This window comes from Hemitrygon akajei, unplaced genomic scaffold (assembly GCF_048418815.1).
Source record: "Hemitrygon akajei unplaced genomic scaffold, sHemAka1.3 Scf000033, whole genome shotgun sequence".
NCBI classification, from domain to species: Eukaryota; Metazoa; Chordata; class Chondrichthyes; order Myliobatiformes; family Dasyatidae; genus Hemitrygon; species Hemitrygon akajei.
In genome coordinates, this window is record NW_027331919.1 from 1,082,912 (window position 1) to 1,201,730 (window position 118,819).

Below are 118,819 nucleotides of genomic sequence, written 5' to 3' on the forward strand. Positions count from 1 at the left end.
CGGCTAAAATTATGATATTTTGTTAACTCCGCTCCTCTATACCTGAACAAAAAATTACTAAAAAAGGATTCAGAAAGTGTCAGCTTATATCATAAGTAAAATATTGAATAAATTGCCGCCAAGTTTCTTCAAATTTAACGAAGCATCCTAAGTACCCGCTCCTATTTTTTTTTACTTTTTTTCCAAGTTTAATCATGCTATCGTTTGGGAAAACCATTGAAATATTAGTAGGGGGGTTGGAATAATTCCATTTCAGTAAACTGGATCTACTGGCTATTAATGTAACAACTGCAATTGAACGACATGTTGATGAGGACAAATGACTGGATTCTATCACTGCTCGTCCACAATTTGCAGTAATAAGATGAGGTTGTAAACACGCAGAACTACTGAGATGATATTAAAAATATCTTTCCAATATTTTCTTTGAGAGGACAAGACCAGAACATATGTGTCAAGTGAGCTACATCAGAATTACATTTATCACAGACAAGATCTATATGGAAGTTAAAACGAGCTAGCTTATCCATGGATATATGAACCCAATGAACTACATTAAATTGTATCAAAAACTCTGCACAAATTGAAGAAGTGTTAACTAGTTTAATTGTCTCCCATTTCTTTGTAGATAAAGATATTTGAAATTCTCTTTCTCACTCAATGTATGTTTCATCAGAAGTACCTAAGGGTATTTTTATAATTAAACGATAAATAAATGCTATTAAGCTCTTCTGATATGGATTTAAAATTACTTTTTTTTTCTTCTGTAATTTCAAATTGATGCGATATCAGAAATGTAACTAAAGTAGCGTTCGGAAAGTTTCTAATCTGTAAATATCTGAAAAGTGCTATCTAGGCAAATTATATTTATTAGTCAATTTTTCAAAGGACATAAAACAATCATCCATGAATAAATCAAGAAAACATGTTATTCCCTTTGCTTTTCATTAAGAAAAAAGCATGATCACGTCTTGATGTTGAAAGAAAACAATAGATATAATAGAATATGACAGGATAAATTTACTCAATCTAAAAAAAATACTAAGTTGAAATCATATTCGTATTGTGTGTTTAATTATTGAATTTACCATTGTCAGCTCGTGTCCAAAACGTTAGATATCGAAAATTAGTTGCACAATTATAAACTCCAAGATTCGGCAAATCCAAACCGCCTTCTTGATTTCTGTAAATACTATTTCTATTCTGCCATATATATGAAGAAAATTTAGAATCAGTAATATAAAAAAAAATTCGGAATGAAAATTGATACCGCCTGAAACAGATACAGATATTTAGGTAAAATAATCATCTTAATAGCATTAATTCGACCAATCAAAGATAAAGACAATGGGGACTATTTAATAAACAGCTGTTTAACATCATCAATTAAAGGTAAAAAAAATAAATAGGCCTTTATGTTTCTTAGTATTTTACCACCAAAATAAATAAAATAATCAGTAACTAATGTAAAAGGTGATTGCCTGTAAATTGAAAATTGCATTTTTAATGACAAAGCACACTCTTATTAAAATACAATATATAACCAGAAAAAAAAACTAAACTGAGCAAGTAGGGTTATTACTGCAGGAATGGATTTCTCTGGGTTAGAGATATATAGCAACAGGTCATCTGCATACAGTGATACTTTATGCGACCCATTCCCACGAATAAAGACAAATATATTGTATGAATCATGAAGAGCGATTTCCAAGGGCACCAGGATAATAACAAGTAGTAAAGGCCTTAAAGTCAACCCTGTCTAGTACCCCGAAAAAGCCTAAATAAAAGGATCTCTGATTATTGGTAAATACAGCAGCCGAATGTGTATGATACATCAATTGAATCCAAGATATAAATTTTGGCCTCAGGTTAAATTTGTCAGTTATATAAATAAATATTCCCATTCAAGTTTCTCAAAAGCCTTCGGGCGTAAGGAGAAATAACACATTCTGGAGTATTATATAAAGTAGCGATTACAATGTTCATTAACCTCCTAACATTAAAATGTAAATAACTATTTTTAATAAATCCTGTCTGATCCTCGGAGACAATTAGTGGCATTACATTCTTTAATCTAATTGCTAATATTTTGGTAAGGATTTTAGAATCCACATTCAAAAAAGATATAGATCTGTATGATATACATTCAGTGGGATCTATGCCTTTTTTTACCAATTAGAGAAATAGATGCTTCCTGAAAGGATTGTCGTAATTTAGCTACAAATAAAGCATCTTCAAAAATTCTACATAACCAGGGAGAAAGTAAATCTGAAAAAGATTTTTAAAATTCATATATATACCCGAGCGGGTCAGGTGTTCTACCAGAGTTCATCGAAAAAGTTGCTTTCTGTATTTCTTCTTTAGTAATGGGTGAATCTAATGCTAAACGTTCATAAACTTAATTAATTAAGAATAATTAATTTCGTCATGGTCAACCGTCAGAATACATCACGTCTACGACCTTTATTAGTCCGACGTTTCGCCAAAGCAGCTTTCAATAGTTGACCAATAATTTACTCGATTTATCACCATGTATACAAAAATGGCTCTTAGTTTTAAGTAATTGCTTTTCCGTCGGGGATGTTATTAACAAACTATGTTGCATCTGATTTTCAACGCTCTCTTCATAAAGCTCCAAATTGGAAGTAATGGATTTTTTTTATCAATGTCTTTAATCTTATCAACCAATGTACATATTTCACTAATAATTCTTTTTTTGAAATTCTGCAAAGTATGAAATAATTTTCCCACGGATATATAATTTAAACGTATCCCATAATATCCCACCGGAAATTTCTTCCGTTGAGTTAGTTGAAAAGAAAAATTCAATCTGTTCTTTAATGAAATTAACAAATTTTAAATCCTGTAGCAAAATAGTGTTGAACCGCCATTGTCTGGTTCAAAAAGTTATATCAATTAATTTAATTGATAATTTCAAAGGCACGTGATCAGAAATGGCGATTGCATCATACGCACATGCAGTTATAGACGAAACTAATTTGCGAATCAGTAAAGAAGTTATCGATTCTAAAGTAATTATGATATATATGAGAAAATGATATACATTAGGATGTAAAACTCTCCAAATTTCTAAAATTCCCGAGTCAGATAAAATGAATTAATAAAAGTAGCAGATTTGTTTGGAAGTACCTGATTGGGATCAGACCTATCCATCATAGGATTCAGACAGCAATTAAAATCTCCACCCACTATAAACATATATTCATTTAAATGTGGAAGAGGTACAAATATATCCTTAAATGATTCAGGATAGTCAGTACTCGGTGCATAAATGTTAACCAAATCTACTTTTTGTTTATAAAGTAAACCAGTAATTAATAGAAATCTACCATATGGACTGAGATTGTACCATAATGAGCAAATGAGATCGAGGTGTCTATGAAAATTGAAACGCCTTTCACTTCGGTCGATGAGCTAGAATGAAATTGTTGCTTTCCAAACTCTAAAAAAACGCTAATTATCCTCCTTGACCATATTGAAGCCGATCAAACGTTGAAGATCCTCGATAGAGTGGGTGTGGAGATAAGGCTTCCTGAGGTGGGGCTGGGGCGATAATAAAACTACAGAACACGGCCTCAGAATGGAGGGATGTCCATTTACAACGGAGAGTGGGTGGGAGGAATTTATTTTGCCGGAGAGGGGTGAATCTGTGGAATTCGTTGCCAGAGACGCCCATGGAGAAGAGGTTACTGGGCATATTTTTACTCGGAGTTTGAATGGGCTTCAGCCAACTTGATCAGCCAAGATCAAATGTTGGGGCAGACCCGATGGGCCAAGAGGCTTAAATCTGCCACTCCCAATGATTTGAAGTTCCTGGGAATCTGACTGTCAGCATCTCAGAGCATCTACATTAGACCCAACACATTCAGCCAGATGCGAAGAAGGTGTCATGTTCCCGACCGGACAGCGTCAAACATCCAGGTGGCGGAGAGTAGTGAGGTGTCTCTTTCCCTTTAAGACTTGGACTGCCATTTATTATCTGCCAATCTTCCTTCAGGGAATGTATGTTCCTCGCACTGAGCTCTCAGCTCTCAACCGTAGGAGATCCGTGTCTTGTACTGCTGTTTGTGACTTTATGTTTCGATTTCATCACTGTTGTCCTGTTTATTTCAAATCGGAGTCGGAGTGTGTTCGAGAATTTAATCGCCAATTGCTTTCATCACCATCTATGGCTCTCGCGTAACAGAAGGGATTACAACGTTTGGAGTTTGAGGTGATGATGTCTCTCATTTATAAACCATAGAACTATAGAACATTACTGCACAGAAACAGGCCTTTTGGCCCTTCTTGGCTGTGCCGAACCATTTTCTACCTAGTCCCACAGATCTACACCTGGACTATATTCCTCCATACACCTCTCATCTATATAGCTGTCCAAGTTATTTCTTAAATGTTAAAAGTGAGCCCACATTTACAGCTTCATCTGACAGCTCATTCCACACTCGCACTACTCTCTGTGTGAAGAAGCCCCCCTCCCCCTTAAGCTCCCTTTAAACTTTTCACCCTTCACCCTTAACCCATGACCTCTGATCATTTTGTCCCCTGGCCTTATTGGAAAAAGCCTGCTTGCATTCACTCTATCTATACCCATCATAATTATATACACCTCTATCATGTCTCCCCTCAATCTTCTACGTTCCAGTGAGTAAAGTCCATACCTATTCAACCTTTCTCTGTAACTCAGTTTCTCAAATCCCGGCAATGTCCTTGCAAACCTTTTTTGCACTCTTTCAACCTTACTAATATCCTTCTTGTAATTTGATGAACAGAGCTATACACAATACTCCAAATTCGGCCTCACCAATGCCTTATATAACCTCACCATAACATTTCAAGTCTAATACTCAGTACTTTGATTTAGAAAGTCTAATGTACCAAAAGATCTCTTTACTACCGTATCTACATATGAAGCTACTTTTAGGGAATTATATATCTGCATTCCCCGATCCCTGTGTTCCACTGCAGTCGTCGGTGCCTTACCATTAGCATTGTATGTTCTACCATGTTTTTTCCTTCCAAAGTGCAAGACCTCACACAGTAGTTCATCTGCCATTTCTTTACCCTTTCTAAGTCCTTCTGTAGCCTGTCTACTTCCTCAAAACTAACTGCCACTCCACTTGTCCTCATTTGGTCTGCAAACTGTGGAGCCACGTTCAGCGATCTATGAACACGGAGCGCAAGGCCCCTCTGCTCATCGAAACAGTTTTGTCTTTAATTGTGATCTTTTTGTTTGCCTTTGTCTGGGTTGAACTCCACTGTCATTTCTCCAACCATATCTACAAGGGAAGTCAGCAGAGCGGCAATGGCTTTAATTTCTGAGGAAAAAAAAATGAGGAAGGTGCAGGACATGTATATTCCTAAAAATGGAGAAGTACTCGATTCTCAAGAAGTATTCAATTGCGGCCGAAAAGGGAACTCAGGGCTCTTATAAAAGCTAAAGAAAGTACAGACCCTTATTTATCCCGGGATCAAAGAGAAATAAAGGCACAGACATCGGTGTACTGTTAACCCTTGAATTCGTGATCACGTTGCCTTACGACTCCGCCAAAGTCAGGTTATATCTTAAATTTATACAGCGAATTTTGAGCGATAGCCAACAGCCAAATATACTCAGTGAGCGATTTCAAGAAGCACTTGTTGGATATTAGCCAGTCCAAGAATGATTCCGTGCGGTGCACAAAATTAGAACTGCACGTCTGCTGTCAGTTCCTCAATTACCAAGTCAGTGTGGGATTAAAGTTAACATTACCTCATTCTTCGTATGAAATGCTGCCAGCTTTTGTTATTTCCCACAAGCAAGGCAGTGTCTGCATCTTATCCTGTGCCTTTCGTGGCCTCAATGTTCAGCTAGTCAAGATTAGCAACAGCATTTTGTTTTTCCACAAGAAAACAAAGTAACTTATCATATGAACGTAAGATTTAGGAGCAGAATTAGACCATTTGGCCCATTGACTCTGCTCCAACATTTTACTGTGGCTGATCCAGTTTACTTATAAGCTTCAATCCCCTGCCTTCTTTCCGTATTCCTTCAAACCCTGACCAATCAAGAACCTACGCCATAAATATACAAAAAGAAAGCTTTGGCCTCCACGGCCGCCTGTGGCAAAGAAATCTACAGATTCACCACACTCTGGCTGAAGTAATTTCTCCTCGTCTCTGTTCTAAAGGGACGGGCCGCTCTTCTGAGCCTTTGTTCTCCGGATTTCGACACCTCAAACATAGAAATTTCCTCTCCACACCCACTCGATCAAGGAATTTAAATACTCAATATATTTCAATTGGGTCACCCTTCTTCCTTCTAAATTCCAGTGAGAGCAGACCGAGAGATATCAGGCACTGCTCATATGAGGCCCTTCAATCTTGGAGTCATTTTTGTGATCCTCGTTTGAACCCTCTCCACTTTGAGCACAATCTTTCTAAGATAAGAGGCCCAAAACTGTTCACCATACTCCACGTGACTCCTCACCAGTGCATTATAAAGTCTCAGCATCACACCTTTCCTTTTATATTGGGGTAGAAATGCTGACATGCATTTGCCCTCCTCACCACAGACTCAACCTGAGAAGGTTACATCATCGGCACAACATTGTGGGCTGAGGGGCTGGGAATGTGCTGTAGATTTCTATGTCCAAACTGCAAATTATCCTTTAGGGAATCCCGCACAAGGACTTTAAAGTCCCCTTGAAGCTCTGATTTTTTTTTCTGATTTCTCTCCATTTACAAAATTCTCAACCATTTTACTTTCTCCCAATGTGCCTGACCATACATGTTTCAACACAGCAGTACATCTGCCATTATTTTGCCCTGTCTAAGTCCTTCTGTAGCCTGTCTACTTCCTCAAAACTACCTTTCGCTCCACTTATCCTCATATCGTCTGCAAACTGTGGAGCCGCGTTCAGGGATATATGAACACGGAGCGGAAGGCACCTCTGCTCATCGAAACAGTTTTGACTTTAATTGTGTGCTATTTGTTTGTATTTGTCCGGGATGAGCTCCACTGTCATTTCTCCAACCATATCGGCAAGGGATGTCAGCAGAGCGGCAATGGCTTTAATTTCTGGGGAAAAATAATGAGGAAGGTGCTGGCCATGTGTATTCCTAAAAATGAAGAAGTATTCAATTCTCAAGAAGTATTCAATTGTGGCTGAAAAGGGAACTCAATACTATTGTAAAAGCTAAAGGGAGTACAGACACTTATTTATCCCGGTATCAAAGAGAAATAAAGACACAGACATCGGTGTACGGTTAACACTTGAATTCCTGATCACGTTGCCTTACGACTCCGCCAAAGTCAGGTTATATCTTAAACTTACACAGCGAATTTCGGGCGACAGCCAACAGCCAAATATACTCAGTGAGCGATTTCAAGAAGCACTTGTTGGATCTCAGCCAGTCTACGGATGCTTCCAGTAGGTGCACCAATTTAGAACTGCACGTCTGCAGTCAGTTCCTCCATTACCAAGTCAGTGTGGAATTAAAGTTAACATTACCTCATTCTTGGTATGAAATGCTGCTAGCTTTTGTTAGCTCCCACAAGCACGGCAGCGTCTATGTCTTATCCTGTGACTTTCGTGGCCTCAATCTTCAGCTAGTCAAGCTTAGCAACAGCATTTAGTTTTTCCACAATAAAACCAAGTAACATCATAAGAACGTAAGCTTTAGGAGCAGAATTAGACCATTTGGCCCATTGAGTCTGCTCCAACATTTTACTGTGGCTGATCCAGTTTACTTATGAGCTTCAATCCCCTGCCTTCTTTCCGTATTCCTTCAAGCCCTGAACAATCAAGAACCTCCGCCATAAATATACAAAAAAAAAGCTTTGGCCTCCACGGCCGCCTGTGGCAAAGAAATCCACAGATTCACCACACTCTGGCTGAAGTAATTTCTCCTCCTCTCTGTTCTTAAGGGACGGGCCGCTCTTCTAAGCCTTTGTTCTCTGGTTTTCGAATCCTCAAACAAAGAAACTTTTCTCTCCACACCCACTCGATCAAAGAATTTAAATAATCAATAGATTTCAATGGGAACACACTTCTTCCTTCTAAATTCCAGAGAGTGCAGACCTGGAGATATCAGACACTTCTCATATGACGTCCTTCAATCTGGGAATCATTTTTGTGAACCTCGTTTGAACCCTCTCCACTTTGAGCACAATCTTTCTAAGATAAGAGGCCACAAACTGTTCACAATACTCCACGCGAGGCCTCACCAGTGCTTTATAAAGTCTCAGCATCACACCTTTCCTTTTATATTCGAGTCGAAATGCTGACATGCATTTGTCCTCCTCCCCACAGACTCAACCTGAGAAGGTTACATCATCGGCACAACATTGTGGGCTGAGGGGCCGGGGATGTGCTGTAGATTTCTATGTCCAACCTGCAAATTATCCTTTAGGGAATCCCGCGCAAGGACTTTAAAGTCTCCTTGAAGCTCTGATTTCTTTTTCTATGCTTTCTCTCCATTAATAAAATACTCAACACATTTATTTTCTCCTAACGTGCATGACCATGCATATTTGAACACAGCAGTACATCTGCCATTACGTTGCCCTGTCTAAGTCCTTCTGTAGCCTGTCTACTTCCTCAAATCTAACTGCCCGTCCACTTACCCTCATATCCTATGCATACTGTGCAGCCACGTTCATGGAGCTACGAACATGGACCGTAAGATCCCTCAGCTCATCGACCCTGTCTTGTCTTTAATAGTGTGCTATATCTTTGTCTTTTTAAAGGTTGAACTCATCTGCCATTTATCCGACCATTTCTGCAAGGGACTTTAGCAGAGCTGCAATTGTTTTCGTTTTTGGGAAAATTGAGGAAGGTGCAGGACTTGTGTACTCCAAAAATGAAGAAGTTCTCAGTTCTCAAGAATTGTTGCCAAAAAGGGAACTCAAAGCTCCCTGCTGCCTATACACGTTATACATCTCTCTCTTCTTCTTTATCACAGTTCCAATATCCCTCGAGAACCAAGGTTCTTTATTCTTATTCACTTTGTCTTCAATACTGACAGAAACATACTGACTCTGCACTCTCAAAATAACACCATTGAAGGCCTCCCAATTACCAATCACATCTTTGCCAGAGAACAACCTGTCCCAATCCTCGTTTTTTCGTTCCCTTCTCATTTCTTCAAATTGGGACTTTTTCCAGATAAGAACCTCAACCCGAGGACCTGATCTATCTTTACCCGCGATCAAGTTGAAAGTAATGCTCTTATGATCACTGGAAACAACGTGTTTCCCTACACACACTTCCGTCACCTGTCCTGACTCGTTTCCTAATAGAAGATCTAATATTGTATTCTCTGCAGTCGGTGCCTCAATATATTGATTTAGAAAACTTTCCTGAACACATTTTTCAAACTCTAACCCTTCTATACCTTTAACTGTATGGCAATCCCAATCACTACATGGAACATTAAAATGCCCTACCATCACAACTTTATGTTTCCTGCAGTTGTCTGCTATCTCTCTGCAGCTTTCCTCCTCAAATTCTCGCTGACTGTTGGGTTGCCTACAACACAACCCCCTTACTGTGGTCATACCTTTCCTGTTTCTCAGCTCAGCTCCACACATATGACCTCGGTAGCCAAACCCTCTGATCTGTCCTAACTAAGCACTGCTGTCCCTGACTAGCAAAGCACCCTCCCCCCCCACAAAATTCAATCAGTAAGGCACGACCTGCCACAAAGCCATGCTGACTACTCCTAATCATTCTATACCTCTACAAATGTCCATAAATCCTGCCTCTCAGAATCTTCTCCATCAACTTACCAACCACTGAGGTAAGACTCACTGCTCTATAATTTCCTGGGCTATCTCTACTCCCTATCTTGAATAAAGGAACAGCATTCGCAACCCTCCATTGCACCGGATCATCACTCGTTCCCATTGATGATTCAAAGATCATCGCCAGAGGCTCAACAATCTGCTCCCTCGCCTCCCACAGCAGACTGGAGTATATCTCATCCGGTTCCGGCGGCTTATCCAACTTGAAGCTTTACAAAAGCTCCAGCATATCTTAATATCTACAAGCTCAAGCTTTTCAGCCTGTCAAAAGTCATCACTGCAATCACTAAGATCCTTTTCCATCGTGAATTCTGAAGCAATGTATTCATTATGTACCTCTGTTATTTCCTCCGGTTCCAAACACACATTCCCACTGTTACACTTGATCGGTCTTTTTCTTTCACGTCTTATCCTCCTGCTCTTCACATACTTATAGAATGCCTTGGCGTTTTCCTTAATTCTGGCCGCCAAGGCCTTCTCATGGCCCCTTCTGGCTCACCTAATTTCCTTCTTAAGCTCCTTCCTATTAGCCTTATAACACTCTAAATCTCCAACATTATCAATCTCTCCGAAACTTTTGTTAGCTTTTCTTTTCTTCTTGACTGGATCTATTACAGCATTTATACACCACGGTTCCTGTACCCTATCATAAATTCCCTGTCTCATTGGAACGTGCCTATACAGAACTCCACACAAATATCCCCTGAATATTTGCCTCATTTCGTTCCTACTTTTCACTGAGAACAACTGCTTCCAATTAAAGCCTGCAATTTCCTGCCTAATAGCCTCATAATTCCCTTTACTCCAATTAAACGCTTTTCTAACTTGTCTGTTCCTATCTCTGTAAAATGGAATTGTAAAGGCGAAAGAATTATGATCACGATTTCAAAAACGATTTCCAAAAGCTGTCCCATTGAGAGATCTGACAACAGACCAGATTTATTCCCCAATGCCAAATCAAGTACAGCCTCTCCTCTTGCAGGCTTATCTACGTATTGTATCAAGAACCCTTCCTGAACACCGCTAACAAACTCCACTCCATCTAAACCTTTTGCTCGAGGGAAATGTTAATCGATACTTAGGAAATTACGATTAGAAATAACATTCATTTTAACAAGTGGCAAATGAATTAGGGTTGGAACAAGGTCTTCAGGTATGTGTATCACTGGGCTCGCTTCCACGGAAGGTGCGACCTCTACAGACGAAACGGTTTCATTTCATTTCAATTAATTTTGAGTGAAGTTTGACTGTAATTCCATCAGATAGGAATGCCCATGAATACAGTCAGGACTAGGCTGTTAAACGGAATACCAATAGTCCCAGACGACACAAAGCACACATAATATGTTGTTACGAAGGATGAACAACTCTGATGGGCCATGCCCCCCCCTTTTTGGAGAATCGCAAATCGCTACTATTTCGATGCTGCTAACAAGGAAGTAAGAGAGACAAAAGGAAATCTGCCAGGGCAGTTGCTATTGATAACAGCCCATGAAAGAGAATGAGAGAGACACACAGCTAAGAGGTACACAAGGTGGAACGTCTCCTACTGACAAAAGAGGAGATTCACTGCTATTGTCTTTTGGAGAAGGATTGTTTACTTGGTACTGTTCTATTCATTGAAATCCCTCAGGGGACAGCCAGAGTGGGCTGGCTTGATGGGTTAAGTCATTCAAACCAGATTGACGCCTGAGACCCCGTGAGTGGGGATAAAATTGAGGTCTGGGGTGACACCATTCAGACGCACCAGGAGAAACGCTAGTGAGCAGCAGAAACCCACGAGACAGTGTGGGACATCGGAGACCGAACGAAGTGTCGGTAAATTTTAACTCGCAGTGTTTATAGCGAGACCGGTGAGGGCTTGTGAGTGTGTCCACCCTTGCCTGGGTGACGAGTCCACCACGGAAGAACGGTCTAGATAAAGGACGGAGGGGGTCACACTTGAATGGCCACCACAAGGACACATCGACGGATCGAAATCGTAAAGGAAGGCTGGCAAAGACCATAGCTGTTACTGTTTGCGCGCTCTCTTTCTCTCGTCTCTCTCTCTCTCTCCAACAATTGCAACACATCGACCGACAACTACCGCAGCCTGCATGAACAGAACTGAACTTTATATTTCCATGTGACAATTCATTATCCCCTAGACAACGATAGAGCTTGTTTCATTATTGATTATTGTTATACTCGCACTTTTAGGTTTAGTATTGCTAACGTATATTATCTGTATATTTGCATTGATATTGTTTTGTATATTTTTACAAATAAATACTGTTGAAAATAGCTTCACCAGACTCCAACGGACGCTTCTATCTTTGCTGGTAAGACACCCAGTTACGGGGTACATAACAATGTATCACTTAGAAAGATAGCAAGCATATGTGGGATGTCAGTAAAATCCCCCTGGGCATTTCGAATGCCACAGTACTCTACAATTGTTCACAACAGAGTTTGTCTTCTGACGAGCGAACACTGAGGGGTAACAGAGACTCGTGCTTGGAGGCCGCGCCTCACCGCCGCCACCTTGCTCAGCTCCTTCATTTCCTCTCCCATGAGCAGCTCTCTCAGTTTACACCTGAACTGTATTGGAACTAATATCCCAGCGGTAAGGTTTGCCATTAGAAGGGGTTGGGTGGGGGGGGGGGAGAGTGCTGGTATAAACTGGAGTTACTGGGAGATATAAACAAGAGCGCCATTACAGATAGTTGAGCGGTTGTTCGGACAGAAGTTGTTCGGACCTCAGACAAAGACAGGAAGCAAAAGGTTGATTCTGCTGGGAATCGTGTTCTGAACGGCGTACGTTTCAATGGAGGAAGTATTGTTCGAAGGGCATTTGTGCTCAGGTCAGGGGTCAGCGCCTCTAAGCCTGACACCAAAGATATTACTGAGACTTGAAGCAGGAGGGACAGTTTGCATAAGCTGTGAACGAGACAGACAACCCTCACCGTGACACGTAGATTGTCTTCAAATGGACACTGAAAGTGTTTCGGTGTCACCAAAAAAACCAACATCTGACACGAACACGCCCTCATCGTGACACTGACACACGGACAGGCTCTGCAACACAGCAGGATCTCACCACTCAACGATACCAACACAGAGTCAGCCCCTGCACTGTAACTCGAATACAGTCCTCCCCTTATGCATAAGACCCTCTCTCTCCAAAACTCTTCGCCGACTCCGACAAACTCTCCCTCTCCTATACTAATCCAAGTCGCTGTCATACAGTCTCCAGTGCACAACTCCCATCTCCGTCACTCATCCGTCGCCTACAAGCAACCCCGTCTCCGTGACCCACATCCTCTCCTGCACACTTCGCCGTCTTCATAATCCCGTACGTACCCATACGCCCCGCCCCGTCTCCCTGATACACTCCACCCGCTAAACGCTCCCCATCTACGTCGTCCCTCAACTCTCCTCCCACTCTGTTACACAGGCAAATTGCGCCGAGTATGAGGAAGAGATAATGGCTGGTGTGACACCTCCCGCCGTTCCACCGAATGTCTGCCACCAAGATCTGAACCTCTCCAAAGCGCTGTAGACACAGGCCTGTTGTGTGATTCCACACCACTTGCATCAGTATCTGCAGTCTCACCACCCTTTCCCTGGCCTCCTCTCTCCTCCCCTTCCTTTCTCTTTCGGCAGCACACAATCCGCTCACCCACAGACACACACCATCTCCGAGAGACACACACAATTCAAGACTACTGGAACGCCGGAAGACTGGGTATTGGTGAGTGAGGAGAACGGAGGAGTGAGAGGGTTTCGTACTTTTTCTGACTCCAGTGGAGTGTGCTGCGATGGTGCGGGAGGTACTTCACATCTCTGACCCCGGGGGTCCGATGGTATAATATTTAGGGAGTTTCTGCTGGTTGTCTGTCCTTCGAAGAGTGTGGACGGAGCTTCACTGTGTGTCTGACCCCTGCAGTGTGTAATGGATCGTTGCGGAGGGAGCGTTACTCAGTGTATGTTTCCAGGAGTGTGTGATGGGATTGTAGGGAGTGATTGTCGCTCTGTCTCAGACTCCTAGTCTTGGTTCAATGGATTTCGGCGTTGAAGCTGACTCCAATCAGAGATGGGGAGCAAGAAAATGGCAACTCACTCGTTCTGCTCCAACGGTTGCAATCTGAACACCCTTTCTCCGGCCCCACTCTCCTCCTCTTCCTTCCTCTTCTCTTAGCACACCATTCCTTCTCTATGATTCTTAAGAGACTGAGTGAGCAGCACATATGTACAAATCAAATCGCTATGTATGGGAAGGTGTTTTTGCAAATTGAGGTCAGGGATTTAGCTATTAAATTAAAGGACAGGACCACTACCCGTCCTAGCGTATCCAGACAGAGGAAGATCCTACAGTTTAGCACGTGGTGTAGAAGGGAGGTCTCCAAAATATGGAATCATTGTATTTTTTCTAAGGACAGTGGGATCGGTATAGATGAGATGGAAAAACTACTTACACATAAACTGGAGAGGAACTGATATCCTAGCGGGAAGGTTTGTCAGTATTGTGCATCAGAGTTTTTGTGAGAGTCGTTGAACTCGAGTTGCAGGGGGATGATTTCAGAGCTCCAGAGCAGATAGGGGAATCGATATGGAGACAGATGTTCTTAAGTCCTCGGAAAAAGGCAGGAATCAAAAGGTGTACACCATGCAATATGTCTCTCAGGTCAGGGCCCTGGCACTGAGTTTGGTTCTGTGGTCCAGTGGGATAGTGGAGAGGGCGGGATGAGGCGAGAAGTGGCCAGAGGGGATTCCTTGTTTGGCGAACAGAAAAGTGGATCTGCAGGCGAGAGAAGATTCCTGGATAGAATATCCAGTGGGAGGGATGAGCAGGCAAAGCTCTACAGATGCTGGTGTGGCCAGAAATGGGAAGATAATACAGATTAACACGTGGCTGTGGTGCAGGGTTAAGAATGAGGGCTTTAGATTGTCTGGTCATTGGGGTTTCTTCAATGGATGTTCCGACCTTTGCACAAGAGAAGGTTTCAATCCAAACCAATTTTAATTCACATACAAACATACGTGAATAGCCATGAACAAACCAAACTGGACAGCGTTACTCCAGTAGAACGCAACTTGAGGCCTTGCATCCATTGAATGCCACGGTCGAGCGCGACAGAGCTTGTGGGCGAACACTAGGGGGCAGCACATTCATCTGCCCGGAGGCCGCACCACACGCACACACGTTGGGCAGCTCCTTCATCTTCACTGCTCTCGAGCAAGGCTCTCAGTTTCCAACTGAACTGGAGGGGAAATAATATCTCAGCGGAGGTTTTACCAGTAGAAAGAAGGAACGTTCTTAGAGTTACAGGAGGCTGCAAACTGGAATAAGTTAAAAGATAGAGATAGCGTACAGTTTAGCACGTGGCCCAGGAATTGGTGACGGTGGGAAGGGTTCGGAATCTGGAATCATTGTGTTTTTTTCCAAGGACGGAGGCATCTGTGCAGAAGAGTTGGAAGACAGTCTACACATAAACTGGAGGAGAACTAACATTCCCAGCGGCAAGATTTGCAGGTACTGAGCATACGGGCTTTGTGGAGAGTTGTTAAATTCGATTTGCAGTGGGATGGGATTCAGAGTTCCAAAGCAGACAGCGGTGTCGATGTGGAGATAAATTTTGTAGAGACCTCAGACAAAGGCAGGAATCAAAAGGTTGATCATGATGCGATTGGTTCACTGAGCTGCGTATATTTCAATGCTGGAATTTTTAAATAATGGCGGGCGAGCTCAGTGCACGATTTAGTTATGTAATTGCAGCCATTATTGAGAAAGTTGAAGCAGAATATTCAAGATTCAAGATTCAAAAACCTTATTGTCATTCTAACCGTACATCAGCTCTGCAGGGCAGAATGAGACAGTGTTTCCCAGGAGCAGTGCAATCATAATATACCAAACGCAACAATAAATAGTAAACACAACAATAAATAGTAAACACAACAATAAATAGTAAACACAACAGCCATATATCGGTTAAAATCAATTTATGCGTCCATTGCAAGTTAAAAGTGTCCAAAACAGAGTCAGGTAGAGCAGCTGTTTATTAGACTGACTGCCTGTGGGAGGAGGCTGTTTAGTAGCCTTGTCGTTTTTGTTTTGATGATCCTGTAACGTTTGCCTGATGGCAGAAGAACAAACAGATCATGGAGAGGGTGTGAGGGGTCTTTAATGATGTACCGTGTCTTCTGGAGGCATCGACTCTGAAAGAGGTTTAGGACAGAATGTAGGGAGACCCCAATAACCTTCAGGAAGCAAGCAGGACAGCACGATATTTCGCAGTTTCTGTATTTAGACGTCAGAAAGCGAAAGGAATTAAAGGAGGAGGTATGACATTACTAGCCTGAGAAAATGTCACCACAGTGCACAGTCAGGGTACACAAGAAAATTCGTCTAAGTGAGGCACTATGGGCAGGAATGAGGAATGAGAAATGCATGACCATGTTCATGGGGCTACATTATAGACCAGCCAACATTCGACTGGGATAGAGTCTGATGTGATTGTGAAGGGAGGATCTGAAGCCACTGTCGGAACCGGGAGAGTGCGATTTGACGGGGAAGAGGAAGCTTCACACTGTCTCTGTACCAGGGAGAGTATGATGGGTCAGTGTCGATAGAGCTTCACTCTGTGTCTGACCCAGAAGGCGTGTTATGAAATGGTAATGAGGGAGCCTCGCTCTGTGTCAGACTGACGACGTCATAGATTCCTATAGCTTCCAATCAGCTTCCAATCAGAAGACAGGAGCGTGAAATTTGTGTCTGTATTACCAAGTAGCGCCTCGCGGTTGATTGGACAACAGCCAATCAGAGAAACGGATTTATTAGCAGAGAAAACAAAGATAGGACAGGGGCTATTGTATCTGGATGGTAATGTGGTAAATTGGATCAGCAGATTTGCTGACGATAAAAAACTGGGAGGTGTAGAGAACAGTGAGGAAGATTTTCAGGGCTAAGGGAGAAAGGGTTAAGGGTGAAGAAGGAAACGTTTAAAGGGAACATTGGGGGTGCCACTTCACACAGAGATGGTGAGAGTGTGGATTGAGCTGCCAGATGAATTTGTAAGTGTGGGCTCACATTTAACATTTAAGAAAAACATAGACAGGTACATGGATGAGAGGTGTATGGAGGGATATGGGCCAGGTGCAGGTCAGTGGGACAAGGTAAAAAAAAAAACGGTTTAGCACAGCCAAGAAGGGCCAAAAGCTATTTTTTTCTGTGCTGTAATGTTCTATGGTTCTATGGTACTGGAAGCTCCGGCGCCGCCCCAAACGCCCCAACTCTCTCTGTTCACAAGCTATTATGGGTATTTGAGGGAGAAATGATGTGTGTGGTACACCTTCCCCCCTTCCACCAGAGATCTATCACCAGGCTCTGGGACTCTCCATAATTAGCATGCACAGGCCGGTCATGTGGTTCCACAGAATTTGCATTAGTGGCTGTAATCTCAGCACCCTTTCCCTGGCCTCCTCTCTCCTCCCCTTCCTTCCTCTTCCCGCACCACACCATCCGGTCACACACACACACACACACACACACACACACACACACACACACACACACACACACACACACACACACACACACACACACACACACACACACACACACACACACACACACACACACACTCCGAGAGAAACACACAATTCGAAACTACTGGAACGCCGGAATGCTGGGAGGGTTCTGCGCACTTTTCTGACTCCAGTAGAGTGTGCTGCGGTGTTGCGAGGGGTTCCTCACATGTTTGACTCCATGAGTGTGATGGGATAATATTTCCTGAGGCTTACCGGTTGTCTGACCAAGGCAATCTGTTTTAGGGCGGGGAGCTGGAAGCTTCACTCTGTGTCAGACCCCAGTAGCGTGTGATGGGACGGTATGGAGGCAGCCTCTCTCTGCCTCTGACTTACAGTCGTAGGTCAGAAGATTTCGGCGTTTAAACAGACTCCAATCAGATATAGGGAGCTGGAAATGGTGACTCACACGGTCTGCTCCAAAGACTGCAATCTGAGCACCCTTTCTGTGGCCTCCACTCATCTCTCCTTCCTTCCTCTTTTCTCAGCACACCATTCCTTCTCTATGATCCTTAGGTGGGTGAGTACCTAACAGTATATGGACCAGCAACAGGAGTTCCTCTTCCATATACTGTAGGTACCAATGACATCGGTATGTATTGGAAGGTATTTTTGCAAAGCGAAATCAGGGATTCAGCAATTAAAAAGGACAGGACCACTACCCGTCCCAGCGCGTCCAGACAGAGGAAGACCATACAGTTTAGCACGTGGCTCAGGAGTTGTTGACGGTGGGAAGGCTTCCGAATTTGGATTCACTGTGTTTTTTCCAAATAAGGTGGGATCTGTACAGAAGATTTGGAAGACGGTTAACACATAAACTGGAGTAGAACTAATAATCCCAGGGGGAAGATTTGCTGGTGCTGCGCATACGGGCTTTCGGGAGGGTTGTTAAAATCGCTTTTCAGAAGGATGGGATCCAGAGTCCCTGAGCAGACAGCGGTGTCGATGTGGAGATAAATGTTGAAGAGACCTCAGACAACGGTGGGAACCTGAAGGTTGAGTATGATGGAACTGGTGGGCATATTTCACTGCAGGAAGTTTTAACTAAAGTCGGGTGAGCTCAGGGCATGAATCAAAACATGAGTTATGATATTGTAGCGATTATTGAGACAGTTGCAGGAGAAGCAAGCAGACAGCATGATATTTAGCGGATTCTATATTTAGACGTCAGAAAGCGGAAGGAATTAAAGGAGAGGTGGTGACATTACTAGCCTGAGAAAATGTATCCACAGTGCACAGTCAGGGTAGACAAGAGAACTCGTCTAAATGAGGTATGTTGGGTAGGAATGAGGAATGGGAAATGCATGACCATGTTCATGGGGCTACATTATAGACCAGCCAACAGTCCACTCGGAGAGCATCTGATGTTATTGAGAAGGGAGGAACTGAAGCCAATGTCGGAACAGGGAGGATGTGATTTGACGGGGAAGAGCGAGCTTCACTCTGTGTCTCTACCAGTGAGAGTATAATGGGGCAGTGTGGAAGGAACTTCATTCTGTGTCTGTACCGTGGAGATTGTGATGGGTCTGTGTCGATGGAGTTTCACTCAGTGTCTGACCCCGACAGCGGGTGATGGAATGGTATGGAGGGAGCCTCGCTCTGTGTCTTACTGACGCGGTCATAGACTCCTGTAGCCTCCAATCAGAAGGCGGGTTTGTGAAATGTATGTGTGTATTACAACGTAGCGCCTAGCGGTTGATTAAGCAACAGTCAATCAATGAAAGCGATTTATTAGCAGGGAAAATAAAGATAAGACAGGGGCTATTTTATCTGGATAATAATGTAGTAAATTGGATCAGCAAATTTCCTGATGATAAAAAAATTGCGAGAGTTAGTGGACAGTGCAGGTTTTCAAAGCTTGCAGAGGGATCTGGACCGGCTGCAAAAATGAAGTGATGGAGTTTAATACAGACAAGTGTGAGGTATTGCACTTTGGAAGGACAAACTCAGGTAGAACATACAAGGTAAAAAGTAGGACACTGAGGAGTGCAGTAGAACAGAGGGATCTAGAAATACAGATGCAAAATTCCCTAAAAGTGGCGTCACGGGTTGATAGGGTCGTAAAGAGAGCTTTTGGTACATTGGCCTTCATAAATCAAAGCTTCGAGTATAAGAGTTGGAATGCTATGGGAAGGTTGTATCCGGCATTGCTGAGGCCGAATATGGAGTATTGTGAGCAGTTTCGGTCACCGAATTACTGGAAGGATATTAATAATGTTGCAAGAGTGCAGAGAAGGTTTACAAGGATGTTGCTGGGACTTGAGAAACTAAGTTACAGAGAAAGGTTGAATAGGTTAGGACTTTATTCCCTGGAGCGTAGGAGAATGTGGGGAGACTTGATAGAGGTATATAAAATTATGAGGGGTACAGATAGAGTGAATGCAAGCAGGCTTTTTCTGCTGAGGCTTGTGGTGAAAAAAGACAGAGAATATGGGTTAAGTTTGAATGGGGAAAAGTTTAAAGGGAAATGGGGGTGCTTCTTCACGCAGAGAGTGGTGGGAGTGTGGAATGAGCTGCCAGATGAAGTGGTGAATGCGGGCTCACTTTTAACATTTCAGAAAAACTTGTACATGGATGAGAGGTGTATGGAGGGATATGGGCCAGTTGCAGGTCAGTGTGACTCGGAATGAAAATGGTTTGGCACAGACAAGAAGGGCCAAACGGCCTGTTTCTGTGCTGTAATATTCTGTGGTTCTATTGTTGGTCTGTTTGTTTTTAGTTAATTTATTGGCTCTTTCTTTATAATTTCACAGACAGAGCGGTAGCAATGCCTGTCAGGAGTGTTGAATACTGCCCTTGAGGATGTGGGACGGCAGGGAGACCTCCAGTGTTTCTGACGACTTCATCTGTGAGAAGTGCATCCAGCTGCAGCGTCTTACACACAGCGTTCAGCAGTTGGAACTGCTACTGGATGAACTCGGGGTCATTTGGGAAACGGAGGGTGAGATAAGGAGGACATATTAGGAGGAAGTGTGACCAAAGGTGCAGTTCGCGCGAGACAGGGGGCTCAGTCAGGAATTTGAACGGTGTTAGCCGGCCAGGCCCAGAGCAGAGTGCCCCCTGTGCCCAACTGGCTCAAATACAGGAATACCACTTTGTATACTTCTGGGTGGGGGACAGGGGTGAAAATGACCAGTAGAGATATGACGCTCAGGTCAGGACTCTTTCACTGAGTTTGGTTCTGTGGTGCAGTGGGATAGTGGCGAGGACGAAAGGAATCGAGATGTGGACAGAGGCGATTCAATGTTTGCCGAGCAGAAAAGAGGATCGGTGGGCGAGAGAAGATTCCTGGATGGTATCTTACCTCCTTGGTGCCAGGGCTGGGACATCTCGGATCAAGTCTCTAGTAATATCCAGTGCGAGGCTGAGCAGGCAAAGCTCCACAGATGCTGGTGTGGCCAGAAATTGGAAGATAATACAGATTAACACGTGACTGAGTTACAGGGTTAGGAATGAGTGCTTCAGATAGTCGGGTCATTGGGTTTTCCTCAATGGAAGTTCCGACCTTTGCACAAGAGACGGTTTCAATCCAATCCTATTTTAATTCTCAGACAAACATACGTGAGTAGCCATGAACAAACCAAACTAAACAGCGTTACTCCAGTGGAACGCAACGTGAGGCCCTAAATCCATTGAATGCCACTGAACGCCACGGTCGAGCGCGACAGAGCTTGTTGGCGAACACTAGGGGGCAGCATATTCTTCTGCCTGGAGGCCGCACCACACCCACCCACGTTGGGCAGCTCCTTCATTTTCTCTGCCATCGAGCAAGGCTCTCAGTTTCCACCTGAACTGGACGGGAAATAATTTCTCAGCGGACGTTTTACCACTAAAAAGAAGGAATGTTCGTAGAGTTACCGGGGGATGAAAACCAGAATGAGATAAGCGATAGAGAAGTGGTTGTTCAGACGGCAGGACCTTTAGCTCAGAATTCCAGGTCTTGGTTGTCTTAGTGAAGCGGAAATAAGTCAAGGGTGAGGGGAGGCTTTACGAGTTACATTAGATGTATTGACAAATACAGGAAGACAGGGATTCCAGTGGCTCTTTGACAGAGACGTGGACAAAACATATAACATAAAATCATACAATAATTTCAGCACGGTAACAGGCCATATCGTCTCTTCCAGTCCGTACCGAACACTCACTGTCACCTATTCCCACCTTCCTGCACTCAGCCAATAACCCTCCATTCCTTTACTGTCAATATACCATTTTTTATGACAAAATCGAACCAGCCTCCACCACTTCTACTGGAAGCTCCGCCGCCGCCCCACTCTGTGTTCACAAGCAACAGTGGGAAGTTGAGAGAGAAATGACGTGTGCTGCTACACCTCCCCCGTTTCACTTCCACCGGAGATCTATCACCAGGCTCTGGCCCTCTCCAAACTCTGCATGCACAGTCCGGTCATGTTGTTCCACTGCACTTCATTAGTGACTGTAATCTCATCACCCTTTCCCTGGCCTCCTCTCTCAAAGTTAAGGACATGTTCGGCACAGCTTTGTGGGCCGAAAGGCCTGTGTTGTGCTGTAGGTTTTCTATGTTTCTATGTTTCTGTGTTATCGGCACCGGTATATAGGAAAGAAGAGGGATCTGGTTCTGCAAATTTATGGATGTGCAGGCGTGCCCAAAATTATCAAGAACATTCAGTTTAACATGTGGCTAAAGAGTTAGGGTTGGAAAGAGGTCTTCATATATCTGAATCACTGTGCTCTCTTCCACGGAATGTGCGACCTCTACCGTCGAGGCGGTTTTCAGTTTCGTTTAAATTCAATTTGTTTTATTATAATTCTATTACACAGAAATGCCCATGAATACAGCCAGGATTAAGCAGCTGAGCACAATAGAAATCGTCACACACGGCACAAAGCACACAGTTGAAGTCAGAAGTTTACGTACACCTTAGCCAAATGCATTTTTACTCAGTTTTTCCCAATTCCTGACATTTAATCCTGGGAAACATCCCCTGTCTTAGTTCAGTTAGGATTACTACTTTAATTTAAGAATGCAGAGAGAGTGATTTATTTCAGCTTTTATTTCTTTCATCACATTCCCTGGGTTACAAGCTTATATACACTTCGGGTGAAGTCATTAAACCTTATTGTTTAAACACTCCACAGATTTCATGTTCGCATACTATAGCTTAGGCACGACGTTCAGATCATTTAATTTTTGCATATAAACACATAAGAATTACAGCACAAAAAACAGAGAAGTTAACCATATAACCATATAACAATTACAGCAAGGAAACAGGCCATCTCGGCCCTTCTAGTCTGTGCTGAATACTTACTCTCCCCTCGTCCCACTGGCCCGCACTCACCCATTAACACTCCATTCCTTTCCGGTCCATATACCTATCCAATTTTACTTTAAATGGCTATACCGAACCTGCCTCTACCACTTCTACTGGCAGCTCGTTCCACACAGCTGCAACTCTCTGATTAAAGTAATTCCCCCTCGTGGTACCCTTAAACTTTTGCGCCCTAACGATCAACTCATGTCCTCTTGTTTGAATCTCCCCTGCTCTCAATGAAAAGCCTATCCAGGTGAACTCTATCTATCCCCCTCATTAGTTTAAATAGCTCTATCAAGTTCCTCCTCAACCTCCAACGCTCCAAAAAAATAAAGACCTAACTTGTTCAATCCTTCCCTGTAACTTAGGTGCTGAAACCCAGGTAACATTCTAGTAAATCTCCTCTGTACTCTCTCTATTTTATTGACATCTTTCCTATAATTCAGTGACCAGAAATGTACGTAATACTCCACATTCGGTTTTACAAATGCCTTGTAAAATTTTAACATTACATCCCAACTCCTATACTCAATGCTCTGATTTATAAAGCCCAGCACACCAAAAGCCTTCTTCACCAGCCTACCCACATGAGATTCCACCTTCAGGGAATTATGCACCATTATTCCTATATCACTGTTCTACTGCATTCTTCAATGCCCTACCTTTTACCATGTATGTCCTATTTGGATTATTCCCACCAAAGTGTACCACCTCACACTTATCAGCAGTAAACTCCATCTGCCATCGTTCAGCCCACTCTTCTAACTGGCCTAAACCTGTCTGCAAGACTTTTAAAACTACTTCATTATCAACAACGCCACCTATCTTAATATCATCTGCATACTTACTAATCCAATTTGCCACCCCATCATCCAGATCATTAATATATATGGCAAACAACATTGGACCCATAACAGATCCCGGAGGCGCACCACTAGTCAACGGCCTCCAACCTGACAAACAGTTATCCACCACTACTCTCTGGCAACTTCCCTCCATCCACTGTGGAATCCATTTTACTACTTCAATATTAATACCGAACGATTGAACGTTCCTAACTAACCTTCCGTCCGGAAACTTGTCAAAGGCCTTACTGAAGTTCATATAGAAAACATCCACTGCTTTACCCTCGTCAGCTTTCCTCGTAACCTCTTCAAAAAATCGAATAATATTTGTCTAACATGACCTTCCACTCACGAATCCATGCTGACTGTTCCAAATCAGACCCTGTCTATCCAGATAATTATACATACCATCTCTAAGAATACTTTCCATTAATTTACCCTCCATTGATGTCAAAATGACAGACCTATAATTGCCAGGTTTACTCTTAGACCCCTTTTTAAACAATGGAACCACATGAGCAATACGCCAACCCTGCGGCTCTATCCCTGTTTCTGATGACATTAGAAATATTTCTGTCAGACCCGGAGATTTATCCGCTTTTATATTCCTTAAAAGTGCCAGTACTTCCTCCTCTTTAATTGTCATCGTTTCCATAACTACCGTACTTGTTTCCCTTTCCTTACACAATTCAATATCCTTCTCCTTAGTGAATACCGATGAAAATACATTGTTCAAAATCTCCCCCCTCGCTTTCGGCTCCACAAATAACAGTCCACTGTAATTCTCTAAGGGACAAATTTATCTCTCACTATCCTTTTGCTATTAATATAACTTTAGAAATCCTTCGGATTTATTGTCACCTTACTTGCCCATGCAACCTCGTATCTTCTGTTAGCTTTTCTAACTTCTTTCTTAAGATTCTTTTTTATTTTCTTAATATTCTTCGAACACCTCATTTACTCCATCCTACCTATATTTATTGTAGCTCTCTCTCTTTTTCCGAAACAAGATTCCAACAGCCCTTGAAAAACATGCCTCTCTCAAACTTTTGAACTTTCCTTTCAACTTGACCGGATCATAAAGGTTCTGTACGCTATAAGTGTCTCCTTTAAATGACCTCCATATCTCTATAACATCATTCCCATAAAACAAATTGTCCCATTCCAATCCTTCTAAATCCTTTCGCATTTCCTCAACGTTAGCCTTTCTCCGATCAAAAATCTCAATCCTGTCCCCAGTCCTGTGCTACTCCATAATTTTATTGAAACTAATGGTATTGTGATCACTGGATACGAAGTGTCCCCCAGATCATACCTCCGTTACCTGACCTATCTCATTCCCTGACAGGAGATCCAACACTGTCCCTTCTCTAGTTGGCACCTCGATGTATTGCTGCAGAAAAAACTATCCTGCACACATTTTACACGCTCCAAACCATCCAGCCCTTTTACAGAATGTGCCTTCCAGTCTACGTGTGGAAAATTAAAATTTCCCACAATAACAACCTTGTACTTACTACAAATATCTGCCATGTCCTGAAAAATGAGCTCCTACTATTCTCGGTCCACATCTATAATACACCGCTATAAGTGTTAATATAGCTTTCCCATTCCTTAATTCCACCCAAATAGGCTCCCCACACGAGCCCTCTAATCTATCCTGTCAAAGCACCGCTGTAATATTTTCTCTGAGAAGCAACACCTCTCCCTCTTGCGCCCTAGATACTATCACACCTGAAGCTACGAAATCCAGGAATATTTAGTTGCCAATCACACCCCTCCTGTAACCATGTTTCACTAATAGCCACATCATATTTCCAGGTATCAATCCATGCTCTAAGCTCATCTACCTTTCTAACAAAGCTCCTTGCATTAAAATAGATGTATTTAAGAATCTCTTCACCTCTTGCTCTCTGTTTATCCCTAACGGTGCAAACAACTATATTATCTTTTTTCTTCCTTCTCCCCTAGATCTTCGGTCTGAGCGCTCCACTTCTCTGTCACCTGCCTATCCTCCCTCACATTCTGTCTACTAGCTTTCTCTATTTGTGAGCTAACCTCCTCTCTCCTAGTCTCTTCAATTTGATTCCCACCCCCCAACCATTCTAGTTTAAAGTCTCCTCAGTTTTTAAGAACTGGAGCATGTTTTTAAGAACTGAGGAAATGACTGTGCTGAACGCTGAGCTATGACCAATAAACCGCAGCGTGACGTAACTACTGCTGTTGTGTAATGGTCCAGGGCCCGGTGGAGGGAAAAGGAGATTGCACCCGTGGTGGACCTGTCGTGGAGAGACACAATGTGCAGCTGGTCAACGTTCTGGGCTCTCTATAGATACTCTGAGATGCTAACATCCGGGATATTGAAATAATTCGACAGGCTTGCCGGGTGACAGACAGGACTTATAGAGAGGCGGGTACACCCAAGGTGGATGACACAGGAAACTGGGTGACAGCGTTGCAGAGGAAGGCGGTTAATGAGCCAGTGCAGAGTACCCCTGTTGTCATCCTCATTAGTAGAATGTAGAACAGTTTAGATACAGTCGCGCAAACGAGCTAACAGAGAGAGCCTGAAGAGCGGGTATGGGGTGTGGGCGAAGCCTCATTGAAACCTACCGAATGCTGAAAGGACAAGACAGGGTGGATACGGCAGGTCGATTCCTTTGGTGGGGTGTGCAGAACTACTGTAAACACCCTCAGAATTGAGGGGCACCCTCTCAGAACAGAGGTAGGGAGGAATTATTTCTTTAGCCAGGGAATCGTGATTCTGTGGAATGTTCTGCCACAGACCGGAGGAGGCCAAATTTCAGGGATTATTAAAGCCAGTTTTTGATCGTTGCTTTATCTTCTCCTAATCTGGAATTGAATGTGACGTTGTATTTGCCTTCCTCACCACCTACTCCACCTGTAACTTAATTTTGAGGGAATCCTACACGAGGACACCCAAATCCCTTTTCTGCGTAGACTGCTGAATTTTCTCTACATTTAGAAAATAGACTACACCTTTATTTCTGCTACCAAATTGCATGACAATGCCCCTCCAGACACGGTATCCCATCAGCCACTAGATTGACCATTTTCCTAATATGTATAAACCCCTCTGTAGCCTGTCTGCTATTTCAACACTGTTTGTTGATCGGAAATCTTATGGCCGATTTACACTGAGTGTGGTTTCCCGATGAGGAAGTAAAACATTCTGTTGCAGAGGGAGATGTACAACCCGGGATGTGGAGCTTGTTGATAAGAACTGAGGAAATGACTGTGCTGAACGCTGAGCTGTTCCCAGTAAACCGCAGCCTGACGTAGGTATTGCAATTTTCCAGATGGTCCAAGGCCTAGTGGGGAGACTGTCTGACCGTGTTCCAATTAGCTACCAATGGCATGGGTAGGGTAAGTGAGGAGGGGATACAGGGAGTTAGGTTAAAGTGCAGGATCTCCAATATTGTTACCGTTCCACGTGCTAGTCAGGCAAGTACCAGGAGGATTATACATTTTACACTCATGGGTTTCAGAAAGTTACAGAGAGGTGGGAGACAGAGATCCAGAACAGTTATTGGAGAGGTTGTGGAGACGGATGGTGATATGAACTCACACAAAATTGGCAATCAGATGGTTGAGATCAGTGCAGATACTGTCCTGGGCTGCACACATTTCAATGCAGAAGGATCTGCATTGGCTGAAAGTAGTACTGAAGATGAGGAAACTGGTTTACAAACAGAGGTAATGTTTACTGAGGAGAGGCTGTTGAGGGGCAACATTGCAGTCAATTGGCTGAGTTGCAGCATTCGATGGAGACCCCATCGAAGCGGATGAATAGAGGAGTGAAGGTGATGAATTTTAATGTACGGAGTATAATGGACAAAGCGGTGTTTCAGTGACAGGAGGCAAAGAGTAGGAATGAATGGAGACTATTTGTTTGGCTGCCGGTGGCTCATCACTTTCCACAGGGGTCTGGGTTGGGATCAATACTTTTTACCTTGTATGTCAATCATTTGGACGATCGAGCTGATCGCGTTGTTGCGAAGTTTGCAGAGGATTTGAAGATTGGTGGAGGGGCAGGCTTTTTTCAGTAAGCCGATAGCATAGGGCCTCTTCTTTAGATGGAGAGAAAATTCGGAAAAAAAATCTAAGGCTGAATGGGATTCCATAAACGTCAATTTGCAGTTTAAAGAAGGTAAATAGAACATCAGAATTCGTTTCAAGAGGGCTAGAATATAAAAGCAAGGATGTAATATTAAGACTTCACAAAGCATTGGTGAGAACTCACGTGGAGTATTGTGAACGGTTGTTGGCGCTTTATTTAGTAAAGGATGTGCTGAAGCTGAAGAGGGTTCTAAGTAGAGCAAGAGATTGATTCCATAAAAATCGTTTGATGACTCTGGGCCTACACCGGGATTAAGAAATTGAGTTGTGACTTCATCGAAAACTCTCGAGTGGTGAAAGGCTTTGCTCGAGAGGATGTGGAGAGGATTTTCCCGCTGGTGGGAGAGTGAAAGAATAGAGGATACATCTCAGAATAGAGAGGCACCCTCAAGGCATCCCTTATTCTCTGATTTCCAGTGCACACAGGCCCAGAGCCGTGAGAGGTTCCCGTATAACAAGTCTTTCATTTACCGAATGATTATTGTGCACTTCCAGTGTAAGCAGATCCTTTCCTCGATCAGGTGCCCAAAAATGCTCACAACACTTAAACTGGGCCTCACCTGTGCATCATCCAGTCTTAAAATTACGTCCTTGCTTATATATTCCCGTTCTCCGAAGTACAGCTAACATCACATTTTCCTTCCTCAGTGCCGACTGAACCTGCAAATAAATCCTAACGGAATCCTGCACGAGGTGCCTTTGCCCCGTAGATATTTCTCCATTCAGAAAATAGTCAACTCTTATTTTTTTTCTATCAAAGTGCATGGCCATACACTCTCCAACACAGTAATCTATCTGCTGCACATTTGTCCATTTTCCTAATGTGTCCTTATGTAGCCTCTCTGCTACTTCAAAATTGGGGATGTTATTACTGGTGTACACTGACTGTGGTTCCCCGATGAGAACGTTAAACATACTGCACCAGACGGAGGTAACCCCTTAACCGTCCGATGGTTTAGACGGGAAAAGTATCTAAAGTGTGTCCAGGACGAATTCCTGTCACAGTATCTTCCCAGGCCGAAAAGCGGTAATGCCATACTAGATTTAGTATTAGGTAACGGACCAGGTCAGACCACAGATCTCTCAGTGGGTGAGCATCTGGGAGACAGTGACCACCTCTCTCTGGCTTTTAGCATTATCATGGAAAAGGATAGTATCAGAGAGGACAGGGAATTTTTTAATTGGAGAAGGGCAAATTATGAGGCTATAAGGCTAGAACTTGGAGGTGTGAATTAGGGTGATGTTATTGCAGGGAAATATACAATGGACATGTGGTCGATGTTTAGGAATCAGGATATTAGGGATAAATTTGTCCCGGTGAGGAAGATAAAGAATGATAAGGTGAAGGAACCACGGGTGACAAGTGAGGTGGAAAGTCTAGTCAGGTAGAACAAGGCTGTATAATGAGGTTTAGGAAGCAAGGATCATATTGGGCTATTGAGGAATATAGGGTAACAAGCAAAGAGCTTAAGAAGGGGCTGAGGAGAGTAAGAAGTGGCTATGAGAAAGCCTTGCCGAGAAGGGTAAAGGAAAAATCCCAATGCACCCTTCAATTATGTAAAGAGCAAAAGTATGATCGGAGTGAAAGTAGGACCGATTAGAGAAAGTGCGAAGGTGTACCTGGAGTTTGTGGAAGTCAGCGAGGTACTCAATAAATACTTCTCATCGGTATTTGCCAGTGAGAGATAACTTGATGACGGTGAGGAAAATATGAGTGAGGTTGATGTTCTGGAGCATGTTGGTTCTGGATCCCTACTTTTCGTGATTTTTATTAACCACCTGGATGTGGCGCTAGAAGGGTGGGTGGGCAAGCTTGCAGACAACGCAGAGGTTTGTGGTGCTGTGGATAGTGTGGGGGATTGTCGAAGATTGCAGAGAGACATTGATAGGATGCAGAAGTGGGCTGAGAGGTGGCAGATGGAGTTCAACCCGGAGAAGAGTGAAATGGTACACTTTGGAAGGACAAACACCAAGGCAGAGTACAAAGTAAATGGCAGGATACTTGGTAGTGTGGAGGAGCAGAGAGATCTGGGGGTACATATCCACAGATCCCAGAAAGTTGCCTTAAAGGTAGATAGGGTACTTCAGAAAGTTTATGGGGTGTTAGCTTTCATAAGCCGAGCGATAGAATTTAAGGTTCGCGAGGTAATGATGCAGATCTATAAATGTCTGGTTAGGCCACACTTGGAGTATTGTGTCCAGTTCAGGTCGCCTCACTATAGGAAGGATGTGGAAGCATTGGAGATGGTAGAGAGGAGATTTACAAGGATGCTGCCTGGTTTAGAGAGTATGAATTATGATCAGAGAGTAAAGGAACTAGGGCTTTACTCTTTGGAGTGAAGGAGGATGAGAGGAGACATGATAGAGCTATACAAGATATAAAAGGAATAGATAGAGTGGACAGCCAGCACCTCTACCCCAGGGCACAACTGCTCAATACATGAGGACATGGCTTTAAGGTAATGGCAGCGAAGTTCAAGGGGGATACTGGAGGAAGGATTTTTTTACTCAGAGCGTGGTTGGTGCGCGGAATGCACTGCCTGAGTCAGTGGTGGAGGCAGATACACTAGTGAAATTTAGGAGACTACGAGACAGGAATTTAATGTGGGGGGGGGATTATATGGAAAGCAGTGTTTAAGGGCCTGTACTGTGTATTCTATGTTCTATGTTATTTATACTGGCCCAATTTACACTGTGAATTTTGGGCAATAGCCAAAAGCCAAATATACACAGTGAGATATTTCAAGAATCACTTGTTAGATATCAGACAGTCTAGGAATGCTTCCGGTCGGTGCACAAAATTAGAACTGCACGTCTACAATCAGTTCCTCTTTTACCAAGACAGTGTCGGACAACGTTTAGCAATACCTCATTCTCGACATGAAATGTTGCTAGCTTTTGTTAGCTCCCACAAGCAAGGCAGCGTCTGCATCTTATCCTGTGGCCTTCGTGGTCTCAATCTTCAGCTCATCATGCTTAGCAACAACGTTTAGTTTTTCCACAATAAACAAAGTAACTTATCATAGGAACATAAGATTTAGAAGCAGAATTAGACCATTTGATCCATTGAGTCTGATCCAACATTTCATCGTGGCTGAACTAATTTACTTTTCAACTTCAATCCCCTGCCTTCTTCCTATATTCCTTCAATCACTCACCAATCAAGAACCTCTGCCATAAATGTACGGGAAATTTAAATAAATAAATAAATAAATAGATGGATAAACCCTGGCCTCCACGGCAGCCTCTGGCAAAGATATCCACAGATTCACCACACTCTGGCTAAAGAGAATTTTCCTCCTCTCCGTTCTAAAAAGACACGCTGATCCTCTAAGTCCTTGCCCTTTGGTCTCCGACTCCCAAACCACAGAAAACTTCCTCTGCACACCCACTGGATCAAGTCTTTTGATTATTCGATAGATCACAATGCGGTCACACCGTTACTTCTAAATTCCAGTGAGTACTGGCCTGGAGATACCGAGCACTTCTCATATGACACTTTTCAATCATGGACTAATTTTTGTGAAACTTCTTTGAGCCCTCTCCAGTTTGAGCACAACCTTCCTAATATAACACATACAAACAAGATGGATGAACTCAGCAGGTCGTCAGCATCCGTTGAAAGGAGCAGTCAACGTTTCAGGCCGAGACCCTTCGTCAGGACTAAAGAAGGAAGGGGTAGGGGCCATATAAAGAAGGTGGGGGGGAGGGTGGAAAACCAATCAGAGGAAAGATGAAGGTTTGGAGGAGGGGTAGCAGGTAGGGGATAGGCAGGACAGGTGAAGAAGAAATCTAAGGGGAAGCACTATGTCTAGTAGAAGAATGCAGAATCATAAGAGATGTGATAGGCAGCTTGAAGAGGCGACATAGTGAAAGTGAGATGGGGGAAGGGAGAGGGATAGAATATGGATATGTCCATGCCGATATGCCTATACATGGACTCCTCTACTGCCATGATGAGGCCAAACTCAGGTTGGAGGAGCAACACCTCATATAACGTCTGGGAAATCTCCAGCCCTTTGGTATGAACATCGAGTTCTCCAACTTTCGGTAATTCCCTCCTTCTCCATTCCCCTCTTCCCACGTTCACTCTGTCTCCTCTTCTAGCTGCCTATCACCTCTCTCACGATTCTGCCTTCTTCTACTACTTATAGTGTTTTCCCCTTAGATTTCTTCTTCACCTCTCCAGCCTATCCCCTCCCAGCATCCCCTCCCCCACCCCGTGATCTTTCCTTTGATTGGTTTACCACCCTCTCCGCATCTTCTCTATGGGGTCCCTGCCCCCTCCTTCTTCAGTTCTAACGAAGGGTCTCGGCCCAAAACGTTGACTGCTCGTTTCAACGGATGCTGCCCGACCTGCTGAGTTTATCCAGCTTGGCTTTTTGTGTTGATTTGACCACTGCATCTGCAGCATACGTTGTGTTTACTTTCTAATATAAGACAACCAAAACTGTTCACAATACTCCAGGTGAGCTTGAAGAGGGTTCTAAGGTGAGTCAAGAGATTGTATCGATAAAAATCGTTTGATGACTCTGGGCCTACACCGGGATTAAGAAAATGAGTTGTGACTTCATCGAAACCTCTCGAGTGGTGAAAGGCTTTGCTCGAGAGGATGTGGAGAGGATTTTCCCGCTGGTGGGAGAGTGAAAGAACAGAGGATACATCTCAGAATAGAGAGGCACCCTCAAGGCATCCCTTATTCTCTGATTTCCAGTCCACACAGGCCCGGAGCCGTGAGAGGTTCCCCGTATAACAAGTCTTTCAATTACCGAATGATTATTGTGCACCTCCAGTGTACCCTCTCCAATGTAAGCACATCCTTTCCTCGATCAGAGGCCCGAAAATGCTCACAGCACTTAAACTGGGCCTCACCTGTGCATCATCCAGTCTTAAAATTACGTCCTTGCTTATATATTCCCGTTCTCCGAAGTACAGCTAACATCACATTTTCCTTCCTCAGTGCCGACTGATCCTGCAAATAAATCCTAACGGAATCCTGCACGAGGTGCCTTTGTCCCGTAGATATTTCTCCATTCAGAAAATAGTCAACTCTTATTTTTTTTTCTATCAAAGTGCATGGCCATACACTCTCCAACACAGTAATCTATCTGCTGCACATTTATCCATTTTCCTAATGTGTCCTTATGTAGCCTCTCTGCCACGTCAAAATTGGTGATGTTATTACTGGTGTACACTGACTGTGGTTCCCCCATGAGAACGTCAAACATACTGTACCAGACGGAGGCAACCCCTTAACCGTCCGTTGGTTTAGACTTGAAAAGTATCTAAAGTGTGTCCAGGACGAATTCCTATCACAGTATCTTCCCAGGCCGAAAAGCGGGAATGCCATACTAGATTTTAGTATTAGGTAACGGACCAGGTCAGACCACAGATCTCTCAGTGGGTGAGCATCTGGGAGACAGTGACCACCTCTCTCTGGCATTTAGCATTATCATGGAAAAGGATAGAATCAGAGAGGACAGGAATTTTTTTTAATTGGAGAAGGGCAAATTATGAGGCTATAAGGCTAGAACATGGAGGTGTGAATTAGGGTGATGTTATTGCAGGGAAATATGCAATGGACATGTGGTCGATGTTTAGGAATCAGGATATTAGGGATAATTTTTTCTCGGTGAGGAAGATAAAGAATGATAAATTGATGGAACCACGGGTGACAAGTGAGGTGGAAAGTCTGGTCAGGTAGAACAAGGCAGTATAATGAGGTTTAGGAAGCAAGGATCATATTGGGCTATTGAGGAATATGGGGTGAAAAGCAAAGAGCTTAAGAAGGGGCTGAGGAGAGTAAGAAGTGGCTATGAGAAAGCCTAGCCGAGAAGGGTAGAGGAAAAATCCCAATGCATCCTTCAATTTTGTAAAGAGCAAAAGTATGATAGGGGAGAAAGTAGGACCGATTAGAGAAAGTGCGAAGGTGTGCCTGGAGGTTGTGGAAGTCAGTGAGATACTCAATAAATACATCTTATCGGTATTTACCACTGAGCGATAACTTGATGACGCTGAGGAAAATATGAGTGAGGTTGAGGTTCTGGAGCATGTTGGTTCTGGATTCCTACTTTTCATGATTTTTATTAACCTCCTGGATGTGGCGCTAGAAGGGTGGGTTGGCGAGTTTGCAGACGACGCAGAGGTTTGTGGTGCTGTCGATAGTGTAGAGGATTGTCGAAGATTGCAGGGAGACATTGGTAGGATGCAGAAGTGGACTGCGAGGTGGCAGATGGAGTTCAACCCGGAGAAGAGTGAAGTGGTACACTTTGGAAGGACAAACTCCAAGGCAGAGTACAAAGTAAATGGCAGGATACTTGGGTGTGTGGAGGAGCAGAGGGATCTGGGGGTACATATCCACAGATCCCAGAAAGTTGCCTTAAAGGTAGATAGGGTACTTCAGAAAGTTTATGGGGTGTTAGCTTTCATAAGCCGAGCGATAGAATTTAAGGTTAGCGAGGTAATGATGGAGCTCTATATATCTCTGGTTAGTGCACACTTGGAGTACTGTGTCCAGTCCTGGTCGCCTCACTACAGGAAGGATGTGGAAGCATTGAAGATGGTTGAGAGGATATTTACATGGCTGCTGCCTGGTTTAGAGAGTATGAATTATGATCAGAGAGTAAAGGAGCTAGGGCTTTACTCTTTGGGGAGAAGGAGGATGAGAGGAGACATGACACAGCTATACAAGATATAAAAAGAATAGATAGAGTGGACAGCCAGCACATCTACCTCAGGGCACAACTGCTCAATACATGAGGACATGGCTTTAAGGTAATGGCAACGAAGTTCAAGGGGGATATGGAGGATTGTTTTCTTACTCAGACAGTGGTTGGTGCGTGGAATACACTGCCTGAGTCAGTGGTGGAGGCAGATACACTAGTGAAATTTAGGAGACTGCTAGACAGGAATTTAATGTGTGTGTGTGTGTGGGGGGGGGGGGTGATTATATGAAAAGCAGTGTTTAAGGGCCTGTACTGTGTATTCTATGTTCTATGTTATTTATACTGGCCCAATTTACACTGAATTTTGGGCAATAGCCAAAAGCCAAATATACACAGTGAGATATTTCAAGAATCGCTTGTTAAATTTCAGACAGTCTACGAATGCTTCCGGTCGGTGCACAAAATTAGAACAGCACGTCTACAATCAGTTCCTCTTTTACCAAGACAGTGTCGGACAACGTTTAGCAATACCTCATTCTCGACATGAAATGCTGCTAGCTTTTATCAGCTCCCACAAGCAAGGCAGCGTCTGCATCTTATCCTGTGACCTTCGTGGTCTCAATCTTCAGCTAGTCAAACTTGGCAACAACGTTTAGCTTTTCCACAATAAAACAAAGTAACTTATCATAGGAACATAAGATTTAGAAGCAGAATTAGACCATTGGTCCATTGAGTCTGATCCAACATTTCATAACATAAGAACAAAAGAACATAAGAGATAGGAGAGCCTGCTCCGCCTCAAGCCTCAAGCCTGCTCCGCCATTCAACAAGATCATGGCTGATCCAATCTTAACTCTAGTTTTCACCGAATCCCACAAGGCAACAGTGCCAACCAACAGGGCACCATGCCGCCCATTTTATTTTATTATTCATCCCGCCCAAACCCATGTGATCACCCGGGGGAAAAAAAAAACCGAGTTGCCAATTGAGGAGAAAAAATCTGGAAAATTCCTCTCCGACCCATCCAGGCTATCGAAAACTGGTCCAGGAGATCACATGGCTGATCTAAAGCTAGTCTCATGTCCACTTACCTGCTCGCTCACCATATCCTCTAATGCCATTTTTATCCAGGAAAATGTCTATCTCCGTTTTGAATTTATTGAGTGTAGTAGCTTCCACAGCTCTCTGGGGCAGTAAATTCCACAGCCCCACTACCCTCTGAGTGAAGAAATTTCTCCGCATCTCAGTCCTGGAACGGCATCCCTTTATTTTAAGATTATGCCCCCTTGTCCTAGTTTCACCCATCGTGGCTGATCTAATCTACTTTTCAACTTCAATCCCCTGCCTTCTTCCTATATTCCTTCAATCACTCACCAATCAAGAACCTCTGCCATAAATGTACGGGAAATTTAAATAAATAAATAAATAAATAAATAGATAGATAGATAAACCCTGGCCTCCACGGCCGCCTCTGGCAATGATATCCACAGATTCACCAGACTCTGGCTAAAGAGAATTTTCCTCCTCTCCGTTCTAAAAAGACACGCTGCTCCTCTAAGTCCTTGTCCTTTGGTCTCCGACTCCCCAACCACAGAAAACTTCCTCTGCACACCCACTGGATCAAGTCTTTTGATTATTCGATAGATTTCAATGCGGTCGCCCCGTTACTTCTAAATTCCAGTGAGTACTGGCCTGGAAATACCAAGAACTTCTCATATGACACTTTTCAATCATGGACTAATTTTTGTGAAACTTCTTTGAACCCTCTCCAGTTTGAGCACAACCTTCCTAATATAACACATACAAACAAGCTGGATGAACTCAGCAGGTCGTCAGCATCCGTTGAAAGGAGCAGTCAACGTTTCAGGCCGAGACCCTTCGTCAGGACTAAAGAAGGAAGGGGTAGGGACCACATAAAGAAGGTGGGGGGAGGGTGGAAAACCAATCAGAGGAATGATGAAGGTTTGGGGGAGGGGAAGCAGGGAGGGGATAGGCAGGACAAGTGAAGAAGAAATCTAAGGGGAAAGCACTATGTCTAGTAGAAGAAGGCAGAATCATAACAGAGGTGATATGCAGCTTGAAGAGGAGACATAGTGAATGTGAGATGGGGAAGGGAGAGGGAGAGAATATGGATATGTCCATGCCGATATGCCTATACATGGCCTCCTCTACTGCCATGATGAGGCCAAACTCAGGTTGGAGGAGCAACACCTCATATACCGACTGGGAAATCTCCAGCACCTTGGTATGAACATCGAATTCTCCAACTTTCGCTAATTCCCTTCTTCTCCCTTCCCCCCTTCCCACGTTCACTCTGTCTCCTCTTCTACCTGCCTATCACCTCTCTCACGATTCTGCCTTCTTCTACTACCTATAATGCTTTCCCCTTAGATTTCCTCTTCTCCTCTCCAGCCTATCCCCTCCCAGCTTCCCCTCCCCCACCCCTTGATCTTTCCTTTGATTGGTTTTCCACCCTCTCCGTACCTTCTCTATGGGGTCCCTGCCCCCTCCTTCTTCGGTTCTGACGAAGGGTCTCGGCCCGAACCGTTGACTGCTCATTTCAACGGATGCTGCCCGACCTACTGAGTTCATCCAGCTTGTCTTTTTGTGTTGATTTGACCACAGCATCTGCTGTGTCAACGTTGTGTTTACTTTCTAATATAAGACGACCAAAACTGTTCACAATACCCCAGGTGAGGCTGAAGAGGGTTCTAAGGAGAGTCAAGAGATTGAATCCATAAAAATCGTTTGATAACTCTGGGCCTACACCTGATTAAGTAAATGAGTTGTGACTTCATTGAAACCTCGCTGAAAGTGATAGGCTTTGTTCGGGTGGATGTGGAGAGAATTTCCCCGCTGGTGGGAGAGTGAGAGAGGATACATCTCAGAATAGAAAAGCGTCCCTTATGAACGCCCTGTTCTCTGAATTACAGTGAGTGCAGGCCCAGAGCCGTGAAAGGTTCTCCGCACGTCAGAACTTTCAATCGCCAAATAATTATTGTGCAACTTCTGTGAACCCTCTCCAATGTAAGGGCATCTGTTCCTCGATCAGGGGCACGAAAATGCTCACAGCACTAAAACTGAGCCTCACCTGTGCCTTATAACGTCTGAAAATTGCATCCTTACTAATATATTCTAGTCCTCCGAAATGAAAACTAACATCACATTTGCTTTCCTCACGGCCGACTGAACCTGAAAATTAACCCTCAAGGAGTCATGCTCGAGGTCCCTTTGCACGTAGGTATTTTTCCATTTTGAAAATAATCTACACTGAGAGTTTGCTACCAAAGTGTATATCCATACACTCTCCAACGCTGTAATCTATCTGCTGCATTTTGCATATTTCCCTATTCTTTCTAAGTCCTTCTGTAGAGTCTCTGCTACTTCAAAACTGCCTCTAGATCGGTAATGTTATTATTGGTCTACAATGACTGTGGTTCCCCGATGAGAAAGTCAAACATACTGTTGCAGACGGAGGCAATCCCTTAACCGTCCGTTGGTGTAGACGGGGCAGAGTTTATTTACTGTTCCCAGGACGGATTCATGTCACAGTATGTTGACAGGCCGAAGAGGGGGAATGCTATTCTAGATCTAGTATTAGGTAACGGACCGGATCAGATCAGGTCACAGATCTCTCAGGGAGTCAGCATCTGGAGGACAGTGATCACCGCTCCCTGGCCTTTAGCATTATCATGGAAATGGATAGAATCAGAGAGGACAGGATTTTTTTCTTTATAATTGGGGAAGGTCATATTATGAGGCAATAAGGCTAGAACTTGCAGATATGAATTGGAGTGATGTTATTACAGGGAAATATACATTGGACATGTGGTCGATGTTTACGATTCAGGATATTAGGGATAAATGTGTCCCGGTCAGGAAGATAAAGAATATATGGTGAAGGAACCATGGGTGACAAGTGAGGTGGAAAATCTAGTCAGGTAGAAGAAGGCAGCATTTTTGAGGTTTAGGACGCAAGGATCAGATGGGTCTATTGAGGAATATAGGGCAGCAAGCAAGGAAATTAATAAGGGGCTGAGGAGAGCAGGAAGGGGACATGAGATAAAGGTGGGAAGATGTGCCTGTTTACTCTCACCTAGTCCCATCTACCTGCACTCAGCCCATAACCCTTCATCCTTTTCCTGTCCATATACCTGTCTATTTTTTTAAAGAAAAAATCGAATCTGCCTCTACCACTTCTACTGCAAGCTCGTTCCACGCAGCTACTACTCTCTGAGTTTACCCTTGTGTTTCAACTAAACATTTGCCCCTAAACTCTCAACTCATGTCCCCTTTAATGAATCTCCACAACTCTCAATAGAAAAAGCCTATGCACGTCAACTTTATGTCCCCCTCATAATTTTAAACATTTCTATCAAGTCCCCTCTCAACCTTCTACGCTCCAAAGAATAAAGACCTAACTTGTTCAACCATTCTCTTTAACTATGGTGCTGAAAAGCAGGTGGCATTTAATAAATCTCCTCTGTGCTCTCTCTATTTTGTTGGCATCTATCCTATAATTCGGTGACTAGAAATGTACACAAAAGTCCAGATGTGACCTCACAAATGCCTTGTACAATTTCAACATTACATCCCTACTCCTATACCCAATGCTCTGATTTATAAAGGTCAGCATACCAAAAGCTTCCTTCACCACCCTATCCACATGAGATTCCACCCTCAGGGAACTATACACTATTATTCCTAGATCACTCTATTCTACTGCATTCCTCAATGCCCTACCATTTAACATGTATGTCTTATTTTGATTAGTCCTACCAAAATGTAGCACCTCACACTTAACAGCATTAAATTCCATCTGCCACCTTTCAGCCCACTCTTCTAAATGGCCTAAATCTCTCTGCAAGCTTCCAAAACCTACTTCATTATTTACAACGCCACCTGTCTTAGTATCATCTGCATACTTACTAATCTAATTTAAAACCCAATCATCAAAATCATTAATGAATATCAGAAACAATATTCGATCCAGTACAGAGCTCAGAGGCCTCCAACCTGACAAACAGTTATCCACCCATCCGTGGCTTCTCCCATCCAGCCACTGTTGAATCCATTTTACTACTTCAATATTAATACCTAACGATTGAACCTTCCTAACTATCCTTCCGTGTGGAATCTTGCCAAAGGAATTACTGAAGTCCATATAGACAACATCCACTGTTTTACCCTCGTCAACTTTCCTAGTAACCTCTTCAAAAAATTCACTATGATTTGTCAAACATGACCTTCCACACACAAATCCATCTTGACTGTTCTTATTCAGACCCTGTCTATCCAGATAATTATGGATACCATCTCTAAGAATACTTTCCATTAACTTACCCACCACTGACGTCAAACTGACAGGCCGATAATTGCCAGGTTTACGCTCAGAAACCTTTTAAAACAATGGAACAGCATGCGCAGTACGCCAATCCTCTGGAACCATCTCCGTTTCTCATGACATTTGAAATATTTCGCTCAGAGCCCCTGCTATTTCTACACTAGCTACCCTCAAGATCCTAGGGAATATCCTGCAGGACCCGGAGACTTAACCACTTTTATTATCCTTAAAAGCGCCAGTACTTACTCCTCTTTACTCATCATAGTTTCCATAACTACCTTACTTTTTTTCTCTTACCTTACACAATTCAATATATTTCTCCTTAGTGAATACCGAAGAAAAGGAATTTTTCAAAATCTGCCCCAGCTCTTTTGGCTCCAGACATAGCAGTCCACTCTGATTCTCTTAAGGGCCCAATTTTATCCCTCACTATCCTTTTACTATTAATTTAACCGCAGAAACACTTTGGATTTATTTTCACCTGACTTGCCAAAGCAAACCCATATCTTCTTTTAGGTTTTCTAAATTATTTCTTAAGATTCTTTTTACATTCTTTATATTTCGCCAGCGCCTCATTTACTCAGTGCTGCCTATATTTATTGTAGAGATCTCTCTTTGTCCTAACCAAGTTTCCAATATCCCTTGAAAACCATGATTCTCTCAAACTTTTAACCATTCTTTTCAACCCAACAGGAACATAAAGATTCTGTACCCCCAAAATTATACCTTTAAATGACCTCCACTTCTCTATTACATCCTTCCCATAAAACAAATTGTCCCACTGCACTGCTCCTAAATCCTTTCGCATCTCCTCAACGTTACCCTTTCTCCAATAAAATATCTCAGCCCTTGGGTCCAGTCCTATCCTTCTCCTTAATTATATTGAAACTAATGACATTGTGATCACTGGACCCGAAGCGCTCCGCAACACGTATATCCTTCACCAGACCGATCTCATTCCCTAACAGGAGATCCATCACTGCCCCTTCTCTAGTTGGTACCTCTATCTATTGCTGCAGAAAAAAAAAAACTATCCTGCACACATTTTACAAACTATTAACCATCCAGCCCTTTTACAGAATGGGCTTCCCACTCTATTTGTGGAAAATTAAAATCTCCCTCAATCACAACCTTGTGCTTAGTACAGATTTCTGGTATGTCTTTCCAAATTTGTTCCTCCAATTCTCTCTCTCCAAGAGGTGGTCTATAATAAACCTCTATAAGTGTTACTAGATCCTTCCCATTCATCAATTCCACCCACATAGCCGGTCTAGACGAGCCTTCTAATCTATCTTGCCAAAGCATCGCTGTAATATTTTCTCTGACAAGCAATGCAACCCTCCCCCCTCTTGCCCCTCCGATTCTAGCAAACCTGAAACAACAAAATCCAGGAATATTTAGTGGCCATTCACACCCCTCCTGCACACATGTTTCACTGTTAGCTAAAACATCATATTTCCAGGTAACAATCCATGCCCTAAGCTCATCCACCTTTGCTGAAATGCTCCTAGCATTAAAATAGATGTATTTAAGACACTCTCCACCTCTTACCCTCTGTTTATCCCAAACGGTGAAAACAACTTTATTATATTTTTCTTCCTTCTCCCCTACATTTTCGGTCAGAGCGCTCCCCTTCTCTCTCACCAGCCTATCCTCCCTCACACATTGTCTTTCTCTATTTGTGAACTAACCTCCTCTCTCCTAATCTGTTCAATTTGGTTCCCACCCCCAACCATTCTATTTTAGTCTCCCCAGTTTTTAAGACCTGAGGAAATGATTGTGCTGAACGCTGAGCTATGGACAATAAACCGCAGCCTGACCTAACAATTGCTGTTGTGCAATGCCCGAAAGCCCAGTGGAGAACAAATGAGATTGCACCCGTTGTGGACCTATCGTGGAGAGAGACAAAGTACAGGTCAACGTTCTGGGTCCTCTGCAGATCCTTTGAGATGCTAACATATAATTAGAGGATTACCCGGTGACAGATAGGACTTATGGAGAGGTAATTAAAACCAAGGTAGAGGACACAGAAAACGGTGACAGTAAGGCAGGGGAAAACGGTTAATGAGCCAGTGCAGAGTACCCCTGTTGTCATCCTCAGTAGTAGAATATATAACATTTTAGATATAGTCGCGCATACAGAGAGAGGTCACAGTGGTCGGCTGTTTGGCTGTGAGTCAGCCTCTTGACTCAGAAGGGAAGGGGGAAGAAGAGACACACTGTGGTGATAGGGGATTCGTTAGTTAGGGGAACAGACTGTAGGCTCGATGTGCCACAATCAGATTCCCGGATGGAATGATGACTCCCGCGTGCCAGTGTCCGGGATATCTCAAACCGAATCCTCAGCATTCGTAAGTGCGAGGGTCAAAAGCCAGAAGTCTGTTTACTGAAGAGGTATAATTAAATTAATTCTGTAATTTGTGAGGGAGAAGCATAAGTCACATGTATCAGTATCTCAATGGAATAATGGGATTTACAGAGGCATAGGAGTGCATCACTTGTGTAAGACTCCCGAAAGTTTAATTAATAGGTTGCGTCTGGGGTAGGAAGGCAAATGCAATGGAGGCATTTATTTCAAGGGGAAATGATTAAAAAAAAGAACAAGGATATAACGCCGAGGCTTTATAAGGAAACATTAAGGCCGCACTTGCAGTATTGGCAACTGATCTGGCCCCATATCGCGTAAAGGATGTGTTGACATCGGAGAGAGTCCAGACGAGGTTCACCAGGATAATTCTGGAAATGAAGGGGTTAACCTATGGGGAGCGTTCGGCAAATTTAGGACAGTACGCATTGGAAGTTAGTGGCATTTGTGATGATAGAACCATAGAACATTACAGCATAGAAAGAGGCCCTCCGGCCCTACTTGTCTGTGCCGAACCATTTTTCTGCCTGGTCCCACTGACCTGACCTGGACCATATCCCTCCAAACCCCTCTCATCCATGTACCGGTCCAAGTTTTTCTTAAAAATTATAAGTGAGCCTGCATTTACCACTTCATCCGACAGCTCATTCCCTATTCCAACCATACTCTGTATGAAGAAACCACCCAACCCACCATGTTTCCTTTAATCTGTCTTCCTTCACCCTTAACCCATGTCCTCTGTTTTTTTTTTCCTCTCTCCCTTGGCATCAGTGGAAAAAGCCTGCTTGCATTCACTCTATCTAAACCCATCATAATTTTATACACCTCTTCAAATCTCCCCTCATTCTTCTACGCACCAGGGAATAAATTCTTAACCCATTCAAGCTTTTTCTGTAACTCAGTTTCTCAAGTCCCAGCGACATCCTTGCAAACATTCTCTGCACTATTTCAACCTTATTAATATCCTTCCTGTAATTAGGTGACCAAAACTGCACACAATACTCCAAATTCGGCTTCACCAATGTCTTATATAACTTCACTATAATATTCCAACTCTTGTACTCAATAGTTTTATTTATAAAGGCCAATATACCAAAAGCTCTCTTTACTACCCTATCTACTTGTGACGCCACTTTAAGGGAATTATGTATCTGTATTCCCAGAACCCATTGTTCTACTGCACTCCTCAGTGTCCGACCATTTACCTTATATGTTCTACCTTGGTTTGTCCTTCCAAAGTTTAATACCTCACACTTGTCTGTGTTAAACTCCACCTAACATTTTTCAGTCCTTTTTTCTAGCTGATCCAAATCCCTCTCTAAGCTTAGAAAACCTTGCTCACTGAACGACTACATCTCCAATCTTTGTATCATCAGCAAATTCGCAGATCCAATTTACCACTTTATCATCCATATCATTGATATAGATGACAAATAACAATGGACCCAGCAATGATCCCTGTGACACACTACTAGTCACAGGCCTCCTCTCAGGGAAGCAATCCTCCACTTCCTCTCTCTGGCTCCTCCCATTGAGCCAATGTCTAATCCAATTTACTAACTCACCATATATACCTAGTGTCTGTATCTTCCTAACTAACTTCCCATGCGGGACCTGATCAAAGGCCTTACTGAAGTCCACGTAGACAACTTCCACTGACTTACCTTCATCCACTTTCCTGGTATTCTCCTCGAAAAACTCTAAAAAATTGTTTTAAACAATATTATTTAACAATCTGTGATCTTGTTGAATCTGCCGAATGTTGAAAGGGTTAGGTACGGTGGGTGTGGAGAGGATGTTTCCTGTGGTGGGGATATACAGAACGTGAGGACACATACTCAAAATGACGGGGCGGCCTTTTAGAATGGAAGCAAAGAGGAGTGCGTGTTGCCAGAGAGAAGCGAATATGCGGGATGCTCTCCAACAAACCATGCTGGAGGGCAAGACCGTGAGTTGAGTTAGGCGGAACATGACAATTTTTTGATTGGTTAGGGCATCAAAAATACGGCGAGAAGGTCGGTTAAGTGGGATCCGGGATGAGCCATGAATAGAATAGCCAATCAGATCTGATGGGCTGAATAGCTTTATGTTTTGCAATGTCTTCTGGTCGTATCAACTGCAATGTCAGCAAATCCATTATTTACTAAGGGGACCAACATTGCGAATAATACAACAAATGTGACCTCTCCAGTGCCTCGTAAAGCCTAGAAAATAAACCTTTACTATTATATTCTGGTCATCTGGAAATGAATGCGAACATTGCATTTGTCTTCCTCACCACCGACTCCATCTGTAAATTAACCTCGAGGGAATCCCGCACCGGGACTCCCTGATCCCTTTGAGCCGTAGTTTATTGTTTAAGAAAATTTCTTCTAGCAATTTGCATGACCATACACTTCCAGGCACTGTATTCCATCAGGCAGTACTTTTTCCATTTTCCCTCTCTGTGTAAGGCCTGCAGCCTCTCTGCTAATTCAACACCACCTGTAGATCGGAAATGTTATGACCGATCTCCACGGACTGTGGGTTTCACGATGAGGATGTTAAACATTTTTTTGCAGAGGGAGGTGCAACGGCTCAGAATTTGGAGCTTGTTGATAAGAACTGAGGAAATGACTGTGCTGAACTCTGAGCTGTTGCCAATACACCGCAGCGTGACGTAAGCATTGCTATTGTCCAGATGGTCCAAGGCCCAGAGCAGCGCCAGTCAAATGGTGATCCTTGTGGGTATCAATGCCATGAATAGGACGTTTGAGGAGGGAGTCCTGGGAGTTAGGTTCTAAGTTAATGGGCAGGATGTTCCGGGTAATGGTCCGGGTTCGGACCAGTTGCGGAGGGATGTGAGTCAGATGGCCAGAACATTTCATGGAAAATTTTTGGGGGTACGTGATTGTAAGACCTCCGACGATATTCTGAGTCATATGGTTGAGCTCAGTGCAACTCGTGTTCTGAGCTGTTCAAATTTCAGTGCAAAAGAATTTTAGGAAAGGCCGATAATAGTGCTGACGATGAAGTAATTGGTTTAGAAACAGAGGCAATGTATACTGAGAAGAGTTGATCACTGGGGGAAATTGCAGTCAATCGCCTAAGCTGCAACTTAGAAGGTGGGACTAAAATTGAAAAGAATAAAAGAAAAAAAATAAGAAAAGGTTGAATATAGTACTGAATGTGTGGATTTCGACTGTGCGCGGTAACCAAATCACTAAACTAAACTTGCAGCGAAGTTGCAGATTGGCAGGTCTGATGTTACAGGTATCACTGGATCATGGCTGAAAGATTGTAGCTGGGAACTTAATGCCCAAGGATACACATTCTGTTGAAGCCACAGCCGGGAATGCAGAGCTCTGTTGGTAAAAACGGAATCAATTCGTAAGAAAGAGATGACATCCAAGCAACAGACACAAAATGCTGGAAGAACTCAGCAGGCCGGGCAGCATCTGTGGGAAAGAATACAGACGACGTTTCGAGCCGAGTCCTTTCAGCAGTGACCGAGGGTCGCTAGGCGTTGAATCATTGAGGTTAGGGGTACGGAAATACTCAGGTAAATACGTCTGATCATAATTGTATATAGACACATAAACAGTGGTGAAGGTCTGGCCTGCAAAGTACAACAGAACACAGACAATACATGCCAAAGGGGCAATGTTGCAATCGTCATGGGGGAACTACAATATGCGGGTAGATTGGGAAAATCAGGTTGGTGCTAGAATCCAGGAGGGGTATTTCTATACTGCATGCGATTTGACTTTTTAGAGCAGCTCGTGGTTGAACCCACCAGGTATTCCGGATTGGATGCTGGTCTATCAACCATATCTGATCAGAGAGCTTGAGGTAGAGCTTCCTTCTAAAGGAAGGCTGACACAATCTTCTGCCAACATTGAAATGAAAGCGTAGGCAATTTTGTAACTGGTGAGAAAATGGAAAACGCAAACGGAGGCTGACACTGACAGGGAGTTGGGAGATCTTGTGCAGGATTCCCTGAAGGTTGATTTGCATGTTGAGTCTGTGATCAGGAAGTCCAATGCCACGTGAGCATTTATTTCCAGGGAATGTAAACTCAAGGATATAACGTTCTGAAATGATAAAGCACCGGTGAGGCTTCATGCGGACTTTTGTGACCAGTCTTGGGGCGCTTCTCTTACAAAGGTGTGTGGAAACTGCAGAGGATCGGAAGGGGGTTCAGGAATATTATTCCGGGATTAAAGTTCTTGTCATTTGAAGAGTATATGACTGGCTCTGGGCGGGTGATCAATAAACTTCTGAAGGATGAGGGGTGACCTCTCGAATTGTGAAAGGTCTTGCCAGAGTGGATGTTTAGTGGATTTGCCGTGTGCTGGTAGAGTGAACGACCAGAGGGTACAGCCTCAGAATAGAGGGACGTCCTTTATTCACGTCTTATTCCTGTCAATTACAGAGTGTACAGGCCCACAGCCATGAAATGTTCCCCATATGAAAAGTCATTCAATCCCGGAATCAGTCTTATGAACCGCCTCTGAACCATCTCCAATGTAAGCTCGTCCTTTACTCGATAAGGGGCCAGAAACTGCCCGCAATGCTCCGAATGAGGCCCCTCCAGTGCCTTGTATAGTCTGAACATTTCACCCTTATGTATATAATCTGGGCCACCCGGAATGCTAACATCATATTTGTCTTCTTCACCACTAATTCAACCTAAAAGTTACCCTGAAAGGAATCCTGCTCGAGGTCTCCCAAATCCTTTTGTATGAAAGATATTTTCGATTTCTGTGCATTTTGATCCAGTCTGTTGGTGGGCACAGGTCTCTATCAGCTCATCATAGGGGACTGACACCTTGAGAGGGTTCACCCACCTGAAGGATGTTCTGGCGTTGTGCCGAAGCAGAGATGACAGAAAACGAGGGGCCCAGTCACCCCAGCCCTCCGTTTCACCACTGACCATCTCCAGGAGTTCTGCCGTCTCAGTCCCACCCTCCCACTCCTATCGTCCTCCCAATTCAGTTACCGCTTTACTCCACTGCACACTTCTCCCTCATTCCAAACCTCCCCGACGCGTCTCTGCGTGTACCGCTCCATCACCAACAGCCCTCCACATCTCCGGCCCCAACCCAACACCTCCTCTACAAATCTCCCTCTCTCAGTTCACGGGATTTTTGAGGAGGATGGGGAGAGTTGACGCCCGGTTTTACTCCCTTTATCTACCGGATATCGGTCCCTCGGTTCCGAGCCTCTCCACAGTTCTGTGTGGATAAGCCTGTCATGTGACTCTTGTCGTGTGTGCAATGTCACCACCCCGTACCCGCCCATTCCTCGGCTCCCCTTCCTTCCTTCCTCTTCCCTCTGCAGCACAACAGCTATCAGACACACACACACAGACGCGCAGTCTCTGAGGCAGACACACGAGTCAGACTTCTGGAACGGTCAGAGGTAGGGAGATGGTGGGGAAGTGAGGAATGGTGAAGAGGAGAGAAGGAGGGGTGAGGGGGTGAGTGTGGGAATGAGGCAGACGGAGGGAGTCGGGTTGGGGCAGAGGGCAGGGAGGGGACGAGCAGGAGAGAGGAAAAGAGGGAAGTTGTGGGGGGAGGGAAGGGGAAGCGACAGAGGGTTTGAAGGGGCAGAGAAATGAAGAAGGGAGACGGAGTGAAGGAGAGAGAGGGCGGGGAATCGGGATGGGAGAATGTGAGGGACGGGCCGCGTGTTCCGAGCCAAAAAACACCTAAACCCAACCGCACCCTCGAAAATTCGGAAAGGGAGAGTGTGGTGGGAGGTGTGGAAGGAGATCGAGTTGGAATGGGAGAGAGTCGGGGAAGGAGGGGAAGAGAGTGGGAAGACGGAAAGGACAGACAGAGATAAGAGATAAGAGGAGAAAGGTGAACGAGAACAAGATGGAGTGTGTGTGAGAGAGAGAGCGAGAGTGAGAGAGAGAGAGAGAGAGAGAGAGAGAGAGAGAGAGAGAGAGAGAGAGAGAGAGAGAGGGAGAGAGAGAGAGAGAGAGAGAGAGAGAGAGAGAGAGAGAGAGAGAGAGAGAGAGGAGAGAGAGAGAGAGAGAGAGAGAGAGAGAATACTGTGTGATAAGGAAGGGAAGATAGAGGACGAAGAAGGCGAGTGTATGTTGGGGGGGGTGTCCTGTGGCCAGTCACTCCCGAAATCTCTCTCCTCCCTCTATTTTTCACCACCCCGCCCCGGCCACTCGTATATCTCTCAACCACTCTCTCACACGCACTCAATCTCTCTCCTCCCCGCAGTTCTTTCCTCTCAGTCCCCTCTCAGTATCGGCTGTCCATCGGGTGTTTGTGGGCGACGGTCTCCCACTCCGGGTTTTCTGTCCCGAAGGTCCCGTCTCTTTCAGGAGCTCAGAGACTCGACAGGATGGACGAGAGCGAGACCTACGTAAACATGCGGCTCACAAGAACGGACGCACAAGCTCGTTCGAGAGGTGAGTGATGCGGAGAGAGGGAGAGAGCTTACCGCTGTGTCTGTGTGATGGGACGGTGTGGAGCGAGATTCACTCTGTGCCTGACCCCGGGAGTGTGTGATGTGACGGTATGGAGGGAGATTCACTCTGTGCCTTACCCCGGGAGTGTGTGATGTGACGGTATAGAGGGAGATTCACTCAGTGCCTTACCCCGGGAGTGTGTGATGTGACGGTATGGAGGGAGATTCACTCTGTGCCTTACCCCGGGAGTGTGTGATGGGACGGTGTGGTGGGAGTTTCACTCTGTGTCTGACCCGGGAGTGTGTGACGTGACGGTGCGGAGGAAGCCCCACCCTGATTGTCTGCCTCTGTGTTCTGTTCCCAGCTGAACCGGATGTATCGTACGTGGAACTGAATGTCACCGCCCTCTCGGCGCCCCGGGACCGGGGAGATGGAGGTCAGTTTCATCTTTGCTGGTTTGACTCTGTTTAGGAGACGTGTCCATTCTTGTCGAGAGATCTGAGAGCAACAGTACTGTTAACGCTACTGATTAGTTGCTGTAGAGTAAGTCAGAGGGAACCCATTTTATAGGCCCTGATGAGGGAGATCTGTGGAAGGGTCGGTGTGGGGGGACGTACGGTGAGGATTCAGCACCTTGAAGCGGGGACGGTGCTTGGTGTGGATGGTGCGTTCTGTGAGGGGATGTGTGGACGGAGCGCTGTGGGATGTGATGACGAGACGGTGCTGTGGGAGGGTCGGTGTGGAGGGGGCGCTCTGGGACGTACGGTGAGGATTCATCACCTTGAAGCGGGGGACAGTGTTTGGTGTGGATTGTGCCTTCGTGAGGGGAAGTGTGGACGGAGCGCTGTGGGAGGGGGCGCTGAGGAGGGGGTGCTCTTCGAGGCGTGCAGTGGTGGGCGTGCCGTGGAATTGGGTGAGGAGGGAATGCTTGGGAGTGTCGCTGAGGAAAAAAGGGACATTGAGGAGGGAGCACTGCAGGGAACAGGGAACGGAGGGAACGCCATGCGGTGTGTCGGAGTGGAGGAAGCTCAGTGGGAGGGTCGGTAAGAAGGGGACACCACTGGAGCCGTGGTGACGTGGAAGGCCTTTGATAAGGTAAAAAGAAGACACCGCTGTGGATAACTTGAACGACACTCGAACCACTTTTCACTCTCCTCTGTTCTCTCTGTCTCCCTCTCTCTCTCCTCCTCTCCCCACTCTCCCTCCCTTCATCCCCTGCCTTTTCCCCTCTCCTGTGCCCTACCACCCACCGCTTCTCTGCCCACCCTCACTAAATTCGCTCGTCTATCAACATCCCTCTGTCTCCCCATCTCTCTCTCCCGCCCCTCTGCCTTCTCCCCCTCCTCTCTCCCTCCCCATAGCTCACCCTTTTCCTCAATCTCAAGCACACTCCCCTTCCCTCCCTCGCCCCACTCTCCGAATTCCCCTCTATCACACTCCCCCTTTCTCCCTTCCTCACTCTCGCTCTCACATTCGCACTCTTTCCCACATTCTTTGCTCATTATCCAACCTCCCGGTATCTCCTCCCCTCTCTCCCTGTTCTATCCCCTTCAAACCATTTTCTGCTTCGCTCCCGCTCTGCAACCTCTTCTCTCTATCGGTCCCTTCCCCTTTTCTCCCTCTCGCTCATGCTTTCCCCTCTCACCCCCTCTCTCACAATCTCTCTCTCTCATCCTCTGCCACTCTCTCCGTCTCCGCTAACCATTCTCATTCCCCATTCTCTCTCTCCCATTTTCCCGCTCATTGCCTCTATCGCTCACTACTGTCTCCTCTTTTCCAGCCATCTCTCATCCTCTCTCCACCGTCTGCCGCCGTTCCCTCACCTTCTTTCTCTCTGCCTCTCATCCTTTCTCCTCTTTACTTAACCCACACTTTCCCTACTCGCTGTCTCTGCTCCGTCTCTCTGTCCTCACTCCTCTTTCTATTATCTTCTCACTTTTCTTCCCTCGCTCTGCGTCCCAGGTGGTCTGAGCTCCAGCTACGCAGCGGTGAACTTTCCGAACGACGAGCCCGTCATCGATGAAGATGAGGCTCCTCCCATTGCCGCGGGACCCAGCAAGCTGCCAACCAATGCTCAAGCAGGTCGGAGTTCATAATTATGACGCTATTGTGCACATGTCACTTGTTATATGCAGAAGTGTGTGTATTTTTAAATACTTCAAATTTCACTCCCTCAGCCAGTTTTTTGGCATCTCGTTCCACATAAGGACCACCATATGGGTACACAAATTTGTCACCGGTGTACCCAATTTATTTTTTTCCTCCTCTCTCACCTTCGCCGTGTGCGCTCACGTCCACGATTGTAATTGATATGCCCCTCATGGCTTTGTACACCTCTGTAAGGTCACCCGTACACTCCAAGGAGCAATGTTCCTCTACAAGTTCACTCCTAGGCTCCAAGGAATAAAGTCCTGAACTGCCCGACATCACTTCATAACTCAGTCCCTCGAGCTCGGGCAACATCCTGGTAAATCTCCCTCTGCACTCTTTCCAGCTCAGTTACATCTTTCCGACAGCAGGGCGAACCAAGACTGAGCACCGAAATCCGAGTGCCTCCTCGCCGACGTCTTGTACAACTGGGATGTGACCTCCCGACTCCGGCACTCAGTGTCCTGACTGATAAAGGCAAACGTGTCCAACACCTTCTTCACCAGCCAGTCGACCTGTGACTCCCGTCCTCCTACAGACTCCTTCATTCCTCAAAGCTCCCTGTCCTCCAGCAATCTTCACGTCGTCTGCAAACTGCAACCGGCGTATTAATTCAAGCATCCTAGTCTTTGACAGAATAGAAGAATAATCGGTCACAACAAGACCCCTGTGGAACAACACAGGACACCGTCAGCCAACATGTAAAACCTACAGCACAACACAGTTCCTTCGGCCCACAAAGTTGTGCCGAACATGTCCCTACAATAGAAATTACTAGATTTCCCGTTCGCCCTCTATTTTTCAAAGTTGCATCTACCTGTCCAGAAGTCTCTTAAATTACTCTATTTCTGTGTTGGGTATCTATCCATGTTTCTATAAAAGACCCGAGGGTGTCTTACCCTAAATGAGATACGACGTTGGGAAAATGTATGTGTGCACACATTAGTGGGAGAAATGAACGGGCGGACTATTGTTTAGAAGGAGAGAAAATTCAAAATGCGGAAGTGCAAAGGGACTTGGATACCCTGAAGGTCAGTCTCCAGTTTGAGTCGGGGGTGAAGAAGGCGAGTGCAATGTTGCCATTGATTTCTAGAGGTACAGAATACAAGAACAGGGATGTGATGTTGAGGCACTCGGAGACCACACTTGGAGTATTCTCTGCGGTTTGGGGCTCCTTATGGATGTGCTGACATTGCAGAGGTTTCAGGGAAGATTCACCAGAATGGTTCCAGGAATGAGAGGGTTACTGTATGAGGAACATCTGGAGCTTTTGGACTGTATTCCCTGGAGTTCAGGAGAATGAGGAGGGGGTTATCTCACAGAAACTTTCCGATTGTTAAAAGGCCTGAACAGATTTGATATAGTAAGTTATTTCCCATGATAGGGGAGTCTTGGACAAGAGGTCACGACTTCAGGATTGAAGATGGTCCATTTAGAACAGAGATGCAGCTAAATTACGAGTTAGTCAGAGACTGGTAAAGCTGTGGAATGTGTTGCCACAAGCGGCTGTGGAGGCCAAATCAGTTGGTGCATTTAAGGCAGAGATCGATAGTTTCCTGATTAGCCGGGATATCGAAGGGTATTTGCAGTATGCAGGGGGAGTGGGGATGACGGAAGAATTGGTTCAGCCCATGATTAAATGGCGGGGCAGAATTGAATAACCGAATGGCCTACTTCTGCTACCATATCTTATGCTCTCATGGTCTTGTGGTTTCTCCACAGCTGCGCATGAACAGCAGCCGAAAGTGAAGATCGGAAATGTACCGTTCCGTCAGATCTGCCTACTCTGCCTAGTTATAGGCGTCTTCCTCGTGATAGTGGCCGGTCTCTCGATCCATGGTGAGTGGAATGGTCTCCCGGTGGAGTCAGACCATAAATAAAGAGAGTGGAATGAATTGTTAACCGTGATAAAATCACGGCATTTACCGTAACAAAATCAAGACTCGTCCTGAAACGCCATTCACTATAACATCAACAACGCTGTCAGGGTCATGACGTTCAACGAGACACAAATACACTCCTAACCGCGACACTGACAGGACCATCGCCGTCACACACACACACACACACATGGCTGTTACACTGACCGCAACGTGCCCCTCGCTGTAACATCGACGTGCCCCTGACCGTGTCACTGATAAATTCCTCAAGCGACACCGAAACACACCTCACCGTTACACCGACACGCTCTTCACCGTGACACTGAGACACCGTGACACCTTCACGCTCCTCAGCATGATCCGCTCCGCACCGCATCGTGAAAAAGACTCAGAGACAGTATCGCTCATCAGCATAAAAACCGATGCACCGCTCGCTCAGGCAATTCCCCACACCTCACCCTGACACAGGCAAACCCCATAACATGATACCGACACCTAAATTCACAATGACACCGACATAGTACACTCTGTGACACGGACACACACCTCAGCGTGACCCTCTCACACCCACCGTGGCCATGACATGTCTCTCACCGTGACACAGACATGCCCCGCTCTGTGAGACAAGCACACCCCACACCATGACACAGATACTCCACCCACGGTGACACCACAAGCCCCCCACACAGACATTTTCCTCGACTTAACATCGAGATACACTTCATTGTGATCCGGCACACCTCTCGCCGGGGCACAGAATCTCCTCACAGTTTCCTCACACGCCCCTCACAGCAAATCGGACATGTCCAGCATGATACTGACGCAGACCCCCATTGTAACATTAACATCTTCACCGGGACATTGATATACACCCTAGTGTGACACAGACACGTCCCTCACAGCAAATCGGACATGTCCAGCATGATACTGATGCAGACCCCCATTGTAACATCAACAACATCTTCATCGGGACATTGATATACACCATAGTGTGACACAGACAGGCCCCTCACAGCAAATCGGACATGTCCAGCATGATACTGACGCAGACCCCCATTGTAACATCAACATCTTCACCGGGACATTGATATACACCCTAGTGTGACACAGACACGCCCCTCAAGGTGGCGCCGACGCCTCTCACTGTGCCATCAGCACCTCCTTCACTGTGACACCCTTCACCGTGACACTGACACAACAAAATAATAATGGTGCATAGTTCCCTGATGGTGGAAGCTCATGTGCATAGGGTGGTGAAGAAAGCTTTTGGTATGCTGGCCTTTAAAAATCAGAGCATTCAGTATAGGAGTTGGGCTGTAATGTTAAAATTGTACAAGTCATTGGTGAGGCCAAATTTGGAGTATTGTGTACTGTTCTGGTCACCGAATTATAGGAAATATGTCCACAAAATAGAGAGAGTATAGAGAAGATTTACTAGATTGTTACCTGGGTTTCAGCACCTGAGTTACAGGGAAAGGCTGAACAAGTTAGGTCTTCATTCTTTGGAGCGTATAAGGTTGAGGGGGGACTTGATAGAGGTATTTAAAATTATGAGGGGGATAGACAGAGTTGACGTGGATAGTTTTTTCTTTCCATTGAGAGTAGGGGAGTTTCAAACAAGAGGACATGAGTTGAGACTTAGGGGGCAAAAGTTAAGGGGTAACACGAGAAATATTTTTTTTTTTACTCAGCGACTGGTTGCTGTGTGGAATGAGCTTCCAGTAGAAGTGGTAGAGGCAGGTTCGGGATTGTCATTTAAAGTAAAATTGGATAGGTATGTGGACAGGAAAGGAATGGAGGGTTATGGGCTGAGTGCAGTGCGGTGGAAATAGGTGTGAGTAAGCGTTGGGAACGGACTAGAAGGGCCGAGATAGCCTGTTTCCGTGCTGTAATTGTTATATTATTACATGGTTATAATCTCCGTGACCCGTTCGGTAGCGTGACGCTGACTCACGTGTCAATGCAAACGCTAAACTTCCTTTACCATCTCTCTCAGTATCACAGATTCGTCAGTCTAAGGAAAGCTACCACCGAAACTACCATGAGTTAAACTCAACCCTTCAATCCAAGCTTTCTACGCTCAACTCTAATCTGACCGACCTTAAACAAATGCACAGCGATCTCCGTCACCAGTTCTGTGAATTGTTGACCAGCAGAAGAGGTGAGGCATCATCTCCAACTTTCACCCACTCCTCATCACTGGGCGGGCATGGAGAGAGGAAGCGTCACTCTGTGCTTGACATCGGGAGTGTGTGAAAAGATGGTATGGAGGGTGATTCACTCTGTGTCTGACAGCCGGAGTGTGTGATGGGGCCGTGGAGAGAGAGATTCACATTGTCCCTGATCAAGCTGTGTGTGATTGGACTTTGTAGAGGATCTAAATTCTGTTGCCTGACACCGGGAGTTTGTGAGGGGCGGTGTTGAGGGAGCTTTCTTCTGTGTATGACCCCGGGAGTGTGTGAGGGGCGGTGTTGAGGGAGATTTCCTCTGTGTCTGACCCCGAGCGTGTGTGAGGGGCGGTGTGCAAGGAGTAGCACTCAGAATCTGACCCCGGAAGAGTGTGACAGGGCGGTGTGCAGGAAACTTCACTTCACGTCTGACCGCTGGAATGAGTGTCTGTGTCTGACTACGAGAGTGTTTGATGGGATATTGCAGATCGAAGCTTCACTCCACGTCTGACCCCGGGCGTTTATAAAAGGCAGTGTGCACGGAGCTTCATTCCACGTCTGACCCGGGGCGTTTATAAAAGGCAGTGTGCACGGAGCTTCACTCCACGTCTGACCCCGGGCGTTTATAAAAGGCAGTGTCCACGGAGCTTCTCTCCACGTCGGACCCTGAGCGTTTATAAAAGGCAGTGTGCACGGAGCTTCACTCCACGTCTGACGCCTGGAGTGTGTGATGGGTCCGTGGAGAGAGAGATTCAATCTGCGTCTGGCCGTGTTATGTGTGATCGGACGGTGCAGGGATCTTAAATCTGTGTTTCACCCCGTGTATGTATGATGCGACTCTGTGTTTGACACAGTGTGCGTGTGATGAGAAGCTATGGCGGGAATGGGGGTGGGTGAGAGTTTGGGGTCGTGTGTGTGTCTGACACATGGAACGGTGACGCATGCCTGGAGAGGAGAAATGACAGAGGTATACAAGATATTAAGTGGAGTAGATAGAGTGGGTAGCCAGCGCCTCATCCCCAGGGCACCACTGCTCAACACAAGAGGATATGGCTTTAAGGTAAGGGGTGGAATGTTCAAGGGGGATATTAGAGGAAGGTTTTTCACTCAGAGAGCTGTTGGTGCGTGGAATGCACTGCCTGAGTCAGTGGTGGAGACAGATACACTAATGGAATTTAAGAGACTATCAGACAGGTACATGGAGGAAATTATGGTGGGGGGGGGTGTTATATGAGAGGCAGGGTATAAGTGTCGGCACAACATTGTGGGCCACAGGGCCTGTACTGTGCTGTATTATTCTATGTTCTATTCATTCAGTGTCTTGACCCCAGGAGTGTGTGATGGATGGTGTGGAGGGAACCTCACTGTATCTGATCCTTGTTAATTTACGATGGGACGTTGCGGAGGGATATTCACTCTGTGCCTGACTTCAGTGTGCGTGATGGGACTGCGTGGAGGGAATTTCACTCTGTGTGTGATCCTCGGTGTGTGTGATGGGGAAGTGTGAAGGGAGATTCACTCTTTGTGTCACTGTTCGTTGTCCCTGATTTTCAGAGCAAACGTGTTCCAAGAACTGGGTCACAAATAAAGACCGTAGTTATTACGTATCCACGATAGAAACATCTTTCCAAAAAGCGATTCAAGAATGTTCAAACCGTCATTCAAGGCTGCTGGAAATCAATTCAAGGGATGAAGCGGTATGTGTCACAGCACCAGAAGATCCCACAGTAACACAGGAATCATCACACGCTCCCGGGTTCAGACACAGAGTGAATCCCCCTCCCAACCGTCACATCGCACACTCCCCGAGTCAAACACAAAGTGAATCTCCCTCCGCACGACCCCATCACAAACTCCATGGGGCAGGCACTGAATGTATCTCACTCCACACCGTCCCATTACACACTCCGGGATCAAACAAAGAGTGAATCTCCCTCCACACCCGCCCATCACGCACTCCCGGGGTCAGACACAAAGATAAATACTGGCATACGCTCCCAGCACGCACTCACGGGATCAGACACAGAATGAATCTCCCTCCACACCGTCCGGTTACACACTCCCGTGGTCAGACACAGAGTGAATCTCCCTCCACACCGCCCCATCACAGTATCCTATTATAATCAATAGAGGGAAGATACGTAGATAGTTTTCAATTCTTGGCAATAATGAAGTAAATTTAATTTCCCAGCTCTTTGTATTCCACAATCTTCTGGAGAACAACCTTGTTTACTGGATTGAAAAATGCGAAAACGGGTGAGATTGTCACTAATCTGTGGGGTGAAGATTGGTTATTGACATAGTCCTGACGGAAGAAAATGGGATTAGTTTACGGACTGAAGTAGTTTCGTGGTAAAAGGGAGAGGCATTGTGATTTGCTTGTAGACTGTACGTGGGCAGGGGGGTAGGGTGGTACAATGGGAACATTTTGGGGCCGACAAGTGTCTGTCGGGGAAGGACAGGGCAGTGGGAATATTTCGGAAACTGGCAGGGGGCAGTGGGGAGAGATCAGTACACAGGGATTATTCTGGTACTGACGCATGTGGGTGAGGACAGCGCGGTGCAGTGGGATCATTTTGGAGATAGTCGCCGGGCTGTGAGGAGAGGGATCAACAGTGGGATTAGTTTGGTGAATGACACGGATCTGAGGGGCGAGAGTAGGACAACTGGATTAGTTTGGAGACAGATACAGGGCGGTGGCACTCAGTGGGTTAACGGAATTAGTTTGCGAATAGAGGCAATGATGTAGGAGAGAGGGTGCCAGTGGTATTAGGCGATGGGGAGAGCGCGGTGTAGTGGGATATGTCGGGAGACAGACACGAAGCTCTGGGTAGAGGAAGGGACAACGAGATGAACCTGGAGCCACACAGGGCTGAGGGAAGAGTGTGGAACAGTGGGATTCATTTCCGGACAGACATAGGTCTGTGGGGAAACGGTGGGACAGTGGGGCTTGTTCGGGGACTGAAACAGATAAGAGTGGGGAGGGTGGACCTGTTCGATTCATATGGGGACTGAAAGGGGACTGTGGCAGGGAAGCGGATCGGTGGGAATAGTTTGGGGGATACGGGGCTGTGGGGAGTCATTGGGTCAGTACGATTAGTTTGGGGATTGACACAGGACTGTGGGAAGACATTGGGACCGTGGTGTTTATCTGGGTACTGACACGGGGCCGTGGGGAGAGAATGTTTGAGTGGGATGAGTTTGGGGTCTGAAAGGGGACTGTGGCGGGGAAGCGGTTCGGTGGGATTAGTTTGGGGGATACGGGGCTGTGGGGAGACATTGGGTCAGTACGATTAGTTTGGGAACTGATACAGGATTGTGGGGAGACGTTGGGACCGTGGTATTTTTCTGGGTACCGGCACGGGACTGTGGGGAGAGAGTGGTTGAGTGGGATGAGTTTGGGGACTGAAAGGGGACTGTAGTGAGAAAGCGGTTCGGTGGGATCAGTTTGGGGGATACGGGGCCCCAAAATGTACCCATTGTACCACCGTAATGGGGAGCCATTGGGTCAGTACGATTAGTTAAGGAATTTACGCAGGATTGTGGGGAGACATTGGGACCGTGGTGTCTGCCTGAGTACTGGCACTGGACTGTGGGGAGAGAATGGTTGATTGGGATGAGTTTGGGGACTGAAAGGGGACAGTGGTGGGAAAGCGATTCGGTGGGATCAGTTTGGGGGATACGGGGCTGTGGGGAGACATTGGGTCAGTACGACTAGTTTGGGGACTGACACAGGACTGTGGGGAGACATTGGGACCGTGGTATTTGCCTGGGTACTGACACGGGGCAGTGGGGGGAGAGTGGTTCAATGGGATGAGTTTGGGGACTCACACAGGCAATTAGGAGGGATCGAATTCATGGGATTAGCTTGGGGACGGACTCCGCTCGGGTCCTCCACTGAAGCTGTTTTGTCTCTGTTGAAATTTATTAACCTCCTGGATAGGAATGTGGGCCGGAATCTCCTGTACAAGGCGTCCCCGGGAACGCCCGAATGCATTCAGTGCGGAACGAGTAACACTTGTGATGGTGATCGGAATTTCATCTGCGAGAGGTCGGCACCTTTGTACCCGGATATTCCTGAAAAGATCCAGGGTCTCTGCCAACAGCCAGTGGAGTCAACATGAATCAAGTGACTACCCCCATTTTCTCCTCCTTCTGTCCCCTTCACTCTCCCTCCTAAATCCTTTCAAATTCGCTCCCCACCCTCTCTGTCCCTCCCTCCTACTCCATCTCCTCCTTTTGTCGCCATCATATTATCCCCAGCAGGCACCGACAAACCCCTCTCGCCGTCTATCCCCTTCGTTCTCGCAACTGCCCCCGTACCGCTCTTCCTAGTTCCATCTACCTTCCTCTCTACCCCTCAGATCCCCTTATTCCTTCGAACATTCTCCGCCTGCACCTTCTGTGCTCCCTCTGCACTCCTCTTACACCCCTCTCCCCTTCCCTCCTCAGGAACTCTCTACCTCCACTCCCCGTTCTCTCTATACCCTCCGTCTCCCTGATCTCTCTCTCTCTCTCTTTCTTCTTTCCACTCACTCTCACCTCAATCCTGTGCCGTCTGGTTCTCGACAACACAATCCCTGGGTGAAAGTCTTTGCGCATTCCCACTGTCTGTGCCCCTCCCGGGTTTATGGAACTCTGTGAAGGTTATAACTACGCTCCAGGGAATAAAGTCCTAACCTTCCCTCCCTCCCACCATAAATCAGTCCTTCGAGTTTCGGCAATATCCCCGTAGAACTCCCTGTACAATATATCCAGTTCACTGACATTTTTCCTAAAGCAGGGCAGCCTCACCGACGTCTTGTACCACGGGAACGTGACCTCCCGACTCCTGTACTCAGTGTGACTGGTAAAGATCAGCGTGCCAAGTGCCCTGTCCACCCTATCGGATGTTTTCCATCGGAATCGCTATTTCAATTATCTGAAGCTTATAACCCCTGGAATTTGTTCTTTTGAAGCATCATACGGAGCAAAGATGTACAATTAATGTAAATTTGATATATTAATAAACACCGCAGAAATGTCGACTTCTTGCTGATGCACTGAAAGATGAGATGTGGCAGGGGAAGAAGCGGTTCCTGAATCGCTGTGTGTGGGTGTTCTGTCTCCCGGAGCTGTCAAATACTCCTCCAGTAATACCACGTCCAATCCCGTTATCATTCCTGTGAACCCTCTCCAATTTCTCACATCCCCTGTGAGATAAGCGATCGAGACCTGCCCACAAAACTCCAAACCGTGCCTCACCAGTGACGTATTGAGCCGGAGAATGACGTCCTTGCGTTTACGTCCCAGCCCTCTCGAACTGAATGCTGTCATCGCATTTGCTTCCTCACCACCGGCTCAAGCTGCAGGTTAAACTTCTGGGAAAGCTGTACGAAGTCTCCCAAATCCCTCCGCACCGCAGATTGTTTTTAACCCTTAAACACTGTGCCGGTCATGTTTGACCCGTTTTGACAATTGACAACAGTAAAAGCACCCTGAAGGTTTATACTTTTGTATAGGTGCTACAAATGTTTGTACATTGAGGCTGCTCCGGGTCGGATTTGACCCTTATCTATTGAAATGGATTTTAGATCTCTGGAAAATTAATTAAATATTCATCACCCATTTATTAACGTCAGATAGGCTATTTATACATACGAAATAGATCTGCGGTTCAAACTTTATATAGACGCATATTATGAGGGGATTCTTGGGCCGGTTCAAAATTGCCCCAGACCATTCTGTGAAGGTATTGAATATGAACATGTTGCCTGGGTTAAAAAAAAATATCCCTCCCTTTAGAAAATATTCTACGATTTTATTTTTTTTTTGTTGAATGACCATACGATTCCCGGCACTGTATTCATTCTGCCACGTCTATTTTCATTCTCCTAATCTGTCTGAGCCCTTCTGCAGCCACACAGCCCCACCCCCAGGCTTCTTCAGCACATCCTGCCACTCGGTAACGTGGTAACTCTTCTGCCGAGCGAACACTGGGGGCAGCACAGACTCCTGCCTGGTGGCCACGCCACACCGCTTCTACCGTGTGCAGCTCCTTCACTTCATCTGCCAGCGAGCAACTCTCTCAGTTTACACAACAACTTGAGTTGAAATAATGTCTCAGCGGCAATTCCTGGCATAAAAGAGGTCATAAAACTAGAGTTACAGGGGGGTGAAAACCGTAATGCCATCACAGATAGAAGAAAGTTTGTTGGAACAGATGTAGTTAAGGACTCAGACGAAGTCAGGAAGTAAAAAGTTGAGCCTGCTGGGCTCACGTTCTGAGCTGCCTACGTTTCAATGCAGTAAGTATTGCACGAAAAGCAGATGAGCTCAGTGCGGGGGGTCAAAGTCTGGAAGTATGGCATTGTAGCTAGTAGTGAGACTTTGTTGCAGGAGAGGTAGGACCGTTAGCTTAATATTCTGGAATTCGGCTGTTTTAGTCGTGCTAATGCGCAAACAATGCAAACATGAGGGGCGGCTTTGCGTCAGGGAAAATGTCACGGCGGTACTCAGTCAGGACAGAATGGGGAACCCGTCCCGGTGAAGATTTTTGGGAGGAACTGAGGGTTAAGAAAGGTATGAACTCGATCATGGGGCCATATTATCAATCACCTAATAGTCCCGGGGATTCAGAGGAACAAACCTGTAGCGAAACATTAGGTTGTGATATCGGGTGATTTTAACAGGTATTATCTGTGAGCTCCGTTCCGTGAAAGGACCAGTGGGGTAGCTTCTCAAATGTTTTCAAGAAAGTTTCCTTAATCGTAGGTAGATAATTCGAAACAGAGAGTGCAATACTGGATCTCCTCCTGCGGAATGGAACAAGGCAGGTGACAAAAGTTTGTGCAGGTGACAAATTTGCATCACGTAATGATATTGCCATAAGATTCAAGGTGATTATGGAAAAGGGTATTTATGACATCGGGTTTAGTTCTAAATTGAATGAAGGCTGACATTTTTTGGAGGCAGGAATGATCTGGCAAGTGTGGATTCGGCCAGGCTGTTTTCTGGCAAAGATGAACCTTGTAAGTTGGAGTCCAAGCGCTGTTTCATAAGAATACTGGGAGGTGTCGGATCACAACCAACAGTGCTGGAAATGGATTTCCTACGGTTGAGCACTGAGTGCTCAGCACGAAATCTTGAATTACAAACTTTGAGGAAGGATTGTGACAGACAGAAATTGGCAGTCCCAGTCTTAAAGTGAAAGTGACAGCGAAGCGCACTCCAAATGAGACCACAGCAGAACCTTAAAATTAAATCCTTGCCCGGGAAATGAATGCGAACCTTTTATTAGCCTTCCTCACCACCGAGTCCTTGAACAATCCAGCCTGTTGGTGGCAAAGGTTTTCAGTGCCCTACCAGGTACACATTCGGAACCCCATGATCTGCGAAGGTTCACCCACCTGAGGGATGATTCTTACATCGGACTTCAAGACGGAGGTTACAGAAGAGAAGGGGGCGAGCAGAGCCGAACCTGGTGCCCCTCTCGAACGTCTTTTTCAACAGCAACGTGACTTCTCAACCTGAATACTTACTCAACTACAACCTTCTTCGTCTCCGATATCTCCTCTCTCTCCGACATCCGAACAGTTTTATGTTACCCCATCCATCCGCTAAAACCTACCCCGACTCCGTGAGTCCCCCTTACTGTGCACCACTACCCATTTCAGTTGTTCCTACTTCTCCTGCTATTCCTCACCTCCGTCTCGGTCAATCTCTCCCTCTCCCCCCACTCTCGGTTGGTCTCAGGACAGATCCATGGAAATGCTGACACCCGGCAACACAGGAACCTAAAATCAGACCATGAGATATAGGAGCAGAATTAGGCCATCGAGTCTGCTGCGCCATTTCATCATGTCTGATCCAGGTCCCCCTCAGCCCCAATCTCCTGCCTTTTCACCATATTCCTTCATGGTCTGAGTAATCAACAATATGTCCAACTCTGACTTCAATATATCTAAAGTCAGACTCCACAGCCGCTTGTGTTACCTGTTCTACAGATTTACCATACTGTGAGGAAATAAATTCCTCCTGTGATGGGATCTTATGTTTCATTCGCGATTTACTGTGCCTTTAAGGAGAGAGAGAGAGAAGAGAGAGAGAGAGAGAGAGGGAGAGAGAGAGGAGAGAGAGAGGAGAGAGAGAGAGAGAGAGAGAGAGAGAGAGAGAGAGAGAGAGAGAGAAGAGAGAGAGAGAGAGAGAGAGAGAGAGAGAGAGAGAGAGAGAGAGAGAGAGAGAGAGAGAGAGAGAGAGAGAGAGAGAGAGAATGCAGTGTTACGAAAAGCAGCTGCTGCCCGAGTTGCTGTGGAGAGAGAGGAGGAGTTACATGATGGACAGCTGATGTTCAGCGTGTGTAAGGTCGACTGTCTTTCTCGCAGACAAACAGAAGAGACTCACAGAGGCTGGTGACGAAGGAGTCACTGGATGAACTCTTCGAGTGCACACGAGGGTGGTTTGAGGATCGATCAAGTGAGATTGATCAGAGGCTGTCACAGTGAGTGCAAGGGTGACGTTGTGCAAACTACCGGTGTGTTCAACCCTTGCCTGGGTTAGTAGATTTTCCACTTGAAGACGGTACCCTTAGGGGAGTCACATTTGACTAACTTGAAGAATTCAGAGGAGAACGGCAAGACCGACGACCCCTGTTTATTCAGATTACAAATACCTCTCTCTCAGCTCAGTTCTGTGGTTTGAACTGATCTTTCTTACAGACCATCCTCAGACTGTAACTCTTGCCAGCCGAACTTGAATGAGTTTGGGAACTTTATTCTATTCGCCTATATCAGCATAACTCTGCTAACTTTCGATTTACCTGGTTTAAGATGCTATATTAAGTGGTTACTGATTGAATAATGTTTGCTAACAGCACAACCAGACACCAGGTCTGTTCTATTGCTACTGATGGTTTTATCACACACATTTACGTGTACCTAACTCTCCCAATCTCCGTTCTGAAAGGACCGACCTCCATTCCGATGTGGGTCCGCTGGTATTGACTGTCCCGCCACCGGGAACCTTCTCTCCACATCTACTTATCGATGCCTTTAAACATTCGATCTTTTCCAACAACAACATCCGTCCCCCTCATTCTTCTGAGATCCAGCCATCAAAGGCATTACTTGTTTGACTATTTTGCCTTAACTTTGTGTAATGTTCAATTCAATGGGCATTGCAAACCCGCTGACACCCCTACACGCACCATACAGTGTCACAGGGCAAGAATAATCTCGAACAGTTCACAAAATGCCTGCCTCTAGCATAAAGTTACAAGAATACTGGTGAAAAGTTTAAGGAGCATTGGTTCTGAAATTCTCTCTGAATGAAACAACCTTCAGATATCTAACAACTCCAAATCACTAAATCTGTTCTCATCCTCAGATTAGTGTGTGAGGACATATTTGCCGACACCACCCTAAATCTGCGTAATCCCAAAAATCAGTGCTCTCTCCATACACGCTGACTCCCCAACATGCATAATAAATTATCTCAGAGCGGGAATCATTTCAAATCGATCAGAAATGACTGCTTCGACATTAAAATCAACACGCATCGCGAAATGCATCTGGAATTCCAGATCGTTTGACACACACTGAACTGTGTGTAACCCGTGCACCTCCATATTAGACAACAGACGCCTAAATCTGCGCACATTCCCAAGTCCGTATTCAACCACAAATCTGTGCCATGACCGAGTAAGAGCTCGCCCTAAATCCATATGCACCCCAATCCTGACGACAAACCCACATGCACACTGGATTATCCGAAATCACGAGTCAGGACAAACAGTTCACAAAATAGCTTCACGTTCAAAAATCTAAAACAAACTTCCAAGTTCTATTATTCAAGTATCTATAAGTGAAACAACCTTGTAATTCGTCACGCCCCCTCAATCCACCGACACACACAAAACCGTGTGTACCCAAATTCGCCGCGCACATGTCAAAATCTCTGAGAACCCCCAAATCCGAGTCCGCCCCTATATGTACAACTGTTTATCCTAGAGAGAGAAACATTTCAAATATTTCACAAGATAGCTTAATCCACTTTAAAAAATAGCAAGAACAAGGCTAAACGTTAAAGTGCATTATTTATCCGAGTATCTGTAAAAGAAACAATTTGAATTTTGGTATTATACCCAATTCCTCCGACAACCAAAATCCACGTGCACTCCTAAATCCGTATTCACACCCAAATGGGTGCGCACTCCGAACCTGTCAACACCTCCCACTTACAGATTATCCGAGAGGAGAAATAATTTTAAATAGTTCAGAAAGTAGCAACTTCCAACATAAAAATCACATCAAGAGCAGAGTAGAAAACTGGAAGTGTATTTATTAATAAAGTACCTATCAATGAAACAACCGTGAGATTTGTCAGGACCCCAAATCCGGGAGCATCTAAGATCGTGTACATCACCAAACCTGCTGATACTCACGTGTACACATTTGATTTTCCCAAAGGAAGAGTCACCTTAAAGAAATCGCGAGGACATAGTGCAGCTATTATTAAAGAGACTAGAACTTTGAGATTCACCACAACCCCAAATCGACCGACACTAACAAATTCTGGAGCACCCATACGCGCCGACACGCACCTAAATCTGTCCTCATCACCAATCGTCAGGCACCCCCGTGTGCACACCAAATCCATACTGACGTCCACACATATTGGTTCCTAATCTTTCTGATTGGTGCTTTCCCAATCAGAAAGCACCATCAGATACGTATGTGGTTCCAAATTCACCCATCACTGTGCACACGTACTCGCCGAAACTCTCCTAAAGAGACCAAATCTGTGTGTACCCGCAAATCCGCTGATTTCACTAAATCCGTTCGCATCGCAAATCGGTTGCCGCCCATATATGCCGAAGCAGCCCTAAATCTGCGCAAACCCAAAATCGGTGCGCACCCCAAACCCTCTAACACCCGAGATTATCACAGACAAGCAACATTTCAATCAATTCAGAGAATGACCGTCTCGAGGTTAGCAAGCCATATGTGCGCCAAAATCCTTTTGCAGATCGGCGACACACCCAAAGCAGCGTGTCAACCCAAATCCGTGTGCAGCCCCGTATTCAGGACTACACCCCTAACTGATCACTAAAATCCGTCCGCACCCCTACATCTGCGCACATCCTCAAATACGAGAGCACCCCACAGGCATATTAGATGACCCAGACAGATAATCATTGCAAACACAAAATGGCTGCCTGGTAAAAACCACCACGTATCCCAAAGTCACCAAATCGATATGCACTCACAAAAACGTGGAGACTACGACCCTAAATTTGCGATCCCTAAAAAGGTGCGCACCCTTATATCAGAGCACTCCCCTAAAACAGTTTGCAACCCTTTATTAGAGAACGCTCCTAAATCCATGCATAACCCCAGATCCATATGAACCAGAAGACCGTGTGCAACCCACATTCGACGACAAAAAATAAAATTGCGCAATCGCAAGTTCAGTGCGCACCCTAAACCCGCGGACTCCGCCACTTGTACATCAGATTTTCCGGGGGCAACAATCAATAAAAAACAATTGAGAAAATGGCAGCCTTGACATTAATAATCCGCACGCAAATTTTGATCCGTCAACTCACCATGATCGAAAAGGCATCCCAAATCAACGAACATCACCAGATCCATGTTCATCGTCAAATTGGTGCGCATCACCAAATCAATGCGCAGCCCAAACACACTGAAACCCCCGCATTCATTTGTGCGGCTCGTAGCACACAGATTTTGACATCTTGTGAATGTCTGAAATTTTTCTTTTAAGATAATCTAATTAGCGGGTGTGTGTCCACGGTTTTGAAGTTTTGGGGATGCATTTGCATTTGGAGATGCACACGGATTTCTCACGTATTTGGCGTGTCTGCGGTTTGGAGGTGTGCCGAATCTCAAAGTTGTTTCATTTCATTTCATTTCATTTCATAATGAATTTAATTTTAAAAATGACATGAAGTATTTTAAATGATAATTCCTCTGGGATAATCTAATGTGCAAGTGGGTTTCTCCGTGGGTATGATTTTCACATGAATTTTAGGGTGCCCTCCTAGTTGATGTGGTCCCCATATTTGAGGTGTACATGGATTTGGGATTGTGTACATGTAAACACGGATTTGGGGTGAGATAAAGATTTGGGTGTGTTGGCGGATCTGAAGTTGTACATGAATTTTGGGCTGTGTGCGGATTTTAATGTCGAGGAATGAATTCTAGAAATGACTATAAACTGCATGTCAGGATGTTCGCGGTTTTGGGGTGCGCACTGAAATGGGTCGTGCAGATATTGGGCAGTGTCGGAGAATAAGGGGTGCACACTGCTATGGTGTGAACTTGGATTTGGGAATGCGCACGGATTTAAAATTGAATCCTCAAATATATGGGGCGAGCGCTGATTTTCGGTGTGCGTAGCTTTAGGGTTTGGCGGCAAATATGCACAAGGATTTGGGGCTCCCCCCCCCCCCCATTTAGGGGTCTGTAGTCAATTACGGGGACGTAATTAGATGTTGTCATGTTCGTATATTCCGGGGGCTGTTTGTTTACCAATCAACAGTTGCAATCATATTTTCGGGTGGTGCGAATTTTAAATATTGAAACAGCCATTTTCTGAACTGTTGGACATGAATTCTGCTTTGGAATTATCTATTATATATGTGGTGTGTCAGTGCGTTTGGAGTGCGCACTGATTTGGTGATATGCACATGTTTTGTGGATTCTCGGCGGGCAGTTTTGATTTATCGATGCAAAGCCTCTGCTAAACTAAATTCCGATAATCCGGAGCGCTGGACAACTTTACAAACTATTGGTCTAATTCTTAATCTATACTGTAACATATTTTAAATGTACATTTAAAGGTAAATTTAGAAATTGCTGCAATTTAAGAAATGCGAAAAAAGAACCGCCGGTGAGATTTAAGGAAGAACCTTATACATCACTCGAAATTTAGTCTCAAACATGGCCGTGCACACGTATTTGGGGATACACATAGATTTGGGTGTGTTGGCGGATCAAGATTTGCACACGGATGTGTTGAGTGCGGATTGTTAACGTCGAGGCTGTCATTTTCTCAACTGTTTCGAATGCATCTTGCTCGGAAAAATCTCATGGGCATGTGGGAGTGTCAGCGGGTTTAGGGTGCGGGCTGTACTGGATATTGGGTATTGCGTGTCAGAGAAAATGGGTTGCACAGGGTCTCAGGGTGCACATGGATGCACACGGATTTTGGGGTTTGTTCTTGTTATGGGGATGCGCTCGTATTTGGGGATAACATATTTGGCCCTCCCCGTGCATAGAATTCAACTGGAGAGTTAACCATCTCCTTGAGTTGGCTGAATGCGATTAACTGGATCAAAGGTATATACAGTCTTGTATGCTGTACATTACTGCCCCATATAACTGACTACCTAACAAAACGGGGAGTGGGGAGGTTGATTAATCCAAATGCTGTAACTGGGAGCTCATAAGGATTTGGTTTGAGCTGTGTGTGTGTCGGCGGATTTGGTGATGAAAGTTTACTCTCACCTAGACCCACCCACCTACCTGCACTCAGCCCATAACACTCCATTCCATACCTGTCCATATGCCTATCCAATTCTACTTTAAATGACAATATCGAACTTGCTTCTACCACTTCTACCTGAAGCTCGTTCCACACAGCTACCACTCTCTGAGTAAAGAAGTTACCCCTCGTGTTACCTCTAAATTTTTTCCGCTCCTCTTGCTTGAATCTCCCCTACTCATAATGGAAAAAGCCTGACCACGTCAACTCGATCTATCCCCCTTATAATTTTAAATACCTGTATCAAGTCACCCCTTAATCTTCTAGTGTGTGTGTGTTGTGTGTGTGTGTGTGTGTGTGACGAGCCGGACCAGAGGGAAACATTCGGGAAGCTGAGGGGTTGATAGGGAGCACATATAGAGAGGTAATTACACCCAATGTGTAGAATACAGGAAACTAGGTGACAGTGAGGAAGGTGAAAGGGTTTAAATAGCCAGAGCCGGTGCAGAGCCCCTTGTGGCCAACCCGCTCAATGACAGGTAGACCACTTTGGATACTTCTGGATGGGAGGAGACAGGTACAAATGACCAAGCAGGGGAAAGTCTCACCGGTCAGGTCTCTGACACTGACTATGGTTCTGTGGCTCAGCAGGGAATAGGGGGTGAAATCTGGCGAGCTGTATCGATGGGATTGTCTTTGTTAAGGGAACGGAAGAAAAGTTACTGTGGACGAGAACGAGATTCCTCGATGGTATGCGGCCATTATCGTCGCCAGTATATAGATAGAAAAAGGGAGCCGGTTCTGCAAACTTATGTATGTGCAGCTGTGGCCAAAATTAGAAAGAACACTCAGTTTAAAATGTGGGTAAAATGTTAGGGTTGGAACGAGTGCTTCAGATATGTGAATCACTGGGCTCTCTTCCTCGGAAGGTGCGATCTCTATAGACAAGACGGATTCATTTCATTTCAATTCAATTCAATTTAAGTTTAATTGCAATTTCATCACACATGACCGTCAGGGCCAAGCTGCTAAACACAATCCCATCTGTCACACGAGGCACAAAGCACACATAATGTGTATAAAATAGAAAGATAGCAAGCATATGTAGGATATCAGTAAATACATTCTCGCTTTATATACACGCGCACACAAGCACACGCGCGTGTCAGCATTTTCATAATCAGCTTGTAGTCCTCGGCACTTTAAAAGTCACCGAAATCTACAAACTACAGAAACTGAGCTGTGTCTTCTGCCGAGCGAACGCTGGGAGACAGCACAATGTCCCGCCTCTCGGCCGCACTACACCGTCCCACGTTGTGCAGCTCCTGAATTGTCTCCGCCATCGAGTAACTCTCTCAGTTTACACCTGAACCGGAGTGGCACTAATATCCCAGCGGGAAGGTTTGCCACTAAAAACAGGGTCGTTGTGGTGTTTAAGGTAGAATTGCAGGGGGATGATAACCAGAACGTTTGAACAGATAGTGGAGTCATTGCTGGGAGAGATGTTGCAAAGACGTTAGACAAAGTCAGCGAGACGAAACGTTGAGTCCGTTGCGTCTCATCCTCTGAGCTGTGTCCATTTCAAAGCAGTAAGTACTGTACGAAAGGCAGATCAGCTCAGGATAGGGGACAACGACTGGAAAGATGATAGTTTAGCCATTAGTAAGACTTGGTTGTAGTCGGGGCAGGTCTGTTGGCTCAACCTTCCAGTGTACCGCTGTTTTAGTCGTGCTACTGCATATACAATTTAGGCTGAGTCGAGGCTTTAAAGCTGGCGCTGAGGAATTAGAAAGGTATGAACTCGTTCATGTGGCTCCATTCTCGAACTCCGAACAATCTGGGGATTTAGAGGAACAAACATGTGGAGAGTTCGCAGTCTGTTGTAAGTGACATCAGGTTGTGACATCGGGTGAGTTTAACATTCCTGGTATTGACTGTGAGCTTCCTATTGTGAAAGTTTTTATTATCGGTTCTGTGGCTCAACAGGAGGCGTGCGAAATGTGGCGACCTGAATCGATAGGGTTGTCTTTGCTAGGGGAACGGAAAAGCGGTACTGATGTAGAGAACGAGATTCCTCGATTGTATGCGGACGTTATCATCACCAGTGTATAGGTGGGAATAGGGAGCCGGTTCTTCAAACTTATATAGATGGAGGTGTGGCCAAAATTGGAAAGAACATTCAGTTTAAAATGCGGCGAAAGAGTTCGGGATGGAACGAGGTAGTCACTGGACTATTTCCCTCGGAAGGTGCGAACTCAACAGAGGAGACGGTTGCAATTTAAGCTTAATTGCAATTCCATCAAACATGTATGCCCATAAATACAGCCAGGACCAAGCTGCTAAACACAATACCAGCTGTGACACGAGGCACAAAGCACACATACTATGTATAAAATAAAAAGATAGCAAGCATATGTGGGATATCAGTAAAATAACTTAAATGCATTATGTACATGCGCGCAGACGGACGCGCGCGCGCGCGCCACCAAGATCTGCAACAACTGAACTTGTTTTCTGCCGAAAAAACGCTGGGGGCAGCACCGAGTCTTTGTGTCGGCCGCACCACACCGCCCCACGTTGTACAGCTCCTTCATTTTCTCCACCATCGAGAAACTCTCTCAGTTTACACCTGAACAGGAGTGGAAATAATGTCCCAGCGGGAGGGTTTGACGGTAAAAAGAGGTCGGTGTGGTGCTTAGACTAGAATTGCAGGGGGATGAAAACCCGAAAGCTTTAACAGACAGTGGAGTCACTGTTTGGACGGATGTTGTAAAGACCTCAGACAAATTCAGGAAACAAATGATCGAGCCTGCTGGGACTCATGTTCTGAGCTGCGAATGTTTCAATGCAGGAAGTATTGAGGTTTATGTCACAACGAGACGCAAATCGACCAGACAGCGTGTATCCTTTACCCCCGGGGTGGAAATGTCTTACAATAGAGTTCCCGCATTCAGGTGAGAGTAGGTATGTTCCCGGGAGGTGAGTGTGGCAAGTGTTGTTCTTTTCTCACAGAGATTGGTATGTGATGGGAACGCGCTGCCAGCGCTGGTGGTGGACTGAAATCCATAGAGGAATTTAAGTGGCTCTTCAACAGGCACGTTGGTGTGCAGGGATTGATGGGAGACGGATATTGTGTCGACAGAAAGGATTTAGTTTATTTGGTATATCACAAATATTTCGGCCGAAGCGTCCGTTCTGCTCTGTGATTTACGTTCTCTGCTCGGTAGAAAGGGAAGAGAGCGATTTCTATTCACCGGGTGGGAAGAGTGGAGGGTGGGGTGATGGGTGGAACAAGGAATTTGACGATATATCGACAGAGGGAAGGACCAATTCACGTACGGCATAGGCTAGGATAAAGAAACACACCGAAGGCACCTTCAAAGGGACACTGAAAAACCCCTTACAGTGTTTCACCCACACAACCCTCGTCGTGACACGAACACGCCCCTCATGGTGACACGGACTCACTGACAGACCCTGCACTGCAACACGAAATTCGCACCGCCGTGTGCATAACACTCTCCCTCTAATAAAAATCCACGACTCCGTCACACACACCCTAACCTACTAAACTCCTCATCGCCGTGTGCATAACACTCCGCCTCTAATAAAAATCCACGACTCCGTCACACACCCCCTCAGCTACGACACTCCTCATCGCCGTGTGCATAACACTCTCCCTCTAAAAAAACATCCACGACTCCGTCACACACACCCTCACCTATACACTCCTCATCGCCGTGTGCATGACACTCTCCCTCTAATAAAAATCCACGACTCCGTCACACACCCCCTCACATACTACACTCCTCATCGCCGTGTGCATGACACTCTCCCTCTAATAAAAATCCACGACTCCGTCACACACCCCCTCACATACTACACTCCTCATCGCCGTGTGCATGACACTCTCCCTCTAAAAATACATCCACGTCTCCATCAAACACCCCCTCACTTATACACTGTCTGACTCCGGGAGAGTGTGATGGGACGGTGTGGAGGCAGATTCACTCTGTGTTTGACCCCGGGAGTGTGGGATGGGACGGTATGGAGGGAGCTTCACTCTGTGTCTGTCTTTGGGAGTGTGGGATGGGACGGTGCGGAGGGAGATTCACTCTGTGTCTGACACCGGGAGTGTGTGATGGCTCGTTCCGTGGGTAGTGTCACTCAGTGTATGACTGGAGGAATGTGTGATGGGATAGTATGGAAGGAGTTTCGCTCTGTTTCTGACTGCGAGACATGGGTCAGTGGATTTCGGCTTTTAAGCTAACTCCAATGAGAGAAAGGGAGCAAAAAAATGGTAACACACGTTCTTCTCCAACGGCTGCAATCTGAACACCTTTTCTGTGGCCTCGACTCTCCTCCCCTTCCCTCCTTTTCTCTCAGCGCACCATTCCATCTCTATAATTCTTCAGTGGGTGAGTGAGCAGGCGGAGGTACTAATAACATCGGTATGAACTGGGCGGAGGTCCTGCAAAGTGCGGTCGGGGATTTGGAAATTCAGTTACAGTACTGGACCACCCCCCGTCCCAGTGAAGCCACACATGGGAATATCATATAGTTTAGCACGCTTGTCAGTTGCTGTAGGTGTGAGGGCTTAACATTCGGAATCGTGGGGGTGGGGTAATCGGTGGGTGGGAGGGAAAGGGAATGGTTTGGACAGAACGCTCATACACACTCTATTTGAGTGTGTGTGTGTGTGTGTGTGTGTGTGTGTGTGTGTGTGTGTGTGTGTGTGTGTGTGTGTGTGTGTGTGTGTGTGTGTGTGTGTGTGGTGTGTACATATATGTCGGTATGCACGGCTGTGAAATTGACGACAACACAGTTTGAGGCCCTGCGTCCTCTGAACGCCTCTGAAACCTGCAGTGGACCGCAACGTAGCTGCCAAGTGAACACTGGGTGGCAGCACAGACTCCTCCCTGGATGCCGCGCCACAACGCCCCCACGGTAGATCAGTGAATTGACAAAGACAAGGAACGATCTTTCCACAGACGACACGGGCAGTGACAGACCGATCCGACTCAAGCATATGGCTAATCTGTGTTGTAACAGTGGCCCTCTTTATCACGGGTATCTGCTGGAGGATTCATGGTGACTTTAATACAGGTCGCAACAACAAACCTCAGAGAATAAATATGGCCACTGTAACAGGGACACATTCTGAACATTTCCCAGAAACACAGTTCACCGTGATACCAACACCCAGCAACGTGATACCCTCACTGCGGCACTGACTAGCGTTATCAGACAGAACCTCCACCAACGCATCCCTCAACATGATACCGACAACTCCCGCAAACGGAATCGCACATGCACCCGACAGTAACAACGATTCACTGTAACACCGACACGCCCCTCACTGTGACGTGGTCACATCTATCACTCTGACACAGACACGACGTCACTTTGAATCCGCCATCTCTGATGATTGCACCTCCACCCACCCTACCGGTATAACGACATATCACTCGCCGTCACAAAGATATATCCTTCACACCGACAAGCCCCTCAGAGCTTCACCCACTAACTCCTCACCGTAACAACGGCACTCACCTTACTGTAACACGGACACACCCACCGTGACCACAGCAGGTCCTTCGCCGTGACAGAGTCACACCCCTCACCCTGACAACATCATTTTCCCACTGTAACATTAATACACCGCACACTATGATACAGACACTCCTCACACTGTAAAACGGAAGAAACCGCGCACTGTGAACCCGACATATCTCTCACCGTTACATAGACATACACCGCGATGTTATCCAGCTCACGTCTCACGTGGACCCAGAACACCTATCACAGTGACAGCTACACGTCCCTCACTGAAACACCGACGTGAAACTCATTGTGACACGGAATCAACCATCACCGTGATACTCATGCAGTCCACACAGTGACATCTTCAAAAACGTCGCTGGGACACTGGTATACCCCTCAGCGTGACACAGACGCGTACCTAAAGGTGGCGCCGACGCCCTTCTCTGTTACACTCTTCACCGTGACACTGACATACTAACCTGTGACGCGATCAGTAGCGTGACGGCGGCACACTGTAAACTCTCAACATCCTGCACCTACTCTCACTATCACATATTCGTCAGTCTAAGATTACCCCCACCGAAACTACCAGCTCCTTTGGGAAAAGAATCACGCGAGATGAACAGGACCCATCACCAATTTCAACTGCAGGTAGACCAGTTAAACTCAACCCTTTAATACAAAAATTCTCACTTAGCTCTCCCGAGCGAGCGCGTCTCAAGAATCTCTCTGCGCTCAACACTGAACTATCTGTTCTTAACGGGATGCACAGCGATCTCCGTCACCAGTTCATGGAGATCGAAACGTCCAGGACATTTTGCAGTGGGAGGGAGACCAGCCAGACGACCAATGACAAAGCTAGAAAACGGGAAGAGGCCGTGACAATAGACTACAGGGAGTTAGGAAGGAAGTTGACAAGCAGGACCGCAAGGGTAGTGATCTCGGGATTACTGCCGGTGGCACGTGACAGTGAGTGTAGGGATAGAGTGAAATGGAAGACAAATGCGTGGCTAAGGGATTGGAGCAGGAAACTGAGATTCTGATTTAGATACATAGACAACAAACAGCACAAAACAGGCACTTCGGCCCACAACGTTGTGACGAACATGTCCCTACCTTAGAAATAATTAGACTTACCTATAGCGTTCTATTTTACTAAGTTCCATGTACCTATCTAAAAGTTCCTTAAAGGCCGCTATCTTGTCCGCCTCTACAACCGTTGTCGGCAGCTCATTCCACGCACTCACCACTCTCTGCTTAAAAAACTGAACTGCTCCCCATCACCTTAAATATGTGTCCTCTTGTGACAACCATTTCAGTCCTGGGAAACAGCCTCTGACTATCCACACGATCAATGCCTCTCATCATCTTATACACCTCTATCAGGTCACCTCACAAACTCCGTCGCTCCAAGGAGCAAAGTTCGAGTTCACTCAACCTGTTTTCATAAGGCATGCTCCCCAATCCAGGCAACATCCTTGTAAATCTCCTCTGCACTCTTTCGATGGATTCCACGTCTTTCCTATAATGAGGCGAAAGAGCTGAGCACAGTACACCAAGTGGCGTCTGATCAGGGTCCTATACAGCTGCAACATTACCTCTCGGCTCCTAAATTCAAATCCACGATTGATGAGGACTAATACACCGTATGACTTCTTAACCACGGAGCCAACCTCCGCAGCTGTGTTGAGCGTCCTATGGACACGGACACCAAGATCTCTCTGATCCTCCACACTGCCAAGATTCTTACCACTAGTACTATATTCTACCATCAAATTTTTCCTACCAAAATGAACCACTTTACAACCATCTGAGTGGAACATCATCTGCCACTTCTCAGCACAGCTCTGCATCCCATCAATGTCCCGCTGTAAACTCTGACAGCCCTCTACACTATCCACAACACCTCCAACCTCTGCGTCACTAGCAAACTTACTAACCCATCCCGCCACTTCCTCGTCCAGGTCATTGATAAAAGTCACGAAGTGTAAGGGTCCCAGAGCAGATCCCTGAGGCACTCCACTGGTCACCGAGCACCATGCAGAATGTGACTTCGTCTACAAGCACTCTTTGCCTTCTGTGGGCAAGCCAGTTCTGGATCCGCAAAGCAATTTCCCTTTGGATCCCATGCTTCCTTACCCTCTCAATAAGCCTAGCATGGGGTACCTTGTCACATGATTTACTGAAATCCATATACACTATATCTACTAATCTTCCTTCATCAATGTGTTTAGTCCATTCTCAAAAAATTCAATCAGGCTCGGAAGGCAGGACCTGCCCTTGACAAAGCCACACGGACTATTGTTTATCATGTTATACCTTTCCAGATATTCATAAATCCTGCCTCTCAGGATCTTCTCCATCACCAAGCACTGAAGTAAGACTCACTGATCTATAATTTCCTGGGCTCTCTCAACTCCCTTTCTGGAATAAAGGAATACTATCCACCATCCGAAACTTCTCCCTTCCCCACTGGTGATGCAAAGATTATCGATAAAGGCTCCGCAATCTCCTCCCTCGCCTCCCATGGTAGCCTGGGGTTCATCTCATCCGGTCCCAGCGACTTATCCAACTTGAGTACCTCTGCTGTCGACCCCGTTTCCATACACACTTTCCAACCGTCACACTTGATAGGTCCTATTCTTTAACGTCTTATCTTTCTCTTCACATACTTATAGAATGCCTTGGGATTTTCTTTAATTCTGCCCGCCAAAGTTCTTTTCAGGGCCCCTTCTGGATCTCCCAATTTCCTCCTTAATCTCCTTCCTGTTAGCCGTATAATTTTCTAGATCTCTAACATTACATAGATCTCTGAGGTTTTTGTAATATTTTCGGTTCTTTTTGACTAGATATATTACAGCATTTATACGCCACGGTTCCTGCACGTCACCATAACTTCCCTGTCTCATTAGAAGGTACGTGTGCAGAACCCCACACAAATAATCCCTGAATATGTGCCACAGTTCTTCCGTACTTTTCCCTGAGAGCCTCTGATCCCAATTTAAGCTTCTAATTTCCTGCCTGATAGCCTCAATATTCCCCTTACCCCAATTAAACACTTTTCTAACTTGTCTGTTCCTATCACTCTCCAATGCTATTGTAAATGAGATAGAATTATGATCACTATCTCTAAAATGCTCTCCCACTGACAGATATAGATAGATAGATAGATGGATAGATAGATAGATAGATAGATAGATAGATAGATAGATAGATAGATAGATAGATAGATAGATAGATAGATAGATAGATAGATAGATAGATAGATAGATACTTTATTCATCCCCATGGGGAAATTCAACTTTTTTTCCAATGTCCCATACACTTGTTGTAGCAAAACTAATTACATACAATACTTAACTCAGTAAAAAAATATGATATGCATCTAAATCACTATCTCAAAAAGCATTAATAATAGCTTTTAAAAAGTTCTTAAGTCCTGGCGGTAGAATTGTAAAGCCTAATGGCATTGGGGAGTATTGACCTCTTCATCCTGTCTGAGGAGCATTGCATCGATAGTAACCTGTCGCTGAAACTGCTTCTCTGTCTCTGGACGGTGCTATGTGGAGGATGTTCAGGGTTTTCCATAATTGACCGTAGCCTACTCAGCGCCCTTCGCTCAGCTACCGATGTTAAACTCTCCAGTACTTTGCCCACGACAGAGCCAAGTTCATTTCCCAATTCCAAATCAAGTACAGTCTCTCCTCTTGTAGGCCTATCCACATATTCTGTTAATAAACCATTTTGAACACGCCTAACAAAATCCACCCCATTTAAATACCCCTGCTCTAGGGGGATGCCAATCGATATTTGGGAATTTAAATTCTCCCATCATGACGACTCTATTATTATTACACGTTTCCAAGATATATTTCCCCATCTGCTCCACGATATCCCTTTTACCATTGGGCGGCCTTTCAGGAAAACCCAGTAAAGTTATTGACCCCTTCCTGTTCCTAAACTCCACCCACATAGTCTCCGTGGACAATCTCTCCGTGGCGTCCATTTTTTCTGCAGCTGTGACTCTATCGCTGATCAACAGTGTCACGCCCACACCTATTTCGCCTCCCTCCCTGTCCTTTTTTAACCATCTAAATCCCGGCACTTGAAGTAACCGTTCCTGACCCTGAGCCATCCAAGTCTCTGTATGGCCACCACATCGTAGCTCCAAATAATGATCTACGCTGTAAGCTCATCCGCTTTGTTCACAATACCACTTGCGTTAAAGTAGACAAATCTCAAAACGTCGGTCTGAGTGCGTGCCTATCTAACAGCTGCCTATCCTCCCTTACACACTGTCTGCAAGCTTCCTCTATTTTTGAGCCAACCGCCTCTTCCTCAGTCTCTTCAGTTCTGTTCCCAACACACCTCCCCCCAGCCCACCCAACAATTGTGCTATAAACTCTCCCCAATAGACTGAGCAAACCTCCCCGCCAGGATATTGGTGCCCCTGGGATTTGAGTGCAACCCGTCCATCTTCTGCAGATCACACCAGCCCCAAAAGAGGTCCCAGTGATCCACGCTACTGTGGGAGGCGAGGGAGCAGATTGCCGAGCCTCTGGCGATGAGATTTGCATCATCGGTAGGGACGGCAGAGATTCCAGATGGTTGCAAATGTTGCTATTTTATTCAGGAAAGGAAAGCCCAGGAAATTATAGACAAGTGAGTCTTACCTCAGTGCTTGGTAAGTTGATGGGGAAAATCCTGAGAGGCTGAATTTATGAACATTTGGAGAGGTATAATATGATGAGGAGTAGTCAGCATGGCTTTGTCAAGGGCAGGTCATGCTCTAGGAGCCTGACAGATTTTTTTTGTTTGTTTTCTGAGGATGTGACTAAACACATTGATGAACGAAGAGCAGTGAATGTAGTGTATATGGATTTCAGCAAGGCATTTGATAAGGTACCCCATGCAAGGCTTATTAAGAAAGTAAGGAGGCAGAGGATCCAAGTGGACATTGATTTCTGGATACAGAACTGGATTGTCCACATCAGGCAAAGAGGGTTTGGCAAAGGGGCATATTCTGCATAGAGGTCCGTCACCAGTGGGGTGTCTCAGTGATCTGTTCTGGGATCCTTACTCTTTGTGATTTTTCATAAATAACTTGAATGAGGAAGTGGAGTGATAGCTTAGTAAATCTACTGATCACGCAGAGGTTGGAGGTGCTGTAGATAGTATGGAGGGCTGTCCGAGGTTACAGCGGACCATTGATAAGATGCAAAACAGGGCTTAGAAGTGGCTGATGGCGTTCAACCCAGATAACTGTGAAGTGGTTCATTTTGGTAGGTCAAATACGATGGCAGAATATAGTATTAATGTTAAGTCTCTTGGCAGTGTCGGAGGATCAGAGGGATGTTGGTGTCCGATTCCGTAGGATGCTCAAAGCAGTTGCGCAGGTTGACTCTGTGGTTATGAAGTCATACGGTGTATTAGCCTTTATCAATCGTGAAATGAATTTATGAGCCGAGACGTGATGTCGCAGCTCTATACGACCCCGTTCAGACCCCACTTGGAGTACTGTGGTCAGTTCCGGTCGCCACACTACAGGAAGGATGTGGGAGCCAAATAAAGGGTGCAGAAGTGATTTACAAGGATGTTGCCTGGATTGAGGAGCAAGCCTTATGATAATAGGATGCGCGAACTCGGCCTTTTCTCGTTGGAGTGACGGGGGATGAGAGGTGACCTGATACAGGTGTATAAGATGATGCGAGGCATTGATCTTGTGGATAGTCAGAGCCTTTTTCCCAGGGCTGAAATGGTTGCCACAAGACGACACAGGTTTATGGTGCTGGGTAATAGGTTCAGAGGAGATGTCAAGGGTAAATGTTTATACGCAGAGGGTTTTGAGTCCGTGGAATGGGCTGCCGGCAACGGTGGTCGGGGCGATACGATAGGGTCTATTAAGAGGCTTAGATAGGTGCATGGAGCTCAGTAAAACAGAGGGCTATAGGTAAGCCTAGTAATTTCTAAAGCAGGGACATGTTCGGCACAACTTTGTGGGGGAGTGGCCTGTATAGTGCTGTAGGTTTTCTATGTATCTTAATACATATCTGTCAATTAAACCAAGGCTCAAATGTGTGAATTTTTGGCCAGCAGAAGAGCTGAGGCTACATCACATTTTTTAACCAGCTCCGTGTCACTGGGCAGGCATGGAGAGATTAAGCGTCACTCTATGATTCACATCGGGAGTGTGTGAAGAGAAGGTACGGAGGGAAATTTACTCAGTGTTTGACCGGGGGAGTCTGCGACGGGTCAGCGTGGGGGGGGGGAGGTGGGTTCACTCCCAGTGTGGCCACTGGAGACCGAGTCGGGGCAGTACAGATTCAATCTATGTCTCAATCCGGGAATGTCTGATGGGACGAAATGGAAAGGGCGTCACTATGTGTCTGATTGCCGGAGTATGTGATGGGAGAGATCCCAGAGACAATCACGCTTGTCTGACCTCTGAAGTGTGTTTCGAGATCGTGTAGAGACAAGGAGTGTGTGATGGGCCGCTGTGGAGGGAAATTCACTCTGTTTCTGACCAGGGAGTGTGTGATGGGCCGGTGTCGAGTGAGATTCACTATGTGTCTGACCCCGGGAGTGTGTGATGGGCCGGTGTGGAGGGAGATTCACTCTGTTTCTGACCCCGGGAGTGTGTGATGGGCCGGTGTGGAGGGAGATTCACTCTGTTTCTGACCCCGGGAGTGTGTGATGGGCCGGTGTCGAGGGAGATTCACTATGTGTCTGACCCCGGGAGTGTGCGATGGGCCGGTGTGGAGGGAGATTCACTCTGTTTCTGACCCCGGGAGTGTGTGATGGGCCGGTGTGGAGGGAGATTCACTCTGTTTCTGACCCCGGGAGTGTGTGATGGGCCGGTGCAGAGGAAGATTCACTCTGTGTCTGACAGCGGGAATGTGTGAGGGGACGGAGTGGAGCGAGATTCACTCTGTGTCTGATGCCAGGACTGTGTGAGCGGAAGGAGTGGAGGGAGATTCACTTTGTGTCTGACACCGGGAATGTGTGAAGGGACGGAGTGGAGGGAGATTCACTCTGTGTCTGACCACAGAAGTGTGTGATGGGACGGTGCGGACGGAGATTCACTCTGTGCCTTACTGCGGGACTGTGTGATGGGACGGTGCGGAGGGAGATTCACTCTGTTTCTGACCCCGGGAGTGTGTGATGGGACGCTGTAGAGGGAGATTCCCTCTGTGTCTGACACCGGGAATGTGTGAGGGGACGGAGAGGAGCGAGATTCACTCTGTGTCTGATCCCAGGACTGTGTGAGCGGAAGGAGTGGAGGGAGATTCACTCTGTGTCTGACCCCAGAAGTGTGTGATGGGACGGTGTGGACGGAGATTCACTCTGTGCCTTACTGCGGGACTGTGTGAAGGGACGGTGCGGAGGGAAGGCACAACATTGTGGGCGGGTGAGCCTGTAATGCTGTAACTTTTTCTTTTTTATTTTCAATACCGTCCCATCACACACTCCCGGGGTCAGACACAGAGTGAATCTCCCTCCACTCCGTCCCATCACACACTCCCGGGGTCAGACACAGAGTGAATCTCCCACCACACCGTCCCATCACACACTCCCGGGGTCAGACACAGATTGAAACTCCCTTCACACCCTCCCATCACACACTCCCTGGGTCAGACACAGATTGAAACTCCCTCCACACGGTCCAGTCACAAGGTTTCAAGGTCAGACAGAGGGTAAAGCTCCCTCCACACCGTTGGTGTTATTTCTGCTCACTTCCACCGGATATCGATCTCAGTTTCACTACGTCTCTGCGAGCACAGGTCAGTCGTGTGGTTTCTCAACGCTTCCAGCCGGTGACTGCAAAGTCACACCCCCTGCACAGCCCGAGCTGCCCTCCCCCTCTCTCCACTGTTCTACCTCTGGTCTCACACACGTATTATCTCTGAGAGAGAGACACTGTTGGAGTCGACAGGAAGTGAAAAACTGGTGATTGGTGAGAGGGAGAGAAAAGGGAGATTCGTTCTGTTTCTGAAACCGTTACCGTGTTATCGGATTGTGAGGCGGCAGATTAACTTTGTGTCAGACCCCGGGACCGTGTGATTAGACGGTGTGGAGGGAACTTCATTCTGTGTCTGATCCCGGGTGTGTGTGATGGGGCGGTGTGGACGGGAGCTTAATGATCCGGGAAGAGGGTGGTGGGACAGTGCGCAGGAAATCTTCACTCCGTGTCTGACACCGCAAGTGTGTGATGGAACGGTGTGGAGGGAGATTCACTCTGCGTCTGATATGGGGTGTGTGTGACGGGACGGTGTGGAGGGTATTTTACTCAGAGTCTGGCCCCGGGCGTATGTGATGGGAGTTTTACTCTGTGCTTAACAACTGGTGTGTGAGATGGGACGGTGTGGAAGCAACTTTACTCTGTGTCTAAAGCTGTTTGTTCGAGCTAGGACAGCGCTTTGGGATCTTGACTCTGTCTGATCCCGGAATGAGTTTTGGAAAAAGTGTTTTGGGATCTTCTCTTTATGTTTGACAACAGGATTATTTGACGGGGCAGTGCAGAGGGAGTTTCACTCTGTCTCCAACTCATCGAGTCTGTGAAATCGGACGGGAGGAGTATATCTACACTTTTGAACTGAAGAAGTGAATGTGTGATCGGCCGGTGGGAACGATTCCCTCATCCCTGTCTGACTACAGGCGGATGTAATGGACGCTGTTCAGAGAGATTCTTTGTTCATTGGTCCTATTTTCCAGAGCAGACGATGGGCCGAAGCAGCATTGTACTAACTCAGCTTCAAAGCGTCTTGAAATAAGTTCAAAAGAGGAAGAGGTATGTGTGAACTACAACAGACTGAAGCTCCCTCCACTCCATCCCTTTTCATAATTCGGCGATCAGACCCATAGAGAAGCTTACTCCATACCATCCCATCACGTAATCCCGAAGCCAGTCACACTGCGAAGCTCCCTCCATACCGTCCCATCACACACTCCCGTGGTCAGACACAGAGTGAAGCTCCTTTCACAACGTCCCAACACACAAACCCGGTGACAGACACAGGGTGCAACTCCCTCCATACCGTCCGATCACACATTCCCGGGATGAGAATCATGTTGAAGCTCCCCCCTCACCGTCTCATCACACTTCCTAAGGTTGGACACATATTGAAGCTCTATCCACACAGTCATCCTGGCGTCAGACACAGAGTGAAGCTCCCTCCACTCCGTCCCATCACACACTCCCTGTGTCTGTCACACTAAGAAGCTCCCTCCACACGGTTCCACGACACAATCCCGAGGTCAGACACAGGGTGAATCTCCTCCACACAGTCCCATCACACTGCCCGGAGTCAGACACAGAGTGAATCTCCCCCCACACAGTCCCATCACACTGCCCGGAGTCAGACACTGAGTGAATCTCCCTCCACACCGTCCCATCACACATTCCCGGGGTCAGACACAGAGTGAATCTCCCTCCACACCGTCCCATCACACTGCCCGGAGTCAGACACAGAGTGAATCTCCCTCCACACCGTCCCATCACACATTCCCGGGGTCAGACACAGAGTGAATCTCCCTCCACACCGTCCCATGACACACCTCCGGGGTCAGACACATGGTGAATATCCCTACGCACCGTCCCATCACACACTCCCGGTGTCACACACATGGTGAATCTCCCTCCACACCGTCCCATCACACACTCCCGGGGTCAGACACTGAGTGAATCTCCCTCCACACCGTCCCATCACACACACCCGGGGTCAGACACATGGTGAAGCTCCCTCCACACCATCCCATTTCACACTCCCGGAGTCAGGCACAGAGTGAAGCTCTCTCCACACCATCCAGTCACACGGTCTCAAGGTCAGACAGAGAGTAAAGCTCCCTCCACAGCGTTGTTGTTATTTCTGCTCACTTCCGCCGGATATCGATCTCAGTTTCTCTACGTCTCTGCGAGCACAGGTCAGTCGTGTGGTTTCTCAACGCTTCCAGCCTTTGCAGTCTGACTGCAAAGTCACACCCCTCCACAACCCGAGATGCCCACCCCCTCTCTCCACTGTTCTACCTCTGGTCTCACACACGTATTTTCTCTGAGAGAGAGACACTGTTGGAGTCGACAGGAAGTGAAAAACTGGTGATTGGTGAGAGGGAGAGAAAAGGGAGATTCGTTCTGTTTCTGAAACCGTTACTGTGTTATCGGATTGTGAGGCGGCAGATTAACTTTGTGTCTGACCCCGGGACCGTGTGATTAGACGGAGGGGCGGGAACTTCATTCTGTGTCTGATCCCGGGTGTGTGTGATGGGGCGGTGTGGACGGGAGCTTAATGCTGTGTTTGATCCGGGAAGAGGGTGGTGGGACAGTGCGCAGGAAATCTTCACTCTGCGTCTGATATGGGGTGTGTGTGACGGGACGGTGTGGAGGGTATTTCACTCAGAGTTTGGCCCCGGGAGTAGGTGATGGGAGTTTTACTCTGTGCTTAACCCCTGGTGTGTGAGACGGGACGGTGTGGAAGCAACTTTACTCTGTGTCTAAAGCTGTTTGTTCGAGCTAGGACTGTGCTTTGGGATCTTGACTCTGTCTGATCCCGGAATGAGTTTTGGAAAGTGTTTTGGGATCTTCTCTTTAAGTTTGACAACAGGATTATTTGACGGGGCAGTGCAGAGGGAGTTTCACTCTGTCTCCAAACCATCGAGTCTGTGAAATCGGACGGGAGGAGTATATCTACACTTTTGAACTGAAGCAGTGAATGTGTGATCGGCCGGTGGGAACGATTCCCTCATCCCTCTCTGACTACAGGCGGATGTAATGGACGCTGTTCAGAGAGATTCTTTGTGCATTGGTCCTATTTTCCAGAGCAGACTATGGGCCGAAGCAGCATTGTACTAACTCAGCTTCAAAGCGTCTTGAAATAAGTTCAAAAGAGGAAGAGGTATGTGTGAACTACAACAGACTGAAGCTCCCTCCACTCCATCCCTTTTCATAATTCGGCGATCAGACCCATAGAGAAGCTCACTCCATACCATCCCATCACGTAATCCCGGGGCCAGTCACACTGCGAAGCTCCCTCCATACCGTCCCATCACACACTCCCGGGGTCAGACACAGAGTGAAGCTCCCTCCACTCCGTCCCATCACACACTCCCTGTGTCTGTCACACTAAGAAGCTCCCTCCACACGGTTCCACGACACAATCCCGAGGTCAGACACAGGGTGAATCTCCTCCACACAGTCCCATCACACTGCCCGGAGTCAGACACAGAGTGAATCTCCCCCCACACAGTCCCATCACACTGCCCGGAGTCAGACACTGAGTGAATCTCCCTCCACACCGTCCCATCACACATTCCCGGGGTCAGACACAGAGTGAATCTCCCTCCACACCGTCCCATCACACTGCCCGGAGTCAGACACAGAGTGAATCTCCCTCCACACCGTCCCATCACACATTCCCGGGGTCAGACACAGAGTGAATCTCCCTCCACACCGTCCCATGACACACCTCCGGGGTCAGACACATGGTGAATATCCCTACGCACCGTCCCATCACACACTCCCGGTGTCACACACATGGTGAATCTCCCTCCACACCGTCCCATCACACACTCCCGGGGTCAGACACTGAGTGAATCTCCCTCCACACCGTCCCATCACACACACCCGGGGTCAGACACATGGTGAAGCTCCCTCCACACCATCCCATTTCACACTCCCGGAGTCAGGCACAGAGTGAAGCTCTCTCCACACCATCCAGTCACACGGTCTCAAGGTCAGACAGAGAGTAAAGCTCCCTCCACAGCGTTGTTGTTATTTCTGCTCACTTCCGCCGGATATCGATCTCAGTTTCTCTACGTCTCTGCGAGCACAGGTCAGTCGTGTGGTTTCTCAACGCTTCCAGCCTTTGCAGTCTGACTGCAAAGTCACACCCCTCCACAACCCGAGATGCCCACCCCCTCTCTCCACTGTTCTACCTCTGGTCTCACACACGTATTTTCTCTGAGAGAGAGACACTGTTGGAGTCGACAGGAAGTGAAAAACTGGTGATTGGTGAGAGGGAGAGAAAAGGGAGATTCGTTCTGTTTCTGAAACCGTTACTGTGTTATCGGATTGTGAGGCGGCAGATTAACTTTGTGTCTGACCCCGGGACCGTGTGATTAGACGGAGGGGCGGGAACTTCATTCTGTGTCTGATCCCGGGTGTGTGTGATGGGGCGGTGTGGACGGGAGCTTAATGCTGTGTTTGATCCGGGAAGAGGGTGGTGGGACAGTGCGCAGGAAATCTTCACTCTGCGTCTGATATGGGGTGTGTGTGACGGGACGGTGTGGAGGGTATTTCACTCAGAGTTTGGCCCCGGGAGTAGGTGATGGGAGTTTTACTCTGTGCTTAACCCCTGGTGTGTGAGACGGGACGGTGTGGAAGCAACTTTACTCTGTGTCTAAAGCTGTTTGTTCGAGCTAGGACTGTGCTTTGGGATCTTGACTCTGTCTGATCCCGGAATGAGTTTTGGAAAGTGTTTTGGGATCTTCTCTTTAAGTTTGACAACAGGATTATTTGACGGGGCAGTGCAGAGGGAGTTTCACTCTGTCTCCAAACCATCGAGTCTGTGAAATCGGACGGGAGGAGTATATCTACACTTTTGAACTGAAGCAGTGAATGTGTGATCGGCCGGTGGGAACGATTCCCTCATCCCTCTCTGACTACAGGCGGATGTAATGGACGCTGTTCAGAGAGATTCTTTGTGCATTGGTCCTATTTTCCAGAGCAGACTATGGGCCGAAGCAGCATTGTACTAACTCAGCTTCAAAGCGTCTTGAAATAAGTTCAAAAGAGGAAGAGGTATGTGTGAACTACAACAGACTGAAGCTCCCTCCACTCCATCCCTTTTCATAATTCGGCGATCAGACCCATAGAGAAGCTCACTCCATACCATCCCATCACGTAATCCCGGGGCCAGTCACACTGCGAAGCTCCCTCCATACCGTCCCATCACACACTCCCGGGGTCAGACACAGAGTGAAGCTCCTTTCACAACGTCCCAACACACAAACCCGGTGACAGACACAGGGTGCAACTCCCTCCATACCGTCCGATCACACATTCCCGGGATGAGAATCATGTTGAAGCTCCCCCCTCACCGTCTCATCACACTTCCTAAGGTTGGACACATATTGAGTCTCTATCCACACAGTCATCCTGGCGTCAGACACAGAGTGAAGCTCCCTCCACTCCGTCCCATCACACACTCCCTGTGTCTGTCACACTGGGAAGCTCCCTCCACACGGTTCCACGACACAATCCCGAGGTCAGACACAGGGTGAATCTCCTCCACACAGTCCCATCACACTGCCCGGAGTCAGACACAGAGTGAATCTCCCCCCACACAGTCCCATCACACTGCCCGGATACAGACACAGAGTGAATCTCCCTCCACACCGTCCCATCACACATTCCCGGGGTCAGACACAGAGTGAATCTCCCTCCACACCGTCCCATGACACACCTCCGGGGTCAGACACATGGTAAATATCCCTACGCACCGTCCCATCACACACTCCCGGTGTCACACACATGGTGAATCTCCCTCCACACCGTCCCATCACACACTCCCGGGGTCAGACACATGGTGAAGCTCACTCCACACCATCCCATCTCACACTCCCGGAGTCAGGCACAGAGTGAAGCTCTCTCCACACCATCCAGTCACACGGTCTCAAGGTCAGACAGAGAGTAAAGCTCCCTCCACAGCGTTGTTGTTATTTCTGCTCACTTCCACCGGATATCGATCTCAGTTTCTCTACGTCTCTGCGAGCACAGGCCAGTCGTGTGGTTTCGCAACGCTTCCAGCCTTTGCAGTCTGACTGCAAAGTCACACCCCTCCACAACCCGAGCTGCCCACCCCCTCTCTCCACTGTTCTACCTCTGGTCTCACACACGTATTTTCTCTGAGAGAGAGACACTGTTGGAGACGACAGGAAGTGAAAAACTGGTGATTGGTGAGAGGGAGAGAAAAGGGAGATTCGGTCTGTTTCTGAAACCGTTACTGTGTTATCGGATTGTGAGGCGGCAGATTAACTTTGTGTCTGACCCGGGGACCGTGTGATTAGACGGAGGGGCGGAAACTTCATTCTGTGTCTGATCCCGGGTGTGTGTGATGGGGCGGTGTGGACGGGAGCTTAATGCTGTGTTTGATCCAGGAAGAGGGTGGTGGGACAGTGCGCAGGAAATCTTCACTCTGCGTCTGATATGGGGTGTGTGTGACGGGACGGTGTGGAGGGTATTTCACTCAGAGTTTGGCCCCGGGAGTATGTGATGGGAGTTTTACTCTGTGCTTAACCCCTGGTGTGTGAGACGGGACGGTGCGGAAGCAACTTTACTCTGTGTCTAAAGCTGTTTGTTCGAGCTAGGACTGTGCTTTGGGATCTTGACTCTGTCTGATCCCGGAATGAGTTTTGGAAAAAGTGTTTTGGGATCTTCTCTTTATGTTTGACAACAGGATTATTTGACGGGGCAGTGCAGAGGGAGTTTCACTCTGTCTCCAAACCATCGAGTCTGTGAAATCGGACGGGAGGAGTATATCTACACTTTTGAACTGAAACAGTGAATGTGTGATCGGCCGGTGGGAACGATTCCCTCATCCCTGTCTGACTACAGGCGGATGTAATGGACGCTGTTCAGAGAGATTCATTGTGCATTGGTCCTATTTTCCAGAGCAGACGATGGGCCGAAGCAGCATTGTACTAACTCAGCTTCAAAGCGTCTTGAAATAAGTTCAAAAGAGGAAGAGGTATGTGTGAACTACAACAGACTGAAGCTCCCTCCACTCCATCCCTTTTCATAATTCGGCGATCAGACCCATAGAGAAGCTCACTCCATACCATCCCATCACACACTCCCGGGGTCAGACACAGAGTGAAGCTCCTTTCACAACGTCCCAACACACAAACCCGGTGACAGACACAGGGTGCAACTCCCTCCATACCGTCCGATCACACATTCCCGGGATGAGAATCATGTTGAAGCTCCCCCCTCACCGTCTCATCACACTTCCTAAGGTTGGACACATATTGAATCTCTATCCACACAGTCATCCTGGCGTCAGACACAGAGTGAATCTCCCTCCACTCCGTCCCATCACACACTCCCTGTGTCTGTCACACTGAGAAGCTCCCTCCACACGGTTCCACGACGCAATCCCGAGGTCAGACACAGGGTGAATCTCCTCCACACAGTCCCATCACACTGCCCGGAGTCAGACACAGAGTGAATCTCCCCCCACACAGTCCCATCACACTGCCCGGATACAGACACAGAGTGAATCTCCCTCCACACCGTCCCATCACACATTCCCGGGGTCAGACACAGAGTGAATCTCCCTCCACACCGTCCCATGACACACCTCCGGGGTCAGACACATGGTGAATGTCCCTACGCACCGTCCCATCACACACTCCCGGTGTCACACACATGGTGAATCTCCCTCCACACCGTCCCATCACACACTCCCGGGGTCAGACACATGGTGAATCTCCCTCCACACCGTCCCATCACACACTCCCGGGGTCAGACACTGAGTGAATCTCCCTCCACACCGTCCCATCACACACACCCGGGGTCAGACACATGGTGAAGCTCCCTCCACACCATCCCATCTCACACTCCCGGAGTCAGGCACAGAGTGAAGCTCTCTCCACACCATCCAGTCACACGGTCTCAAGGTCAGACAGAGAGTAAAGCTCCCTCCACAGCGTTGTTGTTATTTCTGCTCACTTCCACCGGATATCGATCTCAGTTTCTCTACGTCGCTGCGAGCACAGGCCAGTCGTGTGGTTTCTCAACGCTTCCAGCCTTTGCAGTCTGACTGCAAAGTCACACCCCTCCACAACCCGAGCTGCCCACCCCCTCTCTCCACTGTTCTACCTCTGGTCTCACACACGTATTTTCTCTGAGAGAGAGAAACTGTTGGAGTCGACAGGAAGTGAAAAACTGGTGATTGGTGAGAGGGAGAGAAAAGGGAGATTCGTTCTGTTTCTGAAACCGTTACTGTGTTATCGGATTGTGAGGCGGCAGATTAACTTTGTGTCTGACCCCGGGACCGTGTGATTAGACGGAGGGGCGGGAACTTCATTCTGTGTCTGATCCCGGGTGTGTGTGATGGGGCGGTGTGGACGGGAGCTTAATGCTGTGTTTGATCCGGGAAGAGGGTGGTGGGACAGTGCGCAGGAAATCTTCACTCTGCGTCTGATATGGGGTGTGTGTGACGGGACGGTGTGGAGGGTATTTCACTCAGAGTTTGGCCCCGGGAGTATGTGATGGGAGTTTTACTCTGTGCTTAACCCCTGGTGTGTGAGACGGGACGGTGTGGAAGCAACTTTACTCTGTGTCTAAAGCTGTTTGTTCGAGCTAGGACTGTGCTTTGGGATCTTGTCTCTGTCTGATCCCGGAATGAGTTTTGGAAAAGGTGTTTTGGGATCTTCTCTTTATGTTTGACAACAGGATTATTTGACGGGGCAGTCCAGAGGGAGTTTCACTCTGTCTCCAAACCATCGAGTCTGTGAAATCGGACGGGAGGAGTATATCTACACTTTTGAACTGAAGCAGTGAATGTGTGATCGGCCGGTGGGAACGATTCCCTCATCCCTCTCTGACTACAGGCGGATGTAATGGACGCTGTTCAGAGAGATTCTTTGTTCATTGGTCCTATTTTCCAGAGCAGACGATGGGCCGAAGCAGCATTGTACTAACTCAGCTTCAAAGCGTCTTGAAATAAGTTCAAAAGAGGAAGAGGTATGTGTGAACTACAACAGACTGAAGCTCCCTCCACTCCATCGCTTTTCATAATTCGGCGATCAGACCCATAGAGAAGCTCACTCCATACCATCCCATCACGTAATCCCGGGGCCAGTCACACAGCGAAGCTCCCTCCACACCGTCCCATCACACACTCCCGGGGTCAGTCTCAGAGTGAAGCTCCTTTCACAACGTCCCAACACACAAACCCGGTGAAAGACACAGGGTGCAACTCCCTCCATACCGACCGATCACACATTCCCGGGATGAGAATCATGTTGAAGCTCCCCCCTCACCGTCTCATCACACTTCCTAAGGTTGGACACATATTGAATCTCTATCCACACAGTCATCCTGGCGTCAGACACAGAGTGAAGCTCCCTCCACACCGTCCCATCACACACTCCCTGTGTCTGTCACACTGAGAAGCTCCCTCCACACGGTTCCACGGCACAATCCCGAGGTCAGACACAGGGTGAATCTCCTCCACACAGTCCCATCACACACTCCCGAGGTCAGACACAGAGTGAATCTCCTCCACACCGTCCCATCACACTGCCCGGAGTCGGACACAGAGTGAATCTCCCCCCACACAGTCCCATCACACTGCCCGGAGTCAGACACAGAGTGAATCTCCCTCCACACCGTCCCATCACACATTCCCGGCGTCAGACACAGAGTGAATATCCCTACGCACCGTCCCAACACACACTCCCTGTGTCACACACATGGTGAATCCCCCTCCACACCGTCCCATCACACACTCCCGGGGTCAGTCACTGAGTGAATCTCCCTCCACACCGTCCCATCACACACACCTGGGGTCAGGCAGAGAGTGAAGCTCCCTCCACACCGTCCAATCATACACCCCCGGGGTCAGGCACAGAGTGAATCTCCTCCACACCGTCCCATCACACACTCCCGGGGTCAGACACAGAGTGAATCTCCTCCACACCGTCCCATCACACACTCCCGGGGTCAGTCACTGAGTGAATCTCCCTCCACACCGTCCCATCACACACACCTGGGGTCAGGCAGAGAGTGAAGCTCCCTCCACACCGTCCAATCATACACCCCCGGGGTCAGGCACAGAGTGAATCTCCTCCACACCGTCCCATCACACACTCCCGGGGTCAGACACAGAGTGAATCTCCTCCACACCGTCCCATCACACACACCCGGAGTCAGGCACAGAGTAAAGCTCCCTCCACAGCGTTGGTGTTATTTCTGCTCACTTCCACCGTATATCGATCTCAGTTTCTCTACGTCTCTGCGAGCACAGGTCAGTCGTGTGGTTTCTCAACGCTTCCAGCCTTTGCAGTCTGACTGCAAAGTCACACCCCTCCACAGCACTCTCTCTCCTCAAACTCCTTCCACAGTTCTACATCTGGTATCAAATACACATATTATCTCTGAGACAGACAAACTGTTGGAAATTACTGGAACGATGAATGCTGGTGATTGGTGAGAGGGGAGAGAGGGAGTGAAGAGGGAGATTCACTCTCTTTCTGCATCCGTTGCTGTGTTATCGGACTGTGGGCCGGCAGATAGACTCTGTGTCTGACCCGTGCTGTGTGTGATGGGAGGGTGTGGAGGGAGATTCACTCTGAGTCTGATCCCGGGAGTGTGTGATGGGACGGTGTGGAGGGAGATTCACTCTGTGTCTGATCCCGGGTGTGTGTGATGGGGCGGTGTGGACGGGAGCTTAATGATCCGGGAAGAGGGTGGTGGGACAGTGCGCAGGAAATCTTCACTCCGTGTCTGACACCGCAAGTGTGTGATGGAACGGTGTGGAGGGAGATTCACTCTGCGTCTGATATGGGGTGTGTGTGACGGGACGGTGTGGAGGGTATTTTACTCAGAGTCTGGCCCCGGGCGTATGTGATGGGAGTTTTACTCTGTGCTTAACCCCTGGTGTGTGAGATGGGACGGTGTGGAAGCAACTTTACTCTGTGTCTAAAGCTGTTTGTTCGAGCTAGGACTGTGCTTTGGGATCTTGACTCTGTTTGATCCCGGAATGTGTTTTGGAAAAAGTGTTTTGGGATCTTCTCTTTATGTTTGACAACAGGATTATTTGACGGGGCAGTGCAGAGGGAGTTTCACTCTGTCTCCAAACCATCGAGTCTGTGAAATCGGACGGGAGGAGTATATCTACACTTTTGAACTGAAGCAGTGAATGTGTGATCGGCCGGTGGGAACGATTCCCTCATCCCTGTCTGACTACAGGCGGATGTAATGGACGCTGTTCAGAGAGATTCATTGTGCATTGGTCCTATTTTCCAGAGCAGACGATGGGCCGAAGCAGCATTGTACTAACTCAGCTTCAAAGCGTCTTGAAATAAGTTCAAAAGAGGAAGAGGTATGTGTGAACTACAACAGACTGAAGCTCCCTCCACTCCATCCCTTTTCATAATTCGGCGATCAGACCCATAGAGAAGCTCACTCCATACCATCCCATCACGTAATCCCGGGGCCAGTCACACTGCGAAGCTCCCTCCATACCGTCCCATCACACACTCCCGGGGTCAGACACAGAGTGAAGCTCCTTTCACAACGTCCCAACACACAAACCCGGTGACAGACACAGGGTGCAACTCCCTCCATACCGTCCGATCACACATTCCCGGGATGAGAATCATGTTGAAGCTCCCCCCTCACCGTCTCATCACACTTCCTAAGGTTGGACACATATTGAATCTCTATCCACACAGTCATCCTGGCGTCAGACACAGAGTGAAGCTCCCTCCACTCCGTCCCATCACACACTCCCTGTGTCTGTCACACTGAGAAGCTCCCTCCACACGGTTCCACGACACAATCCCGAGGTCAGACACAGGGTGAATCTCCTCCACACAGTCCCATCACACTGCCCGGAGTCAGACACAGAGTGAATCTCCCTCCACACCGTCACATCACACATTCCCGGGGTCAGACCAGAGTGAATCTCCCTCCACACCGTCCCATGACACACCTCCGGGGTCAGACACATGGTGAATATCCCTACGCACCGTCCCATCACACACTCCCGGTGTCACACACATGGTGAATCTCCCTCCACACCGTCCCATCACACACTCCCGGGGTCAGACACTGAGTGAATCTCCCTCCACACCGTCCCATCACACACACCCGGGGTCAGACACATGGTGAAGCTCCCTCCACACCATCCCATCTCACACTCCCGGAGTCAGGCACAGAGTGAAGCTCTCTCCACACCATCCGGTCACACGGTCTCAAGGTCAGACAGAGAGTAAAGCTCCCTCCACAGCGTTGTTGTTATTTCTGCTCACTTCCACCGGATATCGATCTCAGTTTCTCTACGACTCTGCGAGCACAGGCCAGTCGTGTGGTTTCTCAACGCTTCCAGCCTTTGCAGTCTGACTGCAAAGTCACACCCCTCCACAACCCGAGCTGCCCACCCCCTCTCTCCACTGTTCTACCTCTGGTCTCACACACGTATTTTCTCTGAGAGAGAGACACTGTTGGAGTCGACAGGAAGTGAAAAACTGGTGATTGGTGAGAGGGAGAGAAAAGGGAGATTCGGTCTGTTTCTGAAACCGTTACTGTGTTATCGGATTGTGAGGCGGCAGATTAACTTTGTGTCTGACCCCGGGACCGTGTGATTAGACGGAGGGGCGGGAACTTCATTCTGTGTCTGATCCCGGGTGTGTGTGATGGGGCGGTGTCGACGGGAGCTTAATGCTGTGTTTGATCCGGGAAGAGGGTGGTGGGACAGTGCGCAGGAAATCTTCACTCTGCGTCTGATATGGGGTGTGTGTGACGGGACGGTGTGGAGGGTATTTCACTCAGAGTTTGGCCCCGGGAGTATGTGATGGGAGTTTTACTCTGTGCTTAACCCCTGGTGTGTGAGACGGGACGGTGTGGAAGCAACTTTACTCTGTGTCTAAAGCTGTTTGTTCGAGCTAGGACTGTGCTTTGGGATCTTGACTCTGTCTGATCCCGGAATGAGTTTTGGAAAAAGTGTTTTGCGATCTTCTCTTTATGTTTGACAACAGGATTATTTGACGGGGCAGTGCAGAGGGAGTTTCACTCTGTCTCCAAACCATCGAGTCTGTGAAATCGGACGGGAGGAGTATATCTACACTTTTGAACTGAAGCAGTGAATGTGTGATCGGCCGGTGGGAACGATTCCCTCATCCCTGTCTGACTACAGACGGATGTAATGGACGCTGTTCAGAGAGATTCATTGTGCATTGGTCCTATTTTCCAGAGCAGACGATGGGCCGAAGCAGCATTGTACTAACTCAGCTTCAAAGCGTCTTGAAATAAGTTCAAAAGAGGAAGAGGTATGTGTGAACTACAACAGACTGAAGCTCCCTCCACTCCATCCCTTTTCATAATTCGGCGATCAGACCCATAGAGAAGCTCACTCCATACCATCGCATCACGTAATCCCGGGGCCAGTCACACAGCGAATCTCCCCCCACACAGTCCCATCACACTGTCCGGAGTCAGACACAGAGTGAATCTCCCTCCACACCGTCCCATCACACATTCCCGGCGTCAGACACAGAGTGAATCTCCCTCCACACCGTCCCATGACACACTCCCTGTGTCACACACATGGTGAATCTCCCTCCTCACCGTCCCATCACACACTCCCGGGGTCAGACACTGAGTGAATCTCCCTCCACACCGTCCCATCACACATACCCGGGGTCAGGCAGGGATTGAAGCTCCCTCCACACCGTCCCATCATACACCCCCGGGGTCAGGCACAGAGTGAATCTCCCTCCACACCGTCCCATCACACACTCCCGGGGTCAGACACAGAGTGAATCTCCTCCACACCGTCCCATCACACACACCCGGAGTCAGGCACAGAGTAAAGCTCCCTCCACAGCGTTGGTGTTATTTCTGCTCACTTCCACCGGATATCGATCTCAGTTTCTCTACGTCTCTGCGAGCACAGGTCAGTCGTGTGGTTTCTCAACGCTTCCAGCCTTTGCAGTCTGACTGCAAAGTCACACCCCTCCGCAGCACTCTCTCTCCTCCAACTCCTTCCACAGTTCTACATCTGGCATCAAATACACATATTATCTCTGAGACAGACAAACTGTTGGAAATTACAGGAACGATGAATTCTGATGATTGGTGAGAGGGGAGATTCACTCTCTTTCTGCATCCGTTGCTGTGTTATCGGACTGTGGGCCGACAGATAGACTCTGTGTCTGACACGTGTTGTGTGTGATGGGAGGGTGTGGAGGGAGATTCACTCTGTGTCTGATCCCGGGAGTGTGTGATGGGACGGTGTGGAGGGAGATTCACTCTGTGTCTGATCCCGGGAGTGCGTGATAGGACCGTGTGGAGGGAGATTCACTCTGTGTCTGACCCCGGGAGTGTGTGATGGGACGGTGCGGAGGGAGATTCACTCTGTGTCTGACCCCGGGAGTGCGTGATAGGACCGTGTCGAGGGAGATTCACTCTGTGTCTGACCCCGGGAGTGGGTGATGGGACGGTGTGGAGGGAGATTCACTCTGTGTTGATCCCGGGAGTGTGTCATAGGACGGTGTGGAGGGAGATTCACTCTGTGTCTGATCCCCTGAGTGTGTGATGGGACGGTGTGGAGGGAGATTCAGTCTGTCTCTGACCCCGGGAGTGTGTGATGGGACGGTGTTGAGGGAGATTCACTCTGTGTCTGACCCCGGGAGTGTGTGATGGGACGGTGTGGAGGGAGCTACACTTTGTGTCTGACCTCGTGAGTTTCAGATCAGACGGGGAGGAAGCAACTTTACTCTGTGCCTAACGCTGTTTGTCTGTGCTGGGACTGTGCTTTGCGATCTTGACTCCATGTCTGATCCCGGGAATGTGTTTTAGGAGAGTGTTTCGCGAATTTCTCTTTATGTCTGTCAACTGGACGATTTGATGGGAGAGTGCAGAGGGAGCATCACTCTGTCCCTAATCCGTCAAGTCTCTGTGATCGGGCAGTTCGGAGGGATCTTCTCTTTATAGTTGACGCCGGGAAAACGTGATGGCCGATTCTGGAAGGATCCCCATTCTGTGTCTGAATAGTGGTGGATGTAATGGACGGTTTGGAGAGAGATTCACTGTAAATTGGTCCTATTTTCCAGAAAAAGACGATGGGACGAAGCATCACTGTTCTAACTCTCTTTTCAAGCGTCTTGAAATACATTCAAAAGACGAAGAAGTATGTGTGAACCACACAGAAGATACATACACACCAGACTGAAGCTCCCTCCAACCCGTCCCATCACACACTCCCGGGGTCAGACACAGAGTTAATCTGCCCCCACACCGTTCCATCACACACTCCCGGGGTCAGACACATGGTGAATCTCCCTCCACAACGTCCCATCACACACTCCCGGGGTCATACACAGAGTGAATCTCCCCCCCACACCGTTCCATCACACACTCCCGGGGTCAGACACAGTTTGAAACTCCCTCCACACCGTCCCATCACAAACTCCCGGGGTTAGACACAGAGTGATACTCCATCCACACCGTCTCATCACACACTCCCGGGAACAGATACAGAATGATTCGCCCTCCAGGCAGTTGCATCACACACTCCCGAGGTCAGACACAGAGTGAAGCTCCCTGCAAACTGTCCCATCACAATCTGCCTTGTGTCAGACAAATGGTGAAGATCCATCCCCAGGATCCCATTGCTCACTCCTGGTGTCAGACAGAAGGTGTAACTTCCTCCATACCGTTCGATCAAACACTCCCGGGATCGAAATCATGTTGATCATCTCCCTGCTCACCGTCCCATTCCACATTCCAAAGGTTAGGCACATATTGTTGCTCCGCATACACTCCTGGGGTAAGACACATGGTGAATTTCCGTCAGCATCTTCCCATCACACACTTCCGCTGTCAGGCACAGAGCGAAGCTCCCTCTAAAGCGTCCAATTACACACACCCGGGGCCAGAAAAGCATTGGATCTCACTCCTTACTGTCTCATCACACACTCCCTGGGTCAGACACATGTTGAATCTCCCTCCACGCCGTCCCATCACACACTACCGGTTTCAGACAGCGGGTTTAACTGCCTCCATTTTCCTCATGGAAAACGGTAAAAACACAGAGAGGACGGAGAACATTTTAAGTGGGGAGCGACAGATGGTGACAAGTGCGGTGGAGTATCTAGTCAGGTGGAATTAGGCAGCATACATGAGATTTAGGAAGCAAGGATCAGATGGGTCTATTGAGAAATATTTGGTAGCAGGAAAGGAGCTTAGCAAGGAACTGAGGAGAGTACGAAGGGGGCATGAGACGGCGTTGGCGAGAAGGGTAAATGAAAATTCCAAGGAATCCTTGAAATATGTGAAGAACAAAAAGATGAGAGGAGTAAAGATAGGTCCGATTAGAGACAAAGGTGGGAAGATGTGCCTGGAAGCTGTGGAATAGAGCATAGTCATTAATAATTGCTTGTCTATGGTATTCACTAATGTGAGAGAGCTTTTCCCGGTGAGGACAGTATGAGTGAGGTTGATGTTCTGGAGCACGTTGATATTAAGTGAGATTAGGCGTTGGCGTTGTTGAAATGATTTAGTGTGGATCATTCCCCGGGGTCTGAAGGAATAGTCCCCAGGCTGCTCCACGAGAAGATGGAAAACATTCCTGATCCTCTGGCTACGACTTTAAGTCCTCGTTGTCAGGATATGTAAATAGCAGGATACATGGAAGTGTGGAGGAGCAGAGGGATCTGGGGGTACATGTCCACAGATCCCGGAAAGCTGCCTCACGGGTAGGTAGTGTAGTTAAGGCAGCCAATGAAGTGTTAGTTTTCATAAGCCGAGGGTCAGAGTTTAAGAGTGCAGCTCTGTAAAACACAGGTTAGCCCACACTTGGAGTACTGTGTCCAGTTCTGCTCGCCTCACTATAGGAAGAATGTGGAAGCAGTGGAAAGGATGCACAGGATATTTACCAGGATGCTGCCTGGTTTAGACAGCATGCATTATGAGCAGAGATTAAGGGATCTAGTGCTTTACTCTCTGGACAGAAGTAGGATGAGAGGAGACATGTTAGAGGTGAACAAGTTATTAAGAGGGAAAGATAGAGTGGATAGCCAGCGCCACTTCCCCAGGACGCCACTGCTCAATACAAGAGGACATGGCTTTAAGGTAAGGGGAGCAAAGTGTAAGGGGATATTAGAGGAAGGTTTTTCCACTCAGACCGTGGAATGCACTGCCTGAGTCAGTGGTGGACAACTAGTCAGGTTTATGGGGAATTTAAGGTGGGGTTTTATATGGGAGCAGGGTATAAGTGTCGGCACAACTTTGTGGGCCGAATGGCCAGTACTGTGCTCTATCGTTTTCTGTTCTATGTTCTATACCGTTCAATCAGACACTCCCGGGGTCAGACACGTGGTCAACTCCTTGCACAACGTTGGAGTTACTGCTGCTCTTTTCCACCGGATATCGATTTCTCGCTTCTGAGCTTCTCTACGTCTCTGTATGTACAGGCCGGTCGTGTGGTTTCACTCCCCTTCCTCCCACTGACTGGAAACTCACCATCTGTCCACAGCACTCTTTCCACTCCCCCACCCTCCTCTGTTCTATCTCTGTTCCCACATACACTTATTATCTCTGAGACAGACACACTGTTGGAGTCTACAGGAACGCTGAAAAACTGGTGATTGGTGAGAGGCGAAAGATGGAGTGAAGAGGGAGATTCAGTCTGTGTCTGACCCCGGGAGTGTGAAATTGGACGGAGTGGAAGCAACTTTACTCTGTTTTCTAGCGCAGTTAGTATGTGCTGGGACTCTATTTTGGGATCCTGACACTGTGTCTGATCCCGGGAAGGTGTTTTGGGAGAGTGTGTTAGGAACTCCTCTGTATGTCTGACAACAGGATAATTTGATCGAGAGTGCATAAGGAGCTTCACTCTTTCTCTACACGCCGGACCCGGACGGTTCGGAGGGATCTTCACTTTACAACTGTGAAACAAGTGTGATGGACATATGTAAGACGATGCCCATTCTGTGTCTGTCTACCCGCGGATCTAATTGACGCTGAGGGGTCAGCTTCACTGTTTACTGTTGCAATTTCTCAGAGCAGACGATGGGGCAAAGCAACATTGTTCTACCTCTGCTCCAAAGCGTCTTGAAGTAAGTTCAAATGAGGAATTGAGATGTGTGATATATTCACACCAGAGTAACACTCCCTCCTCTCCATCCCATTTCATACTTCGGGGATCAGACACACTGAGAAACTCCCTCCATAACGTTCTGTAACATTCTCCTGGGGTCAGTCACAGTCTGAATTTCCCTCCACACCGTCCCATCACACACTCCACGAGTCAGACCCAGAATCAAGGTCCTTCCACAACGTCCCATCACACACTCCCGGGGTCAGACTCAGGGTGAATCTCCCTCCGCACCGTCCCATCACACACTCCCGGTCAGACACAGAGTGAATCTTCCTCCACACCCTCCCGTCACACTCTCCCGGTGTCAGACACAGAGTGAATCTCCCTCCACGCCGTCCGATCACAAACTCCCGGGGTCAGACACAAAGGTAATCTCCATCCACACCGTCCCATCACACACTCTACGGGTCAGACACAGAATCAAGGTCCTTCCACAAGGTCCCATCACACACTCCCGGGGTCAGACACAGGGTGAATCTCCCTCCATACCGTCCCATCACATACTACCGAGGTCAGGCACAAAGGGAATCGCCCTCCACACCGTACCGTCACACACTCCTGCAGACAGACACATGGTGAGTCGCCCTGCACACCGTCTCATTGCACAATCCAGGTGGCAGAAACAGAGTGAATGACTCTCCACTCTCCCCCCTCCCCCCCATCACACACTCCCGGGGTTAGACACGTGGTCATCTCCTTGCACAACGTTGGAGTTACTGCTGCTCACTTTCACCGGATATCGATTTCTCGCTTCTCAGCTTCTATACGTCTCTGTGTGTACTGGCCGGTCGTGTGGTTTAACAACATTTCCTCAGAGTGACTGGAAACTCACCACCCCTCCACAACCCTCTTTCCACTCCCCCACCCTCCTCTGTTCTATCTGTGTTCTCACACACACTTATTATCCCTGAGACAGACACACTGTTGTAGACTACAGGAACGCTGAAAAAATCTAGTGATTGCTCAGAGGGAGCGAGGGAGTGAAGAGAGAAACTCAATCTGTGTCTGACCCCGGGAGAGTGAAATTGGACGGTGTGAAAGCAAATTTACTCTGTGTCTAAAGCTGTTTGTATGTGCTGGAACTGTGCTTTGACATTTTGACTCAAATTCTGATCAAGGGAATGTGTTTTGGGAGAGTGTTTCAGGAATTTCTCTTTATGTCTGTCAATAGGACTATTTGATGGTAGCGTGCAGAGGGAGCTTCACTCTATTTCTAAACCTCAAAGTCTATGTGATTGGGTGGTTCGGAGGGATCATCTCTTTACAGGTGACGCCGGGAATGTGTGATGGCCCGTTGTGAAAGGATCCCCATTCTGTGTCTGACTGACAGCGGATGTAATGGACGCTGTAGAGAGAGACCGATTTTCCAGAAAAGCCGATGGGACGAGGCAGCAATGTTCTCACTCTCTTTCAAAGCGTTTTGAAATACATTCAAAAAAGGAAGAGGTATGTGTCTGCCAGACAGAACTTACGTACATATCAGACTGAAGCTCCCTCCACTACATCCTATTTCATACTTCGGGTGTAAGACACACAGAGCGTCTCCCTCCACATCGTCCCGGTTTCAGACGCAGAGTGGATCTCCCTACACGCCGTCCACCACACACGCCCGGGGTCAGAGACAGAATGAATCTCCCTCCACACCGTCCCATCACACAATCCCGGGGTCAGAGACAGAATGAATCTCCCTCCACACCGTCCCATCACACAATCCCGGGGTCAGGCACAGAGTGAATCTCCCTCCACACCGTCCCATCACACAATCCCGGAGTCAGACACAGAGTGCATCTCCCTCCACACCGTCCCATCACACACTCCTGGGGTCAGACACAGAGTGAATCCCCCTCCACACCGTCCCATCACACAGTCCCGCGATCAGACACATGGCGAAACGCCCTTCACACAGTCCCATCACACACTCAGACATAGAGTGAAGCTCCCTTCCCAGAGTCCCATCACACAGTTCCAATGTTAGACGCATATTGATGCGCTCTCCACACCGTCGCAGCGCACACACCTGGGGACAGTCACATGGTGAATCTCCCTCCACATCGTCCCATCAAACACGCCTGGTTTCAGACACAGAGCCAATCTCCCTCCACCCCGAACAAACACATATTACCGGGCTGAGACACAGAAGGATTCTCCCTCAATACAGTCCTGTCACACGGTACCGGCGTGGGGCACATGGTTAAACTCCATCCGTACCGTCGAATCAGACAGCCCGTGGTTAGCTGAGAGTGAAACTCCCTCCACACCGTCCCATCACACACCCCCGTGGTCAGACACTGAGTGAAGCACACTCCAAAGCGTCCCATTACACACTCCCGTGGTCACACAAGCATTCGACCTCTCTCCTTACTGTCTTTTCACATATTCCCGGTGTTAGACACATGGTGAATCTCCCTCCACGCCGTCCCATTATACACTACCGGTTTCAGACAGCGAGTGAGTTTAACTGCTTCCATTTGCCTCATGGAAAACGGTAAAAAAAAACAAAACAGAGAGGACAGAGAACATTTTTAAGTGGGGAATGACAAATTATGAGGCTGTAAATCTAGAATGTGCGTGTGTGAATTGGGATGATGTTTCTTCTGGGAAATGTACCATGGACATTTTTGTTCCAAGTTTAGGGATCTCTTGCAGGATGTTAGGGTTAAATTTGTTCCAGTGAGAAAGATAAAGAATGGTAGAGTGAAGGCACGATGGTGACAAGTGCGGTGGAGAATCTAGTCAGGTGGAATTAGGCAGTATACATGAGATTTAGGAAGCAAGGATCAGATGGGTCTATTGAGGAATATTGTGTAGCAGGAAAGGAGCTTAGGAAGGAACTGAGGAGAGCACGAAGGGGGCATGAGAAGCCGTCGGCGAGAAAGGTAAAGCAAAACGCCAAAGATTTCTTGAACTATGTGAAGAACAAAAAGTTGAGAGGAATGAAGATCGGTCCGATTAGAGACAAAGGTGGGAAGATGTGCCTGGAGGGTGTGGAATAGAGCGAGGTCATTAATAATTACTTGTCTACGGTATTCACTAATGTGAGAGAACTTTTTCCGGTGAGGACAGTATGAGTGAGTTTTATGTTCTGGAGCACGTTAATATTAAGGGAGAGTAGGCGTTGAAGCTGTTAAAATAATTCAGTGTGGATAATTCCCCGGGGTCTGAAGCAATAGTCCCTAGGCTGCTCCACGAGACGATGGAAAACATTCCTGAGCCTCTGGCTACGATTTTTAATTCCTCGTTGTCCACGGGAATGGTACAGCAGGATTGCAGGGAGGCGCATGTTGTCCCCTTCTTCAAATAGGTTAGTAGGGATAGTCCGGGTAATTAAAGACCAGTGAGCCATACGTCTGTGGTGGGAAAGCTATTGGAAAAGATTCTTACAGATGTGATCTCTGGGCATTTAGAGAATCAGGGTCTGATCAGGGACAGTCAGCATGTCTTTGTGAAGGGCAGTTCGCGTCTAAGAATAGACAATAGACAATAGACAACAGGTGCAGAAGTAGTCCTTTCGGCCCTTCGAGCCTGAACCGCCATTTTGAGATAATGGCTGATCATCTACTATCAATACCCGGTTCCTGCCTTTTCCCCATAACCCTTGATTCCCCTATCCATAAGATAGCTCTCTAGCTCCTTCTTGAAAGCATATAGAGAATTGGCCTCCACTGCCTTCCGAGGCAGTGCATTCCAGACCCCCACAACTCTCTGGGAGATAAAACTTTTCCTTAACTCTGTCCTAAATGACCTACCCCTTATTCCCAAACCATGCCCTCTGGTACTGGACTCTCCCAGCATCTGGAACATATTTCCTGCCTCTATCTTGCCCAATCCCTTAATAATCTTACATGTTGCAATCAGATCCCCTCTCCATCTCCTTAATTCCAGTGTGTACAAGCCCAGTCTCTCAAAGCTCTCTGCATAAGACAGTCCTGTCATCCCAGGAATTAACGTTGTAAATCTACGCTGCACTTCCTCCACAGCCAGGATGTCCTTGCTTAACGCTGGAGACCAAAACTGTACACAATACTCCAGGTGTGGTCTCATCAGGGCCCTGTATAAATGCAAAAGTATTTCCTTGTTCTTGTACTCAATTTCCTTTGTAATAAAGGCCAAAATTCCATTAGACTTCTTCACTGCCTGCTGCACTTGTTGATTCACCTTCAGTGACTGATGAACAAGGACTCCAAGATCTGTTTGTATTTCTCCCTTACCTAACTTTACACCGTTCAAAGAAGGCTGATAGATTTCTTTAAGGAGGTGACCAGGCATATAGGTGAGGGCAGCGCAGTTGATGAAAAATCTACTTGAATTTTTGTAAGGCATTTTACAAGGTTCTACACGGTAGGCTTATTCAGAATGTCAGAAGGCATGTGGACAAGGGAGGTTTGTCAAGGTAGATTCTGAATTGGCTTGGCTGCAGAAAGCAGTGTGTTGAGAGCATGTGTACATTCGGATTGGAAGGCTGTGACGAGTCGTGTCCCGCAGGGATCGGTTCTGGGACCTCTACATTGTGTGATTTTATTAACGACCTAATGTTGGTGTAGAAGGGCTGGTTGGCAAATTTGCAGGCGACAAAAAGGTTGGTGGTGTTGCGGCCAGTGTAGAAAAATCTCGAAGATTGCAGAGAGCCATTGATAGCATGCTGAACTGGGCTGAGAAGTGGCAAATAGAATTCAACCCGGAGAAGTGTGAGGTGGTGCACTTTGGAAGAACATACTCCAAGGCGGGGTACGTGTCCACAGATCCCTGAAAGTTGCCTCACGGGTAGATAGTGTAGTTAAGGCAGCCAATGAAGTGTTAGTTTTCATAAGCCGAGGGTCGGAGTTTAAGAGTCGCGGCTTATTGATGCAGCTCTGTAAAACACAGGTTAGCCCACACTTGGAGTACTGTGTCCAGTTCTGCTCGCCTCAATATAGGAAGGAGGTTGAATCTGTGGAAAGGGTGCAGAGGAGATTTACCAGGATGCTGCCTGGTTCAGAGAGTGTGCACTATGAGCAGAGATTAAGGGAGCTAGGTCTTTACTCTTTGGACTGAAGTAGGATGAGAGGAGACATGTTAGAGGTGTACACGATATTAAGAGGAAAAGATAGAGTGGACAGCCAGCGCCTCTTCCCCAGGAAACCGCTGCTCAAAACAAGAGGACATGGCTTTATGGTCAGTGGAGCAAAGTTCAAGGGTAATATCAGAGGAAGGATTTTTCCTCAGAGAGTGGTGGGTGCGTGGAATGCACTGCCTGAGTCAGTGGTGGACAACCAAACAGGTTTATGGGGTATTTAATGTGGGGTTTTATATGGGAGCAGCGTATAAGGGTCGGCACAACATTGTAGGCCGAAGGGCCAGTACTATGCTGTATCGTTTTCTGTTATATGTTCTATACCAGTTCAATCACACACACCCGGGGTCAGTCACATGGTCAGCTCCTTGCACAACGTTGGTGCTACTGCTGCTCACTTCCACCGGATATCGATTTCTCGCTTCTGAGCTTCTCTACGTCTCTGTGTGTACAGGCCGGTCGTGTGGTTTCATACCATTTCCTGCCAGTGACTGGAAACTCACCACCTGTCCACAGCCCTCTTTCCACTCCCCCACCCTCCTCTGTTTTATCTCTGGTCTCACATACACTTATTATCTCTGAGACAGACACACTGTTGGAGACTGCAGGAATGCTGAAAAACTGGTGATTGGTGGGAGGGAGGGAGAGAGGGAGTGAAGAGAGAGATTCACTCTGTGACTGACCCCGGGAATTTGTGATGGGACGGTGTGGAGGGAGATTCACATTGTATCTGACCCCGGGAGTGTGTGATGGGACGGTTTGGAGGGAGATACACTCTGTGTCTGACCCCGGGAATGTGTTTTGGGAGACTGTGTTGGAAACTTCTGTCTGTCTGCCAACAGTACTATTTGATGAGAGAGTGGAGAGGGAACTACACTTACTCTCTCTAAACCGCCGAAAGAGACTTTGTGACTTTGCAACTGAAGCCGTGAAAGTGTGATGGGCCGGTAGGAACGATTCCCTTTTCTCTGTCTGCCTACCGGCGAATGTGATGAACGGTGTGCGGAGAGATTCACTGTTCATTGGTCCTATTTTCCAGAGCAGACGACTGGGGGCAGCAGCATTGTTCTAACTCTGTTTGACAGCGTCTAGAATTAAATTCAAAAGAGGAAAAGTTATGTGTGATAGATACACACCAGAATGATGCTCCCTCTATGCTCTCCAATTACACATTCCCGGGGTCATACACAGGGTGTAACTCCCTCCATACTGTCCTATCACACTCTCCCGGTGTCAAGCACATGGTGAATCCCCATCCCCACCGCCCAATCACAAAGTCCTGGGGTCAGACATATGGTGAATCACTTTCCACACAGCCCCATTACACACTCCCGGGACTCGACAGAGAATATAGACCCTGTACACTGTCAAATTGCACTCTCCTGGGGTGAGACACAAAGCGAATCTCCCTCTATGCCGTTACATCACACACTCCCATAATTAGACAGAGTTTAACTCCCTCCATTTGCCTCACTGAAAAGGATAGAATCAGAGGGTGGTACCGGAGGACTGGAGGGAGGAGAATGCAGTCCTCTTCTTCAAAAGGTTAGTAGGAATTGTCTGGATAATTATAAACCAGAGAGTCTGACGTCTGTGGTGAGAAAGTTGTTGGAAAGGATTCTTAGGGAAAGGATCTATGGGCATTTAGAGAATCATGCTCTGATCAGGGACAGTCAGCATGGCTTTGGGAAAGGCAGGTCGTGTCTAACCATCCTGATAGAGTTCTTTGAGGAGGTGACCAGGCATATAGATGAGGTTAGTGCAGTGGATCTATTTCTACACGTATTTTAGTAAGGAATTTGACAAGGTTCCAATATGTAGGCATATTGAAAGAGTCAGAAGGCATAGGAACCAGGGATGTTTGGCCAGGTGGAATCAGAATTGGGTTGCCTGCAGAAGGCAGAGGGTCGTGGGGGAGGGGGTACATTCAGATTGGGTTGTGACTAGTGTTGTCCCACAAGGATCGGTTCTGGAACCCCTACTTTTCGTGGGGGTAGAAGGATTGGTTGTCAAGTTTGCAGATGACGCAAAGGTTGGTGGTGTTGTAGATAGTGCAGAGGATTGTCGAAGACTGCAGAGAGACATTGATAGGATGCAAGAGTGGGCTGAGAAGTGGCAGATGGAGTTCAACCCGGAGAAGTGTGAGGTGGTACACTTTGGATGGACAAACTCCAAGGCAGAGTAGAAAGTAAATGACAGGATACTTGGTAGTGTGGAGGAGCAGAGGGATCTGGGTGTACAAGTCCACAGATCCCTAAAAGTCGCCTCATAGTTTAGTCGCGGCTTATTGATGCAGCTCTGTAAAACACAGGTTAGGCGAGCTGGGGCTTTACTATCTGGAGAGAAGGAGGATGAGAGGAGACATGAAAGATATCTACAAGATATTAAGAGGAATAGACAGAGTGGACACCCAGCTCCTCTTCCCCAGGACACCACTGCACAATACAAGAGGAAATGGCTTTAAGGTAAGGGGGGCAGAGTTCAAAGGAGAGATTAGCAGAATGACTGTTACTTAGAGAGTGGTTGGTGCGTGGAACGCACTGCCTGATTCAGTGTTGGAGGCACATACACTAGTGAAAATTAAGAAACTACTGGACAGGCATATGAGGGAATTTACGTTGGGGGTTTATATGGGTCGGCAAAAAAGTGGGCCGAAGGGCCAGAAATGTGCTGCATCGTTTTCTGTTATACGTTCCATACCGTCCCATCACACACTCCCGGGGTCAGACACGTGGTCAACTCCCTGCACAACGTTGGGGTTACTGCTGCTCACTTCCACCGGATATCGATTTCTCGCTTCTCAGCTTCTCTACGTCTCTGTGTGTACAGGCCGGTCGTGTGGTTTCACACTATTTCCACCCAGTGACTGGAAACTCACCACCCCTCCACAGCCCACTTTCCACTCCCCCACCCTCCTCTGTTCCACTTCTGGTCTCTCAGACACACTTATAATCTCGGAGCCACACAGTTGTAAACTGCAAGAACGCTGAAAAATGGTGATTGGTGAGAGGGAGAGAGGGAGTGAAGAGGGAGATTCACTCTGTGTCTGACCCCGGGAGTGTGAAATTGGACGGAGTGGAGGCAACTTTACTCTGTTTCCTAGCGCAGTTCGTATGTTGTGGGACTGTGTTTTGGAATCTTGATTCTGTGTCTGATCCCGGGAAGGTGTTTTGGGAGAGTGTGTAGGAACTTCTCTGTATGTCTGACAACAGGATAATTTGATGGAGAGTGAATAAGGAGCTTCACTCTGTCTCTTCCCGCCGAACCCGGACGGTTCGGAGGGATCTTCACTTTACACCTGACGCCTAGAAAGTGTGATGCTCATATGTAAGACGATGCCCATTCTGTGTCTGACTACCCGTGGATCTAATTGACGCGGAGGAGACAGCTTCACTGTTTATTGTTCCTATTTTTTAGAGCTGACGATGGGGCAAAGCAACATTGCTCTACCTCTGCTCCAAAGCCTCTTGAAATAAATTCAAATGAGGAATTGAGATGTGTGATATATTCACACCAGAGTAACACTCCCTCCACTCTATCCCATTTCATTCTTCGGGGATCAGACACACTGACTGGCTCCCTCCACAACGTTCTATAACATTCTCCTGGGGTCAGACACAGAGTGAATCTCCCTCCACACCGTCACATCACACACTCCCGGGGTCAGACACAGAGTGAATCTCCATCCATACCGTCCCATCACACACTCTACGGGTCAGACGCAGAATCAACGTCCTTCCAAACCGTCCCAACACACACTTCTGGAGTCAGACACATGGTGAGTCGCCCTCCACACCGTCCTATTTCACAACCCAGGTGGCAGAAACAGAGTGAATGGCTCTCCACACTCCACCACTCCCCCATCACACACTGCCGGGGTCAGACACGTGGTCATCTCCTTGCACAACGTTGGAGTTACTGCTGCTCATTTCCACCGGATATCGATTTCTCGCTTCTGAGCTTCTCTACGTCTCTGTGTGTACAGGCCGGTCGTGTGGTTTCACACCATTTCCGCCCAGTGACTGGAAACTCACCACCCCTCCACAGCCCTCTTTCCACTCCCTCACCCTCCTCTGTTCCACTTCTGGTCTCTCAGACACACTTATAATCTCTGAGACAGACTCTGTGTTGGAGACTACAGGAACGCTGAAAAACTGGGAGTGAAGAGGGAGATTCGATCTGTTTCTGAATCCGTTAATGTGTTATAGGACTGTGAGGCGGCAAATTAGCTCTGTGTGTGACCCTGGGACTGTGCAATGGGACGGTATGGAAGGAGCTGCACTTATGTCTGATCCCGGGAGTGCTTGTTCGGCCGATGCCGAGACTCTCTCTCTCTCTCTCTCTCTCTCTCTCTCTCTCTCTCTCTCTCTCTCTCTCTCTCTCTCTCTCTCTCTCTCTCTCTCTCTCACACACACACACACACGCACACACACACACATACGCACACACAGACACCCACACACCCACACACCCACACACACACACACACACACAGCCGCTACAGCACATCGCCTCCCGCACTATCACCCCTTTATCCAATACCCTTACCCCCATTTCCTTTCACTTCCCCCTTCGCTTTCAGTGAAGGATGTGAGATAGAAAGGCAGAGGAGACAGAGGGAGTAGAGGAAAAAGCAGAGAGCTGGAGAGAGGGGCGAAATTGAATCTCTCCAACAATCCTCCCTTTCTATTTCTACCCCTCTCTCTCCATTCCCTCCCAGTTTTTGCCCTCCCCTTCTTTCAGTGATACCCTTTTCTAACCCCTGTAATTCACGATTCTCTTTCCGCCAAACCGTAACCTTCCCCTCGCTCTCCCTCCCTCTGTTTCTCTCCACTTGCACTACTCTTCTCCCCGCGCCACTCTAATCGCTACAGACTACCCCCTCTCATACCCTCAATCTCCCTCGTCCCCAGCGCTTCCTCCCTCTGCGGTCGGCTCCTCTCCTCTTCGGCTGCTCATCCGGTGTTTGCTGGTCTCGTTCTGATCCACTTGTCAACACAGGCTTCCTCTGACAACGGTTGCTTCCCCTCGCTGAGCTCAGAGACGCAGAGAGCCATCGACAGGATGGCCAAGAGCGAGACCTACATGAAAAAGCAGTTCGTAAAATCGGACTCACTGTCTCCATCGGGAGGTGAGTGGGGCAGAGATGGAGTGAGGGAGTTTCAGTCTCTTTCTAACCCGGGGAGTTTGTAATGGCGGGTGTAGAGGGAGCGTCACTCCTTTTCTGATCACGGGACTGTATAATATAAACCATATAACAACCATATAACAATTACAGCACGTTAACAGGCCGTTTCGGCCCTTCCAGTCCGTGCCGAACGCTTACTCTCACCTAGTCCCACTGGCCCGCACTCAGCACATAAACCTCCATTTCTTTCATATCCATATGCCTATCCAATTTCACTTTAAATGACAATACCGAACCTGCCTCTACCACTTCTACTGGAAGCTCGTTCCATACGGCTACCACTCTCTGAGTAAAGAAATTCCCCTTCCTACTATTCTTAAACTTTTGCCCCCTAACTCTCAAATCATGTCCTCTTGTTCGAATCTCCCCTGCTCTCAATGGAAAAAGCCTATCCACATCAACTCGATCCCCCTCATAATTTTAAATACCTCTGCCAAGACCCCCACAAGCATGTACGCTCCAAAGAGCAGTCTGTCCCCCATTATGGGACAGAGTGAAGGAAGATTTAACTCTGTGTCTGACCCCGGGAGTGGGTGATGGGACGGTGTGGAGAGAGATTCACTCTGTGTCTAACCCCGGGAGTGTGTGATGGGACGGTGTGGAGGGAGCCTCACCCTGTTTCTGACTCTCACTGTTCTGTCCCCAGCTAAACCTGATGTATCGTATGTGGAACTTCATTTTAAATCCCTCTCTGCTCCCCAGGTCCGGAGGAATGGAGGTCAGTTTCACTTTATTGGTTTGACTCTGATCAGATGATGTGCATCTTCCTGTCGAGAAATCTCATCCCAAGCGCACAGTTAACCCTGATTGTTCCCTATTAGTCAATAGGTCAGGAGCAATGCGTGCGAGACTGGATGAGAGGTCGGTAGGTCGGTGAGGAAGGATCGCTCTGGGAAGGGTCGGAGTGGAGGCAGAACAACAGACGGGGTTGTACAGAGGGAGGGCTGTGGAAAGGAATGAGAGACGGGCTCTATGGGAGGGTCGGTGAGGAGGGAGAGCGCTCTGGGAAGGGTCGGGGTGGAGACAGAGCAACAGGCGGGGTTGTACAGAGGGAGGGCTGTGGAAAGGAATGAGAGACGGGCTCTATGGGAGGGTCGGTGAGGAAGGAGCGCTCTGGGATTGGTCGGGGTGGAGACAGAGCAACAGGCGTGGTTGTACAGAGGGAGGACTGTGGAAAGGAAAGAGGAGTTTCTCTGGGTGGGGTCGGTGCAGAAAATCCCATGAATTTTTTTTGTGTGGTGTGAGTACCGTGAGAGGGGGTTAAACTGGGGGCACTGAGGGGAGCTGTGTGATGGGGCGGGTGCGGGAGCAGGGAGTGCTGTGGCATGGCCGGAACTTTATTCCGAGGAACGAGAACTTTATAAAATGTTTATAACACTGACACCGTTCCAAACCAACTCTCTCATCACTCTCTTTCCTCTCTCTCCCCTGCCTCCTTTCTTCCCCTATCTCTCACACACTGATCCTCTCTGATCCTCTTTTTTTCCTCCACTATTTCCTTTCCCTACCGCACACTCTCACGCTTTCTCCCCATTCCCAACTCTTCTCTCTCTTTTCCACATCTCTCCCCTTCTACGACTCCTGCTCTCTGCGTTGACATTCCCCTCTATCTGCTTACCTTTCCCCATTTTCCCCTTTCCCACACTCTCTGCTCCCTCTCTTTCACATTCCCCCGATTACCCCTCTCTCCCTCTCGCTTACTCCTCTCTCTCCTCTGCTATCTCTTCTCTCTCTCCGCGACTCTTTCCCTCATTCTCTACCGTTGTCTCATTCTCTCCCTGACCGGCCTGTCCGACTCTCTGTCCCAGATGGGTTGATCTCCACCTACTCAGAGCTGAACTTTCGGAGAGACGATCCCCTCATCGATGAGGAAGACAATGCTCACATCACCTCGGGACCCGGAGGGATGCCAACTAGTGCACAAACAGGTCAGAGTTCACAGTAGTGACGCCATTCTGAAAGTGTCCGGTGTCATTTGCCCAAGTGTTTCAAATTTTAATTCATCTGCGAGCTCGTTCCACCTGCTGTCTGTGATGTATATAAATGATCGGGTTGAAACTGTAGATGGATGAGTTTGTGAGTTGCACATGATGTGAAGATGGGTACTCTTGTGGATCATGTTGAAAACTGCCAAATTAAAAAGTTCAATGCGACAGTAGATCAGTCACAGATCTGGCTGGAGAATTTAAGAGTTTAGCCCGTCATGTATCCGATTTGTGGAAAAAGAACAAAAAGTGGGCAGACAATAATACAACTGTGAAAAAACAATAAACTCTGAATCCAGACGGCCGATTCCCCATGGATCCCCTGTATCATAATCATCTGGATAAGCTTCCCCTGAGGGACCCAGTCAAGCTCCCAAATGAAGTTGACGGAGACAACACCCAGAACTCCAACTTAATCAATCGCGTAGGAGAGAGAAAAACACATCAGAAATCAGTTAGACACTTCTCAGCCTTTGCCGAGTCCAGGAATTTGGACTCTGAGCGATTACGGCTGAAGGTAACTGAGCATGTCAGTGACTTGGACCACGGGATTAAATCTCATGGACCTGATGGAATGCACCCTCGGGTTCTGAAGGTAGTAGGCAGAGAGATTGCCGAGGCGTCAACAATGATCTTTCAGGAATCGATAGAGGTTTTGGATTTTTAGAAGGCCTTTGACAATATACCGCACATGAGGTTGCTTAGGAAGAGCAGAGCCCGTAGAATTACAGAGAAGTTTCTAGCACGGGTGGAGCATTGGCTGATCGGCAGAAAAGTGAGTGTGGGAATGAAGGGATCCTATTTTGGCTGGCTGCCGGTTACCAGTGGAGTTCCACAGGGGTCGGTGTTGGGACCGCTGAATTCTACAATGTCTGTCAAAGATTTGGACCATATGAGTCATGGACTTGTGCAGAATTTGCCGATTATACAAAGAAAGGTGGAGGAGCGGGAAGTGTTGAGGAAACAGAGAGCTTACAGAGGGACGCAGATAGTTCAGGGGAATGGGGAAAGAAGTGGGAAATGAGACACAATGTTGAAAATTATATGGACATGCACTTTGGAAGATGAAATAAACAAAAAGACTATTATTTAGATGGTGAGAGAATTCAAAATGCAGAGTTGCAAAGGCATTTGGGAGTAGTTTTGCAAGTGACCCTAAAGGTTAACCCCTAAGTTCAGTTGGTGGTGAAGAAAGCGAATAAAATGTTGACATTCAGGTACAGAATATAAGAGCAGGGATGTGATGTTGAGGCACCAAAAGGCGCTCGTGAGACCACACTGAGAGTATTGTGTGCAGCTTTGGGCTTCTCATAAATATTGGCATTGGAAATGGTTCAGAGAAGATTCAGGAGAATGACTCCAGGATTGAGAGGGTCGCTGTATGAGGATCATCCGGCAGCTCTTGGGCTGTATTCCCTGGAGTTTAGGGGAATGAGGGGGCCTCTCATAGAAACTTACCGAATCTTCAAAGCGTGAACAGTTTAGATATGGAAATGTTATTTCCAATGGTAAGCGATTCTAGGGCAAGTGGCCACGACTTTCCGATTGAACGACGTCCTTTTAGAACTCAGATGCGGAGAAATTACTTTATTCAGAGGTTGTTAAATCTGTGGAATATGTTGCCACTAGCGTCTGTGAAAGCAAAATTATTGGGTGCAGAGGCAGATAGGCTCTTGATTAGCCCGGTAATTAATGGGTATCTGCAGTCGGGAGGGGAGTGGGGATGACAGGAAGAATTCCGTCGGCCCATTATTGAATGGCGGGGCAGACTCGATGTTCCTAATCGCCTAATTCTGCTACTATATCTTATGGTCTTATGCTGGTGTGGCCTCTCCACAGCTGCGCAAGAACGGAAGTCGAAAGTGAAGATCGGAAATAGACGGTACCGTCTGATCTGCCTACTCTGCCTAGTTACGTCCGCCCTCATCGGGATAGTGGTCGGTCTGTCGATCCATGGTGAGTGGAACGGGCTCCGGGTGGGGTCAGACCGTAAATAAAGAGAGTGGAATTAATTGTTATTGTAAAACACCACAGTGACACCGACACGCCCCTTACCGTAACACCGACTAAAACACATCACCACAACACGGACGCACCCCGAACCGTGATAAAAACACGGCCTTTACCGTCACACAGTAAAGACTCGTCCTGACACAGTCACGCCATTCACCATAACATCAACAATGCTGCCACGATCACGAACTTCAACGAGACACAAGAAAACTCCTGACCGCGACACTGACACGACCATCGCCGTGACACACACAGGTCAGTCACACTGACCGCAACGCACCCCTCACGGTAATATAGATATGCCTCTGACGGTATTACTGATCAACTCCTCAAGGCGACACCGAAACACACCTCACAGTGACAGCGACACGCTCTTCACCGTGACACTGAGGTACCGTACACCGTGACACCATCACGCTCCTCAACGTGATCCACTCCGCTGCGCATCGCGACAAAGACTCAGAAGTAATTGGAACAGTCCTTACCGAGACAGTATCACCCCTCAACATGACACCGATGCACCGCTCACTGACGCAGTTACCCACACCTCACCCTGACACAGGCAAAACCCTGAACGTGATACCTAGACCTGAATTCACAATGACACCGACATAGTACTCTCCGTGATACCGCCAGAATGCTCAGCGTGACACTCTCACACACACTATGACCATGACATGTCTCTCACCGTGAAACAGACATACCCCTCTCTGTGAGACCAGCACATCCCTCATTCTGATATTCTCATCGTCTGGACATCGAGATACACTTCATTGTGATCCGGCACACCTCTCGCCGGGGCACAGAAACTACTATCATCGTGACACCGACACGTCCCTCACAGCAACCGGACATGCCGCGCACGATACTGACGCAGACCCCCCCCCCCCATGGTAACAACAACCAAACCTTCACCGGGACATTGATAACCCCTCAGAGTGACACAGACACGCCACTCAAGGTGGCGCCGACGCCTCTCACTGTGCCACCAGCACATCCTTCACTGTGACACCCTTCACCGTGACACTGACACAACACTCTCTGTGACCCGTTCGGTTGCGTGACACTGACTCACTTGTCACTGTAAACGCTAAACATCCTTCACCACCACTCTCAGTATCACAGATTCGTCAGTCTAAGGTCACCTCCGACCGAAACTACTATGAGTTAAACTCATCCCTTCAATCCAAGCTTTCTTCGCTTAGCTGTAATCTGACTTTTCTTAAAGGAATTCACAACAATTTCCGTCACCAGTTCACTGAGATGGAAACGAAGTACAGATCTGTCAACGAAACCAAGGCTCAAATCTGTGAATTGTTGACCAGCAGAAGAGGTGAGACATCATCCCCCTCTTTCACCCGCTCCTCATCACAGAGCAGGCATGGAACGAGGAAGCGTCACTCTATGCTTGACATCGGAAGTGTGTGAAGAGATGGTATGGAGGGTAATTCATTCTGCCTTTGAGCCGGTGACTGTGTGATGGGGCTGCGTGGAGGAAGTTTCACTCTATCACTGAATGCAGGAGAGTGTAATGGAAAATTGTGGAGGTGGAATCACTCTGTGTCTGACCCCGGGAGTGTGTGGTGGGAAGTGTGGAGGGAGATTCACTCTGTGTCTGACCCCGGGCGTGTGTGGTGAAACGCCGTGGCGGGAGTAACACCCAGATTCTGACCCCGGAGGGAGCTTCACTTCGTGTTTGATTCGGGGGTCTTGATGGGACGGCGTGGAGGGAGCATCGCTCTGTTTCTGACACACTGAGTGTGTGATAGGATGGTGTAGCGCGAGGATCCTTCTGAGTCTGTCTCCGTGAGTGTATCAGTGGAGGGGCAGAAGTAGCCTCATTCTGTGCATGACTGGAGAGTCTGTGATGGATTATTTGGAGGGAACTTCACTCTGTGCCGGATCCTGTCAATCTGAGATGGGAAATTGTGGAGGGAACTCCATTTTGTGTTTCTCCCCGGGCGTGGGCGATAGGAAAGTGTGCAGGGAGATTCACTCTGTGTCTCACTGTTTCTTGTTCCTGATTTCCAGAGCAAACGTGTTCAAAGAACTGTGTCACAAATACAGACCGGCGTTATTACGTATCCAAGTTTACAACATCTTTCTACAGAGCGAGGAAAGAATGTTCAAACCGTAACTTCAGTCTGGTCGAAGTCAATTCGAGGGATGAAGTGGTATGTGAGACAGCACGAGAAGATCCCACAGTAACACAGGAATCATCACACACCCTCCGACACAGAGTGAATCTCCCTCCACACCCTCCCATCACACACTCCCGGGATCAGACTCAGAGTGAATCTCCGTCCACACCGTCCTATCACACACTGCCGGGATCAGACACATGGCGAAATTCCCTCCACACCATACAATCAGATGCGACCGGGGTTAGACACAGACTGAGGCTCCTTCCACACCGTCTCACCAACACACTCCCGCATTCTGTCACACTGAGAAGCTTCCTACACACGGTCCCATCACACACTCCCGGGGTCAGACACAGAGTGAATCTCCCTCCACACCGTCCCATCACAAACTCCCGGGGTCAGACACCGAGTGAAGCTCCCTGCACACGGTCCCATCACACTCTCCCGGAGTCAGAGACAGAGTGAATAACCCTCCACACAGTCCCTTCACGCACTCCCGGGGCCAGACAGAGTGAATCTCCCTCCACACCGTCCTATCACACACTCCCGGGATCAGACACATGGCGAAACTCCCTCCACACCATACAATCAGATATTACCGGGGTTAGACACAGACTGATGCTCCCTCCAGACCGACTCATCACACACTCCCGGTGTCTGTCACAATTAGAAGCTTCCTACACACGGTCCGATCACACACTTCCGGGGTCAGACACAGAGTGAATCTCCCTCCACACAGTCCCATCACACATTCCCGGGATCAGACACAGAGTGTATCTCCCTGCACACGGTCTCATCGCACTCTCCCGGGGTCAGAGTCAGTGTGAATCTCCCTGCACACCGTCCCATCACACACACCAGGTATCAGACACCGAGTGAATCTCCCTGCACACGGTCCCATCACACATTCCCGGGATCAGACACAGAGTGTATCTCCCTGCACACGGTCTCATCACACTCTCCCGTGCTCAGAGACAGAGTGAATCTCCATGCACACCGTCCCATCACACACTCCCGGTATCAGACACCGAGTGAATCTCCCTGCACACGGTCCCATCACACTCTCCCGGGGTCAGACACAGAGTGAATCTCCCTGCACACGGTCCAATCACACACTCCCGGGGTCTGACACAGAGTGAATCTCCCTCCTCACCGTCCCAACACCCACTCCCGGGGTCAGACACAGAGTGAAACTCCCTCCGCACCATCTCATCACACTCTCCCGTAAACGGTTTTCCATTCTCGGCATTAATGAAAGGAATTTAATTTTACAGAGTTTTGTTTTCGACTCTCTTGTCCGCTGGAACGTTACTTACTGGGTTGGAAAATGCGCGAACGGGTGAGATTTGGACTGATCTGTGAGTGGGAGATGGGGAATGAGGAGAGAAAATGGGATTTGTTTACGGACTGAAGTAGGATTGTGAGAAGAGGGTGGGGTACTGGAATTTGTTTTCGGGAGATGATGATACAAGTGGAATATTTTAGGGAGCGATACGTGTCTGTCACAGGACAGGGCAGTGAAATACTTTTGCCGATTGTCAGTGGGCTCCGGAGATTATTTCCCTGGGATTATTTTGGATACTGACGCAGTGCTGCTGGGATTGGGAGATGCAGTGGAATCAGTTTGGGGTCTGACACTGATCTGGGGGTAGAGAGTGGGACAACTGGATTAGTTTGGAGACCGATACGGGGATGTGGGTACAGAGTCGGTCAGTGGGCCCAGTCTGCTGACTGACACAGGGCTTAGGGAGCAGTGAGAGGCAATGGGATTAACCTGGAGACGGACATAAACTGTCGGGCGGGAGAGGAGCCGTGGGATGTAATTTTGGGACCGACAGAGGGTTGCAGGATCAGATTGTGCCAATGGGATTAATTCCGGAACCGCGTACGTCTGTGGGGTTTGGGATATTTGGATTTGCTTGGGGACTCAAATAGATCTGACGGGAGAAATGGGTGTGTTCGATTCGCACCGGGACTGCCACCGGACTGTGGAGACCGCGGGACGACCGAACGGTGGCTGTGGGGGAGGTGGTGTAGTTGGATTAATCTGTCGACTAACACAGAGCAGTGGGGAGACATTGGGACACTGGAATTATTTTAGGAACGGCACAAGGCTGTGGTTATTGCCCGGATTTAATGGGATTAGATTGGCGACGGGCTCGTGTTCCGCCGGATCTGTTTTGTCTCTGTTCACATTTTTTAACCATTTATTGATAGGGATGATGCCACTGGTCTGCTGTACAATGTGTCCTCCGGAAGGTGCTCCTGCAGTGCATGCACATCGAGTGGAGGGAGTGACTATTGCCTTCATGATAAACACCATTTCATCTGCGTGAAGTCTGCCCCCTGCTGGCCGGAGATCCCTGCAAACATTCAGCTTCTCTGTCAACAGCCAGAAGAGCCGACTTGAATCAAATGATTACCCTGTCTTTCCCTTCCTTATCTCTCCTCCACTCTCACTCAGCCCATCCTCTCAAAATCCTCCCTGCAGTCTCTGTCCCTACCTGCTACTATATTCTACTCTTTTCGCAACCCCATTCTCCCCACCACACATGGAAAACCCCACTCTCCATCTGTCCTCTTCTTTCTCGCCATCCCTCCCTCATCTCGGTCTTCCCCACTCCCACTAACACTCTCTACCCTCTCTCCTCATCCTACTTCCTCGACCTTTGTCCAACCGCTATTTCAGCACTCCCTCTTCCAACCTCTTTGTATTTCTCTCCCTTTCTCCCCTCTCTACCGCACTCTCTCCTTCTCCACTCCGTTCCCTCTAACACCTGCGTCCCTCTGATCTCCCTCTTTCTATCTCCTTTCCACCCACTCTCACCTAAATCCTGTCCCGTCTGGGTCTCGATACCCCATCTCTGGGTGAAAGTCTATGCGCATACCGTCTGT

At 47.3% G+C, this 118,819-nt stretch overlaps 1 protein-coding gene across 1 annotated transcript; it reads left to right on the plus strand.

Moving 5' to 3' along the window:
• Positions 1-48,369: 48,369 nt before the first annotated feature.
• LOC140719875 (uncharacterized) lies at positions 48,370-118,402 on the plus strand. Its single transcript, XM_073034801.1, has 10 exons — positions 48,370-48,436; positions 48,801-48,872; positions 50,399-50,518; positions 52,307-52,423; positions 109,636-109,725; positions 113,607-113,723; positions 115,009-115,113; positions 115,812-115,954; positions 117,199-117,263; positions 118,142-118,402. The coding sequence occupies exons 1-10, from the start codon at positions 48,370-48,372 to the stop codon at positions 118,332-118,334; spliced, it is 1,089 nt and encodes a 362-aa protein (XP_072890902.1). The 3' UTR covers positions 118,335-118,402.
• The last annotated feature ends 417 nt before the right edge of the window (positions 118,403-118,819 follow it).

What these genes read in the sequence shown, in the direction of transcription:
- LOC140719875 (XM_073034801.1), top strand. Translation starts at nt 48,370, where the DNA reads ATGGACGAGAGCGAGACCTACGTAAACATGCGGCTCACAAGAACGGAC. An exon ending in CGCACAAGCTCGTTCGAGAG is followed by an intron (nt 48,437 to 48,800) that starts GTGAGTGATGCG and finishes TTCTGTTCCCAG; the next exon opens with CTGAACCGGATGTATCGTAC. An exon ending in CTCACTGTCTCCATCGGGAG is followed by an intron (nt 109,726 to 113,606) that starts GTGAGTGGGGCA and finishes GCCTCTCCACAG; the next exon opens with CTGCGCAAGAACGGAAGTCG.